The 112735-nt window shown below is 48.3% G+C and overlaps 3 protein-coding genes across 20 annotated transcripts in view; 2 read left to right on the forward strand and 1 right to left on the reverse strand.

Moving 5' to 3' along the window:
• NTMT1 (N-terminal Xaa-Pro-Lys N-methyltransferase 1) overlaps positions 1-3271 on the forward strand; it is a 94531-nt gene extending 91260 nt beyond the window's left edge. For 11 of the 12 annotated variants that reach the window (XM_075060723.1, XM_075060721.1, XM_075060724.1 and 8 more), the window contains 2 exons: positions 214-466; positions 761-1980. In XM_075060723.1, coding sequence (XP_074916824.1) covers positions 214-466; positions 761-1017 — 510 coding nt within the window. In that variant the 3' untranslated portion in view covers positions 1018-1980. Of the gene's footprint in view, positions 1-213; positions 467-760; positions 3131-3198 lie in introns of those variants that run through there. The other variant, XR_012654840.1, reaches the window with a different exon arrangement.
• Positions 3272-3731: 460 nt separating this feature from the next.
• Positions 3732-15728, reverse strand: ASB6 (ankyrin repeat and SOCS box containing 6). 7 transcript variants are annotated; one of them, XM_075060720.1, is made up of 8 exons: positions 15645-15666; positions 13681-13785; positions 12675-12855; positions 11159-11340; positions 9169-9275; positions 8582-8690; positions 7605-7691; positions 3732-6458 (listed from the first exon to the last, which is right to left on the reverse strand). In XM_075060720.1, exons 3-8 carry the CDS (start codon positions 12785-12787, stop codon positions 5782-5784), a joined length of 1275 nt encoding a protein of 424 aa, XP_074916821.1. In that variant the 5' UTR covers positions 12788-12855; positions 13681-13785; positions 15645-15666; the 3' UTR covers positions 3732-5781. The 7 variants fall into 7 exon arrangements, with proteins under 7 accessions (XP_074916821.1, XP_032653604.1, XP_032653603.1 ...); XM_032797713.2 differs by lacking the exon at positions 15645-15666 and adding an exon at positions 15394-15477; XM_032797712.2 differs by lacking the exon at positions 15645-15666 and adding an exon at positions 14554-14720.
• Positions 15729-35415: 19687 nt separating this feature from the next.
• Positions 35416-105235, forward strand: PRRX2 (paired related homeobox 2). Its single transcript, XM_075060697.1, has 4 exons — positions 35416-35668; positions 95395-95579; positions 95932-96110; positions 100816-105235. The coding sequence occupies exons 1-4, from the start codon at positions 35416-35418 to the stop codon at positions 100949-100951; spliced, it is 753 nt and encodes a 250-aa protein (XP_074916798.1). The 3' UTR covers positions 100952-105235.
• The last annotated feature ends 7500 nt before the right edge of the window (positions 105236-112735 follow it).

Raw genomic sequence — 112735 nt, forward strand, 5'->3', positions numbered from 1 at the left:
TTGAAGCGGATCTCCTCTCTGCCAGGCAACATGAGGGCAGCTTGTAGCGCCGCTGACCTTGCTGTTCTATGACAAAAGAGGCCCTCAGCTGGCATTGCCAAGGTCCAGTTCCCAGTGCCCATTGCTATGTCCCTGTGTTGTAGCTTGTGAGCTTTAACGTTCCTCTTGGCAGGGTTATGTCTCTCCTGTCCCTCATTTTCACTTTCATTTCAGGATGGTCCTAACAGGACAGGAACCACCTGCGCCCTGGACTGTGGGGCTGGGATCGGCAGGATCACCAAGAGGCTGCTGTTGCCTCTCTTCAAAGCAGTAGACATGGTGGATGTGACTGAGGACTTCTTGACCAAGGCGAGGACCTACCTGGGAGAAGAGGGCAGGCGAGTGAAGAACTACTTCTGCTGCGGCCTGCAGGACTTCAGCCCCGAGCCCAACTCCTATGACGTCATCTGGATCCAGTGGGTAATAGGTGAGAGAATCTCGGCCATATGGAAAAGGCCCATTCGGTTCTGCTGTCCCCAGCCTTGCACTGAGGATATGCACTGGCTGGTGTGAGATTTATCTGAGGAGGGCAGGTAGAACAGCTTGCCTTAATCCATTAGGTGATGCCATGATCTGCAGAACTGACCCACACACCTGTCTAGGGGTGGATCACCAGAACACCAGCTGTTCCTCACACAGATACAGCAGTACTCAGCCCCTCATGACTGGTCTGTGTTCTACATGGACCCTGCTAATGCTTGTGTGCTCCTCCCCTCGCCAGGACACCTGACTGACGACCATCTATCTGACTTCCTGAAGAGATGCAAGGTTGGCCTGCGCCCCAATGGCATCATTGTCATCAAGGACAACATGGCCCAGGAGGGAGTCATCATGGACGATGTGGACAGCAGCGTGTGCCGGGACCTGGACGTAGTGCGGACGATCGTCTGGCGCGCAGGCCTCAACCTCCTGGCTGAAGAAAGGCAAGAGAACTTCCCTGACGAAATCTACCATGTCTATACGTTTGCCATGAGATGAACCCGGGCTGGGAGAGGCTGTTTACCAAGAGGTACTGCTGTGCCAGGACCAGCCCAGCAGGCCCCTTCTGGGGGGATCCAGAGGACACCTATCATGTGGTCCAGATGGTTCATGGTTAAAATTCAGGGTGGGGTGGGGTGTCCTGAATAATCCTGCTGGGGCTGGCTGGAAAGATCGGGTCGGGTCTTCTGCGTTGCTGCTGTTTGTGAGAAAAGACAACTGCCAAATATACTCTCCTGCTGGTGCACCTCTGTACACAGACTCTGCTTAAACATGCCCACGCCACCCACCCAGGCTGGAGGCTCTCTAGAGAGGAAAAGCCTTCATGCTGCACCAGATGGGGGTACGAGAGGCAGAGTAAGAACTCCTGCAGCTGCCCTGCCTCAGTTTGTTTGCCTGCTGCCAGAGGATGCTTTGTGCGCTATACCTGAACCCCGTTTGGTTCAGGGCGCGCGGACGAATCTGCAACGTCAGCTCTCCCTGCTGCAGGGGAACCAGGAGATGAAAGGGTAGAACTCACTGGCTCCTGCTCCTGCTCCAGCTCACTACTTCGCTGCTCCTAATCCTCCTCTCCTCTAGGTGCCTGAACCGGGGTCGGTTCAGCTAGGCATTCCTTGCTGCCTTGCCGAAACTAGTCTGAGGCAAGAGGTTGTAGGTTCCTGGGCTGTGAAATCTGTTGCAAAGGCAGAGAGGGGTAGAGGTTGGGGCTCGCTTACAGTAATGAAAAAGGGGTGATTTTGTTTGGCCTCTCTCCAAGATCTGTGCCATTTCCTCAGGATGGAGCAGATCTTCCCAAGGGGAGGAAGAAAAGAGGCTCTGGGGCTGTCGTGGGGTTTTATACGGCTGCCCATCACCACTGAATCTTTCACGCAAAATCAGTAGTAATAGCAAAATTGTTAGTGTTTTCATCGAATCTCGGGAAAAAGTTTTTCAGAGCAAAAACTTTTTCAAGATTTGACTAAATCCATATTTATATGTGCTGGGGTGGGAGGCATAGGGGTTGAGAGGACGGTGCCTCCTTCCCCAGGGACACAGCAGAGTTGGGTTAATACACAACCTCGGCCGGGACCAGCTTGCCTGCTGTACCTGTTGGACAGTTGAGTCAGAAGGGGGGGAGTCAGGCTGCCCATGGCTTGCTGGGGTTGTGCTCTCATGTCCCTCCCTCCCTGTCCAGGAGAAAGGAAATCTCTCACTCTAAAGGATTTTAAAAATAATGTTGTTGTAGCCAACAACCCATTAACAGAGACTCCAAATGCAGCCCTGGCCCCTCGCCCAGTGCGGGAGTTGGGAGGGCAGGCTGGCCCCTCACTGCTGACACGGGGCAGGGGCTCTGGGGCCGTTGCAGAATTACAGGCTAGGAAGTATTTGCCACTTCCTGAATGAGCTTGTTCCAAGCAAGCCCTGCCCTGCCACCTGCTACAGAATAAAGAGCCCGGGCCAGGGTAGGGCTACAGCCTGGCTCTGAACAGCTGCATCCTGCTTGCTCCAGGTGTGCAGGGCATCTTGCACTGCTGTTCTAGCACTTCAGAGTGGGAGCCTGCGGCAGGCCTCTCAAACCACCCGCCGTAGCAACGTCCCAGCCCTGCTCGGCGCATGAGCAGGCCACAAGGAAACGCTAACTGGTGGAGGAGCTCGGGGGTGGGGAGGGGAAGTGTTAAGGGCTTGTCTGCACAGTGACTTAGTGCAAGCCAGGCAGCAACACCGGTGCTCGCTAGCTTTCGATTTGCGCCCTGCACTCCATCACTGTGCAGACAAACCCAGCCAGCCCAGGGCAGCTCGTTCTTGGCCTTTGGACTTTAACCAAACCCCCACCATTTAATGTGGAACAAGCTGCGGCTCTAGCCCCTTGGACCTGCTGTGGAGTCAGCCTGTTTTGTAGAGAGCAACCATGGTACTTCGGCAGGACTGAAGCTACACAGGGGCACCCTCCCCTATTTCAGTGCCGCTCTTGGGCTAATAGAGGGGAGCTAATTTCCCAAGAAGGAGCGAGCAGGCCCAGTAGCTGCTCTATTCAGGGTAGGGGCAGGGGCAGGGGCCAGCAGAGTAACAGTCTGTCTGCATTCACTGCTTGACAGTGTCTTTTCAAGTACTGTCTAGCACCTCTTTAGGCCCAGCCCTTACTGGGCTGCCAGCAGCCAAGCCCCCGCTGGCCGGGAGGAGGGAGCGATCCCTCGCCCACAGTTCAGAGATTTGATCAAGTGCCCAGTCCAGAACTGGGAATAAAATCTTGGCGTCAGGGCCAGGCTTTGACAATACGAAGGCTCTTTTTTCCCCTAGCTCTGGGTAACTTCGATGTTTTCATTCTGTCGGCCCTGTGAACAAACAGCTGAGCCCAATTTCTTTTTCAGATTCTGGGTGCAGTCTCGTGTAAATCTGGCTTCTCTCTACTGCCGCTAGCAATGTAAATCCTGGGAGCTGGCATCATTTTGGGTTATGCCAGATTTATACTCGTTTCATCAAGCTCAAAAGCGAGTCCTACACCTAGTCCCACGGTCAAAGATGTGTGTGGGCAATCGCTGCCTCCATCTCTCATTGAAAATAAGGAATGATTCCATGGGGCCTGGCCCTTCAGTGTTACCCACTTACTGACAGCTGGGCAACTAGCTCCCCCCACTGAAGAGTGCTGCTGTTAAGTCTTCATCCCCCTAAGGGACAGGTAGGGCCCAGCTGCTGAGCCCCTGGGGAGTCCCCACCCCAAAGGAAACAAGCATCCATTTTCTATGACAATAGGTCATGTTTAATGGCTTGAGCTCAGCAAGACACTGGCACAGTGTTTCATTTTACACCCATTTGTCAATATGATTGTCAGCTGCTCCTGTGAAGTGTTTGGGGTGGGGGTGTAGGGGGGAGACATGAGTGGATGGATTTTGGCAGGAGAGTGAATTTCATGTTCCTACCCTGCTGAGTGTTAACAAATGGGTAGAGGTGATGGCCCAGGAGGAAGAGCGTCATGTCCTACCCAGCTGCAATGTTAGCCCCAGATACTTGAAGGCTTTTCATGCCTAGCTGGTAACTGGAGGCGAATCACAGGGGATTTCCTCACTGGAGCCTTGCTTTTTCTCCCAGGGGTGAGACTGGCTTAGCAGCTGTTTGGCTTTGGCACTTAGGGTAATTAACATGCTGTAGGGAAACCTGCCCTCCGTGGGTGGTGCTGTGATTTGGCCTTTTGTCTCTGCAGCCCCAGGCTAAGATCACACCTAGAGTTTAGCAGGGCACTAACCGAAGAAAACGAGAGCCCCACCCTTTGCCACCAGGCCTTGAGTGCTGCAAGAAGTATGCTGCAAAGTGCACGGCCTCCAGGAGGAGGCACCTCCAGCCCAAGACATGGCCTCAGGGGGAGGGTCAAAGGAGCCTAGGCTGGAAAGAAGGTTAGTGGCTCCTCTGCTCGAGTAGACTTGTCCACCACCCCCAAGGCACTGAGTGGTGCAGGCAGCAGCGTGGAGAAACCCCAACCCCAGGAGCTGGGAATACCTTGCTACTAGACTAAGCTGAAAGGACAGCCTGGCCTGGGAATCCACAACCAGGCCCCATGTTAGCACTGTTCATACTATCTCTTCCAGTAGCCCCTGAGCACTTCATTTCACAAGCCAATCATTTCCTCTTGCCGCAAAAGGTGCCGCCCTCCACTTGCAATATCAGTAGATTGCAAAGCCCTGAGCTAGAGCTTCAGGTGCTGCGCCCAGCCCTGCCACTTCCCTCTCATTTGTAAATGTTTCTCTGAGCCCACAGCCCACCTGGCTCACAGGGACACCAGCCTTCGCCCCAAGTGCTTGGCAGATGCCTGGGGGAAAAAGAGAGAGAGCAAGAATGCTAACCTCTCTCTGTTCTTTGTTTAGTCCTAGCAGGTGGTACAAGTGGACAAGCTGTTGTGTGACTGCCAGTGTTGACCAGGGCTCTGGGAAATCCTGGGTGAATTTAGTTGCTCCTTTGGCACGTGGCCCATGCTGCAAAGGGCCACATCTCCTGCTTTCCAAGTGCTGGGAGAGCCAAGGCTGCTCAAGGCTCTGCGCAGAGGGGGCTGGCAAAAGGCCATCACTCCCTCGGCCAGCACTGCCTGCGCTTGGGCCTGGCCTGAGGGGAAACCTGCTAGCTTCCCAAGGAGACAGGAGGCGGAGGCGCTCGTTGAACATTTTCTCTTAGCAGCCCGAGGCGTCTTCCCGCCACAGGCCGCACTCCCCAGAGGTGGCAGAGTTAGAAGCAGCCATTTGTCTAAGACACTGCTTCAGCCATTCTTGCGTTTAGTGCGCGGCCGGAGACTGGTGGGTGCATGAGGGAGAGGGGGAATGGTTGGTTGTTCCTCAGCCTAATTCAAACAACATGGCACATGCAGTTGGACAACCTAGGGGGAGCATCACCTGAGTCTACTCTGGTTTCTGCTCCTCAGACCGGGCTCATGATCCCAACTCCAGGCAGGCGTTTCCTGTACATCCGTGCGAAGCAGCCTTCCTACCAACACTCACTGCTCGTAAAGGCACAAAGTCCAGATCACCAGCCCAATCCACTTATCCCTTTACCCTCCCACCCCGAATCACACTTCAGTGGGATACAGGTAATGTGCTGTTGAGGGTGTCCCTTCCCAGAGAAGCCAGGCCCATGTGGTGCCTAAATGCACACGCCCTGCAGCAGTATTTGTGGACAGCATGATCAAACAAAACACTGGCTGGACCATAAGGAACCTCCTGCTCTTCTGGGTGGGGAAACCAAGTCACCAGAGTGTTTGGGGAGGGATTGGAGTGAGGATTCCAGGTCTGTGCCCTGCCTGGCTCAGATGTCCTCCTCGCAAGTGTTGCCGTGATCTATGAGGAGATACCACTTTAGCCTGTCAGGAAGGGGAAGTGCCTTGATCTTCACATCCACTGGCCACGGTCCAAGGCGCTGCCGGATGTATACCCTGCAGAGATGTTTCAGGGCCTGCGGTGAGTGCTGCAGCTGCTTCAGGGAGTGGAAAAGGGCCTTGATCTTCTCCCCCTGGAACCTGCAGCTGGTGGAGTTGATGTCAAAGTTGCTGGGCAGTTTGGGGATCTGTGAGCTGGCCACCATGAGCTCTAGGACAGTTTCTGCTTTCTGCAGGAGGTCAGCAGAGAAACTGTCGTCTTCCGAGCTGCTGAGGTGGGAGCACAGCCTCTCAAAGACTATGTGAAAGCCTGACCAGCACGAGGGGCCGTGGAAGGAGCAGTTGTAGGAGGCCCCCGACTCCAGCAGGAAGCGCAGGAGTGGGAAGTGAAGCTTGAAACTCTTGAGGCAGATGTGCGTGAGGGACTCATGGGCTGGGCACTCGCTGGGGTCAGCACCATGGGCCATCAGCAGCTGGGTGACCCGGAAGCAGAAGCGGTTGATCATTCGCGCCTCCTCTTTATCCCCGCCAACCGTCTCACCAAGCAGGAAGATGATGCAGGTGAAGACAGTGTCACCGTCTTTCGTGGTGGCCTTCACGTCTGCTCCTGAAGCCAGAGACAAAAGGGGGACCCATGGTCAGATGCCGCAGTGGACGCAGACTCCCTAGAATAGGGGGCTGACCCCGAAGAGCAGGTGTAGGTATGTGTCACAGCACATGGTACCTCTCCTCTGAACTGCAGCCCCAAGCCACTGATCGTCACTCATCTCCAGCCCTCCTCTGCCTGCCATTTAGGGAGCTGATGGAGCGCACCGTAGCAACCGAGACTGTTTCACCTGGAGGGACAGCATCTCTCTGCACCAACCTGTGCAACCAGTTAAAACAATCTCCACCAAGGGTTCACAGTGTGACCAATACAAGGGTTTCATGCAGACAGTGACAAATAGGCTTAAGAAGAGTGCAGCTGTCGAGTGTAAGGTCAGATGGCACCACGAAATCATCTGGTCTGACCTGTATATCACAGGTCCCAGCACCCGCATGCTAAACCCAACCACTGACATTAGACCAATATTATGATGTCGCAGGCAGAGGATGGGGGGACTGATGTGCACCAATGCCAGGCCCCTGTAGAATAACTGATTAAGCAAGATATACCCAGCTGATTTTGGCAAGCAACCCATACCCCACGCTGCAGAGGAAGGCAAAAAAAACCCCATAGGAATTGCCAGCCTGACCTGGGGGAAAATCCCCTCCTGGCTGATCCCACATGGCGATTAGTTAAGAGCCAGAGCATAGGAGCAAGAACCAGCCAGCCAAGCACCTCGGAGAGAGAATGCCTGGTGCCACCTGAAAGCCCTGGCCCTCCTCATCGAATGTCCTGTCTCCAGCCGTGATCATCCCTCATGCTTCAGAGGGAGAAGACCAACCAAACTCCAGAATGGGGTGGGAAGGGCAATCTCTTCTTGACCCCTGCAGGCTGAAGCCCTGAAGCATGAGCTTTTAGGACTGTCAGACCCGAACCAGAAGAGTGAAGCTGTGAGTTATTGCACTTGGGGGCAGGTGAATCAGGAGAGACAAAGCTCCTGTTTGGACTATTGCAGGGAATAAAGGTCAATGCCAAACGTTTGCACTGTGGTAGCACCTAGGAACCATGGGGCTAGGTGCTGTACAAGCACAAAACAGACGGGCCCTGCCCAAAAGCGCGCTCGGTCTTTACAGGGCAATGAGCTGATAGCTACTGGGCTGCCCTCACCTCCTTCTAACAGGAGCCGGATGTTTTCGGTGTTGTGGATCTGAACTCCATCGCTGCTGGCCAGGGCATGCAGCAGAGCTGTCTTTCCTGTGGAGAAGAGCGTAAAATGGGGAGGGGGAGCATTACATCAGGGTGACTTCTAGAAAGAGTCCCTGTTGGGGCTGCCCCTGTCCACGAACCATGACAGTATGGAGGGGAACCCCCTTAGGGAGCTAGTCAAACTCCACGCGGATGCAGCAGCAGGAGCACACGCAGCCTTGGGGATAGGGTTGCCAACTGTGTACTCACACAAACCTAAACATCCTTGCCCCGAGACTCTGCCCTGCTCGCTCCGTCCCCCCACCCTCCACTTCTGGGAGACTCCGGGCAAAACTGGGAGGGTTGGCAACCCAACCTGCGGCTAGTGCGTGTTGGCGCAATACTGCTTTAGAGTCAGCAGAGGGAGCACTTGACATTGTGACATTTCCATTAGCCCCTGAGCACAGCGGGACAACTGCAAGCATGTCACAGCGTGAGTGGCACTAGCACAGATGGGGTGGGCAGGAATGAAGCGTGCTAGCCAGAAGGCACCAGAGACTGGCAATGCCAGGTAGTCTGAGCACTGCCACACTGCAGTGCTAGGGCATGGCTGGGACCCACCATGTTCGAATGTGCTTAAATCCCTGCCTGTCTGTCCTAGAGATGCCAATGCCCCAACGCCAGTAGGGTTTGAAGGTCTTAACCAGGATCTGAATTTCCACAGGTTCTAAAACAGGCTGAGCACTGGGCAATTCAGAAATTCAGAACCAAATTTAACAGCCTAGGCAAAAGAACCTAAGTGTCCCGCCTCCCCGTCCCCTGCTCTAACTAGATCACACTGTCTGCCCATTCTGTTTGCTACATATACCAACGGTTGCTTTCTGGGTGGGAATCAAGTGCAACAGGAGTTGGGGGGGGGGGGGATTAACGCTTTCTGTATGATGGAAAGGGGCACAGACCATTTTTGTCAGCTCCGTTGACGTCAGCACCGAGTTCCAGGAGACGCTGCAAACATGGCAGCCGTTCGGGCTCCTCACTGGCGAGGTCCAGGGGGCTGCTCTCGTGAATCTGTGGGGAGAAAGACGACAAGGACGAGAAAAAGCCAATGATCTTCTGCTTTAGTATTTTGCTGTGGCGGCAGATCACATGGAACGATCACTGCCGCACGAAAAGGTTCCACAGTCAGACAAGTGGTTGAAAAGCAGGGCTAGTACGGCCAGAAGGGAGTAGCGGGGGTTGCCCCCATTAGCGCTAGTGCTATGGGGCAGGGCATGCAAAGGACTGACCGCAGCCAGGCCTCACTACTAAAGTGCAGCCTGTGCAAACTACGAGTCCCAGCATGCAATGCTCCAAGTGGACCCCAGCCCCCCAAGACGTTAAGCTAAAGGGAGATAAGCTAAGCAGGCATCACTCTGGATCCCTCTCTGCATGTGCTCTCTGCAAAGGAATTCACAGGCCCAGGTCTCTCAGGAGGCGTTATCAGTACCATAAACCTAGGAGAGGTCAGATCCTTTAACCCTGCATCTAAGGTGGGTGCTTTCCATACCCGATCTCTCCGGTTAATGTCCGCCCCGTGGCGCACTAGCAGCTCCACCATGTCTGGCTGGTTTCGGAGAACAGCGATGTGCAGAGCAGTGTAATAGGTGACGGGATCTAGGGCCAGACCGAACGACAAGTCAGGGAGTTTCAGGATTAAAGACACCCTCCAAAACATCTGAAACAGTCCACGCTAAGGCAGAATAACCCAAAGCAGCTGGGTTCAGAGAGTTCAGCTCCCAGATGGGGTTTTGAGCTTGGAGGAATTACAAGAAGGGCTGGGCTGAAGCTAAGCAACTGGCTGCCCAGGCTCTGCTGTTGTGCGGGCCTCATTTCTAGGACGATGAACAAGCTGGCCCTAAGCCTCCAGCAGCTGGATCAGAAGAGCCAGCTCCATCCCAGCTCCTATCCGGCAGGCTGCAGCCCTGCTTTTGCAACAGTGGGGCAGCCTGCATCCCTTACAAGCTCTCCGACCCACAGGCAGGCCCCAACCACATCCCTGGCAGCAAGGCTGGGAGGGGGGAGGGGTGAATGGATGGACAAGAGACTCACTGCTTGTCACTGCTACCCTGGTGTGGCTGGGCCTGCAAGGGAAGCAATTCATGGCCCAATTCCCCCATGCCCACCCCCTTCCCAACATCTGGATGCTCCCCAGATCACGGGACCAGCTGTTTAAACCTGGCCACCCCACGGGAGCACAGCCAGCATTCCGGGTGTGATGTCACAAAAGCCCAGCCACTGCTGGAAGGGAGGGTTTCTCTGGCCACGGGCTGAACAGAAGAGTCAGTGTTGGTTTCTGCAGCTTTTTAAACCCTTCACCCTGCTAAACAGGCCATGTGCTAACGCGCAGGGCTAATGCAAGGAGCGTTGCTGAGCGAAGCCGGACGTACAGCCCTGGAGCCTGGTGTTCGCTAGCCATCCACGGCCCACACTTAGGACAAGCTAGTCAGCACAGACCAGCCAGCATGCCTCAATCCTGAGCTGAAGGGGTGGTTTAATCCTGGGGACTCGTATCCTTGTGCTCGCTGCTGGGACTGGCGACACAGGTGTCTGATGTGGCCACTGAACTGGCTGGAACCCCCACCGTGCTCATCTCACACAAGCAGCCACCAGTCGGTAACAACTTGTTGGCAGTGTTGGTGGATTTGAACTGGCAACCTAAAGGTGAGGGGGCCACAGAGCCCATTACTCACCCCTGAGCCATGCAGTCCCCCCTGCAGCGTTCTCTGTGCTGCAGAGACTGCCAGACAAACCACGGCACTAGCCCATCACCAGCCCCAAGAGCTGGTAAAATCAAAGTGGTGTCATCAGATTCTGGCCTAACATTTTCCTGTTTCCCTGGAACCACGCTGGTGCTTGCGCCCTGGGAAGTCAGCGCGTTCCTACCTATGATTTAAACCTAAAGGCACTGACTGACTTCCTGTGATGCCCAGACCATTAGCACAACACATTTCGAAGTTGGCTCAGAAGAAAGCACCAAGGACCGGTGGGAGAGACCAGGCCCAGTGCCAGCAATTGCATTTTCATTAACATTGATAAAAAAAAAGGCAACGCAGCATCCTCTCCCTGGCTTAAGTGTTGGGGGGGGGGTTCAATCCATTGTGAGGGAAAGGGGCATGGAAGGTCTTAGGAGATAGATAGCGAAGGATCAATTTTATTACCCACTGACGGGGGTTTGGAGGGGAAAGTGGAACATCCTGTGATCCCACCCAGCTCACTGATCTTCCCTCTGATGGAAGGGGGTTGGGCATTGGCTTCTCCCAAAACTCATAACACATCTAACACTGCTCCATGCCTCAGACCGGTTAACTCAGCAATGACCAGCCCAGTGAGGAAGGGGCAGGGCTTGGGACCTTGATTCAGATCCAGGACGCTGCATCGTGGCTCCAATCCGCCGGCCAGCCCACAAACGACCCTTCCCTCTCTCTCTGCAGCCTTTGGAGCCTGTGTGTGTCAGAAACAGGGATGTGCTTAGAACACATCATCTCCCCCAGATTTACCTTCAAAGACAAGATTGGCCCCATTCTGCAGGAGGATTTCAGCTGCAGGCACCAGCCCGAGTTCCGCTACCTTCAGCAAAGAGTAGCTCACGCCTTCTTGGTAGAATGGGGACTGGGTCTCTCTCTCCAACAGCTTGTTGAGGACCAAGAATTTGCCACTGTCTTCAGCTAGGTAGCTGGGGCTTGAGACACAGGAAAGTGGCCCATTGTTAGAGCTCCACGCATTTCTCCTGGGATGTGCATTGGCAAAGGGCATGAGGGAGGCCTAACACTGACACTGCCATTACCTGCATATAGGGCCTGATCCACAGTGACTGAAACCAACGGAGAAATGCCCACCAGCATTTGGATCAGGCCCTGAGACAGCACCTTTCCTCAAAGGATATCAAAGTACTTTCCTACCACAGCAAAGTCTCAACTCCACTTTGCAGAGGAGTTAAAAAAAAAAAAAAAAATCATCAAGGCACAGACAGCAGGAGGGACTTGCCTCCAACCACATGGCACATCTGAGGGCGTGTTAAGAACAGGGACCCACTCACCACCCTCTCAGACCTGCGCTGCAACCGCTAGACGACTCTCCCTTCTCACCAGCCTTGCAAGGACCACAGCTGCGATCGAGGTGCCCAAGATATTTTGACTTCTGATGGGATTTGGGCACCCAACTCTGTTGGGCTCCTTCACAAAGCCCAGCCCAAAAACGGTCTCTGCAGGTGTCCTGCCCTCCTATCGCTCCAGTCTTGTGTTGCGGGAGCCAGCCGCCCCCTCAGTGCACTGCGCCTGCTTTCGCTGCTGTTCTCAGTTAGGATCCGACTGCCGGGGGAGGTTTCACTTGCTCAGAATTAAGGGTCAGCTGCCTGACTTAGCTCCTATTGCACGAGTTCGCTCCAGGTCAACAGACTAACAGGGAAGGTCTCTCTATAGGGTTAAACCACCCCCTGTGCAGGTTTTGGGGAACACCGTAATCTGTCTTTTAACCCCTGTGTAAACAATTGGCCCTCCTCTACTGAAGGGCTCCCCAAATCTTCTTGGCACCCACATCCATCCAACATCAGCATCCAGCTTTCCTACAGCCAAGGCCTCTGATGGTACAGTCAGTGATTCAGGGATGGCACACCAGCTAGACCACTGCACTGGGCCTTAGGACACCTGGGTTCTTGTCCCAGCTCTGCCATTGGACCTGGCAGGTGACCTTGGGCAAGTCATTTCACCTCTCTGCTGCCTCGTCCACTTTCTGTGTCTTGTCTATTTAAATTGTAAACTCATTGGGGCAGGGACCACCTCTTACAACATGCCTATACAGCAGTGGGGCCCTGATTTCAGGTATGACCTCCACATGCTACTGTAATACAAACAACGATTTAGAGTGTTAATTAGATACAACACAGCTATACAGAGGAACTTCTGTGGAGATAAGCTTAGAGTAGTAACCCACAATCACTTATTTAATCCTTTATTCAGTTACTTAAGAAAAAAAAACCAAAACGCTGTCACAGAGTTAAAGCTTGAAATTTGTTACCTCTCTAGAGTTTCCTGCTTTTCAGGATCCTGTATCCCCAAACATCCCAAGATCTCATCTACCAGTGGCTGATACTCAAAAATGATCCTGCGGAAGCCGTGCAAAAAAGGCATTGTGCTCTTCTATTCAAAGATGATCCAGAATATGTCTCAAGCCCAAGAGATGGATTCTTCTTTTCTCCCTGAAATCAGAGAGATGTTCAAACATAGATCAGTTACATGTTTCTGGAAGGAGAGCATCAGATACAGAGCTGGGCAAAAAATGATGATTTGGTGACACCAATGATGAAACCAACACAAATTCACTAAATGTTTTGGATTGGAAAAACAACATTAAACAATTCTGTTTCACAGTATCTTTTAATTTTATTCAAAACAATCAAAAGTGTTTTAAAATGATCAAAACTATGTTTCAGTTTTGTCAAAACAAAATGATTTGTTTGACCTGAAATAAATTTATTTTACTTTTCAATTTGCTGAAAAAAAGTTTTCAGTTTGACCCAAAACATTTTTTTTAAACTGCTAGTGAACTGAAAAATCTTTTATTCACACAAAACTAGCGAGAAAGTCTCACTAAGGGTAGCCTAGGATAAATAAGGAGAGTTGAGGGTTAATCATGACCAGGTAACATGTTTTTAAACATGAGTTGTCCTGTCTACACTAGGACCAAAGCCCTATTTAAAATTCGTATTAGTTAAAACACATTGATTAATATGTTTTAAAACCCAACAATATTTCCTAGTTTAGCTGTGGCCTAATTTTAATCAATAGAATAGTTAGAAACAATGATCAGGGAGTCTTGGTTCTGTTTTTTTAAGAAGTGGTCTCAACACTGGCTATAAACAGAAACATTCCATAGGTGTTTTAAAACCATTAACTACACTGAACTTAAAAGATGATAATGTTGCAAACAAAACACTTTTTGCTGTGTTACTAGTAACACATTAGGTGCTCTGATTTCCTAGTGATGAGCATGATCTAAGAACCTATTTAGTTCCTTTCTTTACTTTTTGCATTTCTCCCAGTGTAGACAGTGGGAATCAATAAAGTCACCTCTACTGTTGTTCAGTCAATTTCACTTTCAGGTTCTCTGTGGGGCAGAGTTGGAATCTCTGCAGAGAAGTATCTTTGTTTAGAAGCAACTGTTTTCACTGGATTTTTTCCCCTTTAATTTGTACAAATCGTGTTGGTGTTAGGTTTTTAGAAAAGCTGGAGGGCTTCCCCCACTCCTTACACATTTTAAAAATTTGGCCCCTATCTAGGTCATGCCCCTTTAAATTCAAACAATTTTTTAAAATTAAAAAACATTCCCTGCATTGTTTCATGGGTTAATACAGAAGAACCAAAACATTAAAGCCACTGGTCTATTTTCATTGTCCAAATACAAAATGTAAAAATAACCAAAACCAGAGATAGAAGTAAATTAGATTTTTTTTCAGTTTCAATCACTTTAAGTATCATTAGTAACCAGAGGCAGGAACTCACTCTCTGTTTCTCCAAAACATGATTTTAGCCTGACTGCATATTGCTTTCAACATAGATTTAATTTCTGACTCTTCTACTGCTATGGCCCGGACCCTACTAAGACCTAGGCATATGCTTAATTTTAAGCACTGCAAGTAATTCCATTGACTATTGACAGTGCATAGAGTTAAGCACAGGCATAAAGCTTCGGAGGACTGGGGTGTAATACTGTAAGTTCTTTAGAGTAGGGACTGTCTTTTGTGCGTGTGGCTGTGCAAGGCCTGGACCTCTGGGGCCCTGATCCTGACTGGAGCTGCTGGTTGCTACCACAATAAATGAATATCACCACCTGCGGAATAACAAGAATATCAAGATACCACAAGGTTACCACAGCAGTCACAAGGTGCTTAATTCACCTGATGCAAATGAGGAATTTGTAAGAGTGGAATCAAGCAGTTAACACCTCCCTCCACGTGAAACAGGACCATGCACAGCACAAGAGAACCCAGCTGGATGGGAAATTTCACAAATATACTATAAACAAGCAATGTTGTTTACATGCTGCACACACGCATATGTATGCTTCCCAAGCAGCTCGACCCGATCATACACACCAGGAGTCCTCACACAGTGGGTCCCAGGGTACAGGCCAGGTGACTGAACGACCACTTGCCATCTGTAGGGGCGTGCGCTTCCTTGTGGAAGCAGGGTGGCTCTCTGGGGGGATCTCTCACTGAAAGCAGCAGCTTGCCTTTATTCAGTGCTTATGGCCACCAACAACACCTGCCAAAGTGCAGCTACCAGGCATTGCAATAGGGGATGTGACCATCATGCCACAAAGCTAGTCATGACAAGTACCAGACCCTGCAGTCAGCAACAGCACACACGTCTGCCATTGCACACTGCTGCACTCACACGTTATTTGCACAATCTGCACACACGCATCTGCCACTGCAGTGCTGCACACACATGTATGCCATTGCACACTGCTGCACCCAAACATATTATTTGCACACATGCACCCACGCACCCACCCCTGCAGTGCTGCACCCACGCACCCACCATTGCACACTGCTGCACCCACACAATCTGCACACTTGCACACGCACCCCTGCCATTGCAGTGCTGTGCACACACGCCTGCCTACCATTGCACACTGTTGCATACATGTGTGTGCTATTGCACACTGCTGCATCCACACGTCATTTGCACACTTGCACGCACACCCCTGGCTGCCATTGCACACTGTTGCACACCTGCTAGTGCACACTGCTGCACGCACACGTATGCCATTGCACACGCTGCACCAGAGAGAACCACGATTCCTGCCTCAGCCCAAAGTGGCGGCCGGGCTCAGTTCCCTTCCCCAGCACCCAGTCCCCACTTCCCCCTTAGGACCCGAGGCCAGTCAGCCCCCGCCCAGGCTCCGCTGGTGCCCCCCGGGCCCGCCCTGCGCTGCGCTGCGCTGCGCTCCCTGCTCCAGCTGGGCCAGGGCGCGCGCTCCTACCTGCACGGGGCCCCTCGCGCCGGGCAGCTCAGCGCACAGGAAACGGAAACCGCCGCCAGACGGGCTGCAGCTACGAGTCCCTCTAGCGGCCGAAGAGGGATGCTGCAGGGGGGCTGGCTCAGCAGAGGGCAGCAGCCTAGAGGGGAAGAGGAGCCTGCCAATACATGCACATTGCAGCCTGGGCTGGCCGCAGAGCATGTGCTGTGCAGGGGCTCCTTCGCCCTCCCCGCCAGCTACTGTAGCTCGGAGGCTAGGCATGTCACACACCCCAGCTCCAAAGTTTCAAGGCCATCAGCGGTGGACCAGGGCCAGGCTTGCAGCCTGCACTCGCGTGCAGGCTGGATGCCCATCCTCAAAGTTGGTTGGGGTTCACGTGCAAGGTTTGCAAATGTAGCGACAACCCTTTGGGCCAAAATTCACACACACACCCCAAGCGTGGCACACAGTGCGAGCGTGCACCTTGTCTGTGCACTGATAACCCAAACGCCCCCATCTGCTGCTAACCAGAGTTTAAAGTACCTAACAGGGCCAGCTTGGCTTGCAAAGGGCTAATGCGTAAAAAAAGAACTGATGTCAGTATGTGAGCTGTGCTTCAGGGCCAGGCACTGCAGTTTAAAAGTACATATTTTTACCTTTTGGGGTCACAGCTCCAGACAAATGGCTCAGGTGCTCTGTCCCATTAACAGAGCCAGCCTGAAGTGATTACTCAGCTTTTGGTCTAAGTGATGGACCTTATCTGGAGCTGGCTGGCCCATTACTATGGCATGGCCATAGAGGCTGCACTGTGTCTCTAGCTCAGTAACAAACGGCACACAAAGTATCATATGCTGCGATACAAATGTTTGATTATTTTTGTGCCATCTATGGTTTGATCCCATCAATAGAACATTGTGGGGTGCTCTATCTTAGCAATACACTTTGTCCTGCATAGTTCATGTCCTGGTTTCCTTGAAATGCAGGGCCACATGACGTGACTGATATTTTTGACGTATTTAAGGAAGCCCTTGCCAATGGGAAAAAAACCCTGAAATGGTGCCTGGTATTGTGTTCAGTGCTAGCCTTTGAAAAAAGCCCATCCAAAGTGTCCTATATCATATTGCTCGTCGAGACTTCTGAAAGCTTCCCTAGGGCCTGCACCTTGACATGGTAGGAAGGTGCAGGTGGCCCAGTGACCCCCCCATAAGCTGTAATTTATGGGACTTAACAACATAGAGGACATGCCAGCAGCAACCCAGGCGAGACAGGGATGGTAGCACCTTTTCGTGCCCTAAGCACCGTCTGATGGTGCAGGAAGGTTTCAGATTCAGATGCCTCTGAAAAACACAGGGGTTTGATTGTATGCCTGCTTGTCTCCTTGTTCTTCGTGAAGTGCTCCTGGAGAGCAAACATTTGAAATAAACACATACTTCACATAAGCTATGTGGCACTGAGAAACCTTGGTGATAGCTGCCTTAGAAATACCCAAGATTTAATAAAATGCTAAAACTACTTAAGTTATTGCAACTGCAACAACCATAAACCAAACGACATTACTGCTTATTTAGTTCTTACAACTCACTCAGTTGGCCAGTGAAAATAGGCAAGTCATTTTCCTCTTTGCTTATGGTCAGTAGCTCTTGTGGGTTCTCCAGGGTTAGGACAACAGCACCACTTGGCTTTACAAAACCCAAAAGATTAGTCACATTTTAAAAATTGTTTTCAGTGATTTTTTCCCCCATTTTCGCTGATATAAGGTTTTGCAAAACCCCTTTTATTTTACATGGAGAGAGCCCTGGTCTAAGCAAAAGAGGCTGAGTCCTGCATTCTAATGCCGTCTTTGACACTGGCCCCGTCTGTCACGGAACAAGTCTTATCAGGTGAAAGTCTGACCCCACTGATGTCAATGGGCCTTTTGCCATTGCTTTCAATGGGGCCAGAATTTCACTCAGGCTCTCAGCCTTGCTCGCCCCACTTGTAAGTAGGGGAAAACGCTTGCAATTACAGCATGTCCCTTGTAGCACCCACTAAGTGGCCCTCACAAAAGCTGCAGCTTCTCATTCAGTCCTTGAAGACTGATGCAGTCTCTTGTGAGGTAAGGGAAGGCTAGGAAGGGTTAGCTTTTAATCAGTAACCTTTGATTGCACCAGCTGCACACAAACCAACCAAAAAATATGTCCATCACTAATCAAACTTCACAGCTAGGCAAAGTAAGAAAATAGCAGCTTGACAACTTCCTAGCATTTGACTTAAGGATTTTTTTTGTCACTTTGTCCATTTTGCTGTGATGTTCACAATTTGCACATACAATGCTTTAACTTTTTGAATCGCCGCGCGTTTACTGTCATTCAGTAGTTACTGTCATTGTCTGAGCCCCATATTTTCATGCAGGTGTGAAAATTTAAATAGCTAAACAAAGACAAAAATCCTTAAAATAAACATCAGTATGACTGATTGAAATTCTACCCAACTGGCTTCGGCCACATCTCGCTGTAGCGTATCGTGCTCTCTGCTCTGGGGCCGCTGAACCCAAAGTTATGGACCTCTTTTGCCCCAGTGTAGCCCTTTGCCCATGTTAATCCCGTCACCCTCTGCCTTGTAGCATCATCAGCAGAAGTACAGGTCATGTGGCACGGCACATGCAGTCCTAGGGGAGAAACAGCAAAGATTCAGAGGCAGAGCTGGGTCCTCTCCTCCAGTGCAGAGTCAGTGACACTGGAGCATTTTGCAAATTTGTGTCATTTCCACTGAATTGTTTTGGTTAAAAACCAAACAAACAAACAAAAAACAACCCTAATAGCCCCCCTCCCCCAACATTCCAACCATCAAAACCTTTAGATTTCCCAACTGAAAATGACCTGTTTGTTTCAAACTATCCTTTAATTTTACATTTTAAAAAAATAAAATGTTTTATGATGCTCAAAACTCAACCCGAAATATTTTGTTTTAACTGAAACAATTTTTTTCGACTTTTCAATTCACCCCCAAAAAAAATTTAAAAAGTTTTTTTTCATTCAATCCAAAACCACCACCACCACCACCCCCCGCCCCGAATGGCCAGCAAACCGAAGAGTCCGTTAGTCACACCGCTTTAGTCAGAGGGACAGTCTAAGTCTTTCCAGGGCCTGCATCATTGCAGGGCCTGAGCCCGTCATGCCAGACACTGCTGAAGCAAAAGATTTTTTTACCAGTGACAAGTCCAATGACTAGTCACCACGACGAGGGGCCTCGTCCTCTCTGCACTGGTGCTGTCCTAATTTTGAAACGGAAGAAGTGGGACTTACCTTTGACAACTGCCACTCAACGACATTTGATACCCCCGCAGGTTCAAATGTCAGGCTCCTGTCTTCAGAAATGACTCTGCCTTTTAACCTTTCTGTTAATAAAAAATGCCTTGTTTGCTATCCAGCTCCATCAGGCTCTAGTTACTACCCCGTTTCTCCTAGCTTCAGCCTGCTTTATGAGTATTCCTCTCCTTCCTCACACTCCCACCCCATGTTCTTTCGCCCTGGACGTTGTATCATCCTGCTGGGCTCTCGATGCATGATGCAGTTTGGTTTGCAGGCTGGCTTTCCCAGGGCTGTATAACTCTGGGGGAGTGCCTGTGTTTCTTAGGGCCATGATCACAGTGTGGGGGTGGGGTAGTAGTGATGGGGGTCCTTTGTGTTTTCTGAGCTATGGCCATACTCGTGATGGGATGGAGGCACCCAGGGCCCTGCGATTCCTCGGGGCCGTGACTCTGACCCGCAGCTGGAAAAAAGCTATGTCTGGTTCCCAGCTCGCTCCGTGGCCCAAGCCCACTGTGTGCTCAGGAGCGTGTCTGAGTAGGGGATGAAAAGTGAGTTTGTGGCCTCAAGCAAGGCAGCTCTGAGGAGACAGCGCGCCGAGTGCTGAAGCCATCTCTGCGGGGAGCGGAAGAAGGGAGGCCGAGAGGTGGAGAGGAGCAGGGGGGAATGGAGAGTCGATCCTGGGGTAGGGCGCAGCAGTTCCTGCACCGTATGGCAGGAACAAATTCCCTACCAAGGGTCTTCTCCAGTGCCCTTCACTGTACTGTTAGGTGCCAAGACAAAGTCATTGCTTAGAGGTGCAGAGCCTGGGCTTGCGAGCGCTAAGAACCGGATTGTCCTCTCATGCAGACAAGGCATAAAGCCACAAAAATCCAGGGATTTACACCAAGGCTAAATGAGTGCAAGTGAGAGGAGCCTCAGGCCTTTAAGTTTTAGCAAAGATCCCAAGTCAGCTTGTAGAACTGAGAAATGAAATTGTTTTTAATTGTTCACTTTATTAATGTAACTTCTGTTCACCATTCACTACACTTGCCTGCATTGTAACTTCTGTTCTCTGTTTGCCATCCACTACACTTTTCTATATTGTAACTTCTGTTCACTGTTTGCCATATTGTAATTCAAACCCCATTTTAAAACACTCACTCCATTTTGTAAAAGCTTCCTCCAACCTTCATGTTTGCAAACCCTGCTGTAATCTTATTAGTTTAGTTTAGAAGTGTACTGGAGGTATGTATGGATGATGAATCAACTTCCAGCCCCAGCCTGTTTCCTGATGAAATAAAGTTCAAACCCCACTGACTGAAGATGCAGACAAGAGCCCTAACAAAGTAAGAGAGTCCCCCAAAAAGAAAAGGGCAATAGAAGGAAGATCAAAGCCAGGTCCAGGCTGAAAGTCACGCCTGCAATGATGGGTGATCAATCACCAAACCCAGAGGCAGCCTGACACAGCAAGACCTATAGACTCTGGAGTTCAAACTAAAGCCTACAAAAAGGATGAGTGAGATGGGAGACTTGGGGGTAACATTCTGCTGTCAACATGGAAGGACATCGGTGCATGCCCAACAGAGATCCTTGTGCCCGGCTTTCCTGGCCAATTAGCCACCACAAACTACGAACCCAAGCTGCAAAATGAAGCCATGAACTTAAATTAGCTTCAGGACTGGTAACTATGCAGCAGCTGCAGAACATCTGATGGATGTATGTGTGTGTGTGTGTATAGGTATTAGGTATAATGTGTGTGTATAAGGATTAAGATATTAGTTACTGGTCATAAATCAGATTGTTATCATAATAAATGTGGCATCTTTGTCTTGCCCCCTGAAAAGATCCTGTGTAGTTTTGTCTGTACAACAAGCTGAGAGGCTGAGATGTTCCCAGCTCCTACACCTGTACTCCGGCCGGCTGTTAGATGTTTGCCATGGTCTCCTTGTTGACCGTGCAAAACGAACACCGGCAAGGTGCCACTCACGTGCAGCGAGCATGTCCCAGCCTTTCCTCGCGTCTGCCTTTCTGCTCACGCCCCATAAGCACGACGGCACTTTGTAACGTTTACTCGCGCCTCGGTTGGAAAGGGCTGTGGGCATCAAAGCTGGGTGTTTGCTAGCCCCCTTGGGAGAAAATAAACCCTGACAACTGCCCACCTTGATGGGTAGGTCAGAACCCTGCGGTCAGAAGGCTGTGAGGCCAAGCCAGTAAGCCACAGCCTGGCCTCCTCTCTGTCACCAGTTAATCAGCAGTTTGTAATTTGGGGAAGGGGCACGCTCCTTTGCCACTAGTTCTGCCCTGGAACGGGTGTGAAACTCACTCGATCCTTCATCAGAGTTTTCCTGGGAAAACTCTCCAGGCTCTTAGGCTGCCAGACCTGTCAGACCTGAGGCCTAGCACCTGGAAGTTGGAGATGCAAACAGGGGGAAAATATGTAGGCAGAGCTGATCGGTTACAGCTCTATTTCCAACCGAGTTCTTCAGACACAGCTTCCAGCTACGGTCCCTTCTCTGGTCTGCTTTCATGCTGCTGTTCCTCCAGCCTTTCTTTGGTCCACGGGTCCTGACAGCTCTATTGTGATCATCTCGTCTCACTTGCTTTCTTCCTTTTGCTCCTTTAATTTCCCCATATACTGAGATGCTGGAAGAAGGATTTGTTCAGAGCCCTCCCCTCCAGACTTTTCCTCCCTGCCTGGGAGCTGACTTCTCCTGCAGGAGCAGAATCGAGGCAGAGAAATACATTTTGGAGCCACTGGGAGATGCAGCCCATCAGGGTACTTAGAGACTAGTAAAGAGTCCAACTGGCCTAACCCAACAGCCTAGAAGCTTTATAGCCATCCACTTTGCATGGTGTAAATGGCTACAAAAAGTGCAGGGTGGCTGAGAATCAGCCGCACAATCTGCAAAACACTTTCATCCCAAGGGCGTGTCAAGATGCTACAGAAATTCAAAAATAGCATCGTCCCAGGGCGCTGAAATCCCAGTGGGGCGGGACGGTTGCCTTCCTGAAATACTACCTCCCATCTCCCCCAAAACCCCTCCCCCCTCCAGTGCCCACTCACATCTGCAGGGCCCAGCACCAGGTCTGTTACCTTGCTTACATGCCTGGCCCAGATAAACAGGACTTTCTGCAGGGAAGAGCTCAGCTGTGTGTGTGTTTGCGAGGCTGCTGTTAGCTTTCTCCTCCATCTGCAGCAGGCCCTAGCCTGCTCCCCTCTTGCGTTGCAGCCCGGGAGTCAACTTCCTGAGCCCAAGCTCTCTAGCCAAACGAAGCCAGTGAGCCTACAGCCAACATCACCCCTGCCCTCTCCCAGGGCTGACAGGGTTTGAACATCGCTGGGTGGCTGGAAGGGGAGGGTGGTGTTAGCCCGGCGTTTTGATTTGCTTTTAACGATGCTATTGGCATTTCCAGGCATTTGGATCGTTGGAAAGTTAACAATAAGGGAAGCAGGGCTGGTGATGGGTTTGGTTTTTTTAATGGAATGAATCCAAATTTCAACACAGGGTTGCGTCCCTGGAGGGAGGGGGGCGGGGCGGGGGCAGAGAAGGCATGCAGCCCAAATAATCTGGCATTTTTCTGACATGTAGTCATGAAATGCTCCCTCCATCCCCCTCCTTCCATCTCCTGCAGGAGGCAGAGCAAAAGGGTGGGGTTATAGCACTTGCCCGAGAGCCTCTCCCCCACAGACTAAGTATAACAGCCCCTCACTTGAGCTACCAGTGGGGTTTGAACTTGTGACCACCAGGGTTAAAACCATGCGCTGCTACCCTTTTAACCCAGGGTTTAATGCTGTTAGCGCATAGCAGTAGCAGACTCTTCCCATCTGCGGCTCAGCCTCCAATTCCCTCACACTGCCCCCTGCTGTGCGCCTTAGCCCAGCCCTGGAGTTGCCTGTCCCCCTCTAGTGCTGAGAAGGGATACCAGACTCCACAGTCAATTCTTGGATTCCCTGCTGACCCCCGGCCCCTGCCAACCGTGGTGAGAGTTACCAGAAGGCAGACAGCTCTCCATGGGGCCTAGACGGATGCTCTGAACTCAGCTCCTGCAGCCCAGCATAGTTAGGTTTAGTAGCTTAGCACCTAGGACCCCCAGTTGTGGATGAGCCCCCGCCCCTGCTGCCAATGTGCTAGGTGCTGTACAAACAGAAGCAGATTTGACTGGCGATGAACGGGATGTAACCCAGGGCCAGTCCTATGCAATCCAATCCCCTCCACCCTCCCCAGCTGTTTTAAACTGGAGCAGAGGTGCAGCTGTGGGGAGGCACTTTAACTCCCCCAGGTTCCTCAGAAGGACACAGCTGGCCCCAGGAAGGCAGAGCATAGCAGTGCTGCCATCCCAGCCAGAACAAGAGCCCCAAAGGGCCAGGTGTGCATAGGTGTGCAGGGGGCACTTTTGTACAATGTTGCAGATCCATTGTCCTTCATCAGGGCGCAGCAAACAAACCTCTGGGGGTGAGGAAGAAACAGAAGCTACCACTATGCAGAGCCTTACATCGCCCGCCCATTGAGTCCCCCTGTCCCCAAACCCTGGTGCTGCAGGGTGAGTTATCTATGGTACTTAGCAAGTCCACTTTGCTGTAATATCTGAGCACCCCACAAGCTCACAGGCAGGGCATGTTACAGATGGGGAACTGAGATGCTAAGTGACTTGCCCAAGGGCATACAGGAAGGCTGTGGTGAGGTCCATAAAGACCCATCTGTCACCCCCCACCCAGCTCGCAATTGTTCCTTTCCTCCCCAGAGCACTGGCTCCTGGGGCCTGAGTCTGGCACGGAACCTGTGAGCCAGCAAAGGGCCTGCCCCAAAGCATTGGCTTCAGTGGCCTCTGGCTCAGGAAAGTCTCTTGTTGCCTACAGTGGGCTTTGCCCCATAGACTCTAAGGGCAGAAGGGCCCATCATGATCATCTACTCTGACTCGCTGCACATCGCAGGCCACAGCTGCTCACCCACTCCTGGCACAGACCCCCAGCCCAAGGGGTGGGCAAACTTTTTGTTCTCGGGGCCACATCAGGGTTCCAAAACTGTATGGAAGGCCAGGTAGGGAAGGCTGTGCCTCCCCAAAAAGCCTGGATCCTGCCCCTATCTGCCCCCTTCCACTTTCCGCCCCCTGATGGCCCCCTCAGATACCCTGACCCCTCCAACACCCCCCTTCTCCTTGTCCCCTGACCACCCCCTCCCGGGACCACCTGCCCCTAACCGCCAGGGATCCTATCCCCTATCCAACCCCCCCTGCTCCCTGTCCCCTGCTGCCCCAACCCCTATCCACACCCCCACCGCCTGACAGGCCTGCTGGGATTCCCACGCATATCCAAATCTCCCTGTTCCCCATACCCTGACCGCCCCCCCCAAACCTCTGCCCCATCCAACCGCCCCTTGCTCCCTGTCCTCTGACTTCCCTGATTCCTCCTATTGCATTTCTACCGCCCTGATCACAGAGACTGGTTCTATTCCCATGCCACCTGGGGAAGCATCCGTCCCTTGGGTTTGAGCCAGCCCATCGAAGTCAATGGACATTTTCCCATTGCCATTAAAGGGCATAGGAGCAAGCCTGCCTCTGCAATGTGGGCTAGTAGTTAGAGCAGTGAGGCTGGGTTTCAGGACTCCACGGATGTAGTTCCAGGTCTGCCACTGACTTGCTGTGCCATCACATGCAAGTCACAGAACCCCTCTTAGGTCACTAAAAGCAGCAAAGAGTCTTGTGGCACCTTATAGACTAACAGACCTATTAGAGCATGAGCTTTCATGGGTGACTACATGCATTCGACCAAGTAGGTATTCACCCACAAAAGCTCATGCTCCAAAACATCTGATCGTCTACAAGGTGTCACAGGACTCTTTGCTGCTTTTACAGATCCAGACTAACATGGCTGCCCCTCTGATCCTAGGTCACTGTTTCCCCATCTGTCAATCGCGAGTACTCATGTGAAAGGCAGCGCTAGATAAGCATGAGGTATTAGCATCATCATTCAGGCCTGGCTCTCACAAGCTCCACCACCTTTCTGGGGGAGGGGTGGTACCCAACGAACAGGGTTATCAGCCCTTTCTCATAAGAGCATTAGAATGGCCAGACTGGGTCAGACCAATGGTCCATCTAGCCCAGTATCCTGTCTGCTGACAGTGGCCAGTGCCAGATACTTCAGAGGGAATGAACAGAACAGGGCCAATTATCAATTGATCCATCTCCTGTCATCCAGTTCCAGCTTCTGGCAATCAGAGGCTAAGGTCACCCAGGAAAGGTGACCAGATGTCCCGATTTTATAGGGACAGTCCCAGTTTTTGGGTCTTTTTCTTATATAGGCTCCTATTACCCCCCCATCCCCGTCCTGATTTTTCACATTTTCTGGCTGGTCACCCTACACCCGGGGCATGGGGTTGCATCCCTTGCTAATAGCCATTGCTGGACCGATCCTCCAGGAACGTAGCTAAATCTTTTTTTCTGCCATCAAAGATCTATTGCTGGCGATAAGACAAGCAGAGCCAGCTGCAGAAATGGCCCAGTCAGCCTAGCAGAGTTTCTCACTAACCATATTTAAAGATCTCAGGCCTTTGCCCCATCATGGCCATTTATAGTCCTGAGACGTGACATGCCACAGGCATGGCGCAGTGCAATAGCAGTCTGCGGCTCCGGCCAGGCAGGCCCTTCCCCACCTCAGTATAGCCCTGGCTGGTCAGAAATTAGTTTAGGGAGGGCCATGCTCGGTGCCAAAGGCAGATCAAAAACTGCCTCAGGCGGCGTAATGGCTTGAGGGACCCAATGGGTCAAGCCCCACCTTATTAATGAATATTTATGACCCCCAAGGCATAGGTAAATGCCTCTTTATTGTCCCTCATCCCAATGAGGAGAAGGGCGCCAAAGTATCCATGTGTATAACATCCCTCTTCAAATCTCTCCCACTCTAGGTATCCAGCTCCAAACCCTGCAAGCCAAGCCTTCCCGGTGGGGAAGTGACTCCAGATTCCAGAGCTGGAAGAAGTGCATTTTTATGGGAAACAAGCAGCGATTGCCTTGTGAATAAAAGCTTCGCTGGCCACCACCAGCCACAAGCATTCTGTGCCCTGATAGAATAATAGAGGTGGGAGCTGCCCCCTTTCCAGATCTCTTTGGCTGGGCTGATTGCAGGAAGAATGCAGTTGGCTATCCATCAGGGAGACAGAGCAAGGGAGAGAGAGAGAGAGAGGGCATTTTAGGAGGAGAGCCAGGGAAATTTGATCATTAAGAAACCCTCCTGGCTGTCTGGGGGAATTTAATTAAATTGCTGGAGAGGGCTGTATACAAGGGAGCACATCTGGATCCAATATGTGCAGCTTTGATTTTTTCTTTCTCTTTTTTTCTTTTTAGTTCAGTCTTTTCCCATCTCGCTGCTGAAGGGTGGGGGGAAAACGGGAAATAGCAGAGCCACGGAGCATTGGTTCATCTGGGACCAGAATTCCTGGCACAGAAAGAAAGAGAGAGAGAGAGAGAGAGAGAGAGAGAAATAGAGGGAATAAGAAATCTGGGAGAAAATCTTTAACAAGAGCATGGAACAGGGCACTTTGTAACAATGCGGACAAGTAGCTAAATCAAGCTCTGTGTGTGGGTGTGTTGGGTAACCTAAAAGATACAGGGAGAGGATCTAAATTCCCAGTGAATTGCACCTTCTGGAAATTGAGGAGATGGCAGGAGAAATAGGAATGGATCAGTGAATAAAGAAATACCATTCATAATTAGGCAGATAGAGATAGCTAGAACCACCTCCTTTGCCAACCCTCTACAGCCTGCATCCCTCACAATAGATTTCCTTTCTGAATAGATTTGCACTGCACTCCACTCAGCCCCACAGCTAAGCCTCTCTCTCTCTCTCTCTCTCTCCCTCAGATAGTATACCCCCCCATCACACACACACAGTTTAGATTTCTTAGCTCTCTGAAACCCTCTAGCATTCTCGCTCCTATCGACCTGTAGTCCTTGCTCATCTGCTAATGGGGAAAACAACCCAACCAGCCCACAGAAGGCCCGATACCACCATCGGTCTGGTGACTTCAGTGGAGTTACTCCTGATTTACACCAATCTATGCAAGAGGAAGATAAGTTCAGACAAACAGCATTGAGGAAAAGCCGCCTGTCCAAAAACCTAGCACCGCCCTTTGACATCCAGCTGTCAAGAGCTCACTATGCCTAAACATGCTTAGTCAGCAGAGTCAGGTTGCAAAAGGGGTCAGACATATGAAAATGGGCATTTTTAGTGAAGGGAGAGAATTATTATTTCTGCAGTGTAAAGCGTGGCCACTGGCAGGCAAAAATGTCCCCCTGTTGGTCACCTGTTGACCGGGCAGGACATGAGATTGTTACTGTTGAACCTCAGACGCCAGCCCAGATGTCCATAAGGGCCCTCCACCCAAAAAGAACTAGATATATTCATGGAGGATAGATCCATCAATGGCTATTAGCCAGGATAGGCAGGGATGGTGTCCCTAGCCTCTGTTTGCCAGAAGCTGGGAATGGGCGACAGGGGATGGATCACTTGATGATTCCCTGTTCTGTTCATTCCTTCTGGGGCACCTGGCATTGGCCACTGTCAGAGACAAAATACTGGGCTAGATGGACCTTCGGTCCGACCCAGTATGGATGTTCTTATGTTCTACAGGGTTGAGGACTCCTGGCTTAGAAACATTTCTATAGGCTCCTGCTCCGGGCCCTCCACCCAAACCCAAAGCTTGAGGCAAACATCTAGGCTTCCCAGGTTTGCAATTGGGCCCCTGTTGCAGGCATGTGATGGCAATAGGGACTCGGACCAATGGCCCTCCTAGCCTGTGATGGTGCCACCCAGAGCACAGCAGGGACTGGGAGTCAAGCTGGAAGGAGGAACTGTCCTGCAGGTAGAAGGAGTGCACCAAGGGAAGTAATCCCCAGGAGTAGTAGGCACAGGGGCAGGGACTCCAAAGCAGGTGGCTTTGAAGCTGGCACGCAGGTGAGTGAGACAAGACATCCTGGCCAGCGGTCAAGAACTTGATTGAAAAGCTGGCCTGGCAAACTCCCATTGACGTCAATGAGGCAGGAGTTCACCTCTGGTGTTTATTGTATCTAACATCACAGGGGAGCCTTGTCATGCCCTGGGCCATATGCCATCACATGCACTCGACTATGACATGGCAGAGCCCTAGGGCAGTATATTTGGAAAGGGGCTCATTGCTGACAGGAGTTAGGAACACACACACACACATGTGCACAGAGACATGGCTACATTAGTCCACATTGGAGTTCCAGAGGCCACAGGGGGGCAAAGCTCAGCAGGTTTGTGTAGTTGCTAGAACCTAGAACCTAGTGGCCTTCGAGCAAACCCCACAACAGTTCCCTGATTAATTCTGTCTCCCCCTCCTCCAGCCCCTGCTGCCCTCCTAAGCCCCTGCAGCCTGGTGCTCACTCCCTCTAAAAAATAAATAAATAAATGCTCTTAAGCAGCCAGCAGCGCAGCTTTGCCCTCGAGCTTCTGTGCCGGCTTGAATCTGGCCATTCATTTATGTCACTCCTGGGAGCTCCGTGGATTTGGTGCTCAGTTTGTGTATTTAAACCTGCAAACCACACAGCATAGAATCATAGAAGATTAGGGTTGGAAGAGACCTCAGGAGGTCATCTAGTCCAACCCTCTGCTCAAAGCAGGACCAACGCCAACATATACAACCTCGCGATCGCATTCATATCCATCTTGTTGCCCAGTGGAAAAAACTCCTTTCCTGCTGGATCAGTCTGGGTGCAGAGATGTTAGGCAAAAGCTTGATCTGTGGACAGCCAATCTGTCAGGTCTCCTGGATTTCCTACCAGGCCAGTTGCTTGTTTACTTCACCTGAATACCACTCTCCTCCGCACAGCCAGAGAGGGGGCAGAGAGGGTGGTTAGCAACTGCAGGCTTCTGTCAGCTTCCCCCCATTCCATTTCCTTCTGATTTCCTCACAGCTCACGAGAGCTGAGAACCGTGCTGCGGAGGAGGTGGAAACACCACCCAAACCCAAACAATACCACCGACACCCAGAGGCTCTGTAACGTTCTGGACCCTGCGCTGCAGTGAACCTGCAAGGCGACGGGATACACACCACCACCAGCTCCTCTGCTGTGATATCAGGTGCCTTCTACGCTCAGCTAGACCATATGTGGCTCTTCCACACTGTGGCGCTGATAATTCTGGTAGGTGCTCAGGAATTGCTGGTAGGAGTCCGAAAGCTTAGGCAGATATTCTAGAGCCTGAAGACTGTAATCCTTATTCAGGCAAATAATCCTTGTTTGAAGCCAATGGGAGTTGTGCCTGGATAAAAACCAAGGGGAAGGTAAGACTTTGGCTCTAATCCAGCAAAGCATTTTAACACATGAGGTCCCTTGGCTGCAACTGGACCACTCTTGTGCTTAAAGTTAACCATGTGTCTAAGTGTTTTGCTGGATCGGGTCCTTAATGACACACACATGGAGAATAGCAATATTCTGCTTTTGTTGCAAGCGGTGAAACTAGATAAACTTCTAGCTGAGATTCCCTCTCTGGAGCTACAGCTTCAGTGCCTGATGTTTTGAAATCAGTTGCGAGTCAGGAGACACGCGTGTTGTAAATGGCTTCCTAACTTGTAGGGTAAATAAGGAAAATTTATTGGTTTGACCTCTTGGATCATCTCTACAAGCGTAAAGGGGGAGAGAGCCCAGCAAATGAAACAGAAAGGTCAAAAGTGTACATGGCTAGGAATTATCACAGCGTAAAGATTCAGAGGGGGAGCTGTGTTAGTCTGGATCTGTAAAAGCAGCAAAGAGTCCTGTGGCACCTTATAGACTAACAGATGTATTGGAGCATGAGCTTTCGTGGGTGAATACCCACTTCATTGGATGTGTAAAGCTTGACTGCAAAGACAGGTTTTGCTGCTCAGGGAGAAGAGGAGCCAGGATTTGCATGAGAGCTGTTAAAGAGTGCAGGAAGGTTTCAAGGAAGATGCAGATTTAAAAGGTGGAGAAATTCTTATGGGGTATTATGGACAGAGTAGTCCAGTACTGATGCAAGGTAAACACTACACTAGTAAAACACTGAATACCCCTGTGAACCCAGGTAATTGCATTCTGCCTATGCCCTGTAAACTTCCTCTGCAGTTTCAGACAGAAAATATGGGTCACATCTCAGCTGGTGTTAGTTCTAGCGAGATGCTGATGCCATTCTCATCACTGCAGCATGTGAGAGTGCTAGAGAAGCACCGACCCAGTAAGTGCAAGCTACCTTCCAAACCTAAAGTGTTGTGTAGCGTTGCTACTGAACTGCTGTGGCGTTCCACCCCAGAGGCAGCTGTATTTCAGGGATGAGGAAGAGGACTGTGTTTGTAAAACATATTAGGTTCCTTTGTGCTGGAAGGCACTACATAATAAATAAATAATCTGAAAGAAAACCTGAGGACATTCAATGAGATTACTAAAATAAAATAAAATAAAAAGAAAGGTTTAAAAAAAAAACTGAAGGAAACAGGACATGGCAACGAAAAGTCCATCCAAAGGATTTCAAACCGCAGCCTTCGCAAACATTGACCATACAATGGGCCAGATCTGTAGTAGAGGTAAATTGCATTGCTCCATTGACTTCAAATGGAAATATGCCACATTTATACCACAACTCATTTAATCACATGCTTTAAGCTATTAAGCAAAACATACATGCTTAACTTTAAGCATGCGCTAAAGCCCCAATGATCACGTGCTTAAATGCGTTGCTGAACAAGGATGAAGGGTGGATTGCTGAATTGGGACCCCGCTGAGATCTGGTTTTGATCACTTAAAACAAATGAAAATTTAAAAAAAACATTAGGGTCCCATCCGGAGGAGCCAGCAAAGCAAGGAGATAGGTGTTTTTACATAGATGTCTCTAACTCTAGATGCATCGTATGGCTGGAGGGGGAAAAATGATGCTTTAAAAAAAATACTACAGCTGAAAAGGAAATTGCATTAATATAGATTGTTTTATTTAAAAAAAGCAAACCCTGACCTCTGCTTCAAAAAAGTCATTAGCCATTCCCCTTCTGAAAGGCCGACAGGGGATATTATTGAAAGGCCAGTTAATTTCTCAATGACTTACTGTTCTTGCTCTGCTCCTGGAAATGTGTAAAGAGTTGGAGGGTAATTTCAGGCACCCTGCAGAAAGGTGTGTAAATCTTTGCATGTCTAAAGAAACTTTACCAGACCGCTAGGATTGGGAAAAAGAAAACTCGCTGCCTTTTTTTCTTTCCTTTGGAACTCTGATCCCCTTTGATCATAAAAAAGGTCGTATTTCACCCAAAAAAATATCAGCAATCACAGGGGCTGAGGAAGTGCGAGCCCAAGGGGGTTTCACTGCCGATTAATCCCTCCGTTTCATTATTTAACACTCTGAACTGAGCAAAACTCTCCTCTGAAAGAAACAGGCTGGCCTGGGTTCAAGACTAGGGTCTAAATAATAACAATGATGCTGATGATAATTATAAACCCGATTAAATAGGGTAGGAGGGAGACAAGGCTAAACCATTCAGCCTCCCCCACCCCCTCCCCCATGGCCTGAAAATGAATAGCCCTTGCAGATCTCCAGCGCTCCACAACATAATCACAGCAAGATGTTACCCAGCTAAAAGAAGGCCTCTGGGTTTGAGCAATTAGAAGGCTTGTGGGAAGGTCAGAGGCCAGTCCCTAGCCTTCAGGACCTATCCTCTAGCCACAAACGCTCAATCCCTAACCAGCAGATACCAGCCCCTGAACCCTAGTTGCCAGTATTAAGCTACTAGCTTTCCACTAGTCCTGTTGTGTTGCCTCTGATGCCCTACAATAGTGTGTTGTGCAAGGTGCCCAGCAGTGCTGTCCACTGTCCAGCTGTGGGAGGTAGATCTCCATCCACCAAGCAGAGAGGGGTAGCACTGGGCAGCCCTGTTAATCCTTCAGTGTTCACAGCTTGGTCTGATACTTCTAGAATTTAATTGTAACTTACAGTAACTGCAAGACATAATTGAGTCAGATCGGTCTGACAGAGTTTATGACCTCCCTGGTGTATAATAATGGACGCGGCAAGCAGATTCTTGGGCAAACCCAATCTTCTTTTAAAGATATATTTCTAGCCACAGCTGCCAAAATATCTGCCAGGCCGTTGCTTGATCGACTATCGTGAGAAAAATCGAGTCTGGTGTGCTTCAGGATTAATCCCAGTAATCTCTGTCTTGATCGTTCCCTGGGAAGAGTTCATCCAAGTCAGAAATTGACAAGAGGGAACAAACACAGCTGGGCAAACCTCTGGTAGCAAAACCTGAAACCAAGCAAAACTTGGTTTACATTTGCCAAATGGCAGCATGGCTTAGTGAACTGCGTTTGGAGCTGGGAGCCAGGTGTTTGAAGGCTCTTACCTTGATGATGCCAATGAGGTTATAGCTCAGTGGTTTGAGCATTGGCCTGCTAAACCCAAGATTGTGAGCTCAATCCTTGAGGGGGCCATTTAGGGTTCTGGGGCAACAATCTGTCTGGGGACTGGTCCTACTTTCAGCAGAGGGTTAGAATAGATGACCTTCTGCGGTCCCTGCCAACCCTGATATTCTATGAAAATACAACCTTTGAAAAGTACCAATGATCCTGTGTAGGGGGTTGGACTAGATGACTTCCTGAGGTCCCTTCCAAACCTGATATTCCATGATTAAGATACTGTCAGGGCAACCCTTGGGACTCAACCCCTTTGTGCCTAAGGACAATGACTAGAACAGAAGGTCTTTTACTCTGAACCTCAGTTCCCCCATCTTTAAAATGGGGGTGATAATCCTCACCTACCTCCCAAGAGGATTGGTTTTGTGTGCAGAGCTGCTTGAAATTTGAACAACATTTTGAAAATTCAATCAATACAAAATAGGCAGGGGAACATTTTGATGAAATTTCCCCCCCTCCATTTTTAGCCAGCTATAGAGTTGGTCAAAATACAATGAATTTCAAACTTCCGTAACTCAAAAAAAAAAAAAAAGGCAGAAACATTTGAAAAAAAAGGCACCATGTTTGTTTTCTTATCCGACCTGCTCTGTTGGGAAGTATTAATTCATGAATCTTATTAAAGTACTTCAAAAAATGTAAACTGCTGGAGAGTTTGCTGATGAGCCACTCTGGGCCCAGTTTCAGGCCTTCTTTATGGTTCCTGGTGGAAACCAGGCCAGATGTGATGTTTCACATCGAGCTTTTGGATTAATTCAAACTGGACATGGAAGAGATGCTATCCATTCCATCCGGAAGCCACCCACCCCTGTTTCTCTGGTACTACCAGAAACACAATCCTTTCCCACCCAACACACAAGGCTAAGCACAGAAATGGGTCCAACCCAAAACCTCAGCTCCAGTATCTGCAAACCTTGAGGAAGTTTGAATCCAAATCTGAGCCGGGCGACTCTTCATAAGGACAGCATTCCTGGCTCCAGCTGCTGACTCCTCTAGGAAAACTGAAAAATGTTGTAAGCCGTACAAGCATTTTGTTTATACCAAAGATGGGCCAGCATGGTCCAAATTTAGATTTGATTTAGGCTCTGATTCAGGGACGAGGTCAAGTCAGCATAAGGCTTTTAAGTTCGGATTTGGTGGTGATGCTATCTCACCAGCTGTTCTCATGAGATTTCACCAGCATCAGAATGACAAAACAGGCCCTTCCTGGATTTGGATAAAAACCGGAGCCAAAGGGCTCAGACCAAGAGATTAGATTCCAAACCATCTAAGAATCAAAGGAGGTCTGATTCAGGGGTTTACCCTGGGCCTGTTTCTCGTTTCTGCATCCTGTCTTGCTCTCAATTTATCCTTTAGTACTTTACAGACATTTATATGACAGCAAGGTCTTTACTCCTTCAGACTCCATCCACTCCTGCTCATTACCCTTTTGAAGACATAATTTACTCTTTGTGACACTAGCACGTGGAGATGAGGATTAGGTCACAGAGGATATTAACTGAGCTAAATTCTTTGTGGGAGTCAGATTATACAAGCCCAGGAGACCACACTCAACTCTCATCCATAGATCTGGACCCTGCAGTTCAGTTGAGGAGCTGATTGGTGACAGAGCATGATGGGAAACCTGTCGTGCTTCGTCTCATGATTTACCTGTCCTTTGGTCAGAGACTCTCAGGTTGACAGCCCATCTCTAAATTCATGCAACAGCATATTTTGAAAAAAGAAAAGTTTTGATTGGCTTCTTTATCAGCCCAAATCGCATAACTCCAATTCAGAGGGATCCATGCTCTGATTTCAGGTATACCCATCTAAATCTGGAGTCTATCTGCTGACTTCAGTGACGTTACTTCCAGTTCATACCAGGGCTAAGAAGATCAGAACTGGCAACATTTAATACTAATGAACAAGGCTGGAGTCCTGTTTTGGAAGCTTTAAAAAACAGCCTCTGAACTGCCATCCTTGTTCTTGTTTTAAAATAGGCATGTCTGTCACCGAAAAACAGAATTCACAAGTGAAACTTGCTATATATTTTAACTTGATTCAGTCAGTGAGCTCCCTAGCTGGGATATTTTAGGACATGTTAAGAGTTCAGGAGTAGATTTTTATGAGCTAGGAGTTTGGATCGCCAATACAGGTCACATAGCTGTACACACATGTGCCTTCAAAAACAAGCTCATCCACAGCACTAAGGAAGAATCTGGATAGGCACAGATACATCAAAAGAAAGAAAAAAAAAAAACTGATCTCCCCTTGTTTTGGTCTGACTGCAGCCCTCACCAGACACTAATAAAAGCCCCTACCTACTTTTCAAAAGCTTGCTTCTTTCTTCTTTTTTTTATTTATATTGAGAGAGGAAAAACTCATTTTCCTTTCTCTGTTGGCCTCTGCTTTTCATTAGGGAGGCTCCTTACACAAATCCTAGGGAAGCAGCCTATAGTTTTCTAACTGTGGGTACAGGCATAATTATCTCGTTAAGGCTGAGAGCTGGTGTTTTCCCAAGAGAAGTGACCTTGATCTGAGGCTAGGGAGGCAGTGGGGGCTATGCAGAGATTTAGGCGTGTGTGATGTTGTATATATGGAAGGGAGGGGTACATTTGTGTGCGGCTGAGTTGACTTTATGGTGTCCTTATGCCAACCATGGGTCAGATTTCTCCGTAGTCTGTACATGGAAAAGCCTTTCCTGTCGAAGCTCTGCTGGAAAACATTCATTACACTTATTGATTATGAAGCACTTAACTTCTCAGGCACAGGACAGGGGGGGGAAATGCTTGCAGGGTAAGAGGAAAAGCGAAGTGGTTTTCTCTCTCTTTTAAAAAAAAATCTCTGCACAGAAAGAGGGGGAGACAAGTGGGGCGGACAGGGGGCTGTTCGCGCTCAGTTCAAAGGAAGGGGCGTTGTGTGGCCACGTTTCTCTACCACTCAGAGCGAAAGGGAAGGAAAGTTTGGGTTTTCTTTTTTTTTTCCTTCCCCAGGAACTCGAGCCAACAGGCGGACCGCGCTCGGACCGGGGAGGGAGAGCGAGGGGTTGGCTGCCTGGGCAGGGTGGCTGCTGGCCGCTTCGGGGCCGGGGGCGCGGGGGGCGGGGAGGCGCCGGAGCGACCATGGACAGCGCGGCAGCCTTCGGCTGGACAGGCAGTTCGGCCCCAGCCCCGGGCGATCCCGGAGCGCCTGACAACCCGCAGGGCAGGAAAAACTTCAGTGTCAGCCACCTCCTGACCTGGATGAATGGCGGCCGGATGAACGGGCGCAAGGAGCCCGCGCGGGAGGCGAGGGGACGGACGCCAAGGGCTGAGGAGCCTCCGCGGCAGCAGCGGCAGCCGAGGCGGCCCCAGGACAGTGAAGTCTCGGCCGTGGGTCATGCTGGGGCAGGGAGGGAACCCCCCTCGAAAATGGGCAGGTCACTGCTGGGCAGGAGCGGAAGCCCGAAATAGCTGGAGGGGCAGGGTCACTGCTGGGGCAGCGAGCGGAGCCCCCAGAAATAGCTGGGGGGGGCAGGGTCACTGCTGGGGCAGCGAGCGGAGCCCCCAGAAATAGCCGGAGTGGGGGGGATGAGACCAGTATAATGGGGGGCAGAATCTGAGCATCCCTTAGAGGCACCAGCTGAGCAGCAGCTGGGATGGGACACAACTGAGAAGGGAGGGGACAGTGCTACTTAGTGCCAGGGGGCACCCCAGGCCTGGCAGTTCTGAGCCCCGGCACCCCTGGCCCTGGCAGTTCAGAGCCCCGGCACCTCTGGGCTTGGCAGTTTCGAGCCCCGGCACCCCTGGGCTTGGCACATCAGTTATGAATGTCAAAATATTGCTTGAGCCCCAGCACCTCTTTCACTACAAATTAAGCACTGAGTGGAGGGCACCAATCCAGGGTATCAACAGTGACTGAACCAAGCTTCTGAGCACCTGATTTCATAGGGTCAGACCCTGAGTGTCAGCTGGGATGGAACGCAGGCCCCCAGCCCTGGTTTTAACTTATTTCTCCAGCTAATTTTGAAACTTACGTGATTGGACTCAGCCAAGACATTTGTGCTGCGGGTGGGGATAAGAATGGGACACCTTCCCCTTCCCCCCCCCACACTCCTAAATGGATGGCCGGCGTCTCTATACTGATTGTGGATGAGAGAGGGAAACTGGTTGCCCTTTACAAACTGTGACAGAAAGAGAGTTGTTGGTGGGCCACTGGCACCAAATAAAGGCCAGATCAAGCCTGGCTCCAGTGGGCATAGATATGTGAGACTGGGCTGGTGGCTGGTTGGAGCTGCAGGTCTGAGGGCTGGGAGAAGAGCATGGGAGACATAAAAGTGCCTGGGAGTGAGTAAGGGGCAGAGGAAGAGCATCAGTGGTCAGGGAGAGCTCTGTTGATGCACAGGGTTTGGGCAGCATGATTTGCTGGTTCTATTTGGGAGTTCCATTAACAGACCTGTGAACAGACCTTGTGGTCTGAATACTCTGACTTTAAATGCACCAGCGCAGCAAAGGGACTAGTTGATTGAAAGAAACTCATTCCACTCAGGCAGGAAATGCTAGAGGCAAAATCTCCCCTGACCAAGATGTTCAAAAATAACTAGGAATTTTGAGTGCCTCAGTTTTGGGGTCCCTAACTCAAGGCATCTGAATGTCGCCCAATTTCCAGAGAGCGAGGGCTCAGCGTTTCTGACAGTCAGGCTGCGTTTAGGTGTCTTGAGCTGGATATCCAAAAATCACTAGTCACTCTTGACAATCTGGACCATTCTTTTATTTTCCAGAACAGATAATACCAAACAATTCTGGCTAGAGCAAGTGCCCATCTTTATTTAAAAAATAAAATTAAACCAGCATGTCTTTGATTTTTAAAGGGCTAGATTTTGCCCCTCTTCACTCAGATTAAGCAGTCCCTTGCTCCACAAATCACAGCAATGAGATCCATTGGACCATTCACACAGCAGGGCACTGCTCAATGTAAGTCAGAGGGGCAGAATCCGGCCTCTGGTTTAAAATTGAGCGCTGTGTGAGGTTTGCAAGCAAGCTTCTAAAGTCACGAAGGTAGAATAGTATATTGATATTTTGCTGGGTCTGCTGCAATAATATCGCAGGTCCAAACCAAATACAGCAAACTTCAAAGAGCCAGAAGTATTTTTTAATGCCATAAACACTCAAGTTTTGTTCCTAGCTGTCCAATAACTTGGGTAACCCAAAAAGATCAATTATTTGATCTCTCTTTGGAAAATTCACAATAGGTCTCTACCCATCCTAAATTTATGGATCAAAAATTACTCCCCGCCCCTCTTTTTTTTTTTTTTTTTAAGTAAGGAAAATAATTTGGCTTAGGTTTTTAATCTGAGCTTCAATAGGCACTTTTTCCTCTCCGCCGAAGGCAAACTGAGATGTAGGCATCCCAGCTCCTTCTAAACTCATAAAGAAAATGAAGAGAGACCCCTTGAACAAGTGGAGCAGAGCACTTGTAAACACCCGTAAGAAGCACACTCCAAAGAGCCAATGCACTAAAACGAAGGCAGAACGAGCATTTTTCTTGTTTTCAGTCTGGTAGCGGCATCTTGTCGAGTGACTAGCATCTGTCTGAATGCAACAGAGAAGCCGCTTAATCTCATTCCTTATCATTAGTCTCTCCATGTACAGTCTCTTTTTCACAGCATCATTCTTGCCAGGAAATTGGACTAGCTATTGCATCTAGAAAATGACTAATATGTTTGCCAGTTGATGCAAAAGCACTGGAAAGATTCTTGGGGGTTTGCAGGATATTGGTTATTGCCCCCCCCCCAGGAAAAAAATATTAGTACATTTTTTTTTAAAGTTCTTCCTACTGATTTCTAGTAAATTTTGAGAGAGAATCTGGAAAGCAAATCAGCTACAGTTCTGCGCGGATCTCTCTGAAAAAGGAAAGACCAAAACCATGCAGGTTTCTCTCTGTCTCTCTCTTATTTTTGAGGCTAGTCTTATCTGTTATTGTTACTGAATCAGAGAGGGGGAAAGACACTCTCCTTCAGAAGGAGCATATATACACACACCATCTGCAACAGAAAACCTCCAGCACTTAAATTCACAAATCACAGGGAATGGACACATAATTTTTGAATGTAGACTCTGATACTTCTTGATTTTGTATTGTGTTTAAGATACCAACATAATCGGTGCCTTAGAAATATGATAGATAGATAGATAGATAGATGCCAAAGGAAAGAAAATACAGTGATTATGGGAAAGCCAACCAAGTCAATTTCCTTTGGAACACACATTACAAAACTTTTTCAAAGCAATTTTTTCTGATGAGTCGAGATTAAAATACTGTGGGAAGCTCCTTTCGCAAAGAAACGTCATCTGCTTTCCAGCAAAACAAAGTAGCAATCGCAAAGTTTCTAAGCAATGCAGTATACAGAATGCAATTCTGGTTATAGTAAACGTCTGCAGAATGAGGAGGGAAAATACTATCAAATCACTTCCTGCAAGATTACTTTGCAGGAAAAAAATATTGATCAAATAATAATCCCGTTTTTGCTGCCAAATTACACTGGGTTTCATCAATAAAATATTTGATACGCGGGAAAATAAACAATTTTAAAAGCAGCAAATTGCTAAATCACAACAAGTGGAACCCATCAATGTGGTGTTTCTATCCAAAATGGGTAGAACATTACAGTCCCTACGTCAGTATTCCCCCACTCTAAACAATGCCCAAGAGACATGGATTGAGAATTAGGGCTAAATCCCGAAAAACCCTTTTGGAAACAGTCCTTGTGGGAGTGGACGACAGTGGAACTAAGCATGTGAGTAAGGGCTTGCTGAAGGGATCCCTTCATTATCATAATCTTGAATGCTACCCATGTGATGATAACATATAGTGCCCTCAATGGATTGCAGAGCAAAAGAAAAAGGGATGCTGGGGAAAAGATGTACATAGATAAACTTTGCTGTATTGTAACACACATCCCTAAATAGGTATTTGACTGGAAGGCTGGAAAATGCCCGTTTTGTAAGGATTAATAGCTGTCTAGGCCCACCGGGCTAGTTTAAATGACACTAGCCATTTCTACCGATGAGACAGACGGCAACATTTTCACAAGCACCTACATGACTTAGGAACCTTAAGTCCCATTGATTTTTCACTGAGACTTAGGTATCACAGTGACTTTTAAGAGGATCCTAAATCACTTAGGCAGATTTGCAAAAAAAAAAAAAAATTACCTGGAAACACTGAGATTTCTCATTCCACAGCTCAAGACTGGGAGAACTCGGGCAATGTTATCAGTTTATCAGATCACGACAGTGTCTACAGCTCATTAATTAAACCTTTCCACTGTGGCACACTGAGCTCAGCAGCAGTGCATCTGATTCGAGCAGAGCACATTGGGTTTATTTTTTAAAACTATTATTACTTCCTCTTCCTTTTTTTTTGTGGGGGGGGGGAGGGATCAGCTTTTTTGATGTATAAACATGTTCACAGCAACTCTGTTGCTGTCAGCATGTTACTCTGGAGGGTTCCTCTAGGAAGTACGGCACCGGCGAGCATCAAGGCTGATGTAACTGATTGCTAGAGAAAACAGAGGGCCCTTCAAAGCCTTTTCAAAGTCGCTGCACGTAGGGAAGGGAATTACTGGGAAGTGTTGGTCCCAGACCAGCACCAGAGGAGTTGCAAGTTAAAAGTGCCACTGTAGTGAACCATCCGATGCAGCAGATGAAGAGACCCTCATCACCTCCACCTAGCTCCACTCTGCACTTCTGTCCATCAGAGGCCTGGTTGGTTCAACCAGCGACCCCTCAGTGAGAGGTCAGAGGCAGGCTGCCATGCGAGGCCACTCCCAAGCACCCCTCTTAACTGGGACTGATTGCAAAGCCGCCCGTTTTATTTCAGACCCCATCAGTTCCACACGGTCCTGCACGAAAGCGATGGCCCAGTCCTGCAGCCCTTACTTGGGCAAGATGACCTGACGCGTGCAAGTTGTTCCGCTGAAGTCCCGGGGACGGCTCTACTCGCTCGTGTGTGCCAGGGCTGCAGGATTAAGCCTTTCGATAGGAGGAAAAGTTATGTACATGTTAAAGGACTGAATACCTCCTCACTTCCAGCGGCCTCCTTCACTGGTTTTCGTCCTGCCATGGAGTTCATTCTGGGTCTGTGTTGCACATGGGAAGCCTGGGAAAGCCGAGAGCAATAGACTTGTTCGACGGCCGCCACAGTCAGGCCCCCGTGATTCCATTCCTAGCCAACTTCTTTATAATATTCCCTGGGTCCTCAGCCTTTTAAACAGGAAGCCCGCTCCTAAAGCATCCAGACACCTTTGTGAAGCTAGGCCAGAAGGAACCTTTGTGATTATCTAGCCTGACCTGCCATAAAACGCAGGCCGGAGAACTTCCCCAAAATAATTCCTAGAGCAGATCCTTTAGAAACACACCCGGCCCTTTGTGATGCTCTGGGGTTTTATGGGAGAAAGAGATAAAAATGTGCCTCCATAGCTCCAAATAAATATAAAATAATAGCAACAAATAAAAAATTAGCAGAGGAGTGTTAGCAGGGACTGAGCTGAAGTCCTGCACTTAACAATCTTTCTGTCGCTTTCCTGAAATTGCAGATTCATACGTCCTCAGCTGGCATAAATCGAAGTAGCTCCATGGAGCTATGCTGAGTTACATCAGTTTGTTATTTGGCCCAGATTGTTCCTTTATTGCCAAGGAACCGTTTCCTAGAGTCCTTACTCCAGTTTTGCTCACATCTTACTTATGGAAACTGACGTCTTATGGGAGCAGGAGCTTGCCGGAGTGGGAACAGAGGAAAGATCTTAGGAGATGACCCTTAAAAAAAAAGATTTACAAACAGAAGACAACATTGCAAAGAGGCAGCCACAAAAAAAGCCGTGTCTTGGTCCCCCTAAGTCAAACTTTGAAGTATGAATTAGGAGTATTAAAATAAATCAAGCACATGCAGAAATTAGAAGTTTGGGCCACATCCTCCGCTGAGGTCATTTGGCCTGACTGGAGCAAGGCAGATGGACACCAGTAGAGGGTTTGGATGCTTCATTTTTAATGCACGGTAAACTACAGCAAATAAATAATATCAGTGCTGAAATTTTCTCCCCACTGGACAGATAACATACAATCATATAACAGATAACCACTGCCACTGAAATAAACCTACATAGAAAAGGGAATAATTAAACTTCCCTGCCATGTAGAATTATTTTATCCTTTCCAATTTTCCTCCCCCCTGCGTGTTCAAAAAAAAAAAATCTAAATCCCAGTTTTTGTTTCTAAACGCGCATAAGACAATTTTTTTTAAAAAAAGCAAATAAATTTCCCCCTTGAATGTAAAATGTGTAATTCTTCTCCCGATCTGATTACAAGAAACGGACAGGGAGGGTTTGATTTCAGCAGCTATAAATCAGTCGCAGGCTCTCGCAGATTGAGAGCACCACAGAAGGTTTTATTCGGATCCTGTGAGACGCCAGTGATTAGTTCCCACCCCAACTTCCACCGCACCGTCCTGTTTGCCTGGTGTATAATGTGGGTGGGTGTGGTGGGGGAGATAATAGGAAATTGCAAAGAGATATACAGAAATAAATCAGGATCTCTCAGGGGGCTTCGTTTGGGGAGACCGCGTAGGGGGATTCAGGTAAGACGGACTAGTTCCCCCCTGAGCTGAGGGGCATCTGTAATCAATTAGTGCTATGGGGGAGTGAGCTGGATTTCCAAGTTTAATGTTGCCCCTTTTTGTGACTTGCTTGGTAGCTCTGCGGCTAATGAACCCATGTAATGTTACATTTCCTGCATGCTCATATCAGAAAACTGAAGAGGACCAGAGAGTCAGAAAAGCCTTTTTAATCAACCAACCAGTGCAGGACAGAAACAAAAGTCACTTTTCCAGCTGTCAACTGCCTTTGTTTCTTCTGATCAGGGCCTCATCATTGAACCTAAGGGATCCCTAAGCCCCTTAAGGGCTCACTAACATCTAAGTAAAGCTTATAACGGGAAAACTCTCTCCACTGATATGCTCAGATGTTCCCCATTAATGTGCGTGATAGGATGTTCATTCAGTGCAATTTTACACGCCCCAGACACTTGCCAGAGCAGGAATGTAAAGGGTTAACCATGGATTTTACCCCTCCAGTCTGTCCCATCTTATCTCCAGGGGAGCCAAGAGCAGCATAAGGAACATGTGGGTAGCATAGAATGTAGAAGCGCTTTACAAAGAGAAAGCTAGAAAAACCAATCCGAGATAGCGCGTACTCCCACCAATCCACCTCGTGCGAGTGTCCGCACAGGAGGAAAGCAGAAGGATTTATCGACCACACAGGGAGGGGAATGAAACTGTTGAACTGGGGGAAAGGGAAGATGAAGAATGGCCGGCTTCTTTGAAAATCTCAGGCACGCTCTCTTGATCTTGGAAAGTCCTGGCTGGTTAACACAGGCCCCGTTTAGCTGCATCTGGCTTTCTGATGGGCTGGGGCTAAGAGCACTGCAATAGCCGGTACCTAGCACTTATTAATCAGAGGACTGGTTGCTGTTGTTTTTCACAGCTTACAATTCATAGGGGAGGAGGGGGTGTTGGAATCTGGTGTTCACCAAAGTCCTGCTCTCCTCCCCAATTTCACAGGTGGGCTGATAGACCAAGGCAAGCAGAGGCCCAGGCCGGATTCAAACCCAGGATAACCCTGGCTTCCAACCCTGCTGTTAGCACTAGATCGTACATCCCCTTTCCATACTTGGGGCCAGAGGCTGCTATGAGAGCAATGCCGCATGCCTTTGGTAGTGGCCTGATGGTGGCTATGGGGCTCAGATTTTGCAAGCCGCGGCAGCAGTCTGCTTGCCAGAATCTTGTTCTGCAGCCTCAACATGTTGTTAACATTCGTAGGTTGCCCAAAGTGGGGTGTTGCAGAGAAGGAGATGAATAGAAGGGAAAGCGAAGAGACCAAAACTGTTGCCCCCATAAAGTACTGGGGAAAATGAAGCTACAATAGACCCCTCCCATGCATCACTGGCACCCCATAGGTTCTTTCAATGGAGACATGGAAATACAAGGAACATAGGATATACAGAGGGAGCTGTATAAACACAGGGAGCATAAGAATTGCCAGATCAGATCAGATCAGACCAGACCAGTGGCCCATCTACCCAGTGTCCTGTTCCCCACAATGGCCAGTACAAGATACTTCAGAGGAAGGGGCAATAAACCCCGATGAGGGCAGTTCTGGGATAAACTGCCCATAAGGAAAGTTTCTTCTTAACTCTTATCCCCGTCAGTTACTGGTTGGTTCACATCCTGCCTAGTGTAGCTGGGGCTGTTCTCATTATCCATGTAAAAGTCTAACCCTTTTTATAATCCTTCTGCATTCTCAGGCCCAATGAGATCTTGTGGCAATAAGTTCCACAGGCTAACCAGGTAAAAAAAACATTACTTGGTATCGGGTTTGAATGTGTTGCCTTTCAGCGTCTTCATCTGTCCCTTGCTCATGTAAATCACAGGCGGGTGACTAGGAACACCTAAGTATCTTCTCTGTACCTGTCATTACTCTGCAGACTTCCCTCGGAATCCTCTTCTTCATCCCCCCCAAACGGCCTCACTCCTTTCACTCTCTTCTCAGTTGGAAATCCCTCCGAGGCTCTGGTCCTTTTCATCACCCTTCTCTTTCTGCTATGTCTTTTTTGAGATGGGGTGGCCAGAACAGAACACAGTATTCCAGATGAGGCTGCGCCATTGATTTATGCAATGACATTGGAATATTTTGTGCATTATTTAGCATCCCTTCCTTGTTCAAGCTAATGTTTTGTTTGCTCTGCGGATTGCTGTTGTGCCCGGAGCAGAGATTTGCACAAAATGGCCCGCAGGTCTTTCGCTGAATGGCTCCAGGCTGCAGTCCTGACTTCCATGCACTGTCTAGCCAAAGTCAGTGGGTGAAATCCTGGCCATATTGAAGTCAGTGGCAAAACTTCTATTGACTTCATCAGGGCCAAGATTTCACCCAGTGTTGACATCAGGGATATAGGATCACAGGGTCCAGATCCGCATTCCTTGTTTGTGCAATGGATTCAATGGGCCCACAATTTTATCACGTATACAACTGCTATTTTAGGGTCCTGACCTTTCCCCTGTAGTTAAGAGGTCTGCTGCTATTGATTTCAGCAAGATTAGGATCAGGGCCTTAAAGTTTCCATGTTAACATACAAGTTACTTGTAATATTGACCTTCCTATTTACTTACATGGCATTTCCACCTGAGCATTGGGAATGACAGGAATCGTCTAAGCACAAGCAGAATTTCAGCATCTCTTCCAAACCAAAGCAGCACTTCCAAAGGAATATTGCCTTAAAAAAAGAAGACAGGTGGGGTAGGAGGAGTTATAAATTTTTGCTTTCTAATATTTGGCAGATTGTATTTGTAGCATTTTATAACCTAAAATTCTTTCCCAAATGCCAGACATTGAACCTTCCCAGTTAAGCACAAGTGGCTTGGGGAAGAGACCAGCATTTTGTTTTGTTTGTACATACAGCACCTAGCGCAGTGGGGTTCTGGGCCCATGCCGGGGCTCCTGCCTGTTACAACTGCACAAATAAATACCAATAGTGCCCTGACAGTGCTTTGCAAATGGTCATTAAAACATGTAAGCGTCATACCCCACCCCGCCAAATTAACCAAAACCTAGGCCCTGATTCAGCAAGGTTCTTAAGCAACTGCCTAACTTTAAGCGTGTGAATAGACTGACTTCAATTAAACTATTCACATGCTTAAACTTAAGCATGTGCTTAAGTGCCTTGTTGATTCAGGGCCATGAAGAGTAGCAGCAAGCTCCACATCTGGGGCTAAGGATGTGTAGCCCGCAGACCACATGTAGCGGGCATGCCAATTTCCTCAATCTGCTCATAAACCTCATCCACCAATGTGGGTCTCTGTGTTGGGAGAGAAGCACATGCTGGCTGGGATCTGCAGAGCAAAGATTCCTCTCTCACTAGCCCTCCCCTGTGCTGTATAGAACAGCACCCATGTGGGACTGAGAGATGGCAACGTTTGATCCAGAGGGACTAATTCTGATCTCTGCAACACTGGCGTCAATCTGGAGCAACGCCATTGATATCAGTGAAGTTACTTCAGATTTACACCTGATTTACGAAGAGCAGAATTTGAGCCTTAGTTTCCTGAACTGATATTATTGTCATAAAATGTGTTTCCTAACTAATTCCCATTGCACATACTTTAGCACCACATGTCCAAACTGCTAACTGGGGTCTGATCCTGCAAACGCTTACTGCCAGGCATAGTCCTTACTAGCACGAGTTGTCCTCTTGAAGTCAGCGAGTCTCCATGCAGGAGTAAGCATCATGCCCTGTAAGTGTCTGCAGGATTGGGCCCTAATGTTTTCTAATGGTTGGACCACAGGTCTGGGATCAGGCCTCCTGGTTTCTATTGCTGGTTCTCCCACTGATTCACTGTGTTACCTTTGGCAAATAACGTCACCTCTCCCTACCTCAGTGTCTCTATCAGTAAAATGGGGATAAATGATATTTACGCATCTCGGGAAGGCATTTGAGCTTCTCTGAGGAAAGGCACCATGGAAGTGAAGTCTTTCAGCCATACCTGACTATTTAGGTAATTGGATGATGGAAAAATTGGGAGCTAAAACTCACTAATCAGAAGCTGAACATAAAGGGGGGGGGGGAATCATCCAACCATGTAAGTGTCAAGGCCATTTAAACTGAGGATTAGCCTCTTAAGCCATGTCTGAACTCAGAATCCAAATACAGACCAGGTGAACCTACTAGCATGTCCTCCCTTTGCAACCAATCTCACCCTCACTGCACATCTGGGATGCTTTCCCTTATGGAGAGGAGACAGTGTGATGACAGGAGAGGGTTCGCATGATAACCTTATCTTTTATTGTCATCCTAAACTGAAACAGGCACTCGACATGAGGTCTCATTTCTTTTTATGGCCATCGCTCCTTCTGCTAGATGCGGTTTTGATGGCTGACGTCACAGACTGTGGCAACAAGTTTATTAACATTAAAAGTAAAATGAAATAATCTCCCTGAGCATTTCCATGAAGGACCTGAGGCTCAGAGTCCAACACCCTTGTGGCCCCTCCAGGACATGAGGTCTCTGGAATGGAATCATTCAGTGGGTCCCAATGGTGGCAACGCCATTCTCACCATGTGTCCTGAACACGAACACATTGAACTAAGACCTGCATCGTGTCTCCATGACAACTCTTTCCCTCCACCCCCTTATACATACAGAAAGGCCACAGCTGTGAGGAATCAGGAAGGCCCAATGCCCAGAATGGCTATGGTGACTTCCGGTACCCTGCATTCTATTCCGCACTCTGCTACCCATCCCCTTTGTGATTTTGGGCAAGTAGCTTCCCCTCTCTGGTCCCTGGTTTCCTCCCATCCATAAGGAGATATTCCCTACCTTATCTGCTGCTGTGAGGATTAACAGCACTTTGAGATCTTGCAGAGAGACCCAAAGGGTTATTCCTTTGGCCAGCAGAAAGCCCTATGCAGGCATTGCCCCTCTTCCTTGTTCTTGGAATATCAGGACTACACCTCCCACAGCTAGCACAGCAAATTCATCTTCATCCTTGGCCACACGCCCCCTTCATTCTCCAGCAATGGCATCCCAAAGCCACCACCATAGACGTTCATGTAATGACAATGTCTTCTCCTCCAAGTGGCTCTTGGCAAACAGCCATCACCATCTCTTGCTTCTCATCTGCATGGCCATCACCACTCCCCTCTTCACATGTAGCATTTGCTTTATGGGTAATTTGCTTTCTTCCTTGCTAGAACACAGGTACAGCAAGCCAGTTCAGTCTCCAACTACTACCAAAAGTATCCATCTATTTGTTGATGTTCAGCTGTGCACACGCATACACATTGTGCAGTACTTATTAAATGGGACATTTAACTAGATCAAAAATTACAATGCAAAATGATTGAATACAACAAAATCAAAGGAAGAAATGCCAAGTTAATTGGCAAGGAGCTATTTTCTCTACCAGAGCGATGCAATAATCTCTCATATAAAACCTTACACAGAACTTCTGAGGTCTTGAAAGCTTGTTCACCTCCTTTCATTAGACTAACAAATAACATCTAATGCAAAACATCTGTTAACAACAGCCTTTAATGTTCTCAAGATGATAAAGCAGAAGGATAATTTTAGCCAGCAGGCCTTGACTGATGCCTTTTCAAACAGTACAGTTACTTTTGGTGTTTCTTGGGGATGGAGAGGAAATTGTGAACCTCAGAGTTGGTTTGGTTCGTTTGTTTCTCACTGGCTAAAGCTACAAACCTCTGGGAATGATCTATTTCATCAGGGTTCCTAGAGAAATTTCTGTAAGTTGAGCTGTTCCATTGCAAGGGTTTGCTGTACCAAAGTTAAATGTGGTCACCCAGGAGAGACATTTGCCCTCTGCAGGATTTTCAAAGGCACCTGGAGGTCCCAGCTCCCAAGAAAAAAAAGAGACGATTCATACAGCATGGCTAGAGAAAGCCTTCTCAGATAGGACTAGCCCATGTGCAACCCCCAGTTCATGGGAGAGCCCAGAGGTTTACTGAGACTGTTTCATCCCCCTCATAGTCTTGGACACCAGAACGGATTGATTTCAAGCCAGGTCCTTCTTCATTTACTAAGTTTGTCATTATTATTCTTTATATTACCATAGTGCTTTGGAGCAGTAGTCCTGGAGCAGGACCCCATTGTGCTAGTTCTGGCTTCTGCCCCAAATGAGAAGAGTTAGGCATCAAAATGGGAAAGTTTGCTCTTGTTGTATGTAAAGCAGCTGTAAATGAAGAAAAGAACAGACACACATACAAGATGGCAGCTGGGACCAGTGATGCTAGAGTGATTTTTTAAATGTAAATTAGTGTGAATATAAACAACAACCAGGACAATAAGAGCAATAATATTTCACATACTTATATGTAGAGACAGTATATGGGGTCTTTAACCAGTCTAAATAAGTCTAAATAAACCTCTTCTAAAGCTAAGAGACCGATTAGACCCCCTCATTGACACAACCCTGCTTCTGGGCAGGACTTAGCCTTTAAAGGAGAACGTCCTCTGTTACATTCAAAACACACACACACACACAGTTAAATAAAAACAGAAATACTCTTGCTGGGAGGTTGTAACATAACATTATTTCTGAGAATTCACCGTGTTAACACACAAGAACCCAAACCAGAGAGAGACAAAGCAGGCTGCTCTCTAAAAGAGAGTGACACAATTCACCCCACCTTACTGTAGGCTCGCTGCCTCCAGACTAATTGGGATCTCTTGCTTGTAAACAGAGCCCCCTAGCCCACAAGTAGGAACGGCAACCCCCTTACCAATTAAAGTGACAACCTACAATTCCAACAGAGGTTTAAAATCCCATCTTCCATTTTGAATGCTTTTCTCCAAACAAGCCCATCTCCTGGTGCAGGAAAATAAATAATCTTAAACCAACGAGAGAAGGTGGGGAGCAGGGAAAGAAAGCATAGACAAAGGGAAGAATAAGGAGATAAGTGGCGGAGCAGAAATCATGTCCTCTGCCTGAAATTAAAAAGGAAAGTAGAAGAAACAACACACTTTATTCCTTGGAGTTTTCTGGGTCAAGGGCATTTCAGGCCTTTCCCCTGTCCCAACTGGAGAACCAAGAAGTGACACTGATGACAAACAGGAAGTGAAACCAACCAGTTTCAAGCAAAGCGCAAGTAGTAAATAGCAAAAAGGAGGCAAAATACAGTGATGGAGATGGTCGGAAAATTGGTGGGGGAGGAGGATCCCATGGAAAAATTATATTTTTCATCAAAAAACTGAAAATCCTTTAGGTTTTTGGTTTATTGAAAAAAAGTTGAATTTTTCCCCACAGAAAGTAGACGCTTTTCATGGAAAAAAATATTTTAGTCAAAAATTCAATTTTTCATCATAAAAGGTTAACAGTGGAAAGTTTTTGACTAGCTGTATACATTGGGTTTTTAAAACTTTTTTCAGATGTAGTGAGATGAAGGTGCTGCAAACAGCACAGATAAGAGGAAATAAGTTAGAATTGGTCAAAAACGGTAAAGAGAAAATTTCAAAATAATGTTCACTTTGTGGGTTTTGAAAAGAAAATTTATTTATTCAAAATATGTCACAAAAATTTTGGTTCAGATCATTTCATAGTTTTTTGGGGCTCAGCCCCCCCTTTCTTTTCCTTGCCCCCTTTTTCTCTTCTTTTCCCATTTTGCCACTGAAAAAAACAGTGGGGGGGGGAATTAAAAACATTTGGGGGGGATTCGCTGAAAATATTTTTCACTAAGATTTCTGATTTGGGGGGGAAAAAAAGCCATTTACAATGGGGAAAAAATGGAGAACATTTCAAGCAGTTCTAAAATGTATAAATAGGGTTGGTTTTTATCCTGACAGTGCCCCTTTAATGCGGGGGTTACTGTGCCGGATGGTGAGTTGCATTCTGAGTTTGGGGAGTCAATGGTTTTTTGTCAGATCTTTCCAGGCTTGCAGGTTCCCGCAGCTCTCCACGGGCTGCTACATGAGTTTTTAACGGAGTTATTAGTATTACTATTGACTCCCACACAGGGCTTCATTTTAAGTTTCTATAGAGGCAGAGAGGACACGTGTATAACCTGGCTGGCTGTGTCTGTGGCTAGTTTTATAACCTTTGTCAGACGATGGAATGGTATTTTGGTGGACACATGGATGATGGATTAGCTCCCTCCCTCCATCAAGGTCTGTCCCTTCAGAACCTGCCTTGGAAGTTCTGATGAAAAGGACGTTGGATCGGGCAAGATTGAAGTTTTGTACTTATCATTCCCAGGGTCATTTCTAGTTTCTGTCTTGATTCAGCTAATTCAGTTTCTCTCTCTCCTGTTGACCCCTTCTCCTCTCAGTTCACCTCCTGCACAGGACAAGGCAAAGTGGGAAGATGTCACGATTCATTCTCCCCAACCTGATTTCCAGAGTTCAGCTCTCTATCCCAATCATGTACAAACATCCTGGTGTCAACCAAAGGCAAAGAATCACAAGTCCAGCAGTTCCACCTGCCACTGAATTCTCCTACTATGGGATCAGAAAATCCAGGTTTCCTCTGAATGGGCCGACCCAAAACCTATCGGGTGATAAATCCCTAACCTCACCCCAGGATGACCCAGCCACCCACCAAAGGAATCACAGTCACTCTCAAAACAATAGATGGCGCAAGCTCCCATCTAGGGCCAAATCCCTGCACAGAGCACACAGCCTGAGTAAAAGAGATGTGTACCTGGCGATGCACATATCATGGCTAAGGGGTGGAATCCCCATCTCCAAGCTCAATAGCTGGCGTGGAGTCGCTCTGCTGCCACTCCTGCAGGGTGGAGGAGAGGATGGAGCCTGCTGCTGATCCCTCTCCCACCAACCAAAGTTTGGGTTGATGTGCCAGTCACAGCCCCCTTTGCACTCCTCTCTATGGCAGTCTGCTACTCAACAGCGCCGAGCTGGGGATTGTGAGCAGGCCTGGTGAGCAGTGGAGTTGGGTCTATACATACCATGCACGTACTGGCCTGAAATCCTGGGTAGAAGCTAGGGGAACAGCAGGCACAGCTAGACAATGGACCTTTGGGGCAAGAGTCACAAAGCTACTGAGGGAATAAGGGATTGGGAACTGGAGGTGAAATCCTGGTTCCATTGAAATGAATGGCAAACCCACCACCCTAGGTGTCTAAATCCCATCGGCAGCATTGAAAAAAATCTCGCTCTCAATGTCCAGTCTCAATGGGCTCTTGACTCTCCAGCCAGGCAATGGATCCTTAGCTCACTATTAATCCAAGGGCCTAATAAAATGAATTTCCTAGTTGTAGTGGCCTGGCTGGGCCAGCAGGCAGCTGAGAAACCCTCTCCCGCACCCTTTCCAATTGCCTTTTGATCACAGGTTTCATAATGCTCAGAATTAAATCTAATTTATTTCTCGTGATTTAACAAGCAAGCCCTTCCAATGAGGGAGGAAGTGGCTGGCTTTCCCTTCCACAACGGGATAAAAATCTACTAAGATGCAGGGGAGGAAGGAAGTTTGGTCTCACAATTAGAGCAGGGAAGCGGGAGGCAGGATTCCTGGGCTGAATTCCCGGTTAACAAATGACTATTCGTTATGGGCCCAATCCACTTAAGGCAATGGAAAGACACCCAATGGGCTGTAGCTTGGAACCCATGTCAGCTTGGGTCAGTTCACTTACCCTAGACATGTGCCTCTGTTTCCCCATGGGTGAAATGAGGTTACTCATGCCTGTGGCACTTACTGTGTAGGGCTGATGTGAAGTTCAATTAACATCTGTACAGCCCTTTGAGCTGCTCAGATGGATAATGCTATCGAAATGCTTCCCCTGTTTCAACTGTCTCAGTCACAGGAGGAATCACAAAGCATAGTTACAATCCAGGTGTCCCTTTGGCAGAGGTCTGACACCGGGCTCTCTACCACTGGTCACCATCCTTCGCTACCACGCTCAAGTCCAAGCCCATCTTTTCAGCAGTCCCTTTATTTTCCATGGCACATGCTGCATCCATGCAGCTGCTATGTAATTACATGGCAAAGGCAGTCTAAATAACCAGGGATTGAGAGGGGGGGGTTACCATATTTGAAATTAACAAGGAATTCAGTTCTGAAATTAATTGTTGTGTCACCTACAATATTTAGATCCCGAGAGAGAAGGTTTTGTGTTTAGAGCAGCAAAATAATTACAGGTCTACCCTGGGGATAGCCTGGCCAGGAGTTACAATACGGTCCTGGAGTGTAGACATTAGTTGGTCCATAAACCAAAGTGATGCAAATCTAAGGGCAATACTAACCATTCCAGTGCTTCCATGTAAACATTATACACGGTTTCTATTTGATGCCGGCAAATAGAAGGACAGCTCTTTCCCCATTTACACTCGGGCAATCTTTCTCTAGACCAGGGCAGTATTTGGCCTCCAAGGTTGAATAAAAGGGACATCCGACAGTTAGGAGAGCGTGCTCAGGGGGTAGAGGCTGCATATTCCAGGCAGAAGCAGTGCTGGCCTCACTAACAAACATGGCACCTAGATGTACAGTGTGAGTGCATCAGACACATGCAAATTAGAAATTAAAACTGTATCGACCTTTGTTGCCTTTGCGGGTGATCTCTGCAGAAAGGCCCAGGAATAAACAGGGCAGGGAACCTAAGCTCCTATCTCAGTCCTAGGGAGGATTCCTCTAGGTCAGGCTTAAGATAAGAAAATGGAGTGGGGAAATCTGTCTGAATGCTGTAGAGAGGAAGGCTGGCCCCATGATTAAGTGTCAGGAGTGGGACTCAGGAGACCTGGGTTCAGCTCCTGGCTTTGCCACAGACGCTATGTGTGACCCTTGGCAAGTGATTCCAGTCACTAGAAAGTGCCTCGGCCAATCTGTGTTTGTATTCCTGCAGCCCTCCCTCCATTTGGAGCACCTCCCAACACCCCCCTGAGCTAAGGAACTGCTACCCCCATTGTACAGATGGGGAACTGGGGCCCAGAGAAACAAAGGCCCAGATCACCAAAGGCATTTAGGTGCCTCACTCCTATTGAAATCAGTGAAAATTAGGAATCTAAATATCTTTGAGGGTCTGGGCCTAAGTGACTTCCCTAAGGTCACAGAGGAAATCTGCAATTGAGGCAGGGACTGAACAGAGATCTCTTGAGGGCCAGTTGTGTACCCTGTCTCCCAGACCATCCTTTCTACTGCAGCTGCCCAATGGGGATAATAATGCTCCCATTCTCCTGCACTCAGTCTTGTCTATTTCAATTGTAAACTCTCCAGGGCGTGGATCATCTCCTACCATGTGCCTGGGCACAGGGAGGCCCAGATCTTGAGTATGTCCATAATACAAATAAGTCATAATCATTATCTGCAGTCTGAGGCTGTCAGTCCAGGCCTTTTCAACAGCACTGCCGCCCCTAAAAAACAGACATGAATGAAAGTTTAGTTTTGATGTAGTGCTTGCACTTTGTGAGGAAATGCAAACGGATAGCCATGCTGAGCTGTGACAGCTCAAACCCAACCGTGAGAGAATCTAGGGGAGAGTGGTGCCGCTGGAAAAATCTGCAAAAGCTGCCTCTACTGCCCTGCCACAGTGTGAGTTTTTCCAACCACAAAAAGCAGTTTGAGCAAGGTTAGGAGTCCATTCCCCATCGAGCCAAGGGGGTTTGCCAATGCACCTCCTGGACAGAGTTAAAATCCCCATCTGGTTGCAACACTTGTACTTCATTAGCCAGTTATTACAGCTTTTTGTGCTGACACTGGGAAAAGAATACGATTCATCAGGCACCTTAAATCTTCCAGCCCCGTGGCACAGAGACTGTGTATATAGCATACAGATCGCTGGAGCTGGCAGGGAAGGATTAAAGGCAGAATCCAAGGGAATCCTCCGTTGCAGAGGGCCCATTGCAGCAGTGCAGCCGTGAGCAATCAGTGGCAATGCACACAGCTGACTGCTGCTGACACAGGCCCCAAATAGGAAGAGAGACACCCTGGGCCAAAGGTGCCTCTCACGTGACTCCAACTTGAATGGCATCAGCAGCACACACTGCCAACAGTGTGTGTGTGTGTCCGGGGAAGAGGAAGATTAATGTGGGGAGAGGCCAGTATCTGAGAGGTTCTGGTGCCGGTCCCTACTCTTGACTTAGCCCCAAAAGCTGGAGATAGAAGAGACCAAGTTAATCTACAGGCCGTAGTTTCCCCCCCAAGGATAGACTATATCAGTGATATGCATTATACTTATCAGCACAATAACAGTGTGAAAATGGACAGACTTTTGTATTGTAACCTATGTAGTGTTCTCAGGGAGCCAGGATTCTTTAGACTTATAGGGTCAACTAGTCAACTATCCAGTCTCCAGCAGTAGCCAGCACTAGATGCTAAGAGGGAAAGTGTAAGAAACCGCGCAGTGGGCAAGCGTAACACAGCTCTATGTACACTGCGCGTGGCGCTCCTTGCAGGACCAGGGCCTAAAAGGAGACAACGTCGTTGCATTAAAGAACTTGGGCCCCGATGGATCTACAAAGGTACTTCAGCGCCTGACTTCCATTGAACTCGCTGGACGTTAGGTGCCTAAATACTTCTGAGGATCCAGGCCTTCCAGTTTAAACTGATGGGCATGGATGGGGAATGAGATGCAGAGAAGGACGGCGAGTGAGCGGTGATGTACATTATGGGATTGGTTAGTTCTGTGATTTTATATTTTGGCAGCCTGTATCTTGGTGGAGGAACTGGAGGTTCGGAGCCTGGTGGAAGAAGCATGCTTCAAAGGTTCTACAAGTTATTTTTAAACATCGTAAAAATATGCTCTTGTGAAATTAGCTTAGAAAAATAAGCAGAGGACCCTGACATTCTGTCTGTATGGGGAGCACTTGCTGTGGATCTCAGATCTAACCTCAACAAAACTGATTTATTTGTACAAGTTAGCAAGGGCCCTCCTAACATCAGGAGCTCTGCAGCAAGTTCATGTCAGACTCCAGAATAAACACACACCATACATGATCTCCCAGGTGTGGGGAGGAAAAACAACATCCTCATCTTCAAAAGCCGGAATGGGCCTTCCCACAAGTTACTTGCTCTTCTTCTTTGTGCACATAAACGTCACCTCAGACCCGCGTATGCTCTCAAGTGCACGGAACACAGTCAAGGCAAATGAGTTTTAAGCGAGTTCAGGCACTCAGACGCTATGATGAGCAGCCCCGGTGCTATCCAGAACCAAGGCGGTACAGGGAACATTTGCCCCCTGCTACCGCCCCCCCAATAATCTGCAAAGGGCTGGAAATTACTGTCAGAAAGCATACATACAACATATGTACAAAGTTATCCAGTGCTAAGCAGCGGAAGTGACAAAGACAAAATACTGACAGCAGCCAAATTTTACTTTTTCAAAATCTTAAAATCGAAGCTTTTCCAGGGGTCTCACCGGCCCCTGGACTCCTGGAAGGTTGGTTGTTTTTAAACAGCATCATCCAGGAGCCCCAAAATGCCCACCTGTCCCTCCTCCCAATAATAGGACCCTAGAATCGGCCCTGATGATGGGTATGGTATAAGATCCTAGACAGAATAGAATAGGTGAAAGCTTATACTGTGGCTTTGCCTACCCTTGATTTTGTTGCAGCCCCGTAACTACATTGATCTAGTGTAGATGTGCTGCGCCAGTGGGTCTTACACCTTAAGCGGTGAAAAGCCATGCTGGTGCCTGGGACAGCATCCACCAGGTAGTGCATGCACAGCCAGCGTGTGCCGCCATGCAGCTTGTCTATACACGGTGTTTACTATGCACTAACTGGTGTGCAATGCCTAAGCCACAGAAATAGCGTTCTCACAGACAATGGTGTCCTGTTTTGGTCTGTAGATTGCGGACACACAACAGGGCCTTGGTACTGACTAGCATGGTCCTTTGCTTCGCTACTGAGCTGTGTGCTTTCTGGGATTTTTCTCGTTGTACGTGGTGGGATACACAGTGAAAGCCAAGGGAATTCTAGGACTTAGAGTCAAACTCCAAAAGTCCATGCAACTAGACTAGTGCAAAAAATTAACCCAGCATAGGCAAGACTAACATCACCCAGTTGCAACACTTTAGACTCTAAAATCAGGGCATGATGCTCCTACATGTTCTGCCCAATACTGAGACATTAAAGGGGGAATTAATGATGGAGCAACCTCCAAGAAATTGCACTGGCTTGAACCACATATATTATATACGTAATGCAATCTCAGTTCCCCAAATGACCTGACGGAAAATAGCTAGACATGTGGATAATTGAGGTTTCAGACAAATGAGGGCATTTGTAATGTCATTAATCGTTTTTTTGTGGTTGAATGTATGATCCGGTGTCATATAACAAGATGTTTCAGATCATAGATGTTGGAGTTTACGTTATCTATCTCTCCTTTTCTCTCCCAAACATGGCATCAGTTGGAGACCCCTTGGCACAGGATCTCATGTCTGAACTGATCCCTTCTGGAGCCATTATAACTGTCAAGCTTCAGACAAACCTTTCAAGGATCATTCTAATATTTTTAGGTCTGACTCCCTTTTGTTTCGCACGGAGGGAAGAGAAACAAATGCCAGAAATGGTATGAGGCATTAGAAGGGAATCTTTTCCAATGTCCGTTGAGAAATGTGAACCAGGAGCATGTGTTAGATTAGTCTAGTTTGTTTCAGTCCTTGTAAGGCCGCTGCAGCCAGTGCTGGTGGTTAAAACGTGCGTTAAGGATCTGTAACAATACTGAGGGCCATACGATACCGCTTCACAGGAGCCTTGAAGGAGCCAAAATCCGCTGGCAAAAAATACACGAATAATAAGCACTGAGAACATGGCACCAAAGCCATGTGCAAAGGAGTTGGATGCAAACTTCATGGAGTAGTGGGAAAAACAAGTGCAGAGCCAAAATCCATGTTGGAAAACAGGTTTAGGATTGTGTTCAATCTCACTTGCCTCTTGCTAGCACAGAGGTAGGACATTGTAAGTCAGTGCTATCCTCACTGGATGGAGGTGGCTCCTGGATGCCTCTTTAGCCACTGAGAGGCATTGCTGTACGGTTGCAAGTTATTTCTGGTATCTCTCAACCCTTTTTACCCATTAATTCACATTCTTTTATACAGATGGCATGCTGCATAACTTCCTTTAACAACAGCAGCACTTCTCTCAGGTTTTCGAGGCATTGGGCAAACATCAATCAATCATTATTTACTAAGATCTGCCAATTAATCAAGCTTGTCTTTTGCCTCTTGGCATGTCTTCTCTCCCAAAACCTTTCAGGGAAACTAATGAGTCGTGGTGCCTGTGAGCTAATTTTCAGCAGCGGGTAAAAAATCCAATTCCATCCAAGTCAAAAGATTATAGGGAAAGCCTCCTCTCTCTCCCCCCAGAGTGTTCCACATTGCATTATTCCCACCCCAAGGTTCAGCTGCATAGAATTGTTTGAGACTTGGGTGGGCATCACCCCAGGAAGTGTAACTTCCGCCCACAAGCATGATACAGCCACATCCCTAGCGTACCCTCTATCCTCCCATTCACACTGTGCCTCACTGAGGGAGCAGAGAACCCCAAACCAATATTGTAAAAAGCAACGTGAAGATGCACAACAACCTTTCCTGCACATGTTCCTGGAGCCAGAGGAGGCCATTTCTGCCCTTGCTTACAGACCAATACAACTCCACTGAATTCATAACATCCTTGCTTTATATACCAAATGGGCCCAATCCACATTATGCAACAATGAAAAGCAATGTGTCATTAAATGCTAACCATGTTAAACTCAAAGGGATGAGGAGCTGCCTTCCATGGGTACCCATCCCGCACAACACCTCTGCAGAGAGATGGAGCTCTCCTTGAGCAAATATTAAGGCAAGCAGAGCAGACAAGTCCTACATGTTCTATGTCTCATCCAAAAGACTCCGATGCAGTTCGCTGCATACTTAATTTAGCTGAGCCAGCCCTGCAGGGACCCAGTTCACAGTTCCAAGGAGTCCAGGATGTTCTAAAACAGCAGTGGCATAGACCACTGGATGAGACAGTGTGGTCTACTGGTTAGAACAGAAAGCTGGGAGCCTGGAGGGGGAAGGTTCTTTTCTCACTGACTGGGGCAATTCACTTAGGATTTCTCTATGCAAAGTTGCATCCCTTTAACTTAAATCGGTTTTAAAAATATTTAATTAAACTGGTGCAAACCTCTGTGTGGACACAATTAGATCAGCTTAAAACTGGGTACATTGGTTTACTTTGTGCCTGGAAATGTCCTGGTGCAAGCTAACCAATGTAAGCCAGGTTTAAATCCATTGAGGAGTGTCCCATCAGCAAAGCTGCACTGGTTTAATTGGATTTTAAATCAGGCCTTTAGTTAAACTGGTATAACTTTGTGTGTAGACCAGGCCTGCTGTGGCCTGATCTAAAAGTTATTGAAGTCCCGGGGAAAACTCCCACTGGCTTCAATGGCCTTTGGATTGGGCCCTTAATCTCAGCCTCTACTATCCCACCTTTTGTACAGCACGCTGAGCCCCTTGAATGATGGTGCAATAATCGTACAAAACGTCATGAAATGGCCCTTGGCCACAAGCCAGACATGGGATGTTCCTAGAGGAGGTGGATAAAGTCAGAAAACTGTTTTTAAAAAGCTCAATGCTAAGTGGGGCGGTTCTACCTTCCTCCCTATGCATTTGGTGGGCTCTCTCCTAGTCACACAACTAACATTTACAGCATCCCATTGTCCAAGTGAGGTTCCTTCCCCTCCCCAGCCATATTCATTTTACAGCACTGGGGGAATACTCCTCTTCCCTCCTCTGACTGTAGAAACCATGCAAATCCTACACTGCCCGAAAACCAGACCTTTGATTCTCCGCAAACCTCCTGCAAGCTGAGGAGAGGGGAAATGGCACTGAACCCAGGAGCCAGGGAAAACAGAGCCCGTCTATAAGAACAAAACCATAAGGCACTGTTACGAGGTTTCCTGGTAAGAGAGTGTGCTGCAAACTTTGCTTAACTGGGGCCCGATCCAAAGCCTACTAAAGTCAATGGAAAGATTTCCACTGACGTCAATACTCTCTGCATTAGGCCATATTCAGAAGGTCTGAAGCTGGGGTCAATATGGGACCGGATCTCTCCCTTTCTCTCTTGCTGTAATGTGACTGTAAAACACACAGAGGGGGCTGATAGAAAACAGATTTCCAGCGGATTAAAGCTACGATCACGCATTGATCATATTTTAGTTGTCAATTGCACAGCCATAGAGAAAGAGAAAGTGCTTTATAAACAGACAAATGGAAGGAGAAGGAAGCAAGAAATATTAATTCCTCTGGCTCATAGGCTTCCTAGTTTCCAAGGTTCTGGGGGGAAGAGAGCAAGTTTAGTTCTGGGAAAAATAAACGAGAAAAAAAAGTTTCCATGTTTTTTTCTCTACTGCATGGCGGATGGAAATTCCTTCTTCTCCCACACCATATTTTCTTTTATTTGTCATTCAAGGTCTCACATCTACCCGGCTGCTTTGGGTGCCAGATTGGTTGTTGCTGTTATTTTGCAGACAGGCTAAATATACAACTTACATACAAAACTCACAACTTCAGGTGTATATTTGTGCGTCGATGTCTTGGCTTTCACCCTCGCCAGTATGCAGCAGAGACGGGCCAGCATTTTTGTATCTAGAAAAACACAAATACCTAGGCTGAAGGAAATATTTGTTTTTTTTACCAGGGACAATGATTGGGAAGGGAGATGCTTTAACAAAACACACACACCAAGAATACAAGATAAAGGGAATCATTTGTTTTCACTTCTGTCTTAATAAATTCCCACTCTAGAATTCCAGAACCAAAATGTTTTCAACCAAAGCAGATCTGGCTTCAATAACAAACAAACAAATAAATAAATATAACCTACCCTACTGTTCAGCCTCATTAGTGCAGATGTGGCTTGTAACTAAAATCCAGCTGGATATGTGTATCTTATACGTAAGTGGAGCTGAAAGGGAGTTTGCTGCCCTAGTGGTATTTAGAGAGTTTGAGTCTCAGACGTATGAGCTGTGTGGCACCCACACGAATCGCTGGGCAGGAACAGACACGCACGCTGCGCTCTTCTTCTTGTGCTCCTTAATGTCATTGTGTTGGAAACAGGAATGTGCTCAGGTGTTTTCCAGCGTATGGCCTGGTTTATCAGTGAAGGGGCCCACGAATAGGACTGGGCGCTAGAATCAGCATCCTTGATGCTTTCGAGATAAGCTCTCCGTTAATGTTTTGAGGGTGGCTATTCCAAAGGGCTTAAAAATCAAGAGGGGTGGGGTGATGGTGGGGGGATGTTAAAGGATCATTTCCCTACAGTAATCAGTTCAGTTTATTTTAAGCTAAAAAGGGATCTAAAGTTTTTTGTTTGTTTAAATGAGACAAACAAAAATTTGCTGGAAAACCCAAGATCGTGAAGGGGGAAGGGAAGTTAATGTCAAAAAGAAAACAGGACCAAATGGGTTGGTCCCCCCCCCTCACAGTCTATCAGGAAGCTGTTTTAATTGGAGATTTTTGTGGAGACTGGTTTCTCTGTCTCACCCCTACCCCCTGTCTCTCCAGACTCTTCCTAGAGACAAATTCATTCTTGCTATAGTGAAAATAAAAGTTCTCTCAGCAAATCACTGTCTCTTACCAGGTTATTTCTTGCTATGAAACCTTTCAGAGCAGATAGGAAATCGCCCCGCTGCCCTAAAGACACCCCGGCGAGTTCAGCCCTTGTCCTTTCACTGCTCAGATTTCGCGGCGCTTGCCCCGGAGATAAATATTTTTTTCCTCATGACGCATCATCCTCACCCTCCTTTGCTTTCTGTATATTGCAGCCCCCTGCCCCGCACACAGCCCGGGCGTGAGCTCCCACCCACGGCCCCCAGCGCAGGAATGATTTTGCCAATCACCCAGCTGGGAGCGGGGGAAGAGGGAGCAAGGTCTGGGCCGACTGGAGGGGCTGCAAGTGTATTGGCGGCAGGGGTCGAGGGAGCCCCCCGGGGAGGAGAGACCCCCCCCATCCCCGCCGATCTCCCAGGACGCAGGAGAGGAGCAGAAAAGCGCCTAGGAAGGCGTCTCCGGGGCAGACACCGCTCTGATCTCCTCACGCCCCAGTGCAGTCGCTGCTCGCGCGGCGGGTCCCCGGGGCAGCCGCCTGCCCTCGCCCGCCAGGTGAACCCAGGTCCGCGGTCCGGGCTCCGCAGCATCCCCAGGAGCAGGGCTCTGGGGTACCCGGCTGGCTCCTCCGCCCTAGTGGTGCACAAGCTCTGCCAGCCAGCCCCGCCCTTCATTAGTGCTAATTAGCGGCACGTTGCCATCGCCCCCACAGATGGGTTTTCTCCCCCTTCCACCGCAGTGTGAACGGGACTGAGAGCGGAGTGAGAGGCTGAGCAGGATTCCTACAGAGCGACCCTCAACTCACATTTTAATTTTAAATCACTTGGGGGGGGGGTGAGGGTTGGATCAATCACCTCTCCCTGCCCCCTAAACCTCGCGGTGTCCAGCTAAAACGGGGCCCAACAGGACATGCGAGCGGCTCAGTGGAGGATCATGTCGATCTTCCCCGGCGCTCTCGCGTGGAGAGCGGGTCTAATTCCGGGGGAAAATGTGAAATTTAAACCGTGGGGCGAATTGCACCGTATCAGCATTTTCAGGGAGACGGGGCGTGTCTCTCTGGAACGCCAGTTGTTGAAATGATTTAATCGTTGTTCGAAACCTTCCCTGCCCTGAGTGATATTGACAGGAGTTGTGCTATTCCATAAATGCTAAAGCGATCTGCAGCGGGAAGGGGGCTGTGTGTGAGGGAAGGGTCCTCCAGCCTTCAGTTAGTGCCCTAAAAATATGATCAAATGGATTTCCCCACTTAATCCTAGCCCTAAACTTCAGAAGGAAGTAAAACTTTTATTCAATACCTTTTCACAAAGGGCTCAGTAGAAAGACTCCTTTTCTAGCTTCTGTACTGGAGTTTCACAGACCTCCATGTGTCTATTTGGAGCTAGGCAGATTCACACACACTTCTGTGTAGACAATGTACATGCAATTTGATCTTGGGGAGTGTCCCACCCCTGCATGTATACCTTTAGCGTGTGCACATGTGTGGATAAATACATGCACATAAATATGAATTGTACAGTATATTAATTGATCCTATTGCTGTACATTGATTCTATTTCCATTTATTTTGTAATCCTTTACTCTACTTTTTGTCAAGCATTTAGACTTTGGTAGATAAGCACTGTATAAATAATAATTATATATAAACAAGCTTTAGTGAACAGCTTTCCATAAATTGCTACTAGCTATGAAAAGCTGGCATTGCCTGCTAAGACCAAAGTCTGGCTAATGAAACTGAAGCCAGGTCCTTCAAAGTTTTAACAACAAATATTGGAGGATTTAAGTGGGGCAGCTGATTAAATCCTAACATCTATCTCCTGGAGGCTTACTAGACTGGGAGTTGAGGTCACAAGTAAATGGAATCTGATTCTAGTATCAGTGGCACAGGTTTGACATCCCCCGCTCTTCATACTTTTACATGGTCGACAATCTTAAGAACAGAATAGCTGCATGTCAGGACTGAGATACCTTAGCAGAGCAAGGGCAGCTTGCAGAAGACCAGGTAACACCAGTGCAAACCCAGAGTAACAAGCACTGACTTCAGGGGCTTTATTCCTGGGTCACACTTAATCCGAATCTGGCCCATTGTGTTGAAATATGAAATACTATTGCCAACTGCATTGACATAATGGTTTCCTAGGGGCAGTGATTAAAACCCTCCCCGGGCAATGTTTTCCCATTATAGCTCTGAACTCCAGCCAATATTTTATGCCTTTGTACCATCTACACACTACAATGCACCCTCAAACTTGGTGTACTGTAGTGGTCCTTCACCAGCCTTGAAAGCTGTAAATAACTGAGTTGAAAGGGCTAGGTTTGAAATGGAACTGGATTTAGTTAACTTCCTGTGGTTAAGCCCCCAGACTGGTTTACACAGGCAATGTTTGGACTTACAAGGGCCAGCACTCTCCCTCCCCTGTGGAGTTTAACAGCCTGCAGCATAAACTCCAATAACGCAGCCCACAGATGGAACAAGTTAACCAGGAAGGCGAAATAAGGCAGGGAACTGCATCATTCAGGGCAGGACAGAAATAGAGGCTAAAGGCATCCCAAATACTTAAAGTCTGCAGTCAACGATTTGTCTTTGGGATGGGCAATATGATAGCTGTGCATTCTACAGAGAGGTGATCAGTTCTGTTGAATGGGCGGGGGAGAAAACGCACGTCCTCTTACTCCCTCCCCTATATAGACATCTTAGCTCCAAACGCCAATGAACTAATGTTTGCTTCCTTTCAAGTTTCCCTCTGGCTAAACTGGTCCATTCTGCAGCCTTGTGATTGTGGTTTTGCTGCTCTTTAGACCCAAGTTTCTGTTTTGGAGACTGATATTGTTCCTGGCTGCAGTATGGAAAGGAGGTGTGGGGGAAAGGGAGATAAATTACAAATTATAAATTAGAAAGCCAAGACAAGGGGATAATTTATTAGTAGCCTTAGTTATAACTACAAGAGATTTTTTTTAAAAGTAGAATGGAAGGGGTTCCAGTGGAAACTGACAGGAAGACGTTTATGCTAGAGACTTACTTCGTATGAAAATCAGTTGGGCTGGATAGGACAATTTATAGCATTATTCATAGATGGAGAAATCGAAAGCTTTGGTTTAGAGGAAGTGTAGCCCTGGTTTTCCAAAAGTGATTAGTGAATTTGGAGGCACAAATTGGACACCTTAAGGGGTCCTGATCATCAAAAGGAGCCAAGCATCCACCCTTTAAAAACCAGGACATTTTAACATGTCTTAAATCAGGGCCCCAAAAATCACTAGTTACTTTTAAAAATCTTGGTCCTAAACTTTTGAAGAAACCATATTAGTAACAGAATCCCCAGTTCAGTGCATCTGATGTTGTCTGGCAGGGGATTTGTGTTGGCTGGCTGTAATTTATTATGTAAAATAAGGCTCTGCTAGATAAGAAGTCTGATTATACAGCGGCTTTTAATGTTCACTGATCACAATGCATTTGCATATTAAAAATTCAGTTCTTTCACTCCATAAAGGAGGTAAAAGATTGGCTTTTCAAACTTTACACAGTATAATCATCCAACCCTCCATCATGCAAAACATTTGCCACCAGAGCAACAATTATGGAGCAGACATCAGAAAGGAGGAGCCATGAGGTGAACTCTACCTCTTTGTTCTTCATCCCTCTTAGGGGTGTTATGACTAGTTCTTTGCAGGTTTCCTTGCTCCAGTCAATGCTTAACCACTATAACAAGTATAAAGTCACTTTGCTCATAAGAACTTCCAGGGGCACTATCTTAAGTAGAGACCTGAGGTTTATATCCAGCATTCAGACCCAGACAGTGAGGCTTTAAGTCATGACCTATAAGAGGAGTGCGTTGTGACTTCTACGAGCTTCAAGCTGGATTTCTTTAAGAGGAAAAAATTGGAGGAAATATATTCCTAGAGCATTGGAAGATACTTGGGTGTAAGAAAAAGATAAGACACATGGAAATAAGTTCTGTGGAGCTTTGGAATGGCATAAATGTCTAATTGTTTACCTAATCCAAAGTACATCACACATTTACTTCGATGCAGCAGAGTGAAAAGTGGTATCTTTCAGGGGCACTTAAACAGCTTCAACAGCTCTTCAGATTTGATGTTAGTCTTGTAAGTGAACAAGAAGGGGAAATGCCCTTTCCCAGAAGCCCCTTCTTCCTTACATGTTACAAGTGTAATATGACTGGCATGTCCCTTTTTTCACCTCCAGTCCCTGTAGTAGTGGACTTGAGAATCCAATACATCTTTTCCATCCCTAACTACTAGGACCCTAGATATAATGTTCATGATGTTTTTATTGGTACTAACGCTCTACACATTACCTTCAAGAAAGAACACATTTATAGAAAATAAATGAATTTTAAACTTTGGGGGAGTTGTGCTTTCACTTACCTGCTAAGATATTAACTCGGGATTCCTTGTTTCCCTTGTAGTATCACAGACATTCTCAAAACACGTCCCTGATACTCATCTAGGCCCCACCAAACACTAAATCCTGAACGCCATACTGGGCAAGTCTGTGAAGGAAGTGAATAGATAAATATTAAATATATTGCTCTCTTACAAGCATATTTGCACCTTTGAAGTCTTACTTTATATTACTGTTAATAGTCTGGGACGTCTTTAGAGAAACAGCTTTGCAGATTTTGATCTTCAAACTTTAGTAAATTACTACAGGTGCTCCTGTGGACCCTCTAGAGAAGCTGGGATGCTGGGCCTTAGGTTCATCTGGTCGCTGAACTTTATAGAAATGAAAGAAGCACCCAGGCCAAACCCCTGGATTCAGCTCCGCAGACTCTTTTCTCTCCAAACTTTGTGGAGTTCAAACCTAGATTTTGCAGCTGGCCCTTTTAGCTTTGCAATGGGCTGAGCCCCAACTGAACACTCCCTAAGGTTAAATGAGCTGAATGTCAAGAGTCTTGCCCATTCCTCAGAGAAAGGCCAGCGCAAGGAGGAGGCAGGGACCTCTTTGATTCACACCCCTCTCACTCCAGAGGAGAGAGAGTTGCAAAGGCAGGCTCTGAAGGGCTTTTTCAAGAGCTACCATGTTTCTCGGAAGCTCAAAGCCAGGGTCTGGTGAGATGCAATGGATTAGCTCAGTTATTAAATGGGGAACCTACAGCTACAATAAAGGCTAGGGGTGGGCAAGCCACAAATCAATCTATCTAGGTATTTAAACTGTCTAGGGCTTTGTGCACCCCCCACCCTCTCTCCCATCCCTTCCGGAGTGCCTGGCAGGCACTTAACACAGAAGTAATCACTATGGCGTGGAAGCACAGACTGACCGTTTGCAGCCCCCCAATTAAGACACTACAGTACACGCTGTGCAGTGGCAGGGCGGGGGGGGGGGTTAACAACAGCTGAATTTGGGACAGTGAGTCCTACATAGGCAGGTAGACAGCTTGCTCTATGCAGGGCCAGGAGTTAATTCAGCAGGAAATTAATCAGTTGTTGGAGGCGCCCTGCTCTGGGGAAGTGTCTTGCGTGTGGATGCGTGTCTGAACCGCTGGAGCAAAAACCCACATTGCCAAGGGCTGCTGATCCCCGGGGGCGTGGGGAGCCCGCCCTGAAGTCAATCCCCGGACCTGGGCAATAGTTCTCGTCCCTTCTGGTTCACAGCGTGGGGCTCCCATTTCCCTGGAGACGGCGGGACCTGGGCGATAACGGCCTTTGCCAGCCCCCAGAGAGAGCAGAGCCTGGTGCTGGTCCTGCAGAAACCCCAGGCCGCCCTCCCCTACGGAGCGCAGCTCATAAAGCAGCTTTTCAGCTGCGGCTGCAGTGACAGATCAGGAAGAATTGCATGAGTCTATTAAAGGCTGTGTGTCTCTGAGTGAAGTCTGTGGCTAAGCCAGGCGCCAGGCTCTCACATTGAACCAGATGTGGAGAGGCGCCATCCCTTCCAGCCACTGAATCCGAGAGGCTGCAGCCCTCACACGCAAGGAAACTGGCGCGCACATGGCAAGGGAGCCAGGGGATTGCTCCGGCGAGCACATGGCGCGGGGCTGCAGCCAGAGGAAGCGCAACCCTGCTAGCAAACGAGGAGCTGCCGGGGGACGCATGCGAGATGCGAGCCATTGCATTGCCCTAGCGAGCCAGCCGGCTCCTGGCCAGGGTGCACCGAGCCTGCCTGGCTATTGGGGTATCAAAGCACTGCGCGCGCAGTCCGGCCAAGGGCCAGGCTGCTCCTCTCCGCTCTGCCGCGCCGTGCACTGCGTTGCCATAGGGGGTCCTGCTGCAGGCACTGCGCCGCCTTCCCTAACCCGAGCCCTGCTGGGCATTGCTCAGGTCACTGCTTCCCGGGCCCTCAGCAATTCTCCTCTGTCACCCAGCGTCCGCAAGCCCAGGCTCCAGGACTCCACCTGTCTTCCCCGCGGGGAGCAACGCCGTGACCTGGTGCAGGCGTCTTGCCCCGGGAACAAGGCGGGGCGCGTGGGGTTTGCTACGCGCGGGACTCAGGCTGCACAGCTGACCCGTCCACGCAGCGGCGCGCGCGTTTTCCACGTGCACCCTGCAAAACAAAGGCGAGGTACCCCGTTGTGCTGAGCCCAGCTCCCCGGGAAACAAAACCAACCCACCTGCTTGGGAGGCTGCACTAGGCAAACGGCTTGGCCCTCACCTCACTCCCTCCTCATCACCCTGGCGGGCAGAACCCCTACAAACCCCGTTTTCCTTGCCGGAGATGGAACACCTGATCCCGCAGACCTGCTCCGGAAGTGTCCCTCCCCTATCTCCACCCTTTTATTTGTGGTGCAAACGGCAGTTGTGATCAGCCTGTTTGCAGAACTCAGCGGACTATTTTCAATACCTGGTTCTCAGTCTCAGTTTTTTTCCCCTCCCAAAGAAATAAAAGGGGAGGAAAAAAAATAAACCACCAGCGCTTTAGTTGCAAGTGATGACTTGGTTTAACATTTAAGCAACTGCTCCAGAGAGAGGCAGAGGAGCTGTTTTAATTACTTGCAATAATTAAAAAAAATCAGGGATCAAGGGAGTAAAGGTAGATCGTTTATAACACACTAGGAAGTAGTCTGATCCTTAGCTGCTTTGTAACTTAGTTCTTTACAAGCTAAGGATCTGTGTACAGTTCTTAAAATAAAACTTGGGAGGGTCTTGTAATGCCTGATGGCCTCTCCATCTAGGTAGAGAGAAGGAGCTGCATTGGGTTGCTTCCATTTTGCTTTTATTTTCCTGTTTATTTAGCAACCAGATTGCTCAACAAATCAACTGTAAGCTTATAAGGTGTTTTCACTGGTATTAAATCTGCAAAAGGTGGAGGAATGCATCTTCCAATTCTCTTTTTATAGTTCCTTGTGTTTAAAAACACACCCTACTCTCCAGAGCAGCTCCAAAATACACCTACAACTCACTATAAAAAAATAAAAAATAGCCTTGGGGTCATAACTGCAGAATCGTGAATTTATGGCTGGGGTTTGCAAAGAGTCGGAATAGATTTTAGTCCATTAAATGTCAATAAGCAACATGTAGGCATCATGTGTTATACATTAGTTTAAAATGACTTGAGCATTGATTTTAAATAGGCAATTAAGACCATATTAAGTGCACCAACTTTTCTTACAAGCCTTTTGAATAACACTTCATTATTAAAAATACAGGAATTAGGTAACATTTTGTCTCTCTCAGATCTTGGGAACAACACAGCTAACAATATATTTGTTGCCATTGATGTTCTTTGTTTGGATTTTCTGCACTTCATTCACATAGTCAGTTTCACCTTGGTTTCTAGTTATTTTGTTTCTGGTTCTTTATGGGTTAGCTCATGTCCACATTTTGGGATTGTAAATACTGCAAGGACATTTTTTAATTAAAAAAATAACTGTCTATTTAAATGGAAAGACACTGAACCATTTATATGAGTTTTAGGGGACTTATAAAATGTAAAACAAATGTTGAAATTCAACTACTGGACAATGTCCTTTTAATGAAGCAAATAACCACTAAATGTAGTCATTTAGTGACCATTTTTGACAAGCTTTTTGCCATTGTCATTTTATTTGTTTGTTTTTAGAAAAAGCAGCTCATTTACAGATCTGGGGCCTAGTCCTGCCAATTCTTGCTCACACAAATAGCCCTGACAAACACAATCCAGTTCACAAACACAATGCTTCTGCAGACTCAGGCCCATAATCCTGCAATCAACAGGTTTACAAAGTTACACCCCACTGGGCCCAATCCTGCACAGTGCTGAAGGCTCGTCCTGTAAGATGCAGATGGGTGCCTATCTGCATCCTTAGCCTCCTAAATACCATTGAAAATCTGCCTCCAAGCACCCTCTGCTCCTGCAAAATGTGCTTTTGCCAATTGCACTGTTGGCAGAGGGAGGAGATGGCAAGGGAGAGAACGCAAATGTAACTACAGTTATCTACCACCGTTATCAAAACTAGCCTAGGGAATCAAAACCAGCTTGTGATTACATTCAACCCTCATTAGACAACTTGTCCCAAGGGTGAAAAATGTTTTAAAACCCTTTGCCTATTTCAGGTAAGGCCCAGCCCCCAACCCTTTTCCTGTGGGGCTACATGCAAAGAGCTTTGGCTCTCTCTCAGTTGCACTCTGACAGTCTGAATGGACACGAACGAAAATTGATACTTCGATAAATGTTTTCATATGGGGCACATCAGAGGAAGGAGGTCACCTTGTGTTTACTTTGTCAGTGGTTTTTCCCTTGCAAGGTTTGGTATTTTGGCCTCTTACATTTCTCCCTTTGGAGGAAAAAAGAAGAAAAAAGAGAAATTGTAACAGTTATCCCAGTTTGATATTAAAAAGCCCTCTTCCATTTGTGTAGGTTATATACACTGATAAGGAATATTGGCCGCATGTCCTGTCTGCATGGCTTTTTCTTGGGACCCAGGGATTTCTGTTATACCACATGTATATAAAGGAGAAATGTTTCTGGTAAGCATGTATGGCAAAAAGCTATTTATTTAAATTAACAAAATATAAGTTTAACACTGATTCTGGGAGTAAGATGGTCAAGGCTTTGGGACCTTGGTAGTACAGTGCGAGAGAGAATTATCACATTCCTTAATGCCTTTCACTCTGGAGAGCCAGGTTCAAAGGTGAACCAGGTCACCAAACATAAATAAAATAGAGTTGGGAGTGGATCTTTGGTCCCATCTGCGCACATGGCAGTCTCCCAGGCCTGGCTGAGCAGAAGGTCCTGCAGGTAGCAAAGTAGTGAATAATGAGATGAGGTGATGGAGCAGCAATGGCCTGCTAATCCAATGTGCTCTGCACATCTGGGTTTGAACTCCACCTCTGGTGAATCTGGTTCTCAGATAAGATGATCTCATGGTCCCTTCTGGCCTTTTGAAGTCAAGGTGAATTGGCAGAGCTGTGAGGAGGAGCAGGTCTGGGATCGCAGAGGACATTGCAGGTCAGGTCTCAGGGGCTTTAGTAGAGTCGTGCCTAGTGGAAATTTGCCTACCCTGCTTGTGGCTTTAACCAGCGTTCCCAGCCCTTCTCTTTCCTGGAGCACCGTGTTCACTCTCTGTTGTCCTGGAGAACCACAAGTGACTCCTAAGCATCTCTGCAAGTGGTGGACAGGCTGTAACAAGCATAGACACTCAAGCACACCCTCTGGGAGCCACAATGGCCTTACAACCACTCCTCTTAGGAGTCCCAGGAACGTAGGCTAGAACAGACAATGCCTTAGAGGGAAAGCCAGTCTCATGGTGCACTGTCCCCAAGGCAGAGCACTAGCTCTCTTTTGATCATATGGATAAGACATATGAGCTGGCTCAATCCTAGGCCCCTTCCCGCTGTTCTCATAGGTCATTCTTGTCTTGTCTCACCTTCCCAAAGGTAAATCAGGGGCCATGCAAGGCTTATGCGTCTGCTCTGAACTTCGGAAGGGAGAACCAGCCAACTTTTGCTACTTCAGAATCTATTCTCAGAACCACTTGCTGTGTTTCCAGTTCCAGGGGTGGGTTAAGATGACTCAGGAGTTAGGAGGTCAGAAACACCAGATCCCATTGTAATGTTGGGACCATCTAGTCCTCTGTCCGCATTTTGGGTGCCCGTGAGTTGCTTGGACTGCCCCGCGGTCGGTTGGGCTTCCTAAGTGCTTCCCTGTCCACCACCACCGCAACGTCACAGCATCCCTTGCTGCTCAGGCAGTGTGATGGGCAGAATGGAGTCGCTCACATGATCAGCTGCCTCTGCCCACATGAGCCAGACAGACTGAAGCCACCAACACAGTTGCTGTTTCATCTTCTCCCAGCAGCCACACAGCCTGGGGCACATCATGTGTCCTGGTGAGGTAGGAGGGGGTGAAAGGGCAGAGGCACATTCACTCTTGTCCCCCCCGCCCCCCAACACCAGCATCTTATGTACATCCCTGACCTTGCCCCATGGCTGTGTCTACGCTGGAACTCTCTGGGAAATCTCACCACTATGCTAGAACCAGTGCAATTGATGTAGACCAGCCATTCTCACCGACATGTCAGCTGGACCTGCTCAGTGCCTGAGTGAGTCTGTGTCAATTCCTGGCTCCCAGTCCTCTGCTCATACCTCTAGGAAACACCTCTGGTGGTGGAACTTCCACTCCTGGCAGTTTTAAAAGGAAGAGTGGGTGTTTTTTCTAAAAGAACTGTTCTTGTTCATACAGGAATGATTGAAGGGAAGTCCTATGGACTGAATTACGCAGGAGGTCAGATGAGATTTATCACAGGGGTCCCTCCTGGCCTTGGAATCTGTGAATCTAATCTCTCTCCATCATAGATTTATAAATATCCTGGGAGAAGTTCTGCTCCTATTGACCTCAGTGGCAAAACTCCCATTGATTTGAATGGGGCCAGGATTTCCCCTGCATTGAGGGGGCATGTGGCTTCACGGTGAATGGGGGTATAAACCCCAGTGAACGCCTGATGTTTGGGGTGGGTCTGGAAAATAATACGGTGCCTGTTTCCTTTACCTGCCCCCATTTGATATAATCTGATGCTCTCCCAGTTTGCAGGAAGCACCAGTGGGTGTGCTGGAGGTCTGCTTTCCAACACCTGCCCTCTAAAGCGCTGTTTCCCCCTGTAACCACTGTCTTTCTTTGTGGATTCCTTATCATAAGCTAAACAAGGCTTTGGTTTAACCTAGAAACAGTTAAAGGGGCTGGGTTTTGAAGAGATACGAGCCACTGATTAAAATGAATGTTTTACAATAAATTTGGCGAGAGGCCACCAACCTCAAATGAAAACCAGATTGAAGGACAGCGACTCTGTGCGCAGAGTGAGGGTTTCCAGCATGCGTGTTTGCACCCACCAAGTTGTCGTCACAGACTGTGCGGGCCGGACAACTCCCAGGCGCTGGCCCTTCCCTCCGTGATCTTCTCTATGTCACCAGCCAAGAGTTTCAAAAGCGAGTTCAGGCGCCTCCACTTTGCGGGGGGGTTGAGTTGAGACACCCAAAGGGGCCTGAGTCACAGAGGGTGGGTGCTCAGGACGTTCTGAACATCAGGGGCCTTTAAAGCGTTTCAGACTGCACACCAAAAATCCCTGAAAATCTTGGCCTTTAACCAGAAAAGCACAGTCCCGGTGCCAGGCAGTGAGGCTCAGGCTGTACATACTGCAGTGGCAGTACGGGGCTACAGGGAACTATCCTAACAGAGGGGAGTATATGTTAGTACCTGGATGGCAGCTTGTACTTGGCAGTCTCCCTAATGCAATTAGGTCTCTGCTTTAACCTGGAGGGGCAGTGCTGGATTTCAGTGCCAGATGCCCCTCTGGACTGGTTTGCCGTGGGCTTCTCCCTATAATGCCTATTAAATTTCAAGAGACCATGCTTTTGGGAGGGGTGGGAGCACTGTGCCAGGGACCCCTGGATGGAAGCCAGGGCTTTGCATAATAGTCTTACTATGCAATGCACACTGGATTTATTTTTGGTATGCAAAATCTCTGCCAACTATTGACATCCTACTGGGGTGAGGGACCCACCGATCTCTATCCTGTCAATAGCAATGTTGTCTGGGGTGGTTTGTCTATCGAAATTTGAAACAGGAAGAAGTTAAATACAAAAAGTAACATTAAAACATACTGTAGCCGATGGCAGTGTGGCCTAGTGGATAGAGCAGCAGACTGGGACTCAGGAGAGCTAGTTTCTAGTCCCAGCTCTGCCATTAAATTGCAGGACACATAGGCCAACAGGTTCAAACCAGGGCACTTGGCATTAAGCATTTAGGTCTCAGTCCTGCAATGACCTAAGTGTGAGCCAATCCTGGCACACATGTGGTGCTCCTCTACAGTCAGCGGGTGCAGAATTCAGCCTTCATGGAGCTCATGGCGGTTTGGAGCTGTTGGCCAAGATCTACAAAGGGATTTAGGCTCCTCAAGCATTGAAATCAGTGGGAGTTAGGCACCAAAATCCCTTTGAGCACCTGGGCTTTCAGTACTTACATTTAATTGACTTCTGGGGAGGAGTGGGGGGGCTATGGGTGCTTGGCCCCTTTAAAAGTCAGACTACTTAGTTAAGGGCCTCAATAAGGACTGCGGAGAGGGGAGCATAAATGTAGACAGCTGAGTTTGTAAATATTGCCATTGACCAGTGTCTCCGTTTCTCCAGTAAGTACATTTCTTAATCACTTACAGAAAAGAGATTCCCAGTAAAATTACCGAGAGATTTCAATGGAGCGTGTCCGCAAAAAAAGCAAAGGCTTCCATTTTCAGTGATTCAGCGGGGAGACCCTTATTAACAGTAATTAACACCTCCGTTCACTCCCCATGCACCAGAGGACACCCCTCATGTCAGGGGATCACGAGAAGGACGTTAGTGCCTCTGCAGTTTTGGAGGGAGACCTGTAAGGTCACAGGCCAGGCTACAGTGGCTGAGCTCTGAAGCCCCCATGCCAACAATAGCTATGACAAGGGCAGACTTTGGCTGTGATCCCACATGTACCTGGATTCTGTACGGGTGGGAATGTTGTCAAGAATGAAAGCAGCCGACTGGGTCCTATTCCCACTTTGCTCCTGTCTTATTAGGCAAGTCGCTTCTCTGTTCCTTGATCTCTCCACCTGTGAAGTGGGGACAATAACACAACACCGATCCCGCAGAGCTGCGGGCTATTGCAATGCAGAGATGCTGCAAGGTTGAGCTCCTTGAATAGTAGCTGCAGGGGAAGTACAACGTACCATGATTATGTACACACACACGCAGGGCGGCGGTGATAGCATAGACTCTGAGACAGAGCTACAACCAGGCCTCCTTTGTTAAGAGTCGGAATCGATCATACTTACTCACAGCAGAAGCCATTCCCACATCTGTTAACTATCACCAGCGTTGTCATTCTCTCGCTCAGCTATTTTTTTCCCTTACTAATTTTAAAACTTAAGACGCAAGACATAACGTACCACATAAAACGTGTTAGCAAGACAAGGAGACTAAATTAGTCCCAGGTGGGTCAGTCTGGGCCTGTTTCCAGGGGCCCGGTTGTAACAGCAAGACATCCCAGTAAGTAACTCGCGGAGCTGACAGGGTGCAGGGGAGACCAAGAGTAGATCCCTTCCACCATGAGATTGTCTCCTGGCCTGGAGACTAAGGAGAAACCCATCAGCAAGTTCATTTTATAAGGGTGTGTGGTGGTCCAGCATGCTTTGCAGCAGGGGCTGGCAATTACTCTGGACAACTAAACTGAAGTTCCCGACCACATCCATCCACCCTTTTGTACTTGGGCTGATCCGTCCTTTCACACTGTCCGTCGGTGCCTTGGTCAAGGTGACAGCGGCCAGCACCGCCCTACAGAAACGGAGGCTCCTTTCGGAGGACTTGTTCCAGTTTGGTGAGCAACAGGCAGTGGCGGGTTTTTATTATTATTATTAATCTTCCTTCTCCAGCAAGAAGAGCTAAAAGGGGCACAAAGGTCTAGTGAACATAGGAGGGGTCTAGAGAGCTGGATTTTCTTTCAAGCTCTATCACTGACTTCCTCTGTGACCATGGGCAAGTCATAGAACCATAGGACTGGAAGGGACCTCGAGAGGTCACCTAGTCCAGGCCACTGCACTCATGGCAGAACTAAGTATTATCTAGACCATCCCTGACAGGTGATTGTCTAACCTGATCTAACAAATTTCCAACAATGGAGATTCCACAGTCTTCCTGGGCAATTTATTCCAGTGCTTAACCACCCTGACAGTTAGGAAGGTTTTCCTAATGTTCAGCCTAAACTGCCTTTCCTGCAATGTAGGCCATTGCTTCTTGCCCTATCCTCAAAGGTTAAGGAGAATAATTTTTCTCCCTCCTCCTTGTAACAACCTTTGATATACTTGAAAACTGTTATCATGTCCCCCCTCAGTCTTCTCTTCTCCAGACTAAACAAACCCAGTTTTTTCAATCTTCCCTTGTAGGTTGTAGTTTCTAGATCTTTAATCATTTGTGTTGCTTTCCTCTGGACTTTCTCCAATTTGTTCACATCTTTCCTGAAATGTGGCGCTCAGAACTGGACACAATACTCCTGTTGAGGCCTAGTCAGCACAGAGCAGAGCAGAAGAATACTTCTCGTGTCTTGCTTACAACACTCCTGCTAATACATCCCAGAATGATGTTTGCTTTTTTTGCAATAGTGTTACACTGTTGACTCACATTTAGCTTGTAATCCACTATGACCCCCAGATCCCTTTACGCAGTACTCCTTCCTAGGCAGTCATTTCCCATTTTGAATTTGTGCAACTGATTGTTCCTTCCTAAGTGGAGTACTTTGCCTTTGTCCTTATTGAATTTCATCCTATGTACTTCAGACCATTTCTCCAGATCATTTTGAATTTTAATCCTGTTCTCCAAAGAACTTACACTCCTTCCCAGCTTAGTATTGTCCGCAAACCTTATAAGTGCACTCTCTATGCCACTGCCTAAAACATTAATGAAGATATTGAACAGAATCGGACCCAGAACTGATCCCTGTGGGATCCCACTCAATATGCCCTTCCAGCTTGACTGTGAACCACTGATAACAACGCTCTGGGAACGGTTTTCCAACCAGTTATGCACTCACCTTATAGTAGCTCCATCTAGACTGCATTTCTTTAGTTTGTTTATGAGAAGGTCATGCGAGACAGTATCAAAAGCCTTACTAAAATCAAGATATACCACATCTACCACTTCCCCCCATCCACAAGGCTTGCTAAGAAAGCTATTAGGTTGGTTTGACAGGATTCGTTCTTGACAAATCCATGCTGACTGTTACTTATCACCTCATTATCTTCTAGGTGTTTGCAAATTGATTGCTTAATTATTTGCTCCATTATCTTTCTGGGTACTGAAGTTAAGCTGATTGGGCTGTAATTCCCCAGGTTGTCCTTATTTCCCTTTTTATAGATAGGCACTAGATTTGCCCTTTTACAGTCCTCTAGAATCTCTCCCATCTTCCATGACTTTTCAAAGATAATTGCTAATGGCTCAGATACCTCCTCAGTCAGCTCTTTGATGTATTTCATCAGGCCCTGGTGACTTGAAGGCACCTAACTTGTCTAAAGAATCTTTAACTTGTTCTTTCCCTCTTTTAGCCTCTGATCCTACCTCATTTTCACTGGCATTCACTGTGTTAGAAGTCCAATCGGTACTAACATTTTTGGTGAAAACTGAAACAAAAAAGGCATTTAACACTTCTGCCATTTTTACATTTTCTGTTATTGTTTCCCCCCACCCTTCGAGTAATGGGCCTACCCTGTCATTGGGCTTCTTCTTGCTTCTAATGTATTTGTAGAAAGTTTTTGTGCTACCCTTTATGTCTCTACCTAGCTTAATCTTCTTTTGTGCCTTGGCGGGGTTCTAATTTTGTCTCTACATGCTTGTGAATCCTGGGGCTCTCCAGAATGAATGGTCTGCCTCCCTCAGATGAGGGAGGGGGCCACAGGCCCAGGAATGAACTAAAGACAGAGGACAACAAATGAAAATACAGCGACAGGAGTGAAGGGCATAGGTACAAGATGATGGACTCAGAAGTGACCACAGAACAGACAACCCTAGACCAAGCCCTCTGCTCTGCAAAGGAGTCTCTGGTGGAATTAGCCAGCAGCCTGATGCCCTCCGTTTATTTGCAAAGCAAATAGCAGCCAGGCATGGCTTGCTCATATCAGCCTGCCTTAGCACTGGCGTGGAGGGATTCACTCTGTGTGTCAGAAGCATTTGATCTCCATGGGCCATTCAGCCCTTGGCTTCTCTCCTGAGGCTGCCAAATAATGTCTGCTGCAGTCGTGAGTTAGTGAGATGCTAGACTGAGATCACCAGGCCACTCATGGAGGAGTTATGGATTGCTAGCAGCCTGCACCCAAATTTGAATAGGCGACCTGGCGCTGAAAGGCCTTATAGCGCATTAACCTCGGTGAGCCTCCCAGGTTTCCCATTTGTGAAATGGGGATGATACCTCCCAGTTTAAGTAGCTAACGTTTGGGAAATGCTTTGAAGATGAAGAGCACATTAAAATTGCTAAGTGCTGCTGGCGTAACGCCACTCCATACAGGATTATTTATTATATATTTCTACTACAGTAGTGTCTAGAGCCCCAACCAAGGCTTGTGTGGTTGCCTTGATTAGTTTATAGACTAAATAAACAAGCATTCCCCCAGCCCTCCCCCCACTCTCCTGTTTTACAGATGTGGAGCTGAGGCACTGCAAGCTTAAGTGACTTGCCAAAGTCACACACACACAATGCGTAGCAAAGCCAAGAACAGCACACACAGCTCCCACGTCCCAGGCTGGTGCCTTAAACGCAAGACCATCACTCCTCCCCTAGAAAGAGCTTCATAAAAGCACACAAATAACCACCCAGCATTACAGTGTCATTAAGGTTTCCCGAATGAAGCACATTCAACCAGGAGAGCTGGAGTGAAGGTCTGTCTCTCACCCACCCACATCCCTCCTTCCCTCTCTCCCATGTCATGCAATTCATTCACAAAGCTGTCGAGAAGAAAGAAATCTCCCCCCCTCCCCCTCGGGTGAGCTAAGGACAGCTTGAATTTTGACTCTCCCTTCTTGTGTGGGTTAAAGCCAGATCCTCAGTGCAACTTTAACGTCATTTCTTTTCTTTTGTGGTTTAATTTCCGCTGTAGCTCCATCTGCCTTAAAACTGTAGGAGCTTAGACACAATGGACCTAAGAGGCTGCTTTAGAGCCATCACAGTCTATTGTGCAAGTGTGTAATTACAGACTCTTTCGAACGCACATGATTCTCTTGGCAGCTTATGAAAGCTCTCCTCTGGGTTGTAATGACCCGCATAGTGTTGGCCGCAGGAGGGAGTTTTAGTTTGCAGATCACTGGCTAAGACAGCAAAGTTTAACTACGGGCAGACAGTCCAAAAGCTAGAAATCTTTATGCAACAGTCATTGTCACAGATCACGGCATGTGCGCTCTTGCCTGTTGTTATAAATGCAGTAACAAAAGCCTGCTTTACAATGGGGAGTTGCTCTAATTGCAGTTAAACCTGCTTTAAGCTACAGTTTGCACCAGTGCCACTTTCTCCCACTCTGCTGGTACAAACCATAGCTTTGTGCCCACTAAGGGTCTGTGCTGGTGCAGCTACAGCAGTGTTTTAGGATGGACGGCATGTTCCCAGGTGGACAAGGCCTCAGAGCCGATGAGGGGGGAGAAGCCAATACAAATTACTGGGGCCTAGCGGTCTGGAAGGGAGCCTGGGGTCCAGAAGGGGGCCCGGGGCCCGGCTTCATCGGCCCTGTTTACCCGGTCCACCCTTGCTGGGGGGACCTGAAAAAATTTTTTCACCTGGGCCCGATCCCACTCTCGGCAGCCCTACCTCAACCTTTACCAAAGGTCTTTTCAGAGTCCAGAACTCGTTAACATTATGGTTGAGTCACATTCAATGTTTCATTTAGGCAAAAGAACAGGTTGCTTCTAGGGCCTCTGTTCAAATCCCGTCCTGAGCGGCAGTGACAGGACGTTGCTAGGTGATGACTCTTCAGTGGCTTGTGTGAAATGTGCTTGTCTCAGCCAAGATCCCAGTGGGTAAGTGGCAGCAGTGTGCAGTGTGCACACACACACACAGTCACACACACACACTCTCTCTCTCTGAACTGGCTGGCTGATTGGCAGTTTCAGCAAGGACTGGATGGGCTGAGAAGATGGAATTATCATCTTGCCCTTGAGAGTTGGCTTGCTCAGGGCAGTGTGGGAGAATTTTGCCCTGTGCGATACCGGTCCTGTGGGAGGACTTTTTCCTCCATAGCTGTCTTCCAGTTCCTTCCCCTCCTGAATATCACGTCCACCTCATTGAAGAGGGGACCGAACCAAAACCCCAGGCCCGGCGGGAGGAGCGATCAAACCTTATATCAATATTCCTCCTTCCTTCAACCTTTCTCCACTCACTGAGGCCCTGGCAGCCACTCACATTGAGGATCATTCGCCCTTACTATTCATTATTGGTTATTTACATTGCAGTAATGCCTAGGGGTGCCAATCATAGACCAGCAGCCCATTGTGCTAAGTACCATACAAACACTAAGACAACCCCTGCCCAGAAAGCTGGGGAATTCTGTTGACTCTACATCCTGTTCACCTGTGGGGTTTGCCCCTGAACAAGGTAGGGCATTCTCTCCCCAGCTCAAAGCATACTGGGTAACATTTTTTAAAATGTCTAAGGTGCAGAGCTTCAAAGATATTTAGGCATCCAACTCCTTGTGAAAGTCAAAATAATATTAAAAATAATATTGGAGCTATACCTATCTCATAGAACTGGAAGGGACCCTGAAAGGTCATTGAGTCCAGCCCCCTGACTTCACTAGCAGGACCAAGTACTGATTTTGCCCCACATGGCCCCCTCAAGGACTGCATTCACAACCCTGGGTTTAGCAGGCCAATGCTCAAGCCACTGAGCTATCCCTACCCCCAAAGTCAGATGTGGGAGCGTAAGTCTCTTAAACAGTTTTGATCGTCCCCACATCTCTGCCTCCTCTCCAGCTCTCCAAGCCCAGAGCAGCTCTGGGCAGTAGAGAGAAGAATCCTTCTGGCTATTCAGCATGCTAATCCTGCAGTTACACATCCAGTCCTTCGTATTTACTGATTATCCTCTCCCTTGTTGAGCAGACCCTCCTAGACACTTGAACCAGAACACTTTATTCCCTGCTAACTCGCCTTCCCCATTGGGTAAACACGGGAGAGAGACTCAGCTACTTCCGTTGACTGAAGCGCCTTGCCCTGCCCAAACGCCTTTGTTTGTGTCCTGGCCTCATCTAGATCAGCACAGCTCTGGGGCAAGTGTCTTTTTTAGTCTAAACAGTGCTGCTGTGGAAACAGCTCAAACCACTGCGATTCTGTAGGTCCTGCCTAGAGTTAATGTTAAAACGAATATCAGCAGTATTGTAACTTAACAGTCGGGGGTGTTGATAAGTGTAGCACCGCTGAGTTTGGGAGAGCTGTGCTGATGTGCACCAGCTCTTGGTCTTTCTTATTTGGATTGCGATCATGCCAAGGAGCCCAATCATGGCACAGGGCTCTGCTGTGCTAGGAGCTGTACAAACGCATAACAAAAAGATGGTCCTTTCTCCAAAGGGTTTACAGTATAAATAATTTCTGTTCATAGGGCCCAACCCATCTACCTTTAGTCACTCAAGCAGCCCTACTGAAGTAAAAAATGGGCTTATTCCTAATTTATGTGAGTAAGGATGACAAGTTCAGAGTCTTTTAGTTACACTGGTAGAAATCCAAATTAGGTCCATTTAAGTCAGTGGAATTGCTGTAAGTAACATGGTGTAAATTCAGAGCAAGATTTGGTCCCTAGACTGCAGAGCCCATCATCCAGTTGTGAGCCAGGTGAAATCAGGGGCACTCTGCATTGGGTAAGTCCCTCTCCCAGCAAGTTTTCAAGCAGGTTTGCAGAAAGAAATGAGGGCTGGGAAGATTCCAGCCGGTCCCTTCTCCTGGCTAATGCTGGATTGTTCTCGAAATCACAACGTTCCAGACAACGGAGCTTCTGCCACTGCCCTGGGATCATACACAGCTCATTGGCAGGACACTTCTCCTCATACATTGTCCTGCCTTAATTTCATCCTAAACTGGACACCTCTAGCTCTCAGTCCTCTTCGGTGTTCATGCCCTTCAAATACGTTACCTTGTTACCGATCATCTAGTGCGGAATCCTACCTACAGAAGTAAAATGCAGCTGCTTTCCCATTTTGGTCTATTAGAGCCATCTAGTGCAGACATCTCTGTGGCCAGGATTCACAGGATGGTGTCACAAATTGCAGGAGATATGGTCCTTCCCTTCCAGAGTGGTTCTGCCCCTGGCACGCATATAAACATCTGATCTGCCCGACCAGCATGATGGGCCTGAACCAAACCCCTCGGTGTGAATGTCTTGCACACCCAAAATGGGCAATCGTGCACCACGTGCACACATAAGGATCTGCATTTGTGTCTTTTGGGGGCACAATTCTGGGGGTTCCTTTGAAGCCCATTGATTTGGAGGGGATACACATAACACCCACATATCTACGTAGGCTTTTGGGCATCCCCACTGGAGAAGCAGTTCTGGGTAGAGACCCTGCCTCCTAACCCACTTGTACACTTCCCACACACCACAACAAGGTCTGTGGCAGCGAAGGGCTGGGCTGGGTGGTTTCTGACCGGTGCAGGCTGCAGCTTCATAACCATAAACTCTTCTGCTGCTGCCTGTCAGTGACTGGAAGGGAAAGACCTCAGGCTCACGGGACAGCTTTGGCCTTCTTTTGGGTCCCGCCTTTCGCTGCTCTTTTTAAACAGACACTTCCCCCCAGCAAAACTGGCAGCCTGTAAAAACGTGTCAGTGTTTCAGTTTTTTCACAGTTAATGAGGTGAAACATCCTCGGAAACATTCGGCTGACGCTGTAACGTTGCTACAGTAGCGGAGATCTGCTCCCCCTCCCCCAAATTTTTCATGGACTCCACTTGTGCTGGGGAAGTTTCCGTAGGATTCAGCAATTCTTCAGCCTCTCCCCCTTTCCACACGCACTTTGCTTGGCTCCATCCTGAGCCTGGACCCTTCCACAATGAGCTTGCGCGTTGCTCTTTGTTTGAAAACTCACCACAGAGTGGAAAAAGTCAGAGCGGCAAGTGGGCTGGTTATTGATATGGGAGCCAAGTCTCGGGGCTTCTTGCGTATTTCCTCCTGTCGGGTGGTTTTACTCTATTTCTTAACAGCGCCACATGCCTTCAACCCGACGCCACAGTTGATGGCCAAAGCTTCTCCCTAGTAGCTATTGACCAACAGCGCCAACTGTACACCTATTGGGATGATTAGTCCCCCCCTCGCCCCATCCCATGTGATGGCAAGGGGGGGTAACTTGTTGCATCCAGCCATGGCACGCCAGTGCCAGTGTTTGTGGCTTGGCAATGCTGCACCTGGCAGGATGCACTCAGCCAGAATTTTCCACGTATGATTTATGCAACCAGCACAGTAATCGCTGCTATGAAAGCTCTCCCCTTAATCCTCAAATGCATTTCTGGAGACAGAGTAGCCCATGAGGGACTGGGCTGATTGGGGGTTGGCTTTTGGCAGGTGGGGTGGAGAAAAGGCCTGGATAAGCATTCATTTGATAGCTAAACACTTTTTTCCTGCCTTGCCTCTGGAGCGGTCTAAAGCCAGAGCTCTGCAGAAGGAAGGTGGGGGGTACAAATCCTGCACTTGCATGATAACTCCATCGGCTGAGGCTTTAGCTTTCTCTCCACTTCTTAGCCACGCCCTGAAGAGAGCTCACTAAGAGGGAGTGTCTACACTGGAGCTGGGGTAGACATACCCGTCCTAGTTGCACTCACTTAGTGTAGCCCCAGCTGCTTGGGCAGCAGGATGGGCTGGCTGCCCTGTCTGAAACCCTCAGGACATACTTGGCACAGCTAGCCCACCCCACCACCCACACAACTGTGGCAACACTGCTATTTTTAGAGCATTAGCTCGATCAGAGCAAGCAAGGGCCCGTGTCCCCGGACTTCAGATTACACCTGCTTTCAGTGTGGTCTGAGACGCAGAAGCAGAGAATATCCCTCTCCGTGGCAGATGGCTCCTGGGGAATGTGGGATGAGTCATTAAAAGAGAGTTCACAGCAATAGGCCTGAGAGAGCCACGCCTTACTTTTGTGAATGTCCCCGGGGACTTAACCGTGAGAGGCAGGCTCAGTCTAGAACTGCACACGCATCCCTGGCACATCCACACAAACTAAGCTTGGCCCACGGATGCCGGCCAAATGGCACAGCTCAAGGTGGTTCTCTTCTTTGCAACAGCTGAGTTGCTGGTAATCTTTAGTTCTGAGCCTTAATGAGGACTCAAGACAGTGTCAGTGGCGGGTTCTTGCTTTTGGAGGCAGCCCATCTGAGCTCTTCTTTCTCAGCCATCAGAGCATTTGGCTCATTGCCCAATGGGTCCAGATTGAATCATTCTCTTCCTTTTCTGGGTGGGTAGACGATTACCCGGAGGAGGTTAGTATTGCTGATGAAATGCACTAGAACGTATTAAATATGTGTCTACTCATCTTTGGAGTTGCTAATTAGGGGTGCAATCCTGCAGCACTGAAGGGAATAGGAACTTTGCACTGGCATCAGTGGGCACAAAAATCAGGTCCTAATTGCCCAGGGCAGCTTGCTTGTGCAAAATGCAAGCTCCGTGGTGCACCTGCTCTAGTGCTGACCCAAAGCCATTGAAGTCAATGGAATGATTCCCATTGACTTGAGTGGGCTTTGGCTCAAGCCCCGTGTCCTTATCTGAAAACTTATTGCATCACCTTGCGCCAGTAGAATACTCAGTGGACCTCAGGGAACCCTGCTTGGGTCAGTTCATTTCACACCAAGAAAGTGTCTTCAATTCTGGGGCCAAGAAGTGGCTTCACACCCTGAGCCAAAACAGAAAGTGGCAGCTGGGTTCCATAGAAAAGATCATTCTATTCTCTCTCTTTGGGAAGGCAGTGTGACCTAGTGGATAAAACATTAGACTAGGCTCCAGGAGACATGTGTTCTACTCCCCCTCTGACCAGCTGTGTGATGCAGGGTGTTTGCTCCTGCCTTGTCTATCTAGATTGTAAACTCTGGCGGCAAGGGCTGTCTCTCACTGTATGTACAGTTCCTGGCACAATGGGGCCCTGATCTCAGCTAAGGCCTCGAGGTGCTACAGCCCTACAAATAATCTAAAAAAACTCACTCCCTTGGCCTGCTCCTGCTCTGACTGAAGTTAGCCAGAGTATTGCTTTGACCTGAATGGAGCAGGTTTGGACTTCATCCTGCAAGGTGCTGAGCAAAGTCAATGGGAGTGGAGGGTGCACAGAACCTTATGAGAGACACTCAGCACCTTGCAGGATCAGGCCCAGTGTCAGCAAACTGATGCATCTTAATTGCTTCTCACCCCTCACCAAATCCTTCTGTGGCAGACAGTTGTGCATTCACGAACGGGGGGCAGATACTTCTTCTGTTGTATTTTTCAGTCTATAAGATGGAAAGCAGGTCCCAGCCCAAATAGCCGGCTTGGCTATACAAATGCAGTCAGCTTTCCAAACTAGCAGACAGTTCAAAGCACAGACACCAGCATAGTGCACATACACTGCACTCGGGTGTCAGCCTGCCCATACTTTGCAATCTTGTATTTGTATTGTGTAACGCAGGCCAAATTCAATAAAAGGAATAATTGAAAACAACATCACAGAGGCAAGCACAAACACTTTCAAAAGTCAGGGCTTCCAATTACCTCTCAAGCACAATAGCCTTGTTGACATAATTTGTACAGATTAAATGTTTTTGTAGAGTATTTGGTTCCTACCATTTCCATGACTGTCTAATGGGAAATTCAATGCAGTCTAGTGGTTAGACCAGGGGACTGAGCACTTGGATGCCTGGGTCCTATTCCCAGATGACTCATGCTGTGACCTTCAAAAAGTTTCTCTCTGCCTCACTTCCCCCACTCTGTAAGACCCAGTTCAAGAAAGCACATGAGTTAAGTCCGTCCCTATTAGAGAGAGCACCATAGCATGTGTTTGGTTTTAAACACAGCAGGTTTCAAGTTAAACAAGTGCTTAAGTGTTGTCCTGAATAGGAATACTTTCCTGAGCCACAGTCTAAAATGGGAGTGATACTATTTAGGAAGTTTGGAGTTGCCTAGTGGTTAGAGCTGGTGACTTGGCATCAGAACTCCAGATTCTGTTCCCAACTGATCTGAAATGCGACTTGCAACAAATGACTGTACCTCTTTGTGGTCAGTTCCCCCCTTTTCCTCACTCCTGGGGAGGAATTATGATGAATTAACGTCTGTAAAGTGCTTTGAGTTCCTCAGATGAAAAGTGCTGGCAAGAAAGACAATTATTAGTGTTCAAGAGGGAGGGAAAGGACACAGAAAAATAACTGCAGCCCCTGGATCATTTACTCCACAGATTAATCCAAAGGGAAACATTGAAAATAGATTTCATGATTTAAGCAACAAGTTATACAATTGCACCTGAAATCTAGGTGGACGTCATTGGTGTAGTTCTTTTGGTTTCCCTAGAGTATATAATGGCAGTCCACATGTGTACTGAGAAAGACCATGGGAGAAATGAAAGACATTGTTTTTCCAAAGGATTTCTTGGCTGTAAAAAGCCTTCCGATGCCCTGCAGCTTCCCTGATTAAGGCTCAGTGTTAATTTGTTAAATCCACATCAAGTGCCCAGAGAAGCAGTTGTTTATTTTCGCTAATTCAGCCGGCTGAGATCAAATTGGGGTTTTATTTGGTAAGGATAAACATTAATTAATAAAAGCTATTTATTTGGTTGGAGCTGGCCGCAGCCTTGGGGTCATATATGCTGTGATCATTATTTCAAACAAAACAAACCCAAAATGTCTCTCAACAGTTTGAAAAAGGCACAAACTTAGAGGGCTGAATTTATTTGTTTTAGGAAGAATTTACAGTTAATTCCCTCCAGGCTATTTCAAACCTTAAATTATGCGGAATCAGGGGGGAAAAAAAAAAGGCTGGGTTGGGAGGGAGAGAAGTGGGAGGAAGAAAGGAAGGGGAAGTGACTGTAGAGGAGATTTGATCATTTGGCTGGGTGAAAAATATAAAGCTTAAAAAGGTCTTTGGCAAACTGTCCACAAATAAATGGAACCTGTGAAATAATTTAATGGCAGAAAACTGCTCTGCTCCAGGTTTTTACATTGCAACGCAATAGGGCGAGATGTAACTTAAGCTTTTAGAGATGTGGGTCTGATCTGACCAGGCCAGAGATGCACGAGGAGGAGTGTTCTGTATTCACCCCAAATCATAATCGTTTAAGGGTCGAAGCTGCTGTCCAGAGAACGGGCTGCACATAGCAAGGAAGGGGATGTGTAGTTAAAGCAATCAAAGAGCATGTGGCCAGAAGGGACCACCCAATCATCTAAGTCTGACCTCCTGTATGTCACGGACCATCAGCACCCACCACCCAATGCCTGCACACCAAGCAGAACTAGACTGAAATAGGAACAGAGGGAGCCTGTAGAAGAGAAGAGTGAGGGGGGATTTGATAGCAGCCTTCAACTACCTGAAGGGGGGTTCCAAAGAGGATGGAGCTCAGCTGTTCTCAGTGGTGGCAGATGACAGAACAAGCAGCAAAGGTCTCAAGTTGTGGTGGGGGAGGTCTAGGTTGGATATTAGGAAACACTGTTTCACTAGGAGGGTGGTGAAGCACTGGAATGGTTTACCTAGGGAGATGGTGGAATCTCCAGCCTTAGAGGTTTTTAAGGGCCAGCTTGACAAAGCCTTGGCTGGGATGATTTAGTTGAGGTTGGTCCTGCTTTGCACAGGGCTGGAGTAGATGACCTCTTCCAACCCTAATATTTTATGATTCTATGATAGTCCCTGGTTTAAATGTCAGCTTTTCCTATATTAAGGAGGCCAGCCAGTGTCTCTTGCACTGCTCCCCAAAGCCAGGGGACGAGGGGTGCACTCCTGCTCTGAGCTGGGCTCCTCCCACTCGACCTTATTTTAACCCCCAGGCTCATTTCTCTCCCTAGCCCACAGCTGCAGACCCATTCTACAGGTGCTACTGTAGCACTGTGGCTGACTGGTGCAGCACCCCACCCCAGCAGGGGTTCCCAAAACTTTCCCTAAGCAGTAGGGCACCAGGAGCTGCCGTGGAGCTGAGCTTAGCAGCACACAGTGGTCAGAACCCCTGCTCAGGGCCTTGCCTGAGTGGCAGGATTAGGCCTTAAATAAACCCTGATGGCTAGTTTTCAGATATCCATCCCCTGTTGACTTAAGGTAGCTCAGCCCCTGAGAAATGAGGCCATTCCCCCTTAGATTCATCTCAAAGTAAGAACTAGGGGAGGCAGTTTGCACTTGGAAGATGCAGAAAAGCCCCTGGGGTCATACATTCCATTACAAAAATCTCTCCTTTCCACACAATGTGACGGTGGCCAGGTGCCCAGTTTTCAACTGAAAAGTCCGGTTGAAAAGGGGACCTGACAGTGTCCAGTCAGCTGTACGGACTGGACACCTAAATTTTGGTTACTGTGGGTGGGGTAGCTGCTGGGTCAACACTTGTGCCAATCCCTACTCAGCTGTGGCCACCTCCTACCTGCGTCAGGCGGCTGCAGCTCCCAGCCCCAGCAAAGCAGGTGAATCCCTCCTGACCTGGGCAGGGGGATGGGAGGGGAAAAGCAGCGAGCTAAGAGAAGTGGATGGGGGCAGGGCATCAGGAGGAAGAGGCAGGGCAGGGGAGGTTCCGGCACTCCTGCTGGGGGGTCCGGTTCTTAAATATTACCAAGTTGGCAACCCTAGTGAGGCCTACAGGAATAGTACACTTGCGTGAATGACAGGGAATTGCCACCTCTCCCTGAATATGGGCACTCCTCTCCCATGGCACAGGGACATTCCATGTAGATAAGGCACATTTAGAAATTGAGACATTCCATTCATTGAGTTCCAACGTGTAAACAGATGTAATTTCAATGCAAATCAAAATAAATAATAATAATACATTCGGATTGTCTGGATCACAGCTGCCTTGAGCTCATGAATCCCTTGTGAACAATGGTCATAAATCAGATCTGAAACCTTGGTGGAAAGGTAGGGAAAATTCCCTTTCTAATGGCACATAGTACAACTTTCTACTGCTGATAGCCTAAGAGGAGTTCAGGGGTTAAAATCCCTCACTACGTATATATTTAACCATGACCCAGATTTGCTATAATACCTGGCTTTCTAGTCTCAACTCAGCAAATAATTATTTAAGAAAACTGCTAGAAGCACAGATGAAAAGTGCAAACTCAGCAGAGCTGCCGTGAGCTGCTTAGAAAATGAACATCGGAATACTGCCCTTGGGCCTGATCCTGCAGTCTCAGTGACTCCGAACAGGCATGTTACCTGGGTAAGGAATGCAGGATCAGGCCTGTATTTTGACAGAGCAGTTTTCCTACGAGCTACAGGTCTGAACCTGCTCTCACTGAAGCTAAATGATAATGTGCATAGACGTCAGAGGGACAAGGATCGGACTGTCTCACGTCCGTTATGGGGTTACCTGGTAGAATAGCAGTGTTAAGTAAAGAACGGCCAGGACAAAGACAAAGGAAGAAGAGGCAAAGGAGAAAAGGGAGGCTATCAAATGGGATGATCAAGATTAATTTAAGAAGAGGACTAGAAGGGCTGTGATTTTCAAAAGAGCCTTAGAGGGTTAAGCCCCAAAGTAAAATGTTCAGAAGCACCTGATGTCTACACAGCATATTGTGGCGTGGGTAGGTGCAGCTGTTCTAGCTTTAATCTAGCTAGTATGGGTAACGAGCCGTGGAGACATGGCGGCATGGGCTTCCACACCATCTAGCACCCAGACCACAAGCCTGTCAGGGAACATGGGAACACACACTGGTTGCTAATCCATACTGAAGCCTGTTTCACCATGTCTACGCTGTTACTGTTACCCGTGCCAGATAGATTAACATTAGTGGTATGTCTGCCATGCTACAGTCACACCTTCACTTGCAGTATAGCTGTACCCTAAGAGACTTGTAAGCCTGACTGAGGCACCTGGGAAGCTAAGTCCCATTGACTTTCTAATGAAACTTCGGCTCCTAAGTGTCTAAGTCCCTTTTTGAACAATGAGACTTGGGCTCCTAAATCACTTAGGTGACTTTGAACATTTTATCCCATTTTCTCTAACAAGCTTGAAAATCCCAGCTCAAGTCCTTTGGAATAATTTACTATTTGGATGAGATTTTCAAAAGCCTCTAAGTGATTCAGGAATACAAGTTCTGCTGAAAGCCAACGTCCATTGGGCGCTTTTGGAAATTCCAGCCTTTATCATTAACATACCCCAGCGATGAGTGGGCTAGATTTAGTGTTAAACAGACAACAAGGTTCTAGTCTGTGCGATGTCTGAGACACACACACACACTTGTTACAAAACAACAGCTTAATTCCATGTCTCGTATATTCTGTTTAATGCCAGTTTCCCCTGAGGAATGTGTTTTTCATCTCAGGGTTACTGAGCAGTCTCGCTTTCCCTTTTTATCCTTGCAATGTCATCGTTCATTATTCGGTAATATTATCCCTCCCTCCCCTCTTTATTTTTTCCCCTTAGAGGAAATTGTAATCAGCGGAAAATAAATATACCATACAAAAAGCGGCCACAGGAAGGGGGAATGTTCACATGTCCCCTCTGACCTCTAGGTTGGACAATCAACCCAGTCAGTATCTCCAAGTGAGCCAGACAGTAACCAAAAAATGACAAACGCAAACTTGCAAATTCACTCCATCCTTTCAACCCCCCTTGCCTCCCAAAATGAGGCCTGCAAAGTCCTTCAGGAGGGAAAGAAATCCAGTGCGGAGCTATTTCTGCCTTTCCATAATTAATAAGTCTTATTCTTGGAAGAGCGTCAGGATGGGAAAACACATTCTAATTCCTTGGTGAAAATCACAGAGAAGCCAATTAAGTAACTTTTCCTTCTGTACGTCTAACACTCAGAAGCGAATAGGGTTATCTTATGGCACAGCGGCCTTTGGCATGAAAAAGTAATGGCTGGATGGCCAGAGTCAGCTGTGGATTTCATGTAGGATTTGTGACTGCAGATGGAAATAGGATCTATTAGGTTTACCCTCCTATCCCACCCCGTGAAAGCACAAAAAGGGAACATTTAATGACATTCATTTTTTAATGCTGATTTCAGCTCTATCTTTTTATAGAACGGGCGATCGCTCCCAACCTTGCACACCATTAACCTGTCACACACATGCCATCAGCAATTAGAGTGGCATTTATCTGGTCCTACATTTTTGGAGTATGGGCAGGGCTCCAAAGCATGAGCTAATTGAGAAAAGATGTGGATTCATTATGGAGCAGGAGAACCCTGTCTCTGGGCTAATTAGAGGAATCAAACAGGTATGTTTGGATCAAGAGCGGCCTCATCTGCAATCAACGGATGGGATTTTTTTTAAAGAGGAGGGAAAAACATCACATAATGGAGAATTCATCTGGAAGCAGAAGGACCTATGTAGAGTTCAGGAACAACGATACCCTTTGAGCTGTACGGGGAGGCAGCTATCTTTCAAGGGAAGGTTTGATTAGGTGAGGAAAGGCTTTCACCAGCTAACAATAGCTTTTAAGAGTTTGCCTGGAATGTGCTGCATGGTTTTGTGGCTCAGAAGAAGATCTCACTTGTACATGGTTTAGGGGCACATTTAAACTAGCGGAGGGGCCTGAACATAAAAACTGGACCCATGCACCCCCAGACTTTAAAATGGTCCCCCCCATTCCAAACATGGAAGGGGGGTATAATCCATATTGGAATCTTGCAGCTTGGGCCCATCTCTGATGAAAATCCCACATGGAAATCATTTTACACAGTGGGTCCGTGGTAGCGCCTGACCACATTTCCATTAAATTCCATGTGAGGTTTTGTGTTGATTTCAGTGGGAGACAGATCAGGAGTCCTGCTTTGCTACGAGGCAAAGAGGGCAGGCAGAGTGGGTGTGGTTGAGAGCATATTCTCCACATGCCATTTTAAGAGTTAAATCAATAGGTTCTTCTCCCTCATTCTTTCAACAGAGCAACCTGGAAGCTATCGCTCATGGAAAAGTCCTACAGACAGATTTAACTAAGGATCAGCCCAGCTGGGTTCAATAGAAATCACTATAAAAACCTATACCATTTAATAGAGAATGAGATCCTCTTTCTATAATTTGTCCATTAAACCCTATCAGGTAGTTCATAAATCCTATAGGGAGCTTATTGCTCCCTATTAAATTCTGTAGGGCTTTTCCATCAGGGATGGTTCTTGCATGCCGGCCCATGTCAATGCCAGGTTCTGGGAGGAAGCTGGGACAGCAGTGACCTGACGTATTTTTTTAATCCAGAGGCTCATTAGCTTGCTGAAGGAAAACAAAACCAAAAAAGGAGTTAAACTAGAAGGGGCAACTGTAAAATAGAGATTGGCAGCGAATTTGAGGCTCTCAACAGAACCAAGGGCTGGAGGGAATTCTCAGAATTTTATTTGTGATGCAAAGCTAGTCTGAGATCTCCTGGGCGGGGCAAAGAGCGTCTTTCTCTCTCGGCTTTTTGACTCAGCTTGCGTTTATTTCAGATTGAACCAAACACGTGTCACCTTTCATAACATTCTACCCCTCCCCAGTCCTGGAGCTTCCCAAATGCACCCGCGCTCAGCTTCTACCAGCCCCAGAGTCCCTCTGTCCTCAGAGGGGTTTACAGGGGCAAAGAAAGGATGAAACTCACCTGGAATGCAAAGATGTGTAACTAAATGATCAGAAAGTGGCAGTACATAAGGAGCTCCCCGGCTGTATTCAGACAACTAGGGCCCATGGTAGCTGAGGTCACCTCTCTTTCTACAGCCCCTCAAGGGAGTTCCCATCTCACCATCCAGTCATGGGGAGAGTGGTCTCCGTGGACAGTTCCCTTCCTCTATCCTCTGGACACCTACTTGTGTGGCTGAGGCAGAGGAATGAGGTACCCTGACACAATGCAAGATCTGTTTAGTCACGCGTGTTGAGGAGCTGCACCAATAACAGGTCGGGGAGTAGGGTGAGTGCTGGGTTTTGAACCTGACCTGTGGATTTGTTAGAGGCCATTCCTACAAGGTGCAGAGCGTTCTCACTGCCCGTAATGTGTAATGGTTTCTGATGATGGACGGCATCCAGGGATCTCAGGCCTCAATGTGCATTGTAAAGAAAGCACCAAAGACTCATCTCACACTAGACCATCAGCACCAGCCACAAACCTAACCCCTCATTCTCGGAGATTTCAATTGCCACTTCCCCCAGGGTAACCGCCACATGGTTGTCAGGATTTCTGACTCAAGCCAGGGAGAGCTGCCTCTGCAATTATGCCCTATGTTAGGGTTGCCAACCCTCCAGCATAGTCCTGGAGTCTCCAGGGATTAAAGATTAATCTTTAATTAAAGATTATGTCATGCGATGAAACCTCCAGGAATACGGCCAACCAAAAATTGGGAACCCTGGACCTGACAGCAGTGGTGGCTTCAGTGGAGGTCCATGGCTGCAACTGCACCCTTCAAAATCAGGCCCAGTGTTCAATGTGTGCACTTGCACAGGGGCTCCTGTCTCAGGTTTGGGCCTGGCTGTCTCTCCAGAGGCAGCTGGGCCAGACCTGAGTGGTGGCACTGTGACCTTGTGCACCAAGTCACAATGCCTGGAGTGGGCAGCTGGGCCCAGCCCCATGGGACAGGAGTCACAACTGCTGAATGAGCATTGAGTGGGTTCACTCTCCATGCCCACCCCTGGGGCCTCCCCTCCGTGCCCGGCCAGGATTAGGGATGGAGGTGCTGCTATGGGTGGTCAGTGCCCCCTCAGCGGGCTGAGGAGCAGGCTCTCATTGAATTGGGAGGCTACGGCCGCCCCTGCTTGATAGCCACAGGCACAGCACAGCTGAAGTAGACTAGGCTCAGTTTATTCATTATTAAAATGAGACTGTCCCCAAAGTCTCTGTCCGACCATAATGAACGCTCCCCAGTGCTCCAAGCTACGGAGAGAGACTCTCAAATACAAAGTATAGCAAAGAAAGGGTCCACCTGGAAATTAGCAGCACAGATGCCTACTCTCAGTTTCCTTAACCAATAAAGCAGACAGCACAGACCAGTATTTAGGACAAGGGCTCAGGAGTCTTAGAACACGTCTACACAGAAAAAACCAACCCCAAACCAAGCCACGGCAGGGAGTCTCAGAGCCCAGGGCAACTACCTTGGGCTTGTGGGGCTAAAAATAGCAGCGTAGACATTTGGGCTTGGACTGGAGATTGGACTCTGAAACCTGGCAAGGCAGGGAGGGTCTCAGAGCCCCAAACGTTGAGCCAGTGGACCCAGGCTCAGACTCACTACCGCGTGTCTTTTTCTCCTGTGTAGACAGACCTTCAGGTTTTAGTCACTGTGTGACCTTGGTCAACTCACTTCACCTTTGTATGCTTCACTTCACCCCTCTGTAACACAGGGTTAATGCCGACCTTTGTAGTGTGCTTTGAGATGCTGGAGAACCACAAAGGGTTGTAACAACAGCCATGCACATTTCTACTGCCCCACTCACCTAAGATTGGGGGGGGCGCGGGTTGATGGGCGTCTAAAGTATCTTTAGTTTTTCATCAGCGTGGTAAAAGTAGGAATCAGATCACACTGGATCATGTTGCCCCATTGGATGAGATTCATGGTGCATCTACTCCAGTATCCTGTTACTCACAATGGCCAGCACCAGATGTTTCAGAGAAAGGTGCAAGAAACCCTGCGGTAGCAATGGAATAAGGCACAGAAGTTTCCATCTAGCCTGCAGTAGTCAGAAGTTTCAGAGTAGCAGCCGTGTTAGCCTGTTTCCGCAAAAAGAACAGGAGTACTTGTGGCACCTGAGAGACTAACAAATTTATTTGAGCATAAGCTTTCGTGGGCATCGTGCATCCGAAGAAGTGGGCTGTAGCCCACGAAAGCTTATGCTCAAATAAATTTGCTAGTCTCTCAGGTGCCACAAGTATTCCTGTTCTTATTTTAGTAGTCAGAGGGTGGCATGAGGGTTTATATTCCTTTCAGGAGATTTGGTGCCTGGGCTGGTATCATCTCATGACAATTTTGCAAAGCTGCATTTGAAGCTTTTTAGTGAGAGGCAACAATTTCTCATCTCATAGGCTCTAACTTTGACATAGGGCACAGAAATCCAATGCAATGACTGTAAATCCATGGGATCTCATAAAACTATAACATTTCAAACCATTCAAAAATATTTTCCTGCCATTAGGTACAAATTGAATCCAGATGCTTTGCTAATGGAAAGAATAACTGAACAATACTCCACTAAAGAATTGAAAACAACAACATACTTTCCCCACTGGGCCTCTGTAAGCAACTGACTGTGTCCTCCAGAACCAGTCTCCATCAGCCTGCCCCATCTCATGTGACGCTGGCAACAAAGAAAGAATGAGTTACCCTGGATGAAGGCCCAAGATGTGCCGTACTCAGGCCTGGATCTGGGCCAAAAAGGCAAACAGACGGACCAGTGGCTTAAGGTTCAAAATTTCACGAGCCACAAAAATGGAAACAAATGCTGGGTGTGAGTAGAAATCTCAGAGCCTTGGTAACATTTGTTTCTAGCACTGGCTGGCCATGAGATAGTTCACCTTAAAAATCACATCCTTCTAATTACCCTCCTGTTCCTCCCCATGTCGCAGACAGATGTAGCTGCTGCTACTTCAGGAACTACTGGCAGGGGAGCTGGAATCATTTTCATAGTGAGTGCATTGAAAGCCATTGGACAAAATGGTCTAATACGTCATTGCTATAACTACTCCAAGCCAGGGACTGCGGCTGCATCCACAGCACCATTAGTTCCTGCACCGCTGACCCTGGCGTTAGAGACTAAGACCCCCATTTGCAAAAGTGGCCACGGATTTTGGGTACTTCCATTTTTGGGTGTCCAACTTGAGACATCCTGGGGCCTGATTTGCTACGGTGCTGAGCTCCCGCAGATTGCATTGACTTCAACAGGACTTGCCAGCACTCATCGCCTCTGAGAATCAGGCCTCAAGCATCTGCTGCATCTGAAATCAGTGGCCACCTTTGGGAATTTTAGGCTTCGTACTTACATAGCACTTGGCATATATTAACTAGTTAAACCCTTTTCCCATTCATCCCCCAGGAGGTAAGTATTATCCCTGAGAGAAACTGAGGCACAGAGAAGGGCTGGGACATGTGCCATGAGAAACAGTCAGTGGCAGAGCTAGGACTGGAACTAAAGAACTGCTTCCCCTTCCCATAGACAGTCCAGTGGACCACGCTACTTCCCCTCGAGGTAGGCTGAGAAGGTTAGATTTCTATCGGTAAATGTTGGTGAACAGGAATTTCACCCTATACATGCAAACTGAAGAAAAAATATTTCCATCAATGATCATCGAAATGTACAGACAGACAAAGGAAGAAAAATGCTGCTTGAGAACTTAGTCCAGTTCAATTTCAGCGTATTTACCTTGTATATTTTGACACGGGATGTTGACAATGTGTATTTTAATGGTTATAAAGCTTTAGCTATATGACTTGCAACGACTCCTGTCAAACAATTATTGCCTGACTCTCCCCGTCGTCTGACCTCTCCCCCATAATTCTGCATCACTGTGAACATATCAACTGGAAACAATAGGAAAAAATGCTTTCAAATAAACATTGATATTATCCATCAACATTATAAATGAGTTGTATTCTGCCAAGCTTGGCTCTAGGGCTTGCAGAGAAGGGCAGGCTGTGTTCCTCTGCTGAACTGCAGACATCTGCACTTAGCAATGTCATCTCCCAGGCCCAGCAATGAAATCCTCTCTAAGAAGGTTTCAGAGTAGCAGCTGTGTTAGTCTGTATCCGCAAAAAGAACAGGAGTACTTGTGACACCTTTGTTAGTCTCTAAGGTGCCACAAGTACTCCTGTTCTATTTTCTCTAAGAAGGGTCAGTCACCGGCCTTGTTCACCCTTTGAATAGAGACATAGGAGAGTGCCCCTGCTGCACCCTGCCTACCACATCCCCCTCACCAGTGCCTGGGTGTGTCTGTCTAACCGGCAGGGGAGAAGTGGGCTGGCCCCATGGACGTGTCACTTGTACCCAGCCCCCTTGGGATTGTCTCCTTTGTGCTCCCCCTAGGTGAGAGTCTGAGTCCGAGCCGCGGGGCTGCCAAGCGGAAGAAGAAGCAGAGGAGGAACCGCACCACATTCAACAGCAGCCAGCTCCAGGCTCTGGAGCGAGTCTTCGAGAGGACGCATTACCCCGATGCTTTTGTGCGAGAGGAGCTAGCGCGGCGGGTCAACCTCAGTGAGGCCAGAGTCCAGGTGAGCAAAGCGATGGGGAGAAACTAGGCCTCTGCCTCCTGGCTCTAGGCAAGGATGCTGGCTCCCCCCCACCCCCCTGGCCAGCTAGAACTCAGGCCTTCATAGAGTTCAGAACGATCAGGGCAGTGCATCCTCTAGGAGCATCGCAGCTCCTCCTGGCCCACTGTCTCATGGCAGGCAGAGCAGAGGTGTCACTGCAAGGCTGAGATCTGCCAGAATTAACTCGGCCCCCTGCTCAGTGCAACCAGTCTGCTGCGCTATGCATTAGGGAGCGTGGGGCAGCTCCCCGTCTCCCTCCCACCTGCCTTGTTTGTGCAGCTCAAGTGAGCAGTGCTGCCTCTCCTCCCGCTAGGTGTGGTTCCAGAACCGAAGGGCCAAGTTCCGCCGCAACGAGCGGGCGATGCTGGCCAACAGGTCCGCATCGCTCCTCAAATCCTATAGCCAAGACGCAGCCATTGAACAGCCCATGGCCCCCAGGCCGACTGCCTTGAGCCCGGAGTATCTCTCCTGGACCACCACATCCCCATACAGGTAAGTCCAGGCAGCCTCATCATTATCTTTCCCATCTATTCCCAAACTGAGTCACCATGCCTGCCTTTCAGGAGGTGCTGGAGAGCCAGCCAAGGCCACTCTACCAGGCCTGTCCCTAGTGGGCAGAAAAGACGGCGAAGGCCGGGTGGCTGAGAGGCTGATTAGAAAACTGCTCCCCCTCCAAGGGAGAGAATTAAACAGGCAGGGGAAATGGAGAAGGCACAAAGGCCACAGGGAGTCTTTCCATTGGCTTTAGCTGGAGTTGGGATGAGCCCTAAGCCCCAAGTAGGAAGGAGAAGTTAGAACTGAACAAACTGCAGGCCCATTGGGCCAAGATGTCGGCCTGCCGCTAGGACAAACACAGCCAGCATATGGGATGGAGGCAATGGCTGTGCTGAGCTGAATGCAGCGTTGTGGGAGCTGTGTCTGCCCCAGGTTATTAGGAGACAATGTGGGTGAGGTAATATCTGTTACTGGACCAGCTTCTGTTGGTGAGAGAGACAAGTTTTCGAGCTTACACTGAGCTCTTCCTCAGGCCTGGGAAAGGCACACCGAGTGCCACAGCTAAATACGAGGTTGAATAGATAGAATATGTGCTAACTCCTTATGCTAAACTAAGCGACCATTCCAGGTGAAGTGGCCTGTAAACACCACTGTCATCATAGGACGAAAACGAGGGGTTAGCAGTTGTCTGGTTTCACCACAGGCGCCAACTTTCCAATGTGCCGGGGGTGCTCTACCCCATACCCCACTGCCACTCCCCTTTCCCCCAAGTCCCCAACCCCNCCCGCCTCTTTCTGCCCCATTCCACCCCTCCCCTGAGCACGCCACATCCCCACTCCTTCCCCTTCCCCCCAGAGCCTCCTGCATGCTGCAAAACAGCTGATTGTGGCGAGCAGGCGGCATGGGGAGGGAGGGGGAGGTGCTGATCAGTGGGGTTCATCGGTGGGCAGAAGGCACTGGGGTGGGGGGGGCTAGTGGAGGGTTGCCGGTGGGTGTTCAGCACCCACCATTTTTTCCCTGTGGGTGCTCCAGCCCTGGAGCACCCACGGAGTCAGCACCTATGGGTTTCACTCGCATAGTTTTTGTTAGGTCGTTTAGTGCCCTGGATGAAGTACACGACACCACATGTTGTGCTAGGCGTCTGTAGGAACCATGGATCAGACTCATTCTCAAAGGAAACTGCACAACACTTTCAAAAGACAAGCCTGGGAGCCATAGGCACCAACTTCCCTTCTTTCCCATGGGTGCTCAACACCCCCCTCTGTCCCCAGCCCCGGTCCCACTCCATCCCTTCCATGATGCCCCACATCTTCCCCCCCCCATTCTAACCCCTTCCTCAAAGTCCCTGCCTCAGTTCTGCCCCCTCCCTGCCAATATTCCAACTCCTTCTCCAAATCCCTGCCCCAGCTCCGCCTCTTCCCCACCTCCTCCCCTGAGCGTGCCACGTTCCCGCTCCCCCCTCCATCCTGGAGCGTGCTAATGCTGCCAAACAGCTGTTTGGCAGTGGCCAGGCAGGAAGCACTAGGAGGTAGGTGGGGGAGCGGGGATGCAGCGTGCTCGGGGGGAGGAGGAGGTGGGGCGGGGGAGGAGTGGAGCTTGGCTGCCGATGGGTGCAGAGCACTCACTAATTTTTCCCCATGGGTGCTCTAGCCCCCAAGCACCCATGGAGTCAGTGCCTATTCTGGGAGCTGAAATTCATAATTTTGCAAGAGGCTAAAAATCATGGTCTTAATGAAGACACTGGATTTATGGTTTATTACAACAATATGTAACCCACTAACCCCCCTTTTTGTCCTGTGACTACAGGGGTGACTCCCCCTGGAAAGGTCCCTTGGAACACGTGCTAACTACTTACGCTAAACTATGTGTTCCACCTTGGATTTAGCTGTGGCACTCAGAGTGCCTTTCCCAGACCCAAAGAAGAGCTGTGTGTGGCTTGAAAGCTTGTCTCTCTCACCAACAGACGTTGGTCCAATAACAGAGATGACCTCACCCACCTTGTCTTCTAATGTTGAGTTTAAATATTTATAAGAGTGAAACTTGAGTGAGGATAGTTAATATTCTATGTGTCAGAGGCACATGGTGCTCCCCAGAGGTCATGAGAACCAACAGAGCTTTTTAGCAGCCTGAGCACTAATGACACCCTCCCACCCCCCGGGGGTAAAAGCAGAGCCCAGAAAGCTTTGCAAGAGAGGGTTTTTTCAGTGGTTTAGGAATCCTGTAAACTAGGGACAGGCAAACTCAACAGGGTCAAATTCCTTTCTGGGGTAACTCCAGCAATAGCATCAGGGATGAATTTGGCCTGTTTTATCTAACCCAGAACCCACTTGGAAATGCAAACTCACGTTCTGCTTGGAAGAGACGTAAAAATAAAGAGCCGGAGAGGGAGAGGAGGAGGGAAGAAGTTCTAATGAACAAATAATTACAAGCACGGAGTTGGTACAAGATAGACCCTCCCACCACCTTGGTTTCAGGTCAAGGGGCTCTTGCAGGGCCGCCCAGGGGGGCACAAGTGGGGCAATTTGTCTCAAGCCCCAGGCCCTGCAGGGGTCCCCATGAGAGTTTTTGGGGGCCCTGGAGCGGGGTCCTTCACTCGCTCCGGGGGCCCCGGAAAACTCTTGCAGCGCCCAGGCCCCCAGAGCTTCTTCTGCTCCAGGTCTTTGGCAGCGATTTGGTGGCAAGGGGTCCTTCTGCTCCAGGACGTACCACCGAAGTGCCCCGAAGACCTGCGGCAGGGGGTCCTTCCACTCTGGTACCCGCGGCCAAAGTGCCCCGAAGATCCGCGGCGGAGGGTCCTTCTGCCCTGGGACCTGCCGCTGAAGTGCCAGGTCTTCGGCGGCAATTCGGCGGCGGGGGGTCCTTCCGCCCTGGGACCTGCCGCTGAAGTGCTGGGTCTTCGGTGGGAATTTGGTGGCAGGGGCCCCCCTCCACCGAAGACCCCAGGCTCCCTGAATCCTCTGGGCGGCCGTGGGCTCTTCTACCCCAATACACTGCACAGGGGCTTTGCTTCAGCGAGGAAAAAGCTTCTTTTCACTTTTAAATAGAATTTCCTTTGGCAAAGCCATTCCAGGGAAGAAAGGGATTGCAAATTCACACCCATTTGTTGAATCCTGTAACCAGAGTAGGTCATAAAAACAGCACTGGGAGTGTCCATCCCTGAAAACTCGACTCTTCTGTACAGACCGTGGAACTGAGAAATTGTAATGGGTGGGGGGAACATCAGCCATCCCAGTCTTGGGTTCTCTCCTAGGCCCGCGAGTGATCTGAATGAAGTCAGCTTGGGATACTTGCAGTAATGAATACCTTTCCCTAAGTGCTTTGAAAGCCTGGGAGGAAGAGCTTTGCAAAAAGGACCCAGCATTTCAGTATCTAAGAGCCACAAGGGCAGAATATTGATATGGAGACAGACGTTTGCTCCAGCATAATCCCTGTCTGATTTGCTTCTGTATCTAACGCCTGTTTCATTCTTCAGCCCTTGAGTGACTTGTGTCATTGAGTGCTCAGATAGTGGGTTTTCCCTGCACTGCAAAGCTCAGATCCAGATCTGGACTTCAGGACATGTTCCTCTCTGGGTTTGTGACTCAATCCATTGCCAACCCTAGTGATCAAGTGCACAGTCTGGAGTGAACTTCCCCTGTAATGTTCAGAGTGGGTAGGGAAGGGGTTTAGCCCAGGGGTGGGCAAACTACGGCCCGGGGGCTGCGGTCCTTCAGATGTTTTAATCCAGACCTTGAGCTCCTGCCAGGGAGCAGGGTCCGGAGCTTGCCCCACTCCGGTGCTTCAGCTGAGGAGCGGGGTCCGGGACTTGCCCCGCTCTGTGTGTGGCCTGGCTTCCAGAAGCAGCAGCATGTCCCCACTCCGGGTCCTACATGAAGGGGCAGCCAGGGCCTCTGCATGGTGCCTGTGCCCCAAATGCCGCCCTCACAGCTCCCATTGGTTGGCAACTGGAGCCAATGGGAGTGCAGGGGCGGCGCCTGCAGACGGGGCAGCGCAGAGCCACCTGCTTGCACCTCCACGTAGGAGCCGAAGGGGGAACATGCCGCTGCTTCTGGGAGCTGCTTGAGGTAAGTGTCCCCAGAGCCTGCACCCCTGTTCCCCTCCTGCATCCCAACCCCCTGTCCCAGTCCTGATCCCTGTGCCACACTCCAAACCCCTTGGTCCTAGTCCAAAGCACCCTCCTGCACCCTGAACTCCTAATTTCTGGCCCCACCCGAGAGCCTGAACCCCCAGACAGAGCCTTCACCCGCTCCCGCACCCAACCCCCAATTTCATGAGCATTCATGGCCCACCATACAATTTCTATACTGAGATATGGCCCTCAGGCAAAAAGTTTGCCCACCCCAGGTCTAGATCCAGGTTTTTGCCCTGGGCCCATCTCAAATGTATTCAGTTTAGAAGCTAGAGGCAGGGACTTAAATCTCATTTAAAATTGATTTGCACAAACTGCCTGCCTTCACTGAACAGCACAAAGCCATGTAGCCCCTGCTATGGTTTGCGGGGGAAGTTTACTATTGGCATCAGCCAATTGTTTCCAAGAAGCTGGTGAAAGGAGCCAACTGCCTGACAACTTCACATCAAATGAATCAAATAGAGAGGTGCTATTCTACTTAACCATTGCAGCGTCAGCGTCTAAGGCTTTCCCTGGGCTGTGCCTAAGTCTCATAACTATTTTCCTTTCCCTTGCTCCTCTCCCCACCTGCAGCACCGTGCCATCCTACAGCTCAAGCGGCACCGCAACGCCCGCCCAGGGGGTGAACATGGCAAACAGTATCGCCAGCTTACGCCTCAAAGCCAAAGAGTTCAGCCTGAATCAGAGCCATGTGCCCACGGTGAACTGACTGCACATCCCCAGAACCGGGACAAAATACCAATGTGCCTGCCCTAGGCAAGAGAGCATCTTCCCGATCACAAGAGGCCAGCTTGCCGCTCCTGTCCCAGTCTAAACCCAAACCCTTCTGACTCTCAACCAATGCCGAGTCCGTCACCAGCATCCCCTTCTTCTCCTGGCCCCTTTGGAAAGCAGAGCAAGTCACAATCCCCTTTGGAAAGTGGCGTGTAATTGTAGCCACAGACGGAGTGAACTTGATAAGAAAGTTGCTTTCCCCACACACTCTATAATAAAATATACGTACACATACACACACACACACACACACACACACACACATTTCAAGGATGAACAGACTTGCCAAGTTAACATGAAGATGCTTCTGAACAGGGAAGAATCTTGGACTACAGGATTTGACCAATTTGGATATCTCAGCTGGACAGCCAAAGAGCGACTAAGTATCCTCCTACGCTGGGGACGTCCCGCTGGTCTTTGTTGGGAGGATCACTACGTTGTATTGTGTCAATTATATAGTCCCTTTTCCTTTGGTTGTCACTCAAACTTGACTGTTCAGCCGTTGCATTTGTAGCCGACTCACATTATACGACAGCAGTTCCAAGGCTGACAACTTTGCTCATATATTTTTGTGTCACCAGACGGCAGTGCTTGAGAAAGAAAGACTTTTGCAAGTGGGACTGCCCACCCCTGCTGTATATATTCATTACCCTAACCCTGCATTGTGCTTTGTACATTTAGGAGTAGCCAGCTGTCCATGCCAATGTAAGATATATGTTACCGACTTCTTTTTTTTTTTTTAAACCCTTAGTCAAAGGCGAAGATGATGGTTTGAGTGCTCAGGAGAACTCACTCCAGCTAGCTGACAAGACTTTGCAGTTTTCCAAAAGTTGATGTTTGCTCTGCACTTTGTGGTTAAGTCAGTGAATTCACAAGCAAGTCTGAAGGGGCTCGGGTCATTGAACTGTCCTGGGGGAAAAAAACGGCTGTGGGCTTTAGCCGAGTGCATCGTTGTCCAATGGCCAGGCAGGCTGCCTCCTTTGGAAACACTGCCTCTCTTGTGGAACTGCCTCCCCTGGATGTGGTTGATGGCCTGGCCTCGTAAATTAAACGCCTTCCGCAGCAAGTGGCTGGCTTTCCCCATCACCCCACCTCTTAGCAATCTCTTCCCTGCCGAACGGCTGAAAATCAAAGTTAAAGTGTACGATGTGAACAACCAGAGCCTCAGCTGGAGGCCTCAGGGGTCTTCTCTGAGCTTTTCATTCTGGGGCTTTAATTAATGGGGCTAGAGCAGGGGGCTGGACAGACAGCTCTGGAGACAGCTTCCCTTACGTATGCACAAGTACAGGTCTAACACGGGCAGTACAGGCTTCCCTTGGTACTGCTATACCACTGAGCCTCACCCCTGCTCTCATGGGGCTCCCGGCCAGGGAGGAGATGGGAGCTCAGTTTCCAGGCTCCATTCAAGCCCTAACCTCTCAGCTGCGTGGTGCTGGTTTTATGATGTGGGCAAAATACCCACTGGAAACCGGGCTGAAACTGCTTATTTGTTTCACATAGGCCACCAAGCAGGCACCAGCTGAAAACAGCTTTGGGTCCTGACTGACTTGCCCTGGATTTGAACTAGTGACTTAGAAGTAAAAGGCATCATCTCCCCATACCAATCCCCCAGCCCATTCAGTCCACCTCTCGTCAAGGCCTGTGTCTTGCTGGGAATTTAGTAAGGAATGAATGATGTGCTGGTATTTTTAAGAACAAAGGCGGCTACTACTGAGATGCTCTCCTACAGATAACTCTCTACAGTAGGGTGACCAGATGTCCCGATTTTATAGGGACAATCCCAATTTTGGGGGCTTTTTCTTATATAGGCATCTATTACCCCCCACCCCCTGTCCTGGTTTTTTACACTTGCTCTCTGGTCACCCTAGTCTATGGGAAGCCCAGTAATTTTGCTGTAGCCAGTACTACGGAGGTGGAAAGAGCTCGTATTCCGCAACGTGGCATTAAAAGGCACAACCACCTTCCCTCGCAGTAGTCACAGATGCTGAATGGGCTCCAGGACAAAGGAACATGTGGAGTTTCTGACAGGCTAGCATAGCTCGTCCATAAAGGTAACCTAATTCCTCCCCCGCTGAGTGCTTCCCTTGGGAGCAGCCTTTTCTTTAATGGGTCTTTCGCTGCAGCCTTATGTTAACTGGCAGGAGGACTCATGCCCATCTGCTTCAAAAGACACAAGTCTCTAGTGCCTGAGCCAAGGGAGAGTCCCCACAAGCTAGGCAGCAGCAGGGTTTGTATCTGCTGTAGTTATGATAGGAGCAGATCCTAGTGAGTCGTTCTAACTTTCCACCCAGTAGAGCGAAGTGATGCTCTAGCCACTGAGTGACCCTTAGCTGCTCTTATCAAGGTCTGGGAAGACTCAGGCCTTCTGGGCGGCACCAGCCGGGCCACATCTGGCCTGGGCGGTCCAGAGGGGAGGATCCTGCCAGACTTATCTTCCCAGCTGCTTCCCAACAGATGAAAGATGTTTCCAAAATCAAGGGGGTGACACCTAGTGTGCGTTTACCTTAACTGGACATGGGGACGCAAACTTCTTAAAGAAACCAGCACAACCAATGCCAAGATCTTTGTCAGAGTGAGCAGACAATAGCACCCACCCCCTTGGAACAAGATGTTCACAGCCCTGCTCGCTATGGATGTGAATCACAGCTCTGATGCTTTTAGACTGCTCCAGCCCCCACCCTCACACTGGTGATTCTGTACTTAAATTCCAACAACCAATTCACATGCTGTGGTACCTGAGCACTTCTCAGTCTCTAATGCATTTACCCCCAGCCCCCCGACACCCCTGTGAGCTAGGGAAGTGCTATCATCTCCACTGAAATGATGGGAGCAGAGGTGCAGAGATATGGGAGGGGGAGAGGCATTGGGTGCACCAGTAGAGTTAAAGCAGTGGCTTTTTTGTGCCTACACAAGCTGGTCATGCAGGAAGTCTGTGGCACAGCAGGGACGTGAATCTTGGTCCCCTAAGTCTTCAGGGTAGCACCCCGACCCCTGAACCACCCTCTTTTAAAAAGTAATTCCAGATTTTCCAAACTGGCCAGCATTTTGGGCCCTGAATGCTTTGAAAGTATGGCCCCCGCTGTGGGTGATGGGCATAGACAATCTGGTCCCGGTCTCTTAGGAAAACTCTGTCTCCATGAGGCCAAATATACTTGTCAGATCAGATACCACCCCAATTACCCCCACCCCACCCTACCCTCATTGCTGTGCCTGTAAGGGACCTCATCTTAAGGGCAGCCTCTTGGCCAGCAGGCACCTGCCAGCATCCTGGTTAAAATAGCATCTTGAAGACCATCTAACCAGTGCACAGTTTCAAACACTTGGCGAGAGGTCATTTCAAGCACATAGAGAACAGTTGTGACACTTCATGCAAAACTGGTGGCAAGCGTCATCGGAGCAGGGCTGAGGCCCATTAGCATGAACCAGGAGTGCAAGTGTAGAAAACCTTTACCCGGGAAGGAGCTTGAGCGCAGGCAGAAGCACATGAGGCAGGGAAAAGAGATCATGGGCTTGAGTAAAGTTCTGGCTGCACCGGTTTCAGTTTAACACCGGGTGTCACTAGCACAGCACCAAACAGCCCAGGATAACCACGCAAGGACAGAAACGTCCTATTTCCCCCGTGAGAAAAGCCACGGAACAACGAATTCCAAATTTCCAGCCCCAGTGTTTGTTTGGTGCAAAATAAAGATCTCCAAGCAGTGATGAGAGAAGCAGCGCACGATGGAGGTAGCCTGTCAAAGCCAAGACGTGCAGCCATAGAGTCACTGAAGATTGAACTCCCATCATGATAAACTTTGCTTGGGGGTGGGAAGAGGGAAAATCTTGGAGCTTTTATTCCCATGGAAAGCGTGGGGCTCTTTCCTGTTGTAGAAGACGAAACCACAGAGATATAAATGTCACTGCCTTTTTCAGAGCATTAATGAAAATAAACTGGTTTAATAGTTTGCAGATGCTGTTTCTCTAAACGTAAAAAAAAAAAAAAGGAGGGGGGGGATATTTCTTTGCACAATCTCAATTAGAAAACATTTGCTCTTAATTTTACAGCTCTCTTGGCAGCCTCCTCCAAAACTGTCAGCTGATGTTAAAAGCATTACTGAGACAAGACACAAATTGCCCCAGTGGAGTGATAGCAGGAGCTAGGGATTGTCCTAATCTAAGCTTGCTCTCTTCCGTTTTATTTGTACATTTCACTTACTTGTAACAGGATCTATGGGGTGGGGTGGGGGGTGTTTGGGGGGGGGTTGTGCATGTCTGTGTAGGGTTTGGGGTTTTTGGTTTGCTTTTCAGGGGGGTTCTTTTTGGGGAGGGAAGTAATTTTTGTAAGAACAACTTGTGAAATAACTGAGAAATAAATATTTTATGGAGTAGTTCAGCGTCTAGATGCATGAATGAGGATTCAGCCTTTCCCTACTCTGTCACAGCCAATTCTGGGATGATTCCTGGCCCACAGCAGGACTGGAGGCTGCACTGTGCTGGAAGATGGCAGGGTGGGGCTCTTTGGACTTCTCAGGCCAAGAAGAGTAATGAGATGAAGAACACGAATAGGGCCATTTAGCAGCATTTAGCATCACCTTCTTCCAATTGAGCCGGCACTCATCTGTTGAAGCCACACCAAGGGTGTATTTGACTATTGCACCATTATTGTCAAATGCTCCCATAGTTCCTGCTGGTTGAGAATCTCTCTGTGTTTTACAAAAGTGGGGTGGGGGTGTATTAGTATCTCCAGCTAAGAAGCGGGAAAACAGAGGCTCAAAACAGCAAGGCTGCAGATCTCGCAAGCCCTGCTCTAACTGCTAGATGTGTTGGATTCCTAGTAGGGAATGGTTCCCCTTTCACAGTGCTTGCTTAATTCCATGCTAGCGCTGCCCCTGGGTCTTTTCCCCGGGGTGCGTCGTTAACGTCAGTGATGTGTGATTCAGATTGGGGATTGGGCCTTTGTATCCCCTCTCAGCCTGACCCCCAATCCCTTATTGAGTGTGTCAGTTGGAAGCCCTGTGCCACAGCACTGAGGAGATGTCTAAGCTGCATTGAGGAACGAACCTCCCCGGTGATACCCACAGACTTGGGCTGGTGGGCCTTGTACCAGCGTGCTCAAAACAGCCGCGTAGGCATCACAGCCGGAGCCACAGCGGGAAAGCAACGTCTACATGGCTATTTTTAGTGTACTTGCATGCCATTCCCCCCAAGGCTGCAGACGCCAGCTGGAAAGCTTGCTCCGCCTCCCAGCTGCAGTGTAGACTTACTCTGAATGTCTGGTAGGCCACCCTGTAATAACCAGGCGTCGCTGAGCCCTGTTCCAAAGGAACAGATGCATATTGCAGAGACGGGGAGCTGCCCGTGGCCTCCACTAGCCCACCACGGTCTCAGCTACAGTCGAGTGGGCGTGAAAGGAGCCACAACTGTCCTGCAAATTAGTTAAGTGGAATTCTTCAAGCCAGGAGGCTTTCAAGGCCCAGCACAGTCGATGTCCAGAGGGGATGGAAACTTACAGCCAGGGGCACAGAATCAAAGGGCCCAGCCTGGCATTTCATTGCAGAGCTGTGCCAGAGCCTAGTGATTTAATTACATTTCATGGGGCAGGAAGTGCTGGTTGTTGGTTGAAGGGCCTGAGTCTTGCCAGAGGTAATAGGATGCCTTAGTACTCTGTGAAGGGGGGAACACCCATAACTAGCCCCCCCACGGTTATGACTCTTTTCCCCTTGCAAGGGCAGCAGCCCCTCACCACAGCCCTGCCGCAGGAACTCCTGTTCAGGAGGTCACAACCGCACCGTGTTCACTTGGTTCTAACACACGGGGAGCTCTTCCACGTCTGGCTTCACGCTGCTCCAGTGTGCAGGCCCCTGACACTTGTTTTCACGTCGCTTCCTCTTTCCCGTTTTTTGAGCTATGCCCAGCAGCAGAGAAGGACTCAAACCCCGATACTCAGGGCCAGATTTTGAATATCCCAGAACTGGGGGCAGTTTGGATGCTGCGGGGCTGGACTGGGACAATCTCTATCCATGAGGAAGAAATGGGTTTAAAAATCTCTCACACCTCATGCATTTCACACCTGGCCATAGAGTTCCTACAGCAACCGCATGTCTCAGGGAGTCAGAAACAGGCTACAGAACTTTTTTTTTTTCCTCTTTACTGCTAAACCACCAGTTCAAATCCTAGCGCAGCCAGGGATTGGGAAAGAGGTTTTGAATAGATGGTGGATACTTAATGGGCGGCTCCTGGAGTCTCATCTCACCATGACCATCTGTGCTCAGCCTTGGGGAATGTTGGAGAAGTCGTCAAGTGGTTCTGCTGTAGCTGCTCGGGAAACAAACATTCACTCTCAGAATGAACACAGTCAGTATGTCACACAGCTTCACGAGTGACACGTTTGGGTCACAGTATCTGTCAAATGTCCTCAGGGAGCTACAGGAAGGGCGTGGCTGCTGCTCTGCTGAGGTGAAGATTCAGGAGCATTAAGTCTGGGTCATATCATCCTCTTCTCAAGTCCATTCTGGAGAAGCCTGTGCACTGAGGAAAACTTTAAAACAGCAGCGCCAAAGTTCAAGGTAAGTTATAACCTAGTTGGCAGGGCAGGAGGTATAGAGAGAGAGAGAGAGAGAGACACACACACACACACACACACACGATGTGTAGTGGAATCTGATGGGGGAAGCGAACTACTCCTACTGCCCACATTCCATCCAGATTCCTAATAACCCAGTTTATACTGTAGCCTGAATTATAAACCTCTGTCCCACGTCCCCTGACTTGTGGGTTGCACCATTGCTTGGCGACATGTCTCCATGAGCTCAGATGTCAGGTGTGCTGTCCAAAGCAGTCCCTGACTCATGCCCAGTTTGGCTCTTCCCCAAGGAAGCTAGAGGGTGGCTCATCTGCAGAATCATCCACAGCACTTCACCCCTCTTGGCCTGGAGGATGCAGAGCCTGCCGGACCCTGCTAAACGCCATCTGCGCTGATTTCCGTTACCTATTAGGCATGTATGTACGGATACAGCAGCTGCAGGACAACCTGAATGGCCATGTCTCTGTCAGATCCAACCTTCAGTTAACTCACTGCCTATTTCTGCTAAGAGTCTGTGTTGATTCATTTCTGGGAAACTTTCTGAGAGCACAGACAAGACAATCCCTGCCCAAAGAGCTTGCAGTCTAAACGTAAGACAAGAGACAAACAGGTAGAAACAGCCGAGGGGACGGGGGGAGTGAGGGGGAGGCTCAAAGAAACAGTGAGACAATTATCGGTCAGCATGATAGGCAGCAGTCTCAGAACACCAGCTGCTTTGTCAAGTTTTTTATAAGTATCACAGAACCACTTAGTTACTAATCCCTACATTTAAAGCCAGAAGGACCTGACCCGCCTAACACAAGGCATAGAATTTTGCCCAGTAACTCCTGCATGGGGCCCAATAACTTGTGGCCGGACGAGAGCATCATTTAGAAAGACATCCAGTCTTGACGTGAAGAAATGGAGAATCCAGCACGCTCCTGGGCAGGCTGTTCCACTGGGTCGCTACTTTCATTGTTAAAAATTTTCCCTTTATTTCCAGTTCAAATGTTTCTAGTTTCAGCTTTCAGGAATTGGGTCTGGGGCTGCTTTTGTGTTCTAGATGCTACATGGTTAGTTCTCTAGCAGTGGAATTTTAGTCCGAAAACGAACCGATGGTGACACATCACCCTCCAAGGCTGGCCAAACATTTTCTATTGAAATACTTTTTTTCAACAGATTTTTTTTTCATTTTGATTAAACAAAACTTTCCCCAGAAAGCGTCTGCTTTCCCTGGACATTGTTGACTTTCATTGGAAAACTGATTTTTTTTCAGGTGAAAATTTTAAGGCTTTTTTTTGTTTGTTTCTGACCAAAAACTGAATTTTGGGGATGTAACCGGGGTCCTCGTGGGGAGCCAGCGGTGGTCACTCAATTAAGATGAACTGCAAAGAATGGGGCAGACAATCCCCATAAAGTGAGTGGATATTCCAATACCTAGATTCACCAAACCAGCATAAAACAGCTTCTTTATTACCTCACTAGTTACTCAGAAGTCCAAACAACACAGTTCCCTTAGAATGATCCAGCCTCTGGCCTCCACCCAGGTACCCACATCAAATATGATGAAAATTTCTGTAAATCTTATTTCATCAAATAAAAGAAAAGGTTCTACCAGCTCCAAAGGATTGGACACATCACCTCTCAAGTTAGCGAATGTTTCAGATCTTACCCAAATACATGCTATAGCCAATTCTTATTAACTAAAATGGAAAGGTTTATTTATAAAAAGAAAAAGGTGAGAGTTAAAATTAGTTAAAGGAATCCATTACATACAGTAACGGCAATTTTCTTGGTTCACGCTTGTAGCAGTGATGGAATAAATTGCCGGCTTACGTCAAGTCTCTGGAGTACATGCACAGCTTGGATGGGTCATTCAGTCCATTGTTCAGAGCTTCAGTTTGTAGCAAAGTTACTCCAGAGGTAAGAAGCAGGACTGAAGAAATGGAGAAGACGCAGGTGCCTTTTATAGTCTCTCGCCATGCGGCCTGTGTTTCCTTTGTTCCAAACACCAGCTGCCCAGCACATGGCTTGGGAGCCATAGAGTTCTCTCCATAGGCATGTCCCTGCCTGCCTTGCTGAGTCACAAGGTATATCTGCCTTCTTTCCATGGGTCAGGTGTCCAGCTGATGGTCCCTAATGGGCCATCAAGCAGGGTAGGCAGTGCTGATACCAAACTGGCTGGGGTGTCACCCAGAAGCATAGCACAAGTTTGAAATACAGACATACATACATACATATTGTGATAGACCCAATATCTGCCAGGGCTGAGTAAGTCTGTGCTGGGTACCACAAAGTAGCAGAAGGCAGACATACTGGCCACTGGATTAGCAGTTTTCTGTTCCCTGACTGACCAGAGCAGGGGCTGCTCCAGACTAATGAGAACACCTGACTCCAATTAACCTTCAAAGAGTCAGGTGAGTCCATTAAGCTAATGTGAACACCTGACTCTAATTAAGGCCCTCCATACTATAAAAGGGCTCACTCCAGTCAGGCTGGAGAGAGCCGGGGAGCCAGAGAAGAGGAACTGCGGCTGAAGGGCTGGTTAATGAAGACACCCTCAAACCATCAGTAAGGGAGCCCCAAGGTAAGGGTGAAGAAGGGAGAAGCAGGAGAGCTGTGGGGAAGTGGCCCAGGGAAATGTAGCAACTCTAGCAGTGAAAGGTCGGCTGCCAACAGCTGCTCCCATTAGGGTCCCTGGGCGGGAACCCGGAGTAGAGGGCGGGCCTGGGTTCCCCCCGAACCTGCCACTATAGGAACATCTCCTGGGAGGGGAAGACAGGCCCCTGTCAGGACTGGAGGCTAAAGTGTTCTGAAATAAGCCCTAGAGACAACGGAGACTGTGGGAGTTCTCTTACCGACCTTCTCGCTGGCTTGTGATGGAAAGGGCTCAGTAGATTGTAACCCTGGCCCTAGAGAGAGAAGGGCTACGTGGAGGATCGCAGTGAGCCACTGAGGCTAGCATAAACCACCTGGAAGCGCGGGACCCACAGGGTAGGAGCTCTGCCACAATATCTATAACTCATAATACAAAGGCAATACAAACATATAAACAAGATGATCATATCTAGCAAATTAGAACATTTTGCAGATCTCTTACATGGCACATCTGGCTGATTATTTAGTAGGCACTACCCCAGGAGCCAACATTTGAAATCCAGGTATACAGCCAATATTTATAACTTTAAATACAAAAATGATCCAGGCAGGCAGACAGCATAATCATAATCATAACCTTTTCAGAGACACCTTACTCAACAACCTTAGTACAATATTTGCTGCAAATGTATAACAGTGATTGCAACAAAATATGGACATATTTTAATCAGGTAACATCACAGGGGGGATTTTCAGTTTGACCTGCTGACAAGTGGAAATCTTCCACTGAAAATTTGGCTGAAATCGAAGTTTTGTTTTCATCAAAATTTTCTCAGAGGGAATCAACACAACCCAGTTTCCAATCAGCATGGAACAGCAGGGCTGATAGTCTAGCTCAGCGTTTCTCAAATGTGGCCATCGTGGCTGCATGTGGCCATCAGGGACATTTCTTGCAGCCACAGCCTCCTGGGTGCTGATCGGGGAGGGGAGGGCTGCAAAGCAGTGGTCTCTCCTCCAGGTCCACCAACAGGGGTTGGGCCCTCCCCACCCTGAGCCAGCCAATATGAGTTCCCCACTTCCTGGGGGAAGTGAGGCTCAGGTTTCCGGCTTCAACCCTGGCTCACCACCCCCCTTATTACCCCTGGCTCCTGCTGCCTCCTCTGGCCCCTCACCCATCCAGCCCATGACCCTGGGCCCCCACTGTCTCCCTACCCACCTCCCCATCCAAGGCTTAACTTGTCCCCAGGTTTGCCAGGGCTGAGTAGGTCTGTTGTGAAAAGTGATATGTGTATGTTTGTTAATATCACTTTTCACAGCCTCCCAGCAAGCTAACAAGTCTTCTGCTGTGAACAGTGATATTACCAAACATACAAATATCACTTTCCACAGAAGCAGACTTACTAGCTAGCAAGTCTACAAAGAAAATGCAACAACAACAAAAAGACAAGAGTATGCAAAGCACCTTATTTGTGTTTCTCTTCTGTTTAGTTCCGATAAAGAAATAGAGGCAAGTGTACGTTATTTTTATTATTCAGTCTGCAAAAAACTCCTACAGACATAAATGACTAAGATTTGGACATTGCATGTGGGGGGTGTGCATCTGGCTGACACCACAGGGGGGTGCTGTAACATCACACAGAGCAAGCAGTCACTAACGGGGGAGAGCTGACATAGATTCTGCGGGGTCTTGGTGTGAAGGAAGAGAAGACACTAAATTTCCATTGATCCCTCCTGGAACAGTCTCTCTGCCACCAGGTTACAGTTTAGTGTATCAGTGGCCATATTTTGGTTACAGTGTCGGGCTGGATTTTCTTCCGCACCTGGTACCTATTCTAGAGGGACTATTTTTTTAACCCCACTCTCATCCCTCTCCACAATACTCACTCCTGCCTTGTTTCTTGCGTTTTTATCCCGTTCCCAACCGCAAAAACCCAAGACCCAGCAAATCCCTCAAGAGAGAAAGATTCCCCCAGGCTACTAAAAACTCCCAAACAGTCAGTTAATATATACCTGGAATTCAGACACAATTTTTACTACTCAAGATCTAAAACAAATTTTGTTTAAACCATGTAGAAAGATACTTTAACTCGTTATAATAGATGTCAAATCCCTTTCGGTGCCTCGCTTAAACAGAAGTACTAAAACCTTTATTTAAAAAGATGTCGTCTCTTCCTACAAATTACCGCACTCTGGGGGTTTTCCCACCCAAACCCACCCGCTCCCACTGTTATGGCAGCAGGGTCTGCGATACCCACGGGATCCCAGTCCCGCTGCAGGGCTCTAACCTGCTCCACCCCCACGTTGGCATTTCCACATTCATCCAGGCAATGGAACGGTCACCACACTACACGAAAAACAAACCCTGTTCGCCCCACGCCAGCACAGCTCCCCTTTAACACTCCCCAACCTCAGACCTAGAATCTACAGCAAACGGGCAGGTGTGAACAGAAGATGCTTCTCTGTGTGGTCACTCCTCATCTGGGGGCAGATTTCCATGATCTCCTTACATTTACTGACAGAGTAAGACCCATCTATCAGTAACAATAATGCTATGCTGAGAGAGAGAGAGAGTGTGTGTGT

This window comes from Chelonoidis abingdonii, chromosome 24, assembly GCF_003597395.2.
Source record: "Chelonoidis abingdonii isolate Lonesome George chromosome 24, CheloAbing_2.0, whole genome shotgun sequence".
NCBI lineage: Eukaryota > Metazoa > Chordata > Testudines > Testudinidae > Chelonoidis > Chelonoidis abingdonii.

What these genes read in the sequence shown, in the direction of transcription:
- ASB6 (XM_032797714.2), bottom strand. Translation starts at nt 12,787, where the DNA reads ATGCCTTTTTTGCACGGCTTCCGCAGGATCATTTTTGAGTATCAGCCA. An exon ending in AAGCAGGAAACTCTAGAGAG is followed by an intron (nt 11,341 to 12,674) that starts GTAACAAATTTC and finishes CTGTGTCTCAAG; the next exon opens with CCCCAGCTACCTAGCTGAAG. An exon ending in CAACGGAGCTGACAAAAATG is followed by an intron (nt 7,692 to 8,581) that starts GTCTGTGCCCCT and finishes TCTTCTCCACAG; the next exon opens with GAAAGACAGCTCTGCTGCAT.
- PRRX2 (XM_075060697.1), top strand. Translation starts at nt 35,416, where the DNA reads ATGGACAGCGCGGCAGCCTTCGGCTGGACAGGCAGTTCGGCCCCAGCC. An exon ending in CAGTGAAGTCTCGGCCGTGG is followed by an intron (nt 35,669 to 95,394) that starts GTCATGCTGGGG and finishes TGCTCCCCCTAG; the next exon opens with GTGAGAGTCTGAGTCCGAGC. An exon ending in TCAGTGAGGCCAGAGTCCAG is followed by an intron (nt 95,580 to 95,931) that starts GTGAGCAAAGCG and finishes TCCTCCCGCTAG; the next exon opens with GTGTGGTTCCAGAACCGAAG.